The sequence below is a fragment of the Vicugna pacos genome, chromosome 16 (genome assembly GCF_048564905.1).
Source record: "Vicugna pacos chromosome 16, VicPac4, whole genome shotgun sequence".
Taxonomy (NCBI): Eukaryota; Metazoa; Chordata; class Mammalia; order Artiodactyla; family Camelidae; genus Vicugna; species Vicugna pacos.
The window spans coordinates 41,151,611-41,294,071 of record NC_133002.1 but is presented as its reverse complement, the minus strand read 5'-3'; the positions used below and the strand labels follow the sequence as shown (position 1 = coordinate 41,294,071).

The 142,461-nt window shown below is 47.0% G+C and overlaps 3 protein-coding genes across 8 annotated transcripts; 2 read left to right on the top strand and 1 right to left on the bottom strand.

Moving 5' to 3' along the window:
- Positions 1-19,572: 19,572 nt before the first annotated feature.
- On the top strand, positions 19,573-37,769 carry LYRM9 (LYR motif containing 9). Of its 2 annotated transcripts, XM_072939003.1 has the most exons (5): positions 19,614-19,641; positions 29,743-29,813; positions 33,194-33,336; positions 34,994-35,086; positions 36,089-37,743. In XM_072939003.1, the coding sequence occupies exons 3-5, from the start codon at positions 33,211-33,213 to the stop codon at positions 36,104-36,106; spliced, it is 237 nt and encodes a 78-aa protein (XP_072795104.1). In that variant the 5' UTR covers positions 19,614-19,641; positions 29,743-29,813; positions 33,194-33,210; the 3' UTR covers positions 36,107-37,743. The 2 variants fall into 2 exon arrangements, with proteins under 2 accessions (XP_072795103.1, XP_072795104.1); XM_072939002.1 differs by lacking the exon at positions 29,743-29,813 and having other exon boundaries at positions 19,573-19,641; positions 36,089-37,769.
- Positions 37,770-88,270: 50,501 nt separating this feature from the next.
- Positions 88,271-124,284, top strand: NOS2 (nitric oxide synthase 2). Its single transcript, XM_006211974.4, has 26 exons — positions 88,271-88,399; positions 96,454-96,538; positions 97,312-97,434; positions 98,465-98,613; positions 101,802-101,964; positions 102,712-102,803; positions 103,746-103,887; positions 103,979-104,118; positions 105,426-105,600; positions 105,694-105,795; positions 108,451-108,645; positions 109,691-109,773; positions 110,142-110,286; positions 111,094-111,198; positions 112,337-112,386; positions 112,735-112,909; positions 113,720-113,852; positions 114,728-114,806; positions 115,580-115,761; positions 117,924-118,087; positions 119,053-119,260; positions 120,890-120,977; positions 121,399-121,520; positions 121,820-121,968; positions 122,892-123,086; positions 123,687-124,284. The coding sequence occupies exons 1-26, from the start codon at positions 88,290-88,292 to the stop codon at positions 123,777-123,779; spliced, it is 3,447 nt and encodes a 1,148-aa protein (XP_006212036.1). The 5' UTR covers positions 88,271-88,289; the 3' UTR covers positions 123,780-124,284.
- A 2,069-nt stretch (positions 124,285-126,353) lies between these two features.
- LGALS9 (galectin 9) lies at positions 126,354-141,108 on the bottom strand. 5 transcript variants are annotated; one of them, XM_006211973.4, is made up of 11 exons: positions 140,990-141,108; positions 135,508-135,599; positions 134,471-134,672; positions 133,508-133,618; positions 132,324-132,419; positions 130,644-130,679; positions 130,342-130,392; positions 129,535-129,579; positions 129,018-129,106; positions 128,769-128,931; positions 126,354-127,062 (listed from the first exon to the last, which is right to left on the bottom strand). In XM_006211973.4, the coding sequence occupies exons 1-11, from the start codon at positions 141,026-141,028 to the stop codon at positions 126,916-126,918; spliced, it is 1,071 nt and encodes a 356-aa protein (XP_006212035.1). In that variant the 5' UTR covers positions 141,029-141,108; the 3' UTR covers positions 126,354-126,915. The 5 variants fall into 5 exon arrangements, with proteins under 5 accessions (XP_006212035.1, XP_006212033.1, XP_015101327.1 ...); XM_006211971.4 differs by having other exon boundaries at positions 129,535-129,576; XM_015245841.3 differs by lacking the exon at positions 132,324-132,419.
- Between the last annotated feature and the right edge of the window lie 1,353 nt (positions 141,109-142,461).

Below are 142,461 nucleotides of genomic sequence, written 5' to 3'. Positions count from 1 at the left end.
CTTATAAAAGAAGCCTGAGAAAGCTCCCTTGCCTCTTCCAAGATCTGTATTGTCTTGATTCAACTCCTCTTCTTTTGTCTGGATCATTCTTCATTCCACAAATATTTATCAGATGCCTACAATGTGTTGGGGAATGTTCTAAGCACTGAGATCAACACATGAGGCATAAATTTACCAGGTAAACAAATCCATACCCAAGAGAGCTTTAGGTGATCATCAATATGATGAAGAACAACCCAGGTGGTGGGTGTGTGGGAAGGGATACTTGAAATTGGGTAGTCAAAGAAGACTTCTTGGAGGAGGTGACTTTTAAGCTAACACCTGAATAACACTGACAAGGAGTGAGCCATACACACGGAGATCTGGGTGCAGAGTTCTCTAGGCAGGGGGAAAGCAGATGTTCAAGACAGAAGACAGGAGAGATACTCAATGTTTGAGGGACAGCAAGATGCCATTGGGGCTGGGGCAGAATAACTGAAGGGAGAGGAAAAGCAGGGGCCAGGTCACACAGGGTCTTGTAGTCTGCCATAGATTGAGTGTGTGTGTAACCCCCAAATTCTTGTGTTGAAAAGCTAATGCCCAAGGTGATGGTATTTGGAGAGGCCTTTGGGAGGTGATTAGGTTATGAGGGAAGACCCCTCACAAACGGGATTAGTGCGCTTATAATAGAGGCCTGAGAAAGCTCCTTTGCCCCTTTGACCACGTATGGTTATAGCTAGAAGGCATCATCTGTGACAGAAAGCGGGCCCTTAGCAGACACTGAATCCACTGGTGCAATGAACCTGGACTTCCCAGCCTCCAGAGCTGTGAGATATAAATGTTTGTTCTTTATGAGTTATCCAGTTAATGGAATTTGGTTATAGCAGCTTGGATGAACTAAGAGACAGCCCATAATAAGTCTTGCATTTTTATTCTAGACAGAATGGGAGGCCATTGGAAAGTTTTGAGCAGGGCAGTGACCTGCTCTGACTGATGTTATCAAAGGCCACTCAGGTTGCTGTGTGAAGAGTCAACAGGAGGAGGACAGGGAGATGAGACGGGCTGTGAGGTGTCTTAGGTCTGGTTTGCCCAGAAGCACTGGGTCAAACATTGAAGTGCAAGGAATTTATTTGGGAGGGGACCCCAGAAAATGCCAGGAGAGGTGTAGGGAAGTGGGACGGGGAAGGGAAAGTATCAATGAAAGATGCCTTAAATGAGTTACCCCTGTGGAAAACCAGAGTTTAATTTTCCTGAAGGAAATCTGGAGGCCAATGTCGAACCTTGACCTTCAAGTTATCTTGTCCTCTGGATGAAAAAGGTAGGTATTCATACCAACTTCCTTCAGTCATTGGTTGAGGGCAGCTGCTGGAGTGGTTGGCCATGGTGTGAAATCTCCATCCTGGCCCACTGTATTGAGAGCGGGATCCCGCCAGCAGAGAAAGCCCTCAGGGGAAGAGATGCAGAAGGCAGTTGTGGGGGCAGAGGGTGGGCAGAGGGAACTGCGGTGATCTGGGCCTGTGACACATGCTAGGGGACAGCATGTTCAGCCAGCGGCAGCCTGCTCGGCTGGTGGGAGGCAGCTGGTATGAAAGCACATTCCCACGGGGAATCTTGCAGAAAGGAGCCTAGAAGGGGAAAACTAGGGCCTCACGCTTGCCACTTCTTTGAAGGCCACCACTTGAGAATCCCTCTGGACTCCTGGAAATGACTGGAAAGTGCAGCAGGAACATCTTTCAGGGGACTTGTGGCTCTGAAGCTGGTGACAGGGAAGAGAGCCAGGGAACTCTCAAGCCAGAACTACTCGTGCTTCTCGCTTCTTCTCTAAGCCCCGGCCCAGGAAAGGAGGTTGCATTTTTCTCTGTGACCAGCCTGGATCTCAAGCTCAGACCACACTTTCCTGCCCAGTTTGGATTTCTGAACGCTGTCTCTGAGTTTCCTCCCCAACCTCTGACCTCAGCTTGGTCCTCCGGACTCAGAGTGCCACCTCCATCCCTGCACACACCTCTTTGTCTGTCATCTGACCTGGTCGTGACCTCCCGCCAGCACATGGCCTCATCTTGCCAGCCTGGCATAACTCCCAGAAAGGCTGCCCTTGGCTTGTTCTCTTTCATTGCTCTCCCTAATTTGACACTGACATTGACAGATAGAGACAAGAGAGATGCCAAACACCGAGGCGTAACCAGTATCATTCAACCGCCTCCAAATTAAACTTCAGGATCCAGGATCTCACTGGTCTGGAATCTCCACCGCTTGGTATGAACGTGGAGAGTGGCTTCTGGAATTGACTTGTACAGGAGCCATTTTCCCAAGAAGACGACCATAATCTCTAGACCTGGGGCTCCCAGAGTCCCATTTCTGGAGAAGAGAGAAAAAAATCTTGATGTCGGGGAGGAACAAGAAGAGATAGAAAATGCAAATGAAAGTTCTATAGCGATAAGATGTCTGCATTTCACAGTTGTGCTCAAGTGTGACCCATGGTCCGTGTGTGATATTTCTTATTCCCAAAGGGCACCGGGGGATGTCTTCCTATGTATTTACTATCCCACACCTGCCATATGGATTTGTCTTTTGCCCAAATCAAAGCAGTCACCGTTAAGAACTCCTTGCCTTTGATCTTTATTCTATTTTTCTGAATATTACACTTCCAGCACATTCTCGAAAGGAAAAAGAAAACACCCACTATGAGAGAGGATACTAGCTAACTTCAAATTAGTAGAGGAGCTGCTTGAATGCCTTTCATGGTCATAGTGGAAGTGGAATTTGAGGTCCTCTGAGAGACTTTGTGGACACAAAGGGGCATCCCTGGAGTCCTTCCTGGACTTGACTGAAACTTGGCAGTTTTGAGTCTTGCTGGCTGCCTGCCCTTGTCAGTAATGACCAGCCCTGGGAGAAGCACCCATAGTATCAGAGTCTTATTTTATCCTCATCTCTTTTCTAACAAGCCTTTATCTAAATGCTAATGTGATTCCAACTTTTTGATTAGGATATTATATAGTCATCCATTCCAGAAAAACCACAATTAAAGTGCAATTTTATTTCTGGCTCAACATTTCTTTGTTTGGAAAAGTTCACTTGTTGTGTGATGCTCCTAATTCAAGTGTGTAGAAGGAGCCATTCTTTAGGTGTGGGGGGACCTCTGCCAAGTTTTCTTAAAGAACAGGTATTGGCTTTTTATCATTGTGGGTAGAGGGTGATAGTGGAGGGGGTGTGTGGTGGGGGGTTTGATATTCTACCCAAAAACATTTTTCTAAAACATGGTGGCAGCTGAATCTGGCCACGTTTATGGGACTGGAGGAAATTTTACATTAAGTGACAGGGCAGGGCACACCTCATTTCAGGATTTTAACTGAAATTGAGTTATACATGCTGGAGAGACCACTCAAGGGCATCCTGTTTCAGAGGGGCAGTTACATGTATACTGGCTTAGCGCATGCTAGCTCTGTGACCTTGGGCAACCTACCTAACCTCTCTGGACCTCCAGTTCCTCATTTAAACAATACTACCTAACTACTAAGGTTGTCGGGGGATTGAATTAAATGAGTTCATATTTGAAGTATTTAGAATAGAACCTGGGCATAAGACATTTGCCTGCATGATATTATCCTTTCTTGCCTCTAATACTAGAGTCTATTATCTATTAAGTACCTACTAAGTGTCAGGCACTGTGCTAATAACTTTATCTGCATTTACCTTGTTGAATCCTCAAGAATACAAAGTAGTATAATGATCTTTGTGATTGTTTTTACGTGTCAGCTTGGTTAGGGGACAGTACCTAGTTATTTACTCAAATACACATCTGGGCATTGCTATGAAAGTATTTTGTACATACACTAAACATCTATAATCAGTTGACTTTAAGTAAAGGGGATGACCCTCAATAATGTGGGTGGACCTCATCCAATCAGTTGAAGGCCCAAAGAACAAAACCTGAGGTTTCCTGGAGGAGAAATTCTGCTCCAGACTGCAGAATCATCTCCTCCTGAGTTTCCAGCCTGCCCTACAGATTTCAGACTTACCAGCTCCCCGATCTTAGGAGTGTGTGTGTTTACATATGAGAAAACTGATGATCAGAGATATTAAGTAATTGCACAAGATCACACAGCCAGAAAGTAGCAGGATTTGAATCCAGGTCCCTTTCAATATAAAGCTTACTTTCCACTATAGGATGCTGTCTCTCTGGAAATAACATTGCGGGTTAGAGGACTTGTGATTTCTGGCTGTTTAATGGAAAGTGGAATGAATGTTCTCTTACCCGTCAACTCTGAAGAAAGAAACTACAGAAGTGCAATCCCTCTGACCATCTGGTCTGTTCTATATTCCGATGGCATTTGGAACAAAGACTGGAGCCAGGAGCAGAGGAGAAAGAAAGCAGAGGAATACAGATTTTTTTCACTAGTGTTTTTGGTCGCAAGCAACAGAAACTGACTTTCACCAAGTTGTGCAGAAAGGGAAGGGTTAGAAAAGTACTATCAAGGCGGCAGCTCACAGGAAAAAGTGCTGTGTGAGCCTGCACCACAAGAGCCCTCGCAATAGTCTCATTGCAGAGACAGCCTGGTGAGTCCACTGCGACTGCAGAGACTAACCCGGAACCGGCTCCTTCTTCCATGGGGGAGATGCTCAAGAGGACATCTGTCCAGCTGAGCAGCTTAGGTCACATGCTTGTCCCATTGTGTATCCAGACCAGAGGGAGGGGCTGGGCTTCTACAGGGAGGAGTGCTAGGAATTACCACCCACAGAAAATGAGGGAAGTTTTATTTCCCAAAAGAAAATTGGGGTACTGTTAAAAAGGGAGATGTGCACTTGACAGCCCAAATGATAAATGACCACTATAGCAGCAAAAGAATCTTAGGTTAAAAATATTTCAGGACGAGTCCATAACCAGTGTCCAGAAATGGCTTTTAGGTTTGTGGGGTAATAAGAAGCCCATCTCTAGGCTTTGGGTTAAGATTATTGGTTCTAGAAAAAAGGCTCTTTGTATAGAAGTTGTCATATTAAACATAAGTAGCAATAATAATAATAGCAACTAATCTTCACTGAACACTCGAGGTATGCTGGGCACCTTTCTAAGTGTATCGTTTGATGCTCATCTTGTCTTCACAACAATGTGGTGAGGCAGGGACAATTTTTATCATCATGTTACTTACGAGAAAGCCGAGGGATGCAGAGGTTAACTAACTTGCCCACATGGCTAATGAATGGCAAGCAGTACATACTAGTGTCTCTTTACAATACTAATCCTAAAATATTAAATTGGATAGGAGACTGTCAGATAATCATAAGCAACCAAGGTCCTCCGGGCAAGCCTTCCTCCTTGCTGGAGAGCTGACAGGGTCTGATGCTCTTTTGATAAAGACTCTGCCTTGATGTCGGATCTGAGATGTTCAATTCCATTTCCTTAATGGCTGTCAATCAGTTCCCCACTGTTTCCCCTGAGGCTGGACCCAGCAGGGGTGTCGTCAGCACTTAGGAGGAGCATTAAGAACAAAGCCTGATGGGGCTGTTTGTTTTTCCCCAGTGAACTGGCCCATCCCTCAGCACTGTCAGGAATGAGCTCAGATGTCACTCGCTGGGTGCTGAATGAATCGCTTCCCAAATCACTGAGCTTTCCCCAGGCCCCCACTAGGATCAGAGCAAAAGGAAATGAGATATGAGTTCAAATGATGCGGGCCATCACTTCCAGCTCCAGGGACTTCACTCAGACCAACAATAGCCAATAAAAGCATGATGTGGGCCACAGACGTCATTTGTAATTCTCTAGTAGCCATATTTTTTAATTAATTGGAATTAATTTTTAAAATATACTTCATTAACACAACAATCTGAAATATGATCATTTCAATATGTCATCAATAGTAAAATTTATTTTTTGGAGACAGGAGATAAGGCATAGTATTTGCAGCTGCCTGGCCTTGAGGTTTTTTTAGTTTGGTTTGGGTTTTTTTGTTTGTTTTTTTTTTTAATGGGGGTTGGTGCTAATCAGGTTTGTTTGATTTATTTTTCAGTGGAGGTACTGGGGAATGAACCCAGGACCTCATGCATGCTAAGCATGCACTCTACCACTGAGCTATACCCTCCCTGCTGGCCGTGAGTTTTTGAGTCCTCCCACACACAGGCCCCTTTCCTCCCCCTAAAAGCCATTACTGCCCTAGTCATCCCTACATCAATAAGTGGCACCGCCATCACTCAGTTACCAAAGCCAGAAACCCAGGCTTGGGACTCCTTGACTCCCACACCTGTCTTTCAGTATCAATTCTCTCCCAGCCTAACTCTTGAATCCATTCTCTTCTCTACATCTCACAACCGACCTAGTCCAAGCCACCATTGTCTATTGCTTGGAGCCTAGCTCCTCAAAGAATGTTTTGGGGACCAGCTACACTGGCATCTCTTGGGAGCTTGTCAGAAATGCAGGGTCTCAGGCTTCACTCTAGACCTAGGGAACTGGAATCTGAATTTTAATAAGATCCCTAGGTGATCCATATGCACACTGAAAATCAAGAAACATGGGAAATCCTGTCCCCCAAAAATGTTACCAGGAGGCATCCAGAATATGTGTGATCTATTTTTCCATCTTGGGTTGCTGACAACAGTCTGCTTCGTAGGTCCAATTTGGCAAGTCTTAAAAGCTTAATAAATAGCCAGCTTTGTAAATGGGGTCCAGAAATGACCAGCAAACTCCTTCTATCTGCCTTTCACACACTCAGCACACACCTCCTCCTGCTTGGTGCCAGTGATGATCACACTTAAATCAGTTGAATTTAGATGCTATAGACTGGGATCTTCCAAACTCCTCAGCATGTAGTTCATCTGAATGGGCAGAGGGCTGGTGCACTGCAGTTTCTAATCAATGATACAACATGTACAGAGTTAAGGATCTTTTGGGGCAAATATTTATTTAAAACAAAGGAAAAGAAATTGTCTCTGTGTGAGGCACTCCGCTGGTCACTTTTACAAGCATTATCTTCCTCAGTTGCTGCAACAACTTTTCCAGGCAGGTTTTGTTGTTCCACTTTTCACAGGTCAGGAAAGACAAAGAACTTGTTCAAGGTCCCACACAGCCAGTGAATGGAAGGGCTGGGAGCTGAAACTCTGTCAGCCTTGGTCCAAAGTACAAGTTCTTTTTACGCTGCTCTGGGCTCCCAGTTTCAGACTCTGTGCCATGTGCTGAGGGGGATGCACAGAACTTCCAGAAACATCATTCCAACCCTCAAGGAGTTTAATCTAAAGGGAGAGGGAAGACAGTCTTACAGACCTACCTGACACACCACCTTGCGATGCTAGTGAAATGCCAATGTCATTAGAGATATTCCTTCAGAGTCAGGGTGAAAGAGGCTCAGCAGAGAGCTCCAGAGAAGGTGGGACTTTACACCATGCTGGCAAGCATGGCGAGGACCTGGAGAGAGAGAAGACCCTCCCAGACAGCAATTCCGGGTCCTGGGACTGATGCAAGCCAGGCAAGATGGCAACCTCTGCCAACACTTTTCCTCCACGCCCATCTTCCCCACTAAAATTTGTCCTGGTTTTTCTGAGTCCAGGTTAAATGACTGATGCCACTAGGCTGAAAGAGGTGTCCATTTCCTGTTCACTCATGACACCCTGTGATTATTTCTATTCCTGCTACTTCCATATTAAATGATTGATGTCAGGGACTTCGCATATTTTTGAATCCCCAGAGACAAAACAATGCCTGGCACATAATAGGTGCTTGATAAGAAAAAAAAATTGGGGGAAGAATTGAATTTTTTTTATGATTTTCCTCTCCTCTGGACCATTCTGTTAATTGGTTTGTACTACTCTGTATTGGCTGGGATATGCCTAAAATAGCAAGAGTCAATGTATCAGTGATTTAAACAAGATCGTGTATTGTTCCCATGTAAGAGTAAGAGTGGAAACAGTCCAAACTGAATGGTGCCTGCCTGGTGCGGGGTGCCCAGGATCCGGCTGGCTGGCAGCTCTGTCATCCCGAGTATGTCGCTGTTATTTATTTGCATGGTTGAAGGTGGCTCACCGCCACGCTGATGTTCTAGGCAGCAGGAAGGGGCAAAGAGGAAAAGGAAGGCAGGCTGCTTCCTTTTTAAATAGAAGCAGCACATCTCCCATCTCTTCATGTCACAGGAACACACCTTCAGGACCTTGTGATGTGGCTGGAGATGGTTATAAAGGAGACTGGGAAAGGTAGTTTTTTATCTGGGCAACCATCTAAGGCTAATATTTCTGTTACCAGAGAAGGAGAGAACAGTTACGGGGGTGCGGGGAGGGCTGGAATAAGTAGCGGTGTCTGCTGCACTGTCTTTTCTGAAACTGTCTAATTGCAAATGTCCAGACAGTTCCATAGCATATGTTTGACCTATTTTTTTTCTTTCCAAAGTATATTTTTGCTATTGAATTACTCGCAATTGTCGAATCATGGATGGTCATCTTATCTGTCCTCTGAGAGCACGACGTTTTTCGTCTGTATCCTGCACAGCCTTGATTTTATAGTATGCCTAGGGTGCCCAGTCAAGAGTTGCTCAATCAAGAACGAACTTAAAAACTTTTTTTGTTGGGGTTTTCGTTGTTTTGAGACTTTGTTATGTGAATTATTGAAGAAAGTAAATAAGCAGTAATAGATATTTTGTTTCATCATCTCATGTCCTTAAGAATGATGGTTGTCAGTGTGAAGGAAAGGAGACATAGCTATACTATAGAAAAGCCAAAGTCAAAATACCATGGTCTGTATTTGAATTGGAAATTACTTCTAAACACTTGAAAAGGCCTAGCAACAACGTCTAACCTACTAGCAATAAACAGTCCTAACAACTGGGGGGGGGGGGGCGGGGGAGGGAAGAGTTTCTGAATGAATATATGGGTGAAGAAGAGAAGAACTTTTTCACTGTGCCATTGCCTTGTCTCTAGGAAGTGGGATTTATTAACCGCATTGAGTCAATACTGATTTATTTATTTAAAACAGTATTATTTAGGTGGAGTTTTCACAAAATGTTGAAGCGGTGAGGGACATAAACATCCTTGTCCCTGCTCTGTGGTGATGCGTGTGAGACTGGGGAGAGTTCAACCTGGAACCAGTGACTTGACTCCCAGTACACATCACTACGTCAACTGTACCACCAGTGTTTTCTCCCTGCTTCCTCTGGCCCTCCTTCATACGGAGGACCCATTCTCCTCTCCATAATTCTAGAAACACTTCTTTTAAGTTAGAATGCATCGCAGACATAGTAAACAATCTTATGTTTACAGGGTTGGGGGAGAAGGGGATGGGAAGGGATAAATCTGGGAGTTTGAGATTTGCAAATATTAACCACTATATATAAAAATAGATTAAAAAAATTCTTCTGTATAGCACAGGGAACTATATTCAATATCTTGTAATAACCTTTAATGAAAAAGAATATGAAATAAATATATGCATGACTCGGACATTATGCTGTATACCAGAAATTGACACATTATAGCTGACTATACTTCAATTCAGAAAAAAATATTAAATTTTTTTAAAAGTGAGAAAAAAAGTTAGAATGCAAATACCAAGGTGGGGTGGGAGGGGAGGAGGTGGCGAGTAAACAAGTCATGAGGTTCTACATTTTCTAGAGTCCTGATACTGTACGAGTTGGTCAGCCGGTTTGGATGTAGAGGTGGAAATCGCTCGTTCACCTTATGAAACTGGGTTACATTTTGGTGATGCCAGGGCCAGCTGGCCCCTGAGAGGTCTGTTACCATGGCAAACAGTGAGGTCACCTTGTGATTACCCACTTGACCCGAGCTTGTTATGTCTAGACGCTCATGCTGAGGGCAACACCACCCAGGAAATCAGAGGCTCATAGACTTGTCCCAGTTTCTGGGTTCTCACATTTCCCACCAGCTTCCTGGACCCCAAACAGGGTTTCCAGCTCCTTTCATATTCTTGCCTGGCATTTCCTTGCTCTCCGCTCTCCCGAGCGGGGCTGCCCACCCCTGCCCCTCTACCACCCCCACCCCACCCCACCCTCCGCCCATCCAGGAAGGGCCCTGGCCCCTCTGACAGCAAATCCATTGCACCACTTAGGTTTAATTAGAGCACAATGACAGATGATTAGTTTACACATCAAAGCACCGAAACAACTCAACAAATTGGCCCCATCCCAAAGCCCAGCACAGGAGCTGGCCTTGAACTCTGAGGCTCTGCCCACAGGGGCTGGGGAGCTGGCGATGAAAACCCGGGGGCCTCAGGCAGAGGCACACAGAAGGGGTTCTGTTTCTCAAGTGAAGAAACGGATCCCAGCTGTTCCCAGCCCTAATTGTGTCTCTGCGTCTCTCTCACCTTGGCTTTCTACCTCCAAGCTCTCCCTGGGCTGCTGCTTCAAGTTCATGTGTCGTTAACTCATGACTCAGTAATTTGAAGACGGATTATCAATCCATGAGTTACCTGAGTCCTTTGCTAATTCTCTTTTTCACCCTGTTACTTCCTGTGTGGGATTTTGACTGTTTATTTGGATGTCTACCAAGGAATGAGCGAGAAACAGAGTTCATCTTCAAACCAGGCCACTTGGTTACCAAAACGGTGCAGGACTCTGTGGGGTCCTCCCTGGTACAAATCCTTTCTGTCCCCCGTTTCTTGGTTGTAGGAAGTAGGCTTCATTCAGCCTCCTTGATCTTCACTGAGTTCCAAAGGGCAAGTTCAAACAGTTGCTAATCAGGGAAGGCAGGGGATGCAGAGACCAGGGAGGAACAGTCAGGAAACAATAGTGCAGCCTTGAGGCAGGGTCCTGATTCCTCAAAGAATATATATAATATCTTAAGAATTCTCCTGCAGGAACTAGGGCCCCCACACAGGTGGAGGATGGGAACTTGAGGCTGAGCACAAGATTCCTGGAGCACCGCCCTGTTACCTCAGGACCAGCCAATCAGAAGAAAGTCACACACCCTGCTGCCCTGTACCCAGGTTTTGCCTATAAAAACGTTCCTCCCCTAGAACCATCAGCAAATTCGGGTTTTTCAAGTCTGAAATGCCCAACCTCCTTGCCTGGCCCTGCAATAAACCTTTCTCAACTTCGAACTCTGACATTTTCATTTATTCAGCTTCAAGGTAGGTCGGACACGTGAACTTCTGTTCGGTAACACTACCAGCTGATGATTTTTTGTCTGTGCTTTAATGGGGGCAAGAGAAACTATAGATTGCAACGTGGTAAACGAATTATTTCTGGGTCTCCTTCATGCACACTCTCCCCATTCCTGTGGATGACCCAGAGCCAGGTGAACACACGAGAATACGTTACATTAGACTGTTTCTGTCCTTTGTCGCATATTTCGGATCCCATATTGTCATGCTGGGGCCCCAAAGAGGCTGATGATGTGTTGGAAACAGTTGGATTCTTCTGGCTCAAAAGGCCAGTCTGTTCATACTAACAAACACTTAATTCAGTGAACAAGAAAACAAAAACCCCTAAAGGCCCACCCATTGGTTGAACGGAGTTGACCTTCTCACTTGGTCTACACTCATGCTCGTGGAAACACTTGGTGTGTCCCGCTTCAGGGTCCTCTCATGAGAGTCAATGGCAGAGCAGAGACTTGCATCTGGGTCTTCTTTCATAGCCCTGATCCCTCAGGATGATGTGATCTTTCTAATGGCAGGGCTGTGGTCACATGAAAATCTCACGGAGCACAAAGACTCAGATCTCTCTCCTGAACAATTGATGGAGACGCAGTGCATGGTGGGATTCTTGTTTCCTCGCTGTGCGCCTTGGGGGTGAGCGGGCATCAGCCTCACCACTGTGATGTGGGCAGACAGATGAATGCTGGCTGCCTCTAGCAGAGGACAGTGGGCGGAAGCTGTACCACGTTCTGAAGCAAAGCACTTCAGAAGGAGGATGACTCTGCATTATTAGCATAAACCCTGAGCCTATTGATCTGGCTGATTAGAAAACCTTCCAAGGCACTGGGGTAATTAGCACAATTTACAGAGTAGCAGTTATCAGCTTCATTGCTTAATTAACAATGTAAATATCTTTCTAAATGACATTTTCTAATCATGATCAGACCCTCTAGCATTTGCCCTGTTCACTGCTAATTCCTTCCCAGATGTACTGAGTTGCCTTTTTTTCCGTGCCTAACATCACATTTCTGTATCACATACGATAAAGCAATCGTCCATGCCCCATATCTCCTCTTTTGTATCTTATGAAGGGTCTGTTCTGCCTTCCTCTCTCCAGCCTGAAACATACAGTCTGCCAATTGAATTGCCAATTAAAAGTACTTAATTAGACGTGAAAGGGGAGTTCTGTCATGTTCTGGATTCTGAACTATTTTTTATTTATGTGCTTAGCAGGATAAGTCATCTTAAATTAGCATCACATTTTTTCCTCTAAAGAGCATGTGAGAAATGAGGCTATTAGGAGGAGAGGTTTAACACAATATTTGTGTACACTAGTCATGGGTGCAGAGAATCATCGCAAACGCATATGTCGTTTTGGCAAGCAGGGTTACTCTGCATAGTTATTTGATTTCCTTATCATTTCTTGTTGAATTAATGTTTGCAATAGAATATTTGGCCTGCCTCATCAAATGTAGGTGTGGGGAACTTGATTATTGTATTTATCTTTTACCTTTAAATTCACCTATTCTTTTGAGTATCAGGGCCACACCAAAAGATTCTCGTTTCATGTCTAAATTCCGAATGGCGTACAAACAAATTCAAATCTTTCTGGAGCCCCAGAGGCAGAACATTCAGCAGCTCCTAACCCTCCCTGGAAAGATTGCCCCCCAAATCTTTCCATGCCTGGAGACCTGCTGATTTCTGTTGGTGAATTATTCACTTCCAGTCTTTTCACTCCGACTCACTTCACGGTGACCCAGGCAGTTACATATGTACAAAGTGTGGGGAAAGGGGATTTAATACAAACCAGTGCCTATTATATTGGTAAAATGGTAGGGAAGGCAAAAACCAAATTTTGGAGGAATTTGCTGCGGGTTTTAATTAACCGTCTTGCCCTTGTTCCCCATTACCATTGATTTGTGTGATAAGTGCCAATTACATGTGTCATAAGTATCCTCCGTTCTGCTGAAGACAAGAGATCTTATGTGTGATGCAAATAAGGGTTCTCAGAATGCTAATTTTGTAATGAGCCAGTGCATTCTTCAAGGAGTTTATAGTCTAGAGGGGGAATAAAACATGTGCATAAATAATTATAATGCAAAGTAGAGAACTGGTGTGTCATGAGACAGTACAGAAAGAATTACGGCCCAAAAAACAGAGGGTGGAGGAATAAATTATAGCTGAGAGATTCAGGAAGGCCTGCTTGAAGGTTGGGGCAAATTGACCTAAAAGCAAATTGAGAGTCTTGGGTGTGGTTTGCAGATGAGGGGGACTGCAGGAAGAAAAGGTAGAGGTGGAGCAGCATGAAATTTAAATGAGGAACAAGGTGTTTACCCTCGCCATTACAGGAGGGACATGAAGGAATGTGCTAGAAGGAATGCTGACAAGCTGGGTCAGGGCCCCATCATGCAGAATCTAGAACCCAAGGCTGAAAAAGCTGACCAGCTTTTTGTAAACCACAGATATGACTTTTTTTTTTTTCTGTAAAGGGCCAGAAAGTAAATATTTTAGGCTTTGTGGGACATACAGTCTCTGTCACAACTGCTCAACTCTGCCTTCGGACCCCAAAGGCAGTCACAGAGAACAAGGACGTGAGTGGTCATTGCTACGTACCAACAAAACTTTACATATGGACATTGAAATATGAATTACATATAATCTTCACATGTCCCCAAATATTCTTCTTTCAAATTTTACTGCGGTCCTGCTATCGGGGTAGGCAAGGGCAGGAAGCTGTAACCATCTCCTAACCTCTGAGTTTTTCTTTACCTTTGACCATAGCTGCACAACCTCAGAGAACCAAGAGCTGATGAGCTGGAACCCAGGCCGGCGGAGAACCACAAAGTCAGGGCATCAAGTGACCATGAAGGCACACCTGTGCATCTGTGGCTGTGGTTCTGTCACCCTGTGGGGCAGCTGTCTCTGGGGCAGCACTCCCAATGGTTTAACAGTATTTGGTAATTAAAAAGAAATACCAAGGTCAAGAGCTTTGACGATCCATGTGTGGTACACACACTGTCCTCTACTTTTAGGAACCTACGTTTTGGTAGACTATACACTGACATCCCTAAACCAAATTCCCTGTGCTGAATTAGGTCTTTCCGAACATCAATAGGCTAATGATAATTTCCATCCATCTCCTGGGTAAGGTTCTGTAGTTTCCAGCAAGTAATATTTCTCCTCCCCAATCCCCATGCCCCTCACTGTACCAACCTGCCCTCTGGGACTGGGACAGAAGTTTAGGCTGGTGGTCCCTCTGGAAGCCTCCTGGCTCCTTCCAGCTCCCCTTCCCAGATTCCCAGAGATTCCCTGAGAGCTCACGTAGGGTTCAAGGAGGCAGATCTGGAAGGAATGTTGAACCAGCTTTGTCTTCTCTAACCCGGACCAAAGCAATTATCTCTCTTACTTCCAGATAACATGACATAGGATTTTTTTTTAAAAAAATACAATAAAATATGGTTTTTCTTTCCTGATTTGGAATTCCATGTTTATGCTTGAATAAAATGTATATCATTTATCTCCCTCCCCTTCCTCTTCTCTGCCCTCTCTTAATCAGAAAAGTCTTTAATTTTTTTTCTAACAAGAGCTAATGTTGAACAATACGTGGCAAACTTCATGTTACAATGCTTCAGGAAGGAAGGTGTAGTCAGCTGAGAAGGCTGCTGGGAAGTAGAGGAAGCTAAGGACAGAGAAGGAGCCGTTGCCTATGACAACGTGGAAGCCATTGAAAACCTTGTTAAGAGCAGTTTTGGTGGCACGAAGATGGAAGCCAACTGTATCCCTTGACGGGTGAACAGGCAAATGAGTGAAGAAAGGAAACAGCCTGTGTAGACAACCCTAATGATGGCTTCTGCATTTAGATCTCAGTTTAAATGTCACCTCTTTGCAGTGATCTGAAGTAGCCATCTGGTGACTATCATGTGTCTATATTTTATTTCTCTGCAAAGCACTTATGACCTGAGCACATTTTTCTTTCTTTACTATTCTCTGCCACTAGGACACCACACATGCCCAATGATCTTATGTTTTATTTTTCCGCATCCCTAGAACCTAGAAGATCGCTTGGTACCCGACTGGTATTCTATAAACATTCGTGGAATGAACAGAGAAAAGCTTGGCTATGGTGGAGAGTGGAGAAATGGCCCAGTGCTTCTCAAACTTTACTGTGCCTGGGGATCTTGTTAAAAAACAGATTCTGATTCTGTAGGTCCAGGGTGGGAGACTCTACATTTCTAACAAGTTCCCCAGCCAGGCCAGAGCTGCTGGTCCATGAATCCCGTTGTGAGTAGCAAGGCTTCGGGACCACTTTGGTATGTTGCTTAGAATGAACAGGTGGAGATGAATAAAGCAGGAGAGAGGGGATAGCTGTAGGAGCAAAGATTTTAAGAAGGCAGAGGGGACAGACTCCCAGAGGACTGGCAGAGGGTTTGGTTTTTCAAAGGCAGAAGGAAATGTTCCTCCGTGTAACAGGGAAAAAGGAGAAGGGGTGAGAAGAAGGGGAAGTTCTTGACTGAGGGTGTCTAACTTTTCAATGAGGTCATCTGCTGAGAGGGTGGAGGTGGGCTGGTGGATTCTGAGACATGATGTAGATCGTAAATGTAAAGAAAGCCCCATCAGCTCTGTTGTGTCATTTTCCCAACATGAATCCGCTTGGGTGCAGGTTGGAGAAGGAGGGTGGTAGGTTGATCCAGAGTGAGTGTGACCGAGGGAACCAGAGAGCCTAGGGTGTGGGTAAGGACGAGTGACTTTAATGGTAGACGCTGAGAAGCCATTACAGGGGCTAATGCAGGACAGCGACCAGATGCGCTTCTAACAGAAAGTGGAGAAGGACAAGGGAACGGGAGTGAGAGAGTTGGAGTTCAGAGACTTCCCCAAAGACCCAGGGCTTTGCGTGGAGTTTTGCACAGGGAGTCTCAACAAATGTTTGTTGAAGTGGAAGGTGACTATTAACTACCTATTTGATTGACCAGAACACCTTATTTCCTGGCCAAAGTGAATAACAGCTCCCCTTAATTAAGGATGCCCGTTTCAGAACTGCTTCCCTTAATTTTATCAGGACTTTCTTTTACGGCAAGCATCAAAAAGATAACTTTCCTCTACTTTTTTCTCATTCTCCACTCCCCTCCTTTTTTTCTCTCTCCTCTCTCCCACCGTCCCCTCTCCACTCTGTCTCTCATCTTCCTCCAAATAATCCTATTTAATAAAGTTGGTTATTTCATACAGTCTCCATTCCTATTAACTGTGGCATTTATTTCTTACCCATGGCCACCTTAAGGCTCTGCAGATGTAGCTGGCGGAAACATAATGATATTTTGCGAGCAAGGTAATTTTAAAGTGGAGCTTTCACAAACAACATCAAAATGCAAAAAAAAAAAATGTTTCCAAGCACATTCCCTCCTTTGTTGACATCTCCCTACACACACCCAGCACACACTGACATTTTTTATGGGAAAAAATTCCATTCCAAAGCTGATTTATACAGAAACTTGCATGTCTGTGTGCATGTTATTTATAATCTGAAATCGAGACACTGAGCCTATTTTCAAGAGATGAAAAAGGAGAGACTCGTATTCAGTGATGACATACATCTGATCATCAGTGTGGGCTCACATGTGGCCACCATAAATATATGAATACTGAACACAGTGAGAATATAGAATGATACATACCAGTCAGCAAGTTTAGATTTATGGAGCTACAGAAAGTAACACAACACAGAGAGAGGTCCAGGAACCCAGGTGGTAAATTACTCTCCAAGAGTGTGTTGTAAACAGTCACAATTGTACTCTTTTCCCTCTTTTACTTTTTTTTTTTAATAAATATCTTTAAATCCTTTGCTCATCCACTTCTTCCCCAGCAATTGAAAAAAGGCACTAGTTGTCTGAGATTTCACATAACCTTTTATAACCAATATTTTCATTGTCTTAAAAAAAAAAAAAAACTTCAGTTGTCAGGGAGAGTTCTGTCTTGCAACACCCCAGGGTGGAGAAGAGCTTTTCCAGTTTCACCCCGGTGTCCCCTTTTGGCACATTCACCAGTCACCCTATGCCCCTCACCCTGTGTTCTGGCAGGATTTGAGACATGCAAATTGCAAACTGGTAAATAGCAACTTTGCATATTTTGAATAGAAGAGAATAACGTAGTACCCCTCATTCTGTTCACAGGGAAATCTGAGATAATGGGGAATGAGAACAAGGGGAGACTGAGGGTCCTAAGTGTTTTCTTCAAAGTGTTTATTATGCTTATTAAATCTATTGTACAGTGATGAATTAATTTGAATTATTTACATGGTCAACCTTTGAGACAATAACCTGATTGAATCAGAGGATGCAAATGTATCACTTCTTTCTGAAATCTAAAAACAGGTTTAAACAGGAAGAAGCTTCATGACTTGTAACTTTCCCTGCAAATGTGGTCACAAACCTGCAGTTGTCAGGTTAAATGACATATTGTCAGAAATCAAGAGAATGTAATGATGTATTTCTTAGGAGAGTCGATAAACTCCCCTGTGAGAACATGTCCCCTGGACAGCCAACTCTTGGGTGACAAATTTCTCAATGAAAAAGACTTTCAGTTCCGTTCATCTGTAAATATTGTGCACCGTCTGACATAAGGGTGTCCACGTGCTAAAATGTCAGTGTAAAGGAAAATGACATGGTACGAATGGTTGGGTTTTCATTAGATTATGGGCCTGGTGTCATTTTAGAGAATGTTTGAACTGGTAAGAACTCTTTTGTTTTACTACTAAAGCTGTAAGAACCTAAGGTCACTGTCAAGCTGAAAGTATTATAATTCTATTATGTAAAAACCTAGGTTGCATTATGATTTGGGAAAAAAACTGGAAATTGTTTTCCAGGCCTTTCCTACTTTGGGTTATTATTTGTTCTTGGTGTTTAGATGCTTATAAGGACTTTTAGTGAAAGGTAAAATCTTGTATGTTTGAAGAGACAGAAGAGGCACCAACGATTCTGAAGGTGGAGTCTTTCTGAGGTAAAGTGAACAGCTTGCATCTTGAATATTTTATGAGATCTAGGTATTAGAACAATGTTTCTGATGCAGGAACACAGTGATCTAGGAACAAAAGGGAGATAGGGCCAGAGAACAGGCTGCGAAATTTCTTCAAAATACTAAGTGATCCTAAGGCTGGAAACAGGAATGGATGGTGATACTGCAGATTGTTCCTAATAAGGGCTTTAAAAGCTTCATGATATATCGATTGTTTCTATACTAATGATGCGCCTCTGACTATGCGTGTGTAAATAAGAGGGCTGATTTATGAGGGTACAAGTGTCTCTTTCAGATATATTTGGTCCAAGTCTACATATTGAAAATAAACGGAAGGGTTGAGGCCATGATCTGAATATTTCAGGACAGGAAATCCCACCTGGTTTGAAGCAAGGTGAGTATGTTAGGTGAAGAAGAAAGAAGCAAGGAAGGAAGGAAAGAAGGAAGGAGGGAGGGAAGGAAAACAGCAGGGAGGGAAGAAGAGAGGGAGAAGGAAGAATGGAAAGAAGAAAGGAAACTCTAAAGGAGGCTAGGAAAAAAAGAGAAAGACTTAAAAACACTCGGTTAAGAAATATTCCTTCTTCTCTTATCCTAAAAGGAGAAAAATAGATTCGTAAGTGCCACCAAGGAACAATGTTTTCCTTGGAAAAAAAAAAAAGACAATGAAGACAAAAGAAAAAAAGAAAAATAACAAAGTTGTCTTGTTAAATCAGCTACACATGGAGTCTGTCTGTGTAAGGAAATCAGCCTTTTCATTACAAATAGGTTTAAAAAGCCCTAGAGAAGAGCAACGTGAACAGAAGCAATATTATCCACTAACAACCTAACTCCCTTTTAGGCATCAGCTGAGCGAAGATCAACAGCATCATTGAACAGGGGGTTTGTCTGCAGATAAAGACTCATCTTTATTTCTTTCAGGATATAAAACTTGTATTTAAATCAATTCAGAGAAGCACTTTAGCTCTAAACATTAGAAAGCGGGGAGAGCCTATTTAATAAAACAGCATTATTTCATTTTCAAAGAATGATACTGGCAGTAGCTGTGAGTTTAAATTCTGTATTCTTTTCCTCAATTATGATTATAGATGGGCCTGAAAGGAAGCATGCCTATTACTGTCATATTTATTCTTTTTGACAGGTGTTATGGGACTGTAATTTGACGAAATGACTCAAAACGCAGATTCCCATCCAAATATAATTCCTGTCATCACCACAGGAGGTTTAGCAAAAGTCCTTCCGCAAGGCTTTTCACCGATCTTGAACACCCCTCATATTTAAGCAGCAATCCATACTCAGGGAAATGGGGAGAGCCTGCCTTCAGGGCTTCTCTCAGAGGCAGCAGAAGCCAAAAGGAAGAGTGAGTGTTTAAGGCAAAGAACAGTGTTAGTAGGACAACTTTCTTTTTCAATCGGGTGGGCTCAGATCAGGGAAGGGGTTCCCTCCTAAACAGACCCCGAGTTCCGCGCGCGGCCAGCAGAGGGCGCGCGGCTCACAGTCGCCAGGCGGGGGCGGTGCTTGACTGGTCAGGGAGCGCAGGCGCACTCGTGGCCGCCGCGTCCGCCGTGGCCGCGGTTGAAGTACCTCAGTGGAGGCGGGTGAGCAGCGCGGCGCCGGCGGATGGCGGGGGCGGGCTCATGGGGGCCAGAGGCACCCGGGAGGCGGGGACGGGCTGGGGATGGGAGGCCTCCGGCGCCCTCGGCCTGACGTGGCCTGTGGAAGACCCGCGCCGCTCCCCTTCCCTCCCCGCCTCTCTCGTTCTCTTGGAGAACCGTGTGCCCAGGAGCGCGGCTCCCGGACACGTCGCAGGCCTCGCGGGGGCGGCTCGAGGCTGAGGAGGCCCCAGGACGCGGGGAGGGATGGGGGACCACGGGCAGGCCAGGCGTCTGCAGGCGCCTGTGCGAAGCCGGCCGCCGGGCCCGCCGGTGAAATACGTCCTTGTTGGACGCACACCTTCGCGGTCTGCCTCAGTTTGCCCTTTTTAAAAAGCAGACTTGGCCCCGCCACCGCCCGTCTGCCCGCGGCGCCCGCGGAGCGCGCTTACCCGGAGTCACCTTCACGTTTTGATTTCCCTGTCTGCGTTAATAGATCTAGTCACTAGGTGGCCGAAACCCTTGAGCCCTTAGGACTAATCTCTGGTTTGTTTTTACACAGCATACAATTCACCCACTTAAAGTGCAAAAATTCAGTGTCTTTTCATATATGCATAGGGTGCAGGCTGCCTTCTGCTTTGACCACCCCTTCTACCTCCATCTCCACCTCCACCCAGCCAAACTCTACCGGTCCTTCAGACCTCAGATTTTTTTTTTAACATTTTTTATTGATTTATAATCATTTTACAATGTTGTGTCAAATTCCAGTGTTCAGCACAATTTTTCAGTCATTCATGGACATATACACACTCATTGTCACATTTTTTTCTCTGTGATTTATAACATTTTGTGTATATTTCCCTGTGCTATACAGTGTAATCTTGTTTATCTATTCTACAATTTTGAAATCCCAGTCTATCCCTTCCCACCCTCTACCCCCCTGGTAACCACAAGTCTGTATTCTCTGTCCATGAGTCTTTCTGTCCTGTATTTATGCTTTGCTTTTGTTTGTTTGTTTGTTTTTGTTTTTGTTTTTTAGATTCCACATATGAGCGATCTCATATGGTATTTTTCTTTCTCTTTCTGGCTTACTTCACTTAGAATGACATTCTCTAGGAGCATCCATGTTGCTGCAAATGGCATTATGTTGTCGGTTTTTATGGCTGAGTAGTATTCCATTGTATAAATATACCACATCTTCTTTATCCAGTCACCTGTTGATGGACATTTAGGCTGTTTCCATGTTTTGGCTATTGTAAATAGTGCTGCTATGAACATTGGGGTGCAGGTGTCATCCTGAAGTAGATTTCCTTCTGGATACAAGCCCAGGAGTGGGATTCCTGGGTCATATGATAATTCTATTCCTAGTCTTTTGAGGAATCTCCACACTGTTTTCCATAGTGGCTGCACCAAACTGCATTCCCACCAGCAGTGTAGGTGGGTTCCCCTTTCTCCACAGCCTCTCCAGCATTTGTCATTTGTGGATTTTTGAATGACGGCCATTCTGACTGGTGTGAGGTGATACCTCATTGTAGTTTTGATTTGCATTTCTCTGATAATTAGTGATATTGAACATTTTTTCATGTGTTTTTTGATCATTTGTATGTCTTCCTTGGAGAATTGCTTGTTTAGGTCTTCTGCCCATTTTTGGATTGGGTTGTTTATTTTTTTCTTATTGAGTCGTATGAGCTGCTTATATATTTTGGAGATCAAGCCTTTGTCGGTTTCACTTGCAAAAATTTTCTCCCATTCCGTAGGTTTTCTTCTTGTTTTATTTCTAGTTTCCTTTGCTCTGCAGAAGCTTGTAAGTTTCATTAGGTCCCATTTGTTTATTCTTGCTTTTATTTCTTCTAGGAGAAAATTTTTGAAATGTATGTCAGATAATGTTTTGCCTATGTTTTCCTCTAGGAGGTTTATTGTATCTTGTCTTATGTTTAAGTCTTTAATCCATTTTGAGTTGATTTTTGTATATGGTGTAAGGGTGTGTTCTAGCTTCATTGTTTTACATGCTGCTGTCCAGTTTTCCCAACACCATTTGTTGAAGAGACTGTCTTTATTCCATTGTATATTCTTGCCTCCTTTGTCGAAGATGAGTTGACCAAAGGTTTGTGGGTTCATTTCTGGGCTCTCTATTCTGTTCCATTGGTCCCTATGTCTGTTTTGGTACCAATACCATGCTGTCTTGATGACTGTAGCTCTATCGTATTGTCTGAAGTCTGGGAGAGTTATTCCTCCAGCCTCTTTCTTTCTCTTCAGTAATGCTTTAGCAATTCTAGGTCTTTGATGGTTCCATATAAATTTTATTATGATTTGTTCTAGTTCTGTGAAATATGTCCTGGGTAATTGGATAGGGATTGCATTAAATCTGTAGATTGCCTTGGGCAGTGTGACCATTTTAACAATATTGACTCTTCCAATCCAAGAGCATGGAATATCTTTCCATTTTTTAAAGTCTTCTTTAATTTCCTTCATCAATGGTTTATAGTTTTCTGTGTATAATTCTTTCATCTCCTTGGTTAGATTTATTCCCAGATATTTTATTACTTTGGGTGCTATTTTAAAGGGGATTGTTTCTTTACTTTCTTTTTCTGTTGATTTATCGTTAGTGTAAAGAAATGCAACTGATTTTTGAACATTAATTTTGTAACCTGCTACCTTGCTGAATTCTTCAATCAGCTCTAGTAGCTTTTGTGTGGACCTTTTAGGGTTTTCTATGTATAGTAACATGTCGTCAGCATATAATGACACTTTTACCTCTTCTTTTCCAATTTGGATCCCTTTTATTTCTTTCTCTTGCCTGATTGCTGTGGCTAGGACTTCCAGGACTATGTTGAATAGGAGTGGTGATAGTGGGCATCCTTGTCTTGTCCCAGATTTTAGTGGGAAGCTTTTGAGTTTTTCACCGTTGAGAACTATGCTGGCTGTAGGTTTGTCCTATATAGCTTTTATTATGTTGAGATATGTTCCCTCTATACCCACTTTGCAGACCTCAGATTTATTGTCCCCTTTTCCAGAAACCTTCTTTGACCCTTGACTGGGTGAGGGACCCCATGAATCAATCTCTCAGGGACCTGAATTCCACTTTGTAGTATTTATTTATAATTCGACAGTTGGCTTTTATTATTATCTCCTATTAACGTGTAAGTTTCGTGGAGATCAGGGGTTGTCTTGATTGTTTCTGTAACTCCAGCGCCTAGCACCCTGGTGCTCAGTGACCATTTCAGCACACACACATGTGCCGTCTGTGTGTAAGACACTGTGCTGTACTCGGGATACAGGCAGAAACAAAATAAACTCCCTACTCTTCTGGAGCTTACAATCCAGTGGGGGAATGAATACAAACAGAAATATTAAGTATATGCTGAGGTGAAGAATGTTGTGAAGAAAAATAAAAGGGACTATAGTGTGACCAGAGAAGGCCTACTCAGTGAGATTTGGATCCTTGGGTGCTGCGAAGAGAGACCGCCGGGAGAGGGAGCAATGGAGGAAAAGGGTCCAGGAGTTTGCAGTTTCAGGGTCCTCAGAGACAAGCCCTGGATGTGTGTAGAAAGCACTAGAGTTAGGAAGGGAGAAACTCAACTTTGGCTCTTACTGAGTTCTGTGTAACCTTGAGCCTCAGTTTTCTTCCTCTGTAAAGTAGGAGTAACAGGGTTGTTGAATAAGTAGCTCCTATGAAGTACCCAGCCCAGTATTTGATACGTGGTAGAAAACACTAGTTCCTTTCTTTTCCCCTCAAACAGAGTGTGTTGTGGCCTGTAGGGGGAGAGGGGAGGCCATTGGCACAAAACGGTCTAATATCATAGGATTCAGTTCAGGTTGCTGAGTGCTCTGCTCTGAGACCAGCCCGTTCGCCTTTGGAAGATTTTTCTGGTTTGCTGTGGCTGGAATAGCTCACCAGGTTCACTTCAAACTGATAAATGCTCAGGGTGCCTTTGAGACAGCAGGTGTGATTGAAAGAGCTGAAGATTCAGAGCTCAAGGACTTGAGTTTGAGACCTGGCTCTGCCACTTGCTGGCTTTGTGACTTCAGGACAGCCCCCTTCCTCCTGGCTTTAGTTCCTCTCTCGGCGAATGGGAATCAGTTGACACACGTTTACTGAGCAGTCACTGTTAACTGTGGAGGGGTGACTAATATACTAGAGTCTGTCCTCCAGAAGCTGACAGCAAGGAGCACAGGTCGCCAGGTAGACGGAAAGGGTAAGACGTCCAAGCAGCGGGTACGTGTCGGTCCCTGTGCTGGAAACTGTGCTTATGTTAGCTTGTGTGAACTGTACCCCACCACCCTCCATGAACTTCATCTTATGTTGTCCAGTTTACAGAGGAGGGAGCAGTAGTCCAGAGAACATGAGTTTGATGAGGGAAGTTGGAACCAGATTTCTGAGAGCTGAGAGTAAAGAACATTGCACAGAGGTTTTGGAGAATAAGGGTGACAAGGTGTGTTTTTTAGGAAGTGTCCTTGGGTGGCACTGTGGGGGTAGGACTGGCAGCAGAGACTGATTAGGAGGTGTTTGGAGAGTCCAAGCGAGGCGTTTTTACAAAGCTGGGAACCGAGGTAGTGTCCTTAGAGGTGTGAAGCCTGGGGGTAGGGGTGGGTCTTGAGAACCTTGACCTTGCGGGAGAGGAACTGGAGGAGCGAGGATCGCCACCCCACCTCTAGCTTAGGAGGATGTGTGCACCATGAATGGAGCCCCGGAGTTGGAGGGAGCAGAACCACTCTGTTCCTGTGTTTTGACTTTCCCCATCCAGCAGAATAATTGTATATTTAAACAATGGCCTGTGCAGGCTTAATTTAGCTTGTGTCAGTGCTCAATAGGGCATAATTTCTGGTTATTTTCTGTAGTTCCATTCTTTTCTTACTGTTTTTTATTTTAAATGTATGACTTTTCGTCGTTTATTTTTAGGTGCCCTATGTCAGAGTACAGGTTAGGGAAAGAGACAATGGAATTAAAGGGGGCCGAAGGTTTGTTTCTCAGCATCTGTGAGGGTGATACCCCTTGGCTCCCAGGAAGTTCCCTTTGTGGCTTTATTTTAACTCTTTTCCTTTATCCTGCCACATTCTCGTTTGATTTCCTGAGAGCTTTTTTAACACTTCCCTAGTTGCCCCTTTTTGTTGTTTGTGTAATTGACATTAGCCTGGTGACCTGTTTTTTCATCTGTGTGCAGAGGGAATCTATGGATGAGGTCCTTGGGTTTCTGAAAATCATGGAGCAAGGTTTTATGGAGAAAGTTGAAAAACAAATACTGGATAGTAGCAATAGTCAAGTGCTTTCGCTTGAACCTGGTCCTGATGAGCCCTGGGGTGAGTTCTCGGTGGGGTCCTTAACTCCGATCTGGGTAGGATTTGTGAGTGGCCCAGGTATGGACATAGGTGATTTTAGAAGCAGGTAAGGGCATGGGCTTTGGACTAAAACAGACCTAGATTTGATTCCTCACCTGACCACGTACTAGCCGTGTGGCCTCTGGCAAGTTACTTAACCTCTCAGAGCTTCAGTTTCCTCGTCTATAAAATGGGGCTAATGACACCTCCTCCATAAGATTGTTGTCAGGATACATGAGTTAACACATGTAATGCTCTCAACTCCTCTCTGGCACACATTCATCACTCCCTGGATGGCAGGTAGTAAGACATGCCGGCAGCTCTGCAGAGGCTCCAGGTAGGAGAGCCAGGTAATATGTTAGACCATTCATCTCTGTGGTCCTGGCCTTGAGTCCAGAGTCACAGCTGGGCTAGATGCTCTGAATGCCATTGCATGGGTGACTGTCACAGCTTGCTGAGGTTGCTCTTTCTCTGTACCCCACTCGTCCCTGGCATGTGATTATTTCTGTGCTTTTGTTGTGCTAAATTGAGTTGGATTATAGACCCCAGAGATTGTGGCAGATTGTGACTCTGGACTGAATTAATAACATACAAGCTGGGGAAACACACTTAAGAATAGTTCATGGAGAAAAAGTTTCCTTTAAGCCAAATGCCAGAGCCACGGGGAGGGCCAGAGCAGAGAATGCACTCTGTGCTCCATTCCTTGGATTCCCAGGTAAAGGAGGTGACATTGCCACCTGAGCTCCAGCGCCCACGGGGCCGGTCAGAACACAAGCAGACTGGTTTCCCCCTGGACAGTACGTGTAAGAGTGAGATTGATAATGAAGGTGTGTGGGTGTCCAAAGAGAGGAGGGTGAGTGAGATGGAGACACACTGGGAGATGAGGCAGTCATAGGATGGTTATCTCGGAGGAGAAATGACCAGGGCTGGGGGTGGCGGAGGGGGGAGGTGTTGGGATGGTTGTCTTTGAATAATGACAGACCCGACTTTGCGGTAGGTTAGGGAGACTTTAGTCCCAAAGGGCCGAGTTCAGACCAGAGAGTAGCATTTTATAGGGCAGATCTTAGCTCAGAACCGAAAGGACTTTCAGCACCCTGCCAGGAGGGAGCACGTTGAGGGAGAAAAGCTGGGTGACTCCCTCCCAATGAGAAGAGATTCTTTGATGCGGGATGGGAGAAGGCCGCCTTCAGCACTTTGGCATCCTGGTTTTGAAAGACGGCCTACTTTGGACTGTTTCTTCTATTCATTCAGTTAACATCTCCTGAGAGCCTGCTACTTCAGGTGTTTTTATTATAACTAATTCATTAAAGGCTGCAGGATGAGTCACCAGAACTCAGTTCTGATTCAGGAAGAAGTTAAATAAAATTCACCTGATCTTTAGCTTGCTTTGAAAGGGGAAGAAAAAAAGATGTATTTTTTCCTCTCTCTCATGTATAGAGAGCTACTGAACAATGAAATCCACAAACCTCTCCTGATCTCAGTTTGCACCAGAGGCTCCTTTAACAGGCCGTCCCTGTTTTGGATAGAAGCATTACAAGGGCATCATAACATACTGTTTTTCCTTTTGCTACTCTTCCAGGGGGACTGTGAACCAGGCACGTGTGCTCTCTTATGTAATCCTATATTAGCCTTGCCATGACTGGGACCATGTGTTTCATTGTTTGACTCAGTCAGTACTCAGTCAGTACTCAGTGACAGGAAAGTTGTTGGGGAGAGGCAGGATTCAACCTGACACCCCTCTATTGAGTGACGACTGTGTGCCAGGCACCATGGGAGTGACAGAGGAGACAGAGTGTAGAGTGCGTGGTGATTTGGTTGCAGATGGGATAGAGATGCATGGTTGATTGGGGAAAATCTTCACCCACCCCCCACCACCAAGCACACATACTAATGACCCTAGAGTTTGTTCTGTGGGCATTAAAGGACATCAAGCAAGGGGCTCACAGATGAGATTTTGGTTTTTAGAGGCTCATTTGGGCTGAGGGAGGGTTTGAAGAGGCAACATTTCGGAAGGGTGTTGGGTGAATCCAGGAGGGAGGTGCTGAGAGCCTAACAGATCCTTGGAAAAGGAGAGGCCCCCTTTCCTTCAAGAACTCAGGAAGGCTGGAGCACTGGAGTTGGAGCCAAAGTCCACAGTCCAGCTCCACCACTCCCTAGCTGTCTATTTGTGGGTACGTCCACCCACTTTTCAGCCTCAGTTTCCACATCTTCAAAATGGGGATATAATGCCTTTTGTCAGAAGGTTGTAAAAATGCAGCATGCTTAGTGCATCGGTCAGTTCTCAGGCCAGGATGGATTTTGTGGTGGAGGGGAGTTGAGGATATTCTGATCTGATGGCCTCTGGACTGAGTGAGGTGGGAGGCATCTGTGGCCTGTGGGGAGTTCCCACAGGTGATGTGGAGGGAGGCTGAGAGCCTGGAAAAGGCCTGGAGTAGTGGGACGGGAGAGGGACAGTGTCTCTGCCAGAGGGGATGGCGGGGGCACCGAGGCAGGGAGGACTGTGCAGAGGGCAGTGGTCATCACTGTGTAGTGGGCAGGGGACGGGACTGTCTCCAGGGCCTGCCTGAAGGCAGGGAGAAAGCTGGGCTCAAATTTTTTCTCAAATTTGGGGATTGATTGGATTTTGAGGTTATTCAGTCAGCAAGCATTTGTGGAGGAGTCCACGTTGTGCTCCGTGCTGTGCTCGGCATCAAGGAAACAGAGACAGAGGACCTGACAAGCCCTTGCCCTCAGGGGAGTTTGGTCTGGTTGGGGACCTGGACAGGCAAACACCTGAGCATGAGTTGATTTCTGCAGGCACAATGGGCTGTGGGCAGACAGGTAAGGGAGAGAGTCTAGTTCTGTGTGGGGGTGAGAGGGGTAAGGGGAGGAATTAACCAAAAAGCAATGTATTGAAAGAGTGTTAGGAGCTCACAGAATCAAGGGAGAGGGCTGGAGAACTGGGCAGGACATTTCTGGAAGGCCAGGTCCCCTTCAGGGACAGTCCACAGCAGGAAGAGGCTGATCAGTATGCACGACACAGCGGTGCATGAACTCATTTTCTGCTTCCCTGTAACACCGTTCAAGAACCCATTTCCAGAGGTGGGGAAGAGTCTGTTGGCCGAGCTGAGATCTAATGCTCTCCTTGCAGCCAGGAGAGATGGAGCCACTGCTGGCAGTCTCAGCAGGCCAAACTCAGTGGGAAGAAGTCATCCCCTAAAAAGAAAGGTGGGGGCAGGGGAGGCTGTTAAGAAGAAACACAAAAATTCAGTTCAGGATGAGAAGTCCATTTAAGGGCTGGGGCTAGTATTCCAGACAGCACCCACCGCGGGCTCTGGAGCCAGACTTCCTACGTGGAAAGCCTGGCTTCTGCACTCACAGCAGTGTGACCCTGGACAACTCTCCTCCCTTCTTTTGACCTCCATTTCTTTATCTGTAAAAGGTGAGCATAGTGGTACCCTCTTGTAGAGTTGCTGTGAAGATTAAAATTAGTTAATTCATGTGCATTGTTTAGAATAGTGCCCGTCACAGGAGAAGTACTCAGCAAGGCCGTTGTAGTAACTGGAAATGATGATGATGGTGATTGTTTTTATCATTAAAGGAACTATATAGGTGGTTTGTCAGTGTGTCTGGCAGGTGGAGGAGTGAGGAAGAATGCATCTGGGCAGGTAGGAATGCATTAGGAATTGGCATCAGCCTAAAGAGCTTAAGACTATTCACTAGGTAATGGAAAGAGGTGGAAGGGTTTTTCTAAAATAACTTTTTGTTATGAACATTTTCAAAATAGAAGTTGAAATAACATCACAGTGTTCACCCTTATACCTGCCATCTAAATGTAGTCTTAGCATTTTGCCACATTTGCTTTCTCTTTCTTGCTCTATCTTCTCTCTATTTCTGTGTTCTTTTATTTTGGGGGAGTGGTAATTAAGTTTATTTATTTATTTATTTATTTTGATAGAGGTACTGGGGATTGTACCAATGACCTCGTGCGTGGTAAGCACATACTCTATCACTGAGCTATAACCTCCCCCTCTGTGTTTTTGCTGAACCATCTGAAAGCAAGTTGCAGACTGATGACACATCACCTCTAAATATGTCCACTTGGATCTCCCAAGAATCAGGACTTCCTTCCACATACTCACAACATTGTTATTATATCTAAGAAATTAATAATAGTAATTCACAATATCATGTCACATCCAGCTGTGGGAAGTTTTTAGTTGGGAGTTAGATAAAACATTGTGACTGCCACGTGGAGGGTGGTGGGAAGGGGGCTGAGGGCAGGTAAATAACCTTGCAGTAATCCCGGCAAGAGATGATGAAGCCTGGGGAATGCAAGGTGGGCTGTTGGAGGTATCCACAGGCCTCTCACTGTGGCAAGATGGTGGCAGGAGTCCTGGTCAGTGAGGGCTGCCAGGAGGAGGTGCCAGACCTCAGAGCTGAGTGTTGAAGGATCAGGTGATCTGTAGGAAGCAGATAGGAGTGTTATAGGCAGAAACAGGGGGATTCATTGAACACATGGATGTTGAACATCTGTGATGGTTAAGTGTATGGGTCAACCTGACTGGGTTGCAGGGTACCCAGATATTTGGCCAGACATTTGGGTTGTGTCTGTGAAAGTGTTTTTGGATGAGATTAACAATTAAATCAGGAGACTGAGTGGAGCTGATAGCTCTCCCTCAGTTGAGTGGGCCTCATCCAAGCACTTGAAAGCCAGACTAGAAGAATAGACTGACCTTCCCCTAGTAAGATAGAATTCTCCTGCCTGACATGGCCTTCATACTGGGGCATTGACTCTTTCTGGTTCTGCAGCAGCTGCTGGCCTTCAGACTCAAACTGGGATATCAGCTCTGCAGATTTTGAACTTTCCAGCCTCATTCATCGTGTGAGTCAATTCCTTTTAAATCTATCTATCTATCTATCTACCTACCTACCTACCTACCTACCTATTTATTTACCTGCCTACCAACCCACTCATCCATCCTATTGGTTCTGTCTCTCTGGAGACCCTTAATACATCTGTTATATGCCAAGCATGCTGTGTGCTGAGACCATAAAGGCGAATGTGACACAGGCTGTCATGGAGTGGGCCACTCAGAGCTCAGTTTGCCTGGACTCAGCAGCGAGTGATAGGTGATGTGATGAGTGGTGGAGGGGAGGGGCCAGATCAAGAAGGGGCCTTGGAGGCCCCAGAAAACAGAATGGATATTATTCTGTAGACCAGCGCTTTTCCAAACTTCAGTACCACTTTCATGATTCTTGTCATATCCACATTTCAACTGCATTCTTACTTGCTTGATACATTTTTAAAAATCACTTTTATTCTCATTCGTTTTAAACTGTTTTAAGTCATAATACCTATGAGATAACAGAATTTTGTTTTCTCATTACACATGAAAATAAATATAAAATCATGACAATAAAAAGATGTTGGTCCATAACTGCTTAAAATAATTTCATATTTGTGCCACATTTTGGGAAAAGTTGTCATGAATGATGGGGATAGGGTGGATATCAGGGGTTTTAGGCAGGAATGAGACCTGCTGAGATTTATGTTTTGGAAAGATTCACTCTGGCTGTTGAATGGAGAATAGATTGGCAGACAGGGAGACCTGCCAGGAATTGTTGCAGGTGTCCATCTGAGCTGTAATAAAAGTCTGAACCAAGGATGTGCTGTGGAAATGGGGAAGGGGACAGATTTGAGGGGGGCATCCAGGTAGAATATGATAAGACTTAGAGACCAGTGGCATGGGGATTGAGGAGAAGGAAGAGTCTGGGTTGTCTCTGTAAACGCTTTGGTTTGGTTGCCTGGGAAGACAGAGGTGTCTTTACAGAGGCAGGGAGCCCAGGTGGAGAGGGTAAGGTCACGTCCAAAGAGCAGGATATGTGAAATAAGTGTTCCCAGTGTTTGACTACAGTTTTAGCAATGATGCTGTGAGGTTCGTTGCCCCTTAAATAATAGCAAACCCATGCTTTAAATTAAATTAAAACATCTTTAGTTTAACTCTTCTGAGTGGACCTACACAAGCATTCTCAGCTAGATATTACTGAGAATGACTAAGTATTATAATTGAGCTGAAAATAATCTCCCGCCCATACTTGCTGGGTTGGTTTCTAAGTATTGCTTGGATTTTTAAGTAATGTAACAAAGTTGTGTTCTTTCCAAGTGTTAATTTTGAAGACTGCAGATGGTAACCATCTGTTACACGACTAGCATTTTACAATATTTGATTAGCGCTTTATATAGTTTGGGGAAGCCTGCCAGTGGAGTCTGCCCATCAGGTTGGGGACTTCGGTGGTATGTCCTCTGTGGTGGCCCTTGAAAGCCTTTGTCCCCATAGTATGCGGTTCCCCACTGTTTTTTGTGTGGAAGTGTGGCTTGTCAGACTGGCAGGTTGATATTCATGGCAGGAGGACCTTTTGAAGAGCCTTGCCCTGTTTGCACTCTTCCTTCGAGCTGGAACCACTGGAGCTCATGGGGAAGTGGAATCTGAGAGGGCAGATCTGTCTATCTGTCAAGATCCTCTTGGTTGAAAGTGACAAGGCAACAAACCCAAATACAGGATGGGACTGCCTTCAGGTGCATGGTTTTTGGGTTCAACTGACTTCTTCAGACCTGGTTTCACTCAGGGTCTCAGCTCTGCAATCTGTTGTGTGGTGTCAGTCTAAAGCTTGAAGAGGAGGCAGGATGGCTTCCCTGAGAGGGGTAAGTCCTCAGAGCATCAAGTCTAGAGGGAAGAGTAGAGCCTCTCCACTCACTCCTGCAGAGGTGTTGAGGTTTGCTCTGATTGGACCAGCTTGTCATGTGCCCCTCTGTGAACCAATCCCTGCTACCATCTGGGTGAAGAGCTCTGATTGGTCAGGCCTGGAGTGGAGCCCACCCAGACCTTGTGGGTAGAGACATGGGAAGGGCAGAATCCCCAGTCACACATCCCAGGATGTTACCAGGTGGGAGCAGGCTGTCATCTGCCCACCCTAGTGTAAGGTGAGGGGCCAAAGTACCAGGAGCAGTTGGCAAATACAGCTGTGGAGACAGACATTTATTGTTGCCAGGAAGATAATATGCTGGAAATGGAATGAAGGAGCCTCTGAAACTAGCTACTTAAGAAGTTTCCTTTCCTAGTTTAAGGTAAATTAATATTTAGTACTGAGATTTAGTATTCTGGTTCTCTTTTTTGAGAGGGAGGGGGTTGTCTGTGTTGTTTTCGTGTTATTTTAAAACTAAGACCCATCACTTAATCTTGGTCATTTAGCTCCTCCATTTGGAACATAGTGAGCTTCTCTTTCAGAGAGGAGAAGTCTGTGCAGAGGAGATAACAGATTCCATTCAGGCCAGTTCAACAAACAGGGCACAAAGCGCTGGGGCCTGGGCCAGGCTCTGCAGCCCTGGCAGCAGATGAATCCCCAGCAGTGTGGGAAGCACTGTAACAGCTCCAGAAACAGGGCACTTCAGCCCCTCAGGGAGGGACAGTCATGGAGGGCTTCCCAGAGGAAGTGACACAGAGCTGGACCTGGAAGGATGAACACAAGTTCCTTACATGGGGAAGGGAGCTTCATGCTAAGGATCCTGTGTGTACAGAGGTGCAAGAGGTGCCCTTGCCAGTTTGCGGGGTTCTGGGGGAAGTTCCTTGGGTCTGACTGTGGGTGAGCCCAGCAAACTGGTTCCAGAGCTCAATCAGGCATCAGTGTGGAGGCAATTGGGGAGTGACAGGCTTCAGGCAGGGACACCAGGCAAGATGCAGTGGTAGAGGTCCAGGCAGGAGCCTGTGGGACATCTTGTTCAATTGCAGGTTCTGTCTAGTAGGTCTGGGGTGAGACTCTGTGTTTCTAATTAGCTCTTAGGTGATGTCAGCGCTACTGGTCCAGGACCACACTTTCGGTAGCGAGGCTCAGACCTCTGGGCATTCTCCCCTCTGTTGCCTCAAGTTGCCTGGTTTCTCAGTGATTGCGACACAGGGTCTTCCTGTCTATCTCCCCTACTCTGCCTGTCATGAACCTCCTTACCCGCCACCTGAAGTCGGTCTCCAGAAAGAAGACGACAGGATGAGGCTATGCCTCTCACCTTTGGTCCTTGCAGGCCTGCTCAGGCTGAGACTTCTGCAGGACTGAATGCCCAGCCTGAGCTCGGGGTTCTGTGGGCTGTGGCATTAGGGGACCTGGCCTCTGCACTGTATCAAATATGTCTGCTTCCAGAGCACTGGAAGCTGGGGGCCAGGGCTGAAGATTGGCTTGATGCCTAGAAGTGATGCGCTTTGTTTTCCAGGGATAGAAGTCTTGTCGATGGCCCCACTGCCAGGGGCAGAGCTGGTCCAGAGGCCACTGCAGCTCTACCGATACCTGCTACGCTGTTGCCGGCAGCTGCCAACCAAGGGCATTCAGGAGCATTACAAGCATGCTGTCCGGCAGGTGGGAATGGGTAGTGGTCTTGGGGTGGGAGGGATTCCTGTAATAAGGGGCTTGGCACAGAATTGGAGGCCAGGGCAGCGGGCAGGGATGGTCTTTCAGGTCGGGGGTAGCAGGGTGGCAGCTTGGTAAGAGCCACTGAAAAGCAGTGCTGGCCAGCCCAGCTCCTCTCTCTGGTTCTGTTCAGAAAACAGAATTTGTCATCCAGCACACCAGCTCCATACCAAGGCTTAAATACAGCAATTCAGATAGAGTGTGAGACATAACATCATTTTGACAGGCATTCCTGCCAATAATGCACAACTCGAATTTAATCATGAGAAAACATCAGGTAAACCCAAACTGAGTGACTATCTACCCTGTAACTGGCCTGTACTCATCAAACTTGTCAACGACATGAAACACAAAGAAAGGCAAACAGCTGCTTTGGCTTAAAGGGGGCTAAAGAGATGTGACAGCTAAATATAAGGAGTGATCCCAGAGGATCCTTGACCAGAATAAACAATGATCATAAGGGACATTATTAGGGAAATTCATGAAATGGAATACAGGCTGTAGATTAAATGGCAGCCTTACATCAGTGTTAAATTTTCTGGATTTGATTACTGTGGTTATGTAAGAGAATGCCGTTGTTTGTAGTGTAGTGTAGTTTGAAGTGTCAGGGCTTAAAGGCATGAAATCTGCAACTTTTAAATGCTTCCAAAAATTGTATGTGAGCCCATATAAAGAGAGAAAGGTAAAGCAAATGTGGCAAGATGTTAACAATTGGTGATTCTGGAAGGGAATTCTTTTGTATTACTCTTGCAGTTTTTCTGTGGGTTAGAAATTATTTCAAAAAAAAGTTAAAAACTAAAATTAATACAAATGTAATGTGGAAAGTAAAAAAAATAGAGGTAGCGACAGAAGGCCGTGGAAACATGGAGAAGGGAGCGGTTAGCTGTCTGAGGGAGTCAGGGAGGACTGCCTGGAGCTGAGCATTTGAAGTGCTCCTGGAGCTGAGTAGGAGGACGCGTCGGGTTGAGAGTGACAGGTCAGAGGAATTAACCAGTTCTTTGGAAGGGCCTTGAGTGTCACACCTGTGCACCTGAATGTCACATTACTTTTCAAGGTGAACGTCTGGTCAGAGCAAACAGTAGCCCTGAGCTGCTCTGCACTGGGCCTGCCTGGATTTTCCAAAGCCATTCTCTCTGCTGCCCCTCCCTTCCCTGCGTGGCTTTCCAGCCAGGGTCCAAGAAACCCTAGTCTTTCCTGTTGGGAAGCCTTGCAGAGCTCTCACCCTGGTGCAAGCAGCTTCCTGGGAAGAGCAGATGAAACAGAGATGGACGGTTCCCTTAGGCCCCTGATGCCTGATAACCTTTGGGCCCAGGTTGTTCTAGGGGTAACTTGGGGCTAGTCTTCCTTTTTACAGCTGCCCTGCTGGTAGGAGTACAGGCTGTGTAGTCAAATAGCCCCAGGGTTCAGATGTTGGTGCTAAATAGCCCCAAGGTTCAGCGGCAGGTTCGAGTTTCTGAGCCTCTGCTCCCTCATATCCGGGTGGTGTCATCATGACTGTGGAGGGGTGAGAGCGGTGCTGAGTATACGGTGCCCGCAGTGACTAGTACCCTGAAGCTGCTGGTCCTGTGATTCGTTTTGCTTAGTCATTTTATGCTTAAACCTCTAGAGTTTCCGAGTTCATTCAGATGAGGACAACCCTGAGAGGATCCAGCAGATTATTAAACGAGCCATTGAAGATGCCGACTGGATCCTGAACAAAGTAAGTGCTTGGCTCCGGCTTCCACCTCCGAGTTGGGGGTTGATGGCTGTAATCCCCGTGGCCACCAGGGGTCGCCCCTGCCCCATAGCTGAGAACAATCAGTGCTACAGAGGCCTCCGTGCCGCACCGCGCCGCGCCACCCCACCCAGCGGCTCCCCTCTTCCAGAAGCCGAGGTGATGGCAGATGCCCTTCTGGTTGCATTTACTACAAGGGGAGGGTGCATCCTCAATCTCTAAAGGCAAACTTCTGCCTGACCAGTGCTGAATAAGCTGAGATGGGGCCACAGGAAGAAGGAAGAGAATGGTTTTCCTGGCAGCAATAATGCCAAAGCTGGCAGCAGCCTTGCGATATCTCAGAGAGGAAGGCTGTCTCTGGGGATATTCACGGTGAGGCAGGGTTATTGAGGAAACATTCAAGTACCTGTTTTGGTGGAGGCAGGGAGAGAGTCAGGAATATAGACGGGCTTGCTGGTCCTTACGCTTTGGTCTTAGAACAGCCTTGAGAGCTGGAGCACATCCTACCTCCTGGTCCTTCTGAGTCAGATCCTCCAGATGTGGGTTCCACCACCTCACCTCCAAGAAGCCCTTGCAGGAGGCAGCTGAGGTCTAGTGACCACAGCTCCCAGAATTTCCCTGGGATTCCTTGTTTAAACTCAGTGATCAGACTAGATGGCTTCTGAGGGTCGTCTTCTAACCTGAGATTTCTTTTTTTTCCCTCTGAGCAAGACTCAGCTTAAAGGAAGCCTAGACACATCACAATTTTTAGTTCTAATGTTCCCGATGTCTTTGTTATCCTCTCTCCCCAACCCCATCAGCTTCCTTTTCCATTGGCACCAACCAGAGATTTGACCATCTGGTGCCTGCTGACTGGGTCCCACCACCTCCAAGAAGCCCTTGCAGGAGGCAACTGAGGTCTAGTGACCACAGTTCCCAGAACTTCCCGGGTCCTCCCTTCCCCACTGGCTTCCCTCACCCACTCCTAATGATCTGTCTGTCTTGCAGTATAAAAAACAAAACTGAGACTCCAGGGCCTAAAGAGTGACGCTGCCTTGGAGACACTGCCGTGGAGAGCCCTCACTTTGCCTGGCACTAACAGCAGCAGCAGTCTGGGGATACCCACTGGCCTCGTTGGCTGGGAGCAGGAAATCAGGGGTAGGAGAAGCTGACATCTGCTCAGACGGTTCTTCTCTCGTCTTCTTGTGTCCCCAGCATCCTTTATGTTTGCTTTTCTAGCCATTATGATGGGAAGTTTGGGGAGAATGTGTTTTCTCACTTTGCTCTAAAAGTGATTCATTTACTCTGGATGTCATTCTTTGAGACCTGGAGCTGGTGTCCCCTCAGATGGCAGCCTGTACAGAGGACAGAGCATGGGTTTTAGAACCAGACAGAGCTGGGTTTGAATCCCAGCTCAGCAGCTTTTCAAGGGTGTTGGCTTCAAGCCCAGTTTCCTTCTTCGTGAGGATTAAATAAGATAAAATTGAAGAGCCTGACGCAGGACATGGTATGCGGGGGTGCTGGTAAATGTCTGTCGGAGGAAGCCGTCCTCTGCCATTGCCGCCATGCTCTGCACATCTCTCTAGTGCCATCCACGTCTTAGTTCATTGTGGGCTTGCCCTGTCCCTGCTTGTCACCCTGAGCCCTCAGTTTCACCGAGCCCAGCAGTCTACCCAGCAGCTGCTCTTGCTGACACCACGCCTTCCTGCCCAGAGCAGCAGAAGCCCTGGTCCTTGCCTTCACTGAGTGTACAGTGTCCCAGAGCCGGTGGTATGCAGCCTGTGTGAAACAAGGAAGAACACCAGAGCAGCTGCGAGAAACGCCAGCGCTTTCAGGCTGCCACGAACTTGCAATCTGTTTTGACCAGCTCTTCCCTACTTTGCCTGCATCTTGGAAGAAAAGGCAGGAGGAACAGCAGTCATGTGAGCCCGAAATCAGTGGAGAAAGCAGACCTGGGTCGCATCCCAATTCCACGCAAGTTGCTCTGGGTAACTTACCTCACCTCCTTCAGCCTCAGTTTCCCTGTCTCTCTAGGGGAGTGATGATTGTACCTGCCTCTTGGGGCCGTGGCGAAGAGTCATGAGCCCTAAAGTACCCAAGTGCTTCACCCAAACTCAGCCTGGGGAGCCAGATGGGGAGACGGGAGCTCAGAGAGGCTGAGCCCCTTTTCAGGGTCACAAAGCTGCTAAGACAGGTCTGTCTGAATCTGCCAAACACTACAGATTTAGGAGGGCAAGGAGAGCAACAGGGAAAGAGGATGGAGGTGGGAAGAGTGAAGGGAGGGAGGAAAGGAGGAGAAAGGGAGGAGGGAGAGCAGCAGGGAATGTCGGGATGACTGGCTGGAGTGGGCGGAGCAGCCAGAAGACACAGAGAGAAGCCACGTTGGGATGTGAGTGACCACCAAGGACTCCCAGCCAGCGGATGAGCTAGCGTGCGTTTGTATCCTCGCAGTCACGTGACTTAAAGTGACTCAGACACGTCTGTGAGCACTCAACTGATCAGCCAATAATGAAGTAAATACATCAATTTGTGAAAGCCCTTGTGTTTCCCTACCATGTGCTGCCACACTAGCTGTTGAGGCCTGGAGGCTGGCAGATGGAAAGCTGCCTGGGAAGGATCATTCTTCAGAGGCTCAATTCATTAACTGAAACAACCAGTCTTAGGTAAAAATAAAATTTCAGAACTTGAATTAAGGTTGAAGTATCTCCCCTCTTCCAGTTTGGATCTGCTGCAGTGGGAAACCCGCTGTCACAGAAGGGGGACATGGGTGGGCTTTCTTTGCTAGCTCGGGGGTGGGGCGGGAGTGGAGGGACATTTTAAGCAAAGGCTCAAAACAGCACCACTTGCTCATGCTGTTCAGTGTGGTTGAGACAGTGTGGACCAAAGAGATAGTTCTGTAATGATCTCTTTCTGTAATTGTCTCCCTCACCCAAGAGTGAATCCCTTGAGCAGAGGGACCATGCACCAGTCATTGCAGAATCTTCTGGGCCAGCTGTGCCTGCTGCCCAGGTGGTGCATCTAATGGGACAATGGTAATTCCAGGCACACTGATGTGTCTCTTTTGTTAGAGTTATTTTATTGCTTTCTAATAGCGGAGGAGGCTGGGAGACGTGGTGATTATTTCTTACCTAAGCGCTGGTGTGTGTGTGCATGTGTGTGTCTCTTCTTATCACTGATGCTCAAATGAAGTCTTAGTATTATTAAGAAAGTAGTTTTGACTTTGAGAATCCCCTGAAATGGTTTCAGGGATTCCCAGGAGTCCATGGCCCACGCTTGAAAATCGCTGTCTCTTGATGTAATCTGAAGAAAGCAGAATACAAAGAGGATTTTTACCTCCCTTCTTGATAACCTGCTTTTTAAATTTGGCCTAAGATTGCATTCATTTTTTAAAGAGCCAGCGTCGTCCGATTGGTTTGCATTTGGCAGTTAACGTGAAAAAAAAATCGTAGAAGACGTGATGCTAGGGGAAGCAAAGAACACCTTCACAGAAGAAGTAAAGCCTCTGCTCAGTCTTATTGGAGAAAATTTTGTCTTTTCAGGTGAGTAAGTGAGTCAAGAAGAGCATTTCAGGTAGGAGGAGAAGCAGGGCAAATCCACATGGCATAAACAGGTTGGGGTGCTGGGAGAGTTAGGATCCATTTGCAAGGTAATGGTGTCAGAGAACATTGTGGACAGGGCAGGAGGCAGGTCAGCAGTGGAGGCAGGAAAACCCATATCAGTTTGAGAATGGGAGCAGGTGAGATTGGTGATCAGAGGAGCCTGCTTTGGGCCAGTGGCTGAAATTGAGAGGCACAGGGGCTCTCGGGCATAGCCAACCTCAAGGTTACCAGTCAGTTTCAGAGGTCTAATGAGGCTCCTCTTGTGCATTTTTCACTCAAAGCTGAAAGAGAATGAAGTACCTCCCCAGATGTTGGTGGGAAAGGATTCACTGACTCCAGAGATGCTGTGTCCCTATGGTATTGATAACAGCTGATAGCCGTTAGGAGGTGGATGTAGAGATACTCTGTTGGTTTGGAGAAACCTGATACTGAATGAAACTGTCCAAATGCCTGCTCATGGGCATGTGCCTCCTTTGTAATCCACTGCTACCCAGAGAGAGCCCTGTACCTCTCAGACTGGATGACATTTATGGGATTAAAGGTCCATCTGCTCCACCAGATAGTGAGTTCCAGAGGCAAGGACTATGACTTCAAGTCATGCAGCAAATGTCTGTGAAGTTCCTGCTACGTGCAAGGCATTGTGCCAGGTGCTGGTGGGGCACCTACATTTAGGGCCTTAATCTGCATCCCAATTACATTTTTCTATTGATTTTGGCTCATAAGGCTAGGTGCCAGAATTATTGTGGATCTAGCATGTTAATCATTGCTTCATTTGCTCTTTTGTTTTGTCATTCATTAATTTATCCTTTAATTCAGCAAACATTGAGCACCCCTTATGTATCAAAAATTCCATCTAGAGTACTATTGAGGTTGTGTTATGGGTGGTTTGATTTGTTCTCATTGATCTTTGTGGTTTCTGGAAATGTGTATAAACATTTTATTTTGGGTACCCATGATTACCCACAGGAATCAAGAAGTTTTAAAATCAAATTTAAAAAATCATGTTTCCTAAAAGTTTCCTATTTATGAACATTTAGCCGACATTTACACAGACACACACATAACATTTGTAACAAGTCTGGCTGAGAAATATTTTCATTTGAAAACATGTTTTTCTGTCAGTTGTGCTTTCCTATTACCATGAATCTTTAAAATTCTCAAATTGGAGTGATAAGAATTGTCCAGTCCAGCTTCAGCCTCCAGCCCTCAGGCATGTAGATAAATGAACATTCTCATCCTTTTCTGCTTTTTTGCCACAATACTGACTTCATCTAGTTATCTCTAGTCCAGGCCCCTATGTCTTTCCGTTGCATACTTGGCTCTGTCAGAAAATACCTCTTGAATAGCTTGGAACCTTCAGACACTGCGGGCGAGAGGGTAAAATAGTGCCACCACTTTGGAAAACAGTCTGGAAGTTTCTCAAAATATTAAACATTGAGTTACCTTATAATTCAGCAATTCTATGTGTGTACCCAAGGGAAATGGCATATATTCACACAACACATGCACACAAATGTTCATTGCTTTATTCATAATAGCAAAAAAAACAAAAACCTGAATGTCTATCAACTGATGAATGGATAAATAAATGTAATATAAATAGATATATAAAGTAATAAATAATATAAAATGCTATATAAATAAAATATATAGTTATTCAACAGAACATAATTCAGTAATAAAAGGAGTGAAGTACTGATACATCCTGCAAGGTAGATGAACCTTGCAAACACTATGCCAAGTGAAAAAGACACAGATACATTGTATGAGTCTATTTATGTGAAATATCCACAATAGGCAAGTCTATGGTGGCATAAAGTAGGTTAGCCCAGGGGCTGGGAGGGGCGTGTGTGGGGAGGAAATGAGAGTGACTGCAGATTGGTACAGGGGTTCTTTTTGGAGTGATGAAAGTATTTTAAAATTAGAGTGTGGTGATAGTTGTACAACATGATGAATATTTTAAAAACCATTGAATTGTATACTTTACATGGATAAATTGATAGTTTTGTGAATTATATCTCAATAAGACTGCTAAAAAGAAAAAGAAATCAAATGCCAGGAGAAAACCAAATAAATCCCAGTGCATCTGAAAGGTACCACCTACCCTATCATTAATTTCTAGAAAATTCTCCCTTTATTGATTAATTTCTTTTGAAAGGAGGAATTATCTTCTTCCTCCAGTGGTGTCCAAGGTTGAATTTTTCTACTAGGCAGGAGGGCCAATCCTGATGCCTCCTCTACCCACTGTGCTCAGCTTATAATTCTGTGGGCCAGTTCTCACCTTTCTTCAGAGAGAGACAAGCCCAGAGAGGCTAAGACATTTGTCCAAAGTCACATCTCAAGAACACACGTCTCCCAGGTTGGGCCCTTTCTAGAGACTGAGGGCTGGTCTTCCAAAGGCACTGAGATATAACCTATCTCCGTTAAGTTATATTTAAAAATTTTAAATTTTAATCCCCTCTTAGAAGTCTCAGAGGCAGTTGGGGAAATGAAGTGACTTTGGATTACATATAGTTTGACTGAGTTTCCCCACTGGAGTCCCCTAGGCTTGTCACCTCTACCTGAAGTTAACCCCAATCCATTATCCCAGTGTGCCCTTCTTTTGTCACTTTTTTATGTGTGCCAGGGAATGAAAAGAGTTGGAAAGTGCTGAGGTCTTCTCCTTGGCATTTTCTGTGGCTGAAAGCACTGAACTGGGTGTCTCTCTGACACATAGATGGCCACCACAACCCAGAAGAAGAGATGTTCTGTTGTTAGGAGATGGGCTAACAGCCATGTGACTTTGGGAAAGTTACTTAATCTCACTAAGCCTCACTTTTCCCATTTGTATGAAAGAAATAAAAATAACAGCTGTCCCCCAGTTTAGTTCTGAGGGTTCTATACGATGCTGCACATGGCATGCTTAGCTAGAGCCTGGTACACAGCTAGCACTCAATAAATGTATCTGCTGTGCTTATTAATTGTACGTGGTCTCCCTGCACTGGTGGTTGTCTGGAGCCAGTTTGGTCTTTTAGGCTGATTTCTGTCTGCACATTATTTTGCAGACTAGGGAGAACAAACTCATTTTAACTTCTCCCTGAAAGCTTCTTCCATCATCCTTGAGAAAAGGAACCTGACGAGAGAAAAGGAGTCGTATCTTCATGTCACACGTTGGGGTTGGCTTGTCAGGACACGTGGGGAAGCTGTGAAGGTCCTCAAGGCTTTCTGGGAAGCATGGAGACAAGTTGAAACACAAGTTTGGCTCTGGACTGAGATGCTGAAGCAAGGAAAAGGGCAGAAGCCCCCTCTTGAAAACCTGGAGGCTTGTCTCTCAGTGTCCCCATTTATCTATTGCTAGGTAACAAATTACCTCAAAATTTAGTAGCTCAGAACAGTAAAGATTTATTATTCTCATTATTCTTCAGTCTGGAATCCAGACAGGACTTGGCTGGGTGGTTCTTCAGTTCCAAGTAGTGATAGCTGGGTCACTCAGTGTGTGACTTTCAGATGGTGGCCAGGCTGAGCTGGAAGGTGCAGGAAGGCTTCACTGACGAGGGAGAGAAATTATTTTAAAATACATCGTTTGCTACTTGGAACCAATTGCTTTGTTTTTTGTTTTTGTTTTTATTTTGAGGGGGAAGTAATTAGGTTTATTTATTTATTTATTTGCATGTAGGTGCTGGGGATTGAACCCGGAACCTCATGCATGATAAGATGTACCCTCCCCCAGAACCAATTGCTTTGAATTTCACGAAGGCAACCATCACAAAGAAACAGCACTAAGGATGCTTGAGTATTCAAAGGGCCCAACCATGGAATACTACTCAGCCATCAAAAGGAACTATTGATCCATGAACCAACTTGGATAAATCTCAAAGACATTATGTCGAGTGAGAGAAGCATATGTTATGTGTAACCAAGGTTACATAGGTTATGATTCCATTTCTATGACAAAAGTCTCAAAAAGACAAAACTACAGCAATGGAGCACATATCAATGGTTACCAGAGATTAGGGGTGGAGGGAGGATGCAACGAGCAAGGAGTAGCATGGGGGAGATTTTGGAGTGAAAAGGCTCTTCTGTATCCTATTGTGGTAGTAATTACATGAGTCTATACATGTTTTAGAATTCATAGACCTGTACCCTGCCCCTAGAAGTCAATTTCATGGTATAATTTTAAATGGCCCAACCATCATTAATAGGATTTTGGGTCATTGCTGTCTCAGCTTCCTCCATTGTCAAGAGAGGGTGATCTCCTGACTTATTTTCTGTCTTCAGGAACAAAATGAAGAAGGAAGAGACATTGCTGCAGATGGGGATTTTTTAAAATGCCATCTTTTTAGGTTTTGCAAGGAGAATGAAAGAAGGCAGAAGGGAGAATGGCAGATACAAAAAAGAGGGAAAGAGAGGGTGGGAAAGGTGTTCTGGAATGACTTTTACGAGTTGCTGTATTTAAAAAAAATTTTTTTTTGAGGGGGAGGTAATTAGCTTTATTTATTTTGATGGAGGTACTGGGGATTAAACCTGGGACCCCAATGCATGGTAAGCACTCATTCTACCACTGAGCTATACCCTCCCCTCTGTGTTTTTAATGCTTATTACCTGCCAGACAATGAAGCTCTAAGTGCTTTCCTTCAATTTTCTCTGAAAGGTAGCTGCTGTTGTTAGCCCCACTTTGCAGATGAGGGAATTAAGGCCCAGAGAAGTAAAGCAAATGGTGGGGCTGGGATTGAATTCAAAGCCAGTGCCCTTCATCCCGCAGCTGCATCCTGTTGCCTGTCCCAGTAGGCCCAGTGCTTTGGGCTCCAGTCCCAGCTTTGTGCTGTTCCCCTGCCCAGTGTGCCCTCCCCTCAGTCTGTCTGCCAAACTCCTCACCCCTCTTTCAAGGCTCTTTCAAGACTCCTTTACAAGGTCTTTCTTGACCCCTAGCTACGGGCAACACTGATCTCTCCCTAAGAATTCTACCATCTCTAGAACATTTCTGGTACTTAATCAGTACCCACCCTTTCTATGTGTGTTGATACAGAGATAGGTGCTTGGTGTATGTCATCTCAAATTCTGGCAGCAGCCACATGAGGAGGCACTGCTGTTTCCATTGACTGACAAGAACACGGACTCAGAGAAGCAGAGGGCTGGCCCAGGCTCTCACAGATGCTGGTGGTAGAACCACTGAGTCTACCACTAGAATTGACACTGGGTCTGTGTGACTCCAAGACTCAATCAAGTGTTGCCGGATTGAATTGGATTACTCTGCCAGGTGGTGGCTGCTGCAGGTTGTGGTGACCGTGCATTCTCAACAGTCCCCTGAAAAGAGGGGCTTAGACTTGCCATCTGGTTGGAAAGGGAGCAGCTAAGGGATGGTCTGAAGCTGCATTTGGGCAATGGTCGTACTGCTTTTTATGGACTGTATGTAAGGCAGCTTTAGAGTGGCTTGTTGGAGATTGTGGGGAGCTAAAACCTCTTGTGTAGCCACTATGGATGGAGGCAAGGAAAAGTTGGGGGTAGAGGGTGGGGTCAGGGAAGCAGAAGGCAGAAATGCAGTTGTGGGAAGTCATGTGTTCGTGTCAGGATGATCAAGCACTCAACTTCATCCTTCACGCTGAGTCAGACCCAGAAGGCATAGAGAGTAGGCGATGCCATTCACTCCCTGAGGGATTCTTCATTCCAGGAGGGGTGTATAAAAGAAGAAATGTTGTGGGCATTAATAATAGACAGCCATTTAGAAAGCTCTCATTAAACAACATCTTCACGCTCCTGAGAAGGTGTAGCAATTATTACTTTCTTCTAAGAACAGGGAGGGGAATGTTAACTGGGACGAGCAAGACACAATCACTGTTATTAACAACAGTAAAATCATGACATTGGAGTATAAATTTTCAACTTTTTCATAGAGCTATCATCTATCATTATCTCATTTAGTTCTCACTTTCTTTAAGTGAGATGTCAGGAGAACCCCTAATCCACAGGAAAAAACTAAAGCCCTCAGTGGTGGATGAGAACCTGGTGGATCTTGTGGGGCAAGCCCTCTGGTGGTTAGCATCAAAATTAGAGGGTACTCAGTGAGCTGTCATGGGCAGAGAGAGAGATGGGCAGGTCCTTGTTGCCTGGAAATGAATTGAACTTTGGGTCCTGGTAGACAGCACCCATCACTGTGAAAAGGCAGGTGAGCTTTACTTTCCTTGTTGGTCATTTCAGATTTGTTCAGACATCTTCACCAGTCCTCAGATGACATCACTAATAGTACTGGGCAGTATCCTTGCACACAGGGCAAATTTCAGTATCCTCTGGGTTGACCAATCAGGGATGAGTAACTTGCCTGTTGATATTTGATATATGATACCTGTGACCCTCATCTCTTCCTTTCAGCTTTAATTAATGCCTCCTTTCAGGGTAGCCATAGTTATGGTAGATGATGGTGATGATGATGGGGAAAATGATGATAATACTAATAGCAAACACTTAATATTGTGCTTACTATGTGCCAGTCATTGTTCTAAGCACCCTACAAACATTAGTTAATTTACATAAAGACCCATTTTAATCCACCTCTGTTTTCTAGTATCAGGAGGCAAGATCAAGCCAAAGTCTATCTGGGAAAGCCAAGAGTCAACCAGAGAACCAGAGGCAAACCCTACAGAGTGGTCTGGAGCCAAGTTCTCAGTGTCTAGCAGAGATGGGCTCAAAGAGGGGCAGGTTGGGAATAACCCAGGAGAACCAGGTCACTGGCATAGACAGCTTTGGAGTCTCTTAACTCAGCTTAAATGGCAGAAGGTACATCACACACAGAGCCTTGAGGGCCAGGCTGGTCTATCTCCTGACTTTGGTGTGAAATGCAGGAAATAATGGAGATGACCCAGATGCTTCTGTGCAGGGTATGTGAACAACAGAATGCAAATGTTAAGACTAAGACATGAATAAGCAGGAGTATTTCTATGTTAAGATCAAAGTCTGAATTTTAACTGGTACCAATAGTGACAAGCTTGTTATCTATCAGTGACTATGTGGGTAATGTCCACTATGTGTACATCTCAGCAGCTTGGTCTGGGCTTGGGTTTAGGGACAGATATTGCTCAAACCACATATGGTATGATGAAAAGTACCCTGGCCCATTGTCTGAAAATGTTGACGTCTAGTTCTATTTTGCTGTCTTCTAGCCCCGTGAGCTGGTGCCTTGCCCAAACCACTTGCCCTTCCCCACTCTCAGTTTTCTAACCTATAAAATGGGCTTTGTGGAATTGTTATGAGGATAAAATGAACTCTTCTGTGTGAGAGCACAGATGTGTGGTAACACATCACTGTATCAGGGGTGATTGGATGCTGAGGAAACTGTGTTCCAAACCAACAAAAACTGGCGTGTCCCAGAATGCCAACTTCATAATTTGGTGTAAATTGGGAAATGTAGTTGGCAGATATCTATGTGTGCCACCGGGGTATTCTCTTCCCAGAAGAGGAGCCCACAGAATGCAAATGAGGGTCAGATGGTTGCATGTGAGGGACTCTCAGCAGAGTGACAGTTGTCATGTGGCTGGTGTGGCAAGCTCACAGCAGAGTGGAGAGCTGTGACAGTTGCTGCTTCTGTAACATGCCCACCTGACCTTGCAGGAACCAGATGACAATGACTAAGTCCCAGACTAGGGAGAGTTCCAAGGGGGTAGATTCGTATGGGCTGGAGTAGTTAGGAAAGCTTCAAGCAGACCCAAGGACTTGAGCTTGACCTTGATAGACAGAATTAGGACAGTGTGCTTGCATGCAGGAAGTCCTAGGTTCAATCCCTGGTACCTTACTTAAAAAAATTAAACCTAATTCCACCGCCTCACCACCCCCAGAAAGTTCTTTCTTCTGTCTAACCCAAGTCCCACTGCTAGTGTTAGGTGGTTTCCTCTGATTTTTGTCTTCAGAAGAGGCAAACGATGCAGTTTATGGAAAGTCCCAGTAACCAGAGTAGTCAGATCCTGCCTCCAGGAAAGGTCTCTGGCTGCTCTGGGTCTCCTGGCTATTTTCTCTCTGTCTTCTTGACTGATAAAAGGACTTGAGAATCTCCCATTCAGCTCATATGGATGAACCCAAGGTGAGAAGGAAGATAAAAGGAAGAATTCATCTTCTTTGTCTTCAAGATAGAAATAATCCACAGATAACAAATAGCACATTGAGATGCAATATTTAAAAGGTTCTTAAAAGCTAAAGGTTTATTTCTGACTTAAAAAGAGAATGGGCTCTGCCAGCAGAGAGACCCGGGCTCATGTCCTGAGCTGGACACTTGGCTAGCTATGAGACCTTAGACAAGTTACTGCAATTTTCTGAGCCTCAGTTTCCTCACCTGTAGGCAGGGGGCCATAATCTTTTTTCCTTAGGGTTGTTACAGAAAAGATCACGTTATAGCACAAATGGAGACTGAGGGCTGAAGATCCTCACTCGTCACTTCATTCTCCTTTTCTGTTGCTCCTTTCATTTATCGGTCCCCTCTTGGACCCATGCGCTTGGTCCAAGACTTCAGCCTGCTGGAGGGGACACCTGACAGAGCCCAGCTGCTTTCCTCCATTAGCACCTGGAGCACCTGGAGCCTGCCTTCTAGGCCCAGAGAAACAGGGAACTCCTTCTGAAGGTGAGCCTGTGGGTCCCCTTTCATCCTTGTTATCAAGCCCAGGTGATGACACTGAGTGGCCAGAGACGTGTACCCATGCTGTGCACTGCCCTTTCCACTGGAATTTAATCAGAAGTCACAGACCAGCTCTTCAGACTGCTGCAATTCGGGAGCACAGGCCATTCTGGCATTTTCTACGTTATGCTGCTTTTCCTGACATGGCAGATACTTTTGGATGCTTGTTTTTATGCAGGAAGGCACCGAATATCAGACTTTTTAATAAGAGTTCCCTGGGGAGAAGTGATTGCATCTTTAAGGGCCAGTTGCCACCTCGGAGACCAACAGTGCAGCTTTTCAGCAAGGAGCCTAATGAAACGAGCTTGACAAATTCCGCTAACTGATGTATCCTGTCCCTGTGGGGCTGTGGGACAAGCCTGGTTTCACAGTGAAAGAGAGAGGCTGTTCCTAGAAATGATGCCAATTGACCAGAATAAATACTTTCTTCCTACCTGCCTTTCCGAAGGCCCCAAGGGCTCCTCTGTTGATGGATTCTTCATGGGGATGGTGCTAGGAATTAGGGAGAGACTAGGACTCCCTAAAACCTTCTCCTCTAAATAGCAGAGAGGAGAACTGACTGGAAGCCATTTGTTTCATAAATTAATTTTCTAGTTCATTAGTTTATTTAACCAATGAGTATTTGTTATGTGAATTTATTTACTTTTCGAATAGGTAAGATATTTGCATGGTTCAAAATTCAGGAGGTACACTCTGAAAGTCTCCCTCTAACCGACTCCCCAGCCACCCAGTCTCCCTCTCCAGACTTACGTGTTCTTCTGGAGAACATGCCAAACACAGAAATGCCGCACATACCTTTTTTTCCTATTCCTGTTGTTTTTCTTTCTTTTTTTTTTTAACTCACACACGTGGTAATCATTTATAAACTCTGCTCTAAACCTTGAGTTTTTAAAATTTAATGATGTATGTTGGAATTCTTTTTTTAAAATGCATGAAAGGCATCCTTATTCTTTTTTTTTTTAATGGTTCATTTTAGTCCACTGCATGGAGACATCACAACCTTATCAGTAATCTACTGAGAGATGTCTGGTTTGTTTCCATTCTTCTGCTATTATAAACAATGCTGCAGTGGATAACCCTGTGCAAATGTCATTTCATACATGGGCAGGTATATTTGTAGAATAAGTTCCTAGAAAGGACTTGCTGGGTGAAAAGGTATATATATTTGTAATTTTGAACGATGTGGTGAAGTTGCCCTGCATAGAAGTTGAATCAATTTACGCTTCCACCAGCAACAGGTAAAAGTGTTTTCAACATGCAGGCATGTTTTATTGAGCTTTTATGATGTTCCAAGTACACTGGGTGGTTAAAAAGGTGGAACCAACCTTCAGTGGTTTCTCTCTGCTCTTAAAGAGCAGCCCCTACTTGATTGCGTGTAAGCCAGCCTGTGAGCTCCCTGCTTGCTGCCCAGCCACATTTCCTGCCTCTCTCCTTGCCCGACTCACTACCACCAGGCACACCCATCTTCTTTTACTTCCTCAAATGTGTCAAGCTCCCTCTCCTTGCAGGGTCTTTGTACATGAAGTGCCAAGTGCCTAGAAGGCCCTTTTCCCCACACTCCACCTTTTGACTCTTAGTTCCCAGTTTGGTCATGGCTTCCTCTCAGGAGCCCTTCCCCAACCTCCATGACTAATTCCCTGTGACTAGGTTAGAAGCCCACACCATGTATTTCTCTGTCAAGGCCCAGAAGCTATTATCCATTTTACTTCTGTGATAATTTAATGTCAATCTTTCCTGCTGGTCTCTGAGTCCCATCAGGACAGGGACCACATTTGTTTTTCTCCCCACTGTATCTCCAGAGCCTAGCATTGTGTCTGGTGCCTGGTGGGGGCTCAGTAAATATTTCTTGTTTGACTTTATTCAGTAATATCAATGATTCTTTATTAAGTATCAGCTATGTACAGGAATTGTTCTAGGCACCAGGGATACATCAGGGCTAGAACAGACAATATTCCTGCTCTCATGTTGCTTAACATTCTTGTAGTGTTGGGGGAGCTAGGATTCAATCAATAAGCAAATAAACAAATAAATATATAACATGTCAGATTGTGAAACATGCTATGAAAACAAACAAGGTAAAGCAGTAGCACAAGCTAGGGTTAGGAGAGCCATTTTAAATAGAGTCTTCCAGGCAGTTTTCTTAAATAAGGTGATGTTTGAGCAGCGACCTGAATGAAAAGGAGTGAGCTTTGTGGATATTTGGAAGACCATTCCAGACTGAGAGAATGGCAAGTGCAAAGACCCTGAGGCAGGTCCATAATAGGCATGTTAGAGGAATAGCAAGAAGACTAGCATAGCTGGAATTAAGTAAGCAAGAGGAAGTGAGTGATGGTAGATGGATGAATGAATGACGCAGGAAATTGGCATATGGTGGAAAAGATAAAATTTACAGGGGGAAAAGACCCTGCAACGTTAGATCAGAATTGACAAGGGTGTTCAACAAATTGTCCTTGGACAAATGGATATCTGCATACAAATTGGACATTGATCTACACCTCTCACCAGCTACAAAAATTTAATCAAAATGGATCATAAACCAAAATGTAAAACCTAGAACTAGAAAACTTATAGAAAAAAGGGATATCTTTGTAATTTTAAGTTAGGCAAAGATTTCTTAGACACAACACCGAAAGCATGATCTGTAAAAGAAAAATGTAAATTGGACTTCGGGTAGGGAAAAGAAACATGAGGGGAAGGTATAGCCAGCTCAGTGGTAGAGTGTGTGCCTAGTTTGCATGAGGTCCTGGGTTCAATCCCCAGTACTTCCATCAAAAATCAGTACATAAATAAACAAACCTAATTACTTCCCTCTCCAAAAAATTTTAAAAAAATAAAAGAAACATGAACAGAGAAACTGCCCCATGAGAATGTCTTTAAATTCCACCACTGAGGTTCACAGATGCAGAAAGAGTCCCATATTTCCAATGTAGAGGGACAAAAGTCTATTTTCCATTGATAATTATTGTTCCTAGGAAGAGGACTAGTCTTCCTGAGGTCCTTATTTGAATAGTGTCTTCAGCGAATAACTTTGTCATCTTGCCCAGCTACCTGGTTACTCAAGTTTCCTCCACTACTATGTTGCAGACTGGGATGATAATGAAATAGAGCTGTGGTTCTCATACCTGAGAGCACAAGCAATCACCTGGAGGGCAACACTTGCTGGGCCCCATCCCCAGAGGTTCTGAAGCAGCAGGTGTGGGTAGGTCCCCAAAATTGGCATTCCTAACAAGTTCCCAGGGGATGCTGTGGGCCAGGACCATACTTTGAGGACCACTGAGACAAAGCATAGAAATAACAACAATTGCATAATTCTTTGTCTCCCCTGTTGCCTTGACTAACAGGTTAAGGAAAGAGGAAATGGCATTTATTGAGTACCTACAATGATACAAGTCATCTCATCTTATTTAATACACATAACACCCTTAAAGTGATTATTATTACCTCATTTTACGGATAAGGAAATTGAAGCTCAAAAAAGTTAAAGGACTTGCCCAGTGCTTTACAATGAGGAAATGGTGAATCTGGAATTCAAATCTAACTCCAAAATCTATATTCTGTTTGTTGCCTATGCACAGTGTTTGGCCATGGCAAGTGCAGTAGCTTAGGGGTTTAATTTTATTCTACTTCCTCTCACGTGGCTTGTTTGTCTTCTGCTTTAATTGTCTTATTGTATTTTTTTTCTAGGTATTGTGATGTGCAGTCAGGGTTCAGTCCACCAGCCTAGAACAGGTTATTTTGCTCTTTCAGCCTCTTTCAGCCTCAGCTGTGGGCCTTCCTGACCCCCGTGCAGGCTGGGCCTGATGACCGGCCCACGCCGTTGGTGCTCACACAGCACTCAGTCAGAGCACTTTCCTGCTCTCACAAGATTTGGTTTGTGTGTCTGCCTCTCCCTGCAGACTGTGATTTTAGCTGGGACGGTGCCTTATTCATGTTTATTTTCCCAGCCTAGCACATAGTAGGTACTCAGTGAACATGGTTGTAGGAGGTGGGAGCTGCTGTGTCTTCCAGGCTCCGTGGCTTCATGGTGGCTGCCAGTGCCGTGGAAGAGCCCCATGACCATCAGTCACATCTGTCCGGCACAGGGGTGAGGAGGCAGGTCACGTGCATCCTTGTCTGCCTCCATCCAAGCACAGAGTACCTTTTTGTTGACTTGAGGATAGAATTCTTTAAGTAATTGACTTGAACCCTTCAGGCCACATGGGAGGGGATTTTTTTTTTTTTTAATTCCTCAAGGAGAAGTATTTGGAAGGGAAGCATTTTGTCAACACTTGTTTTGCCATAGTGCTCATGGAAGACTGCACTGATAAATTGCCCTTTCTGGTTTACCCGAACATAAACCCACTCTATCTTGATTGACACACTTTTGTGTCCTTATTACAGACCGTATGGAAAGAAGATGCTTTTGCCTTTAGTGGCTGAGGACTCTGTAGCACCTGTGACTACAGTACAGCAGTGCTGCTTGCACTTTGAGCACAGACAGCTATAAAAGAACTTGGGCTAAGTCAAGGACATTCCTTGGATATTAGAACTTTTGTTACCTCTCAGACATATTTGTAACTTCTTGTAATTTGGTCTTTTACGTTAAAAGCAGAGCACCTACATTTAGAAATGGGATGGATAGATAAGATTCCAGTTAACCGAGGGCTCTCAATGAATCACTTGCAGTTGATTAGTTTTGTAAATAAGGGGACCCTAAGACAACTTTGTGAGCATGTCGCATGTTTACACATCCTATAAACCAGAAACAGTCATGCCTCACTGTAACCAGCTCTGAGCTCCAAATATTGTAACCGTTCTGCTACTTTGCTAGCTGACAATTGTTCTAAGAAGTGGACCTCTTTTAATTCCCAGGGCTTAGGAACTTTTGTTCTATTGAGAGTGTTGCAGGGCTGTGACTTGTTGTAGCAAGGTTTGGCTGAAAGATAAGAATTTGGATGTGTGTAGCTGTGCAAAGCGCTTTGCTGAAAGGAGAAAAAAGTTGTTTTGAGCCACTGCACCTGCCTGTCTTCTTGGGCTGTGATGCAAAACACAATCCTTTCAAACAAAAGAACGTAGGAAGTGACTGTCCTTCAGCCTCACCAATGAATTCAAATTGGCTCCAAGAAAACAGATTCAAATCAGCAACCCAAACCCCACCCAGAGCCAATTCTTTCTGAACAATAGCTGTAACCAACGCCTCACTGAGCATTAGATGCTCAACTCTTAAGTAACATAAGCGCTTAACCCCAAAGTTAGGTTTAATTAGTTAATTTTATTCTGCCTCTTTATAAAAAAAGACATGAGAGGTTTTATAATTTTAAATGCGGTGAAAATGGAAAATTTAAAAAGGGAGATTGGAAGCTGGTTATGGCAAAGTAGGGCATAGTTTATCAGTACTGTGGATAAAATAGTTTGAGCATGAAATTTAACTCTGAGCTTCCTAGCACCCAGGGCAAAAATAAGAATGGTGGGCTGTGTGAGTTTCATCATTATCTGAAGGAGATGGAAAATCGAAGCAGCCATAGCAGCTGCATTTAGTTTTGTTTGAAGGAGCAAGCATTCACCTGGCATTAAATTATTGGAAAATTAAGTTTTGTAGATCCTCGTGTAAGGGACTTGGGATAACTTGCTCAGAGATGTCTTTAACTGTAGTTTTGCAGGAGCAAAAATGGCCTCTGTCTTACCATGAAATCATGAAAGCATAAATCAATGAGCGTTCTTCTGAGGAGAGCCATCAACTCATAATTAAGCTCCACATCAATGCCTAATTGCACATCACTTTTATTTTTAACTTTGGTTCAGGGATGTGAAGTGGTTGCTCATAATGAATTGACTTCCAGAAAGATGGATTTTAGAGACACAGTTGATGCAGGTAATACAAATAAGTCAGCTGGAGCAAACCACCAGAAAACCCCCCATGCCTTCCTTTTCCACTGGTTGCTCAACACTGTATTTACCCCTGTGTGATGCTGTCAAGAGAGAAAATGAAATAACTAGGAGAGTCTTTGGCCAAAGGAGACAGAAAGAACAGCACTGACTTCATGTGCTGAACAGGAGCTTCAGCTGTTGGAAATTCCCAGTGTGTACATTTTGGCATTTCCACCTTGAGTGTGGACTTCCTGGGACGGTGGGAGAAAGCCCAGCCTGCCATCTGCAGTAAGAGTGGTCCCTGCCCAAGGGCAAATATCCTGGTCCTCGGCTTTCCCAAACTGGCCCAGTTCCAATGTTTGACTTTGTATACAAAGGCAGCTTTTCCAATACAATTTTGTAGGAGATTCAGTTAACTTGCTTTTTTTGCCTCCTCTCATCTGGTTCTTTTGGAACCATCTGCAAACACCTGCATTGCAAGTGCAAGTGTTTATTTAGCACCCGAGTGACCCCTATCACTCCTGCAGGCCGTTCCCAGGGAGGCTTCCAGCTTCTCTGGATTGGTAACCAGTGAGTCTCACAAAGGAGTAGGTACCTAATTGAATGCAGCCATGCCATCTCCTGGTTCCAGCCCTCTAAATGAGAATGTTTCCACTTGGGATCAGCTCAGGGGTAGATTCTTTTTGGCTGTGTTTCTTCCACACAGCCGAAAAGAGACACCGTTTTCTTCCAGGGTGCCAAGTGAATGGCAGGGGTGATGAGTAACTGTTTTCCTTCTAGAATGGCGAGCTGTTGTAAGGCCAACAGAGGGCATGAGTTGGTACTGGAAAGCAGGGGGCTGTGGCTGTCCCCTTACAAGAGGGACATTAAGCCAATGTCAAGTCAAATGATAGGAAGAGAGCTCCCCAACTTCCCCAGTTCATTAAACTGGTATACTCTGAGGTACCCAGTTTAGTTCTGAGCATGGAAGCTGCGGGGTTTTCCCTGTCCGGGTGAGACAAGTGATTCAGCGATTTGGCTAATTTCCTTTCTCAGGTCTTGGCTCTAAGTCTTGACTTTGCTCTAGAAAAAACACGTCTCAGAAATGGGCAGCACTTAGCTAAGCCACTTGCCAGGGAGTCAGACATCCATGCAGAAACTCTCTAGGCTCCCCAAGAGGTCCAGAAAGTAACGTCAGTAAAAGTCATAATAACAGCCATCCGTTACATAGCCCTTACTAGGTACCAGCTTCTGTTCTTAGCACTTCCCACACCTTTACTCATTTGAGGCTCCTAAGAGCCCTATGAGGTTGGCAGTGTCGTTATCCTCATTTCCAGATGAGGAACTTTGGAAACAGAGAGGTTTAGTAATTTGCCCAAGGTCACAGTGTGGTCAAAAGATGTCTACCGAACATAGGACGCAAAGAAATTGTCATTGGAGAGAGTGGTTTGAGGTAAAGGTCTGGGTGGTCTGTAACCAGCCTAGTGCAGCCCTGATGCTCTTGAGTCTTCTTTGGGTCCAGGCACCCTTTAAGAATAAGTTGAAAGTGTCCCCCACCTCCCCAGAAATATATACGTATGCGTTAACACAGAAAAAAATCCAATATAGCTGCTTTACTTGAGGAATTGCAGCTCACTGACTGTTCGACCAGGAAGAGTATCATTTTTCTGATATTTGCTGCCATCAACCCCCTTTTCTGTAGGTAAGCTTCTGTTGATGAGCAACCAGAAGGACTTCTCAGTCTGTCCTCATGACACTAGTCATTTGCATTTATTAAAACAGCCTTCTGTACACTTTTAAGTATATACAATTTTATTTGTTGATTATATCTCAATAAAGCCAAGGCAGGGGGAGGGAACAGTCTCGTTTAAGTTATTAAGCCTCCTTAATGTTAACAACATTGTGTAAAGTTCTGTCCATTTAAAAACTTTTATCTTGTTTTCAATTCCCAGCTCCCCTCCTCCTCCCAGGCCACCCTGAGGCTCCTTTCCTTCTGGGGGAGTGTGTGTGGGCTGAGGTGTGTCTGCTCTCACTCAACCCCTCCATCCTCCTTGGTTATTCCCTCACTGATCTTCGATTTGGTTCAGGTTGGAGGAGGCATCTGCCAAGGGCTCAGCTGCAAGAGATTCAATGTCAACATCAGTATCCAGTGGCATTTTGAGCGGTGTGTGTGTTGGGGCCACTGTCTGTACAGAATTTAAAAACGATCATAAAACTGGCAAAAGCCAGTCTATGTTTATCTTCATTGTGCACAGAAAATACTAAACAATATCAGTGATAAAATACTTCCTCCCGCCCAAGCAGACCGCACCCCCTTGGTATGCCATGGTGTCGAGCCTCTTTGCTGGGCCTTGGCAGTCCCTTGAGACTGGATATCTTCAGGCTGACTCTCAGGCAGAAGCACCTGCTGCTCATGCGCCTGTGCCCAGCACAGCCTGCCTCCTCATCTCCAGCAAACCTGCAGCTTCCCAGCTCTTCTTACTCTCCATGGCCCTACTCTGGCACCTGTAGGCCCTGGTTGCTGGCGGGAAGCTGGAGGGAGTGATGTTTGCCTTTTCTTGACCATAGCGCTCCAGGAGCATCAGGGCAGCCTGGTGCCTCTGTGGACAACCAGATAGACAATGAGGAGTCAGTCTCCCCATCCTGCAGATACCCACAGATTTTTATTGACTCTCATTTCTGTTTGGACTAGTCAAAGTCCCACTCTTCCCCGTCTACCCCAGGTAGAGGAAGGATGGAATGACCTCTTTTTACAGACATTGTCTTCCCCCAAGAGACATCTCGCCATTCCCCCCAAACTACCAACTTTATATAGACCAGAGTGGTGGGAAAGGGGGTGTAGCTCTGGTTCTTCTAAGTGTTACACCTTAGCAGACCTGGTGGGAAGGTGGCTTGCTTCCAAGCTGATGGATATGGTCTGTCCAGTTCCTTGGGTTCTCAGTTCCAGTCATAGTTTTGGGGAAATCAGGAAAAATTTCTCTCAGCATCTCAGGCCACCATACTCTAGTTGTATAAAATTTCAAGGGATTCTCAGACCCAGTTAAGCCCCAGTCCAGGCCCCAGGTCAGTAACCTCTGTGACACTATTATCACCTATAAGGCTGGTCCCCTCAGGATTGGTTCACCCTGGGGTCAGCAGCACAGCCAGTGTATTAGTCATCGAGGCCCTTTCCTCGTGGCCAGCACTACATGTCTGTTGTCCATCTCTCTCTGATTCTGTTTTGATTGCATTGGTTGTGCTCTGGGCGAGGTCACCCAACCACATTTCATTTGCCAAGCCCTGGTGCAGGCTTCTCATACACTTACCACATGACCCAGAAATACCACTCCCAGTATTTATTCCAGATGAATAAAGACTTACATTCACACAAAAACATGTACATGAATGTTTATAGCAGCTTTATTTGTAATAGCCCAAAGCAGGAAACAACCTAGGTGTCCTTCAATGGCTGAATGGCTAAGCAGACTATGGTATAGTCATACCATGGAATACTACTCAGCAATAAAAAGGTATGAACTATTGATACACCTAAGAACTTGTATGAATCTCCAGAGAATAATGCTGAGTGAAAAAAGTCAATCTTAAAGAGTTAAATACAGTGTGATTGATTTGTATAGCATCTTGAAGTGACAGAATGATGGAGAACAGACTAGTAGTTGCTAGCAGTTGCACAGAAGAGTAAGGGGTAAGTGGGAGGTGAATGTGGCTGTAAAAGGGCAACATGAGGGATCATTGCAGTGAAGTAAATGACATTTATTGTACCAGTGTAAATATCCTGGCTGTGACATTGTGCTGTAATTTTGCAAGATGTTAGAACAGGGTGAAACTGGTAAAGGGTACATGGGATCCTTCTGTATTATTTCATGCAGCTGCATGAGAATCTACAGTGATATCAAAATTAAAGTTTCAGTTTAAAAAGTTTAAAGATGTTACATCGTTTGCCACACCTTCTAATCTTTCCTGACCAATGGAATGTCCTTAAACGTAGATGTCTTCAAAGCAGAATATTTTATTAAATACAATATTCTTGGTAACAGTAAAGCTCTTTCTTGTTTACTTTGGTAGTAACATCATCTGTGGAGCAAAATCCTTTCTCTGGTTGCTTTAGAATTATATAGCTTTATGAAATTTTAAAATGATGCTGGACTTCAGCTTTCAGACAAGATGGAGTAGACACACCTTCCCTTATTCCTCCCATTTTAAGCACCTAAATATCCTGGACATGACATATAATAAGACTTGGAGAGGTGGTGAGAAGAAGACAGACCAGCTAGGGACCTTAGGACCCTAGGATTTTCATTTTGTCTCATATTTCTCATATGTCTCAGACTAAGTCCTGGAGAATTCAGCAGCTTGGAAACACCAATGAACACAGAAAAAATAGGTCCCAGGAAAATCCTGTTCTCTAGCCAGAGGACAAGGAAAGGGACAATGTAGTAAGACAGAAAACTTTTAGAGAATAACTGCTACGACAGCCAACACCGTGAAGACAGCAGTAGCCCCACCCCAACCCCCTTCATCAAAGGCTGTGTGGACAGTCTAGAGTTCCACACTTGGTGGCTCTAATGAGGACTCCTTCTAACTCCCCACTGAGGTAGAGTCAGAGGAAGCCCAGTGGAGAGTCAGGACTTTCAATACCACCCAGTGATAATGACACTCCCCCACCATGATGTCAGTGGAAACCGTGTGCAGTAACAAGGCACTCTTATCTCTTCCTCTCAGAGTGTCAATGGAAGCCAAGTGGGGAAGCTGGATTTTTACCTCACCTGGAAGTAATGAGGCAGTGCCTTCCTTTTCCTGCTTGGTGCAGTGTCAGAGGAAACCTTCTAAAGCAAAATTTAAGTAAAATTCAGAATTTCTTAACATAATATCCAAAATGTCCAGAATTCAACTGGGAACCCACTCATTCTGAGAACCAGGAACATCTCACTTGAATGAGAAAAGATAGTTAACAGACATCAATGTGGAGATGACACAGATGTTAAAATTATCTGGCAAGGATTTTAAAGCAGTCATCAGGAAAATGCTTTAACAAGCAATGACAAACATGCTTGAAACAAATAAAAAGAAAATCTCAGCAAAGAAATAGAAGATATAAAGAAGAATCAAGCAGAAATTTTAGAACTGAAAAATGAAGTAAGCAAAATTTTTAAACAGAGTTGATGAGCTTAAGAGGATTGAAGACAGAAGAATATTAGTGAACTTGAACATAAAAAAAATAAAGAAATTCCCAAATCTGAAAAATAAAGAGAAATAGACTGAAAAAAAAATAGAGCCATAGGGACCTATGAGACTATAAGAAAACAACATTTGTATCACTGGAGCCCCAGGAGAGGAGAAAGAGAGGGAAGCTTAAAATGTATTCGAGGAAATGATGGGTGAAAACTTCCCAAACTTGGCAAAAGATGTAGATTCAAGAAGCTGAGAAAAATCCCAGATAGGATAATCCTAAAGAAATCCATCCAAGACATCTTATAATCAAGCTTCTAAAAATAAAATGCAAAGAAAAAACTCCTGAAAGCAAAAGAGAAATGACACCTAACCTAGAAGAGAAAAACAATTCAAATGACAGTGTATTTCTCAACAGAAACCATGGAGGCCAGAAGTAAGTAATATAATATTTTTCAAGTACTGAAAGAAAAGAACTGTCAACCCAGAATTTTGTAGCCAGTGATACAGAAAATATCCTTCAGGACTGATAAAGGTAAGTGAAGATATTTGCAGATGAAGGAAAACTAAGAGAATTTGTCTCCAGAATTTGTCTACCCTAGGAAATGGCTAATGGAAGGTCTAGAAACAGAAAGGAAATGGTAAAAGAAGGAATCCCTGAACATCAGAAAGCAAGAAAGAGCAAAGGAAGGAGTAAAACTATGGGTAAATAGGGTAGAGCTTCCTTCTTCTAAGTTTTCTAGATTATGCTTGATAGTTGAATCAAAAATTGTAACACTGGTGTGGTTCTCAATATACACAGAAGAAATGTTTAAGTTATATTATAAGTGGGACAGGGTAAAATCCACTGAGAAGAACACAGTATCATGTCTGTTATTCTTGTACAAAATGCATGACCTCAACTAATCATGAAAAAATATCAGAGCGACAGATGACTGGATAAAGAAGTTGTATATCATATTTATACAATGGAATACTACACAGCCATAAAAATGTCATTTGCAGCAACATGAATGGACCTGGAGATTGTCATTCTACATGAAGCAAGCCAGAAAGAGAAAGAAAAAATACCATATTATATCACTTATATGTGGGGTCTGAAAAAAAAGAACTTATTTACAAAAGAGAAACATACTCACAGACATAGAAAACAAACTTATGGTTACCGGGGATGACCAGTACTTGTACTGGGGATAAATTGGGAGTTCAAGATTTGAAGATACTAACTAATATATATAAAATAGATATATAACAAGTTCATACTGTATAGCACTGTATTCAATATCTTGTAGTAACCTATGGTCTAAAAGAATATGAAAACGAATATATGTATGTTCATTTATGACTCAAGCATTATACTGTACACCAGAAATTGACACAACATTGTAAACTGACTATAATTCAATAAAATATATTTTAAAAAATCAGAGAAATCAAAATTGTAGAACATTCTACAAAATAACTGACCAGTACTCTTCAAAATTGTCCAGGTCATGAAAGACAGAGGAACTGAATCACACTGGAAGAGTCTAAAGAAACCACAACCAAATGCAATGCAGGATCCAAAACTGGATTTCTAAAATATCTCTTCCTTTTAAAAAATGCTATTTAAAATAATAATAACAGTAGAGTGCATAAAATACACCAATTTTAAATGTACAACCTGAGTCTTTATATATGGACACAACTATGTAACCACCACTCCAATCAAGGAAAGAGAAAACATACCCATAAGATTCCTTTGTGCCCTTTATCTGTTACCCTCCCCCGGAGACAACCACTATTCTGACTTCTGTCATCACCAGTTAGTTTTGCCTATTCTTGAACTTCATATAAATGGGTCACATAGTAGGTAGTCTTTTGAGTCTGGTTTCTTCCATTCAGTATAATACCTGTGAGATTCATTTATGTCAGTTTGTAAACTTGAGTTTGTTCTTTTTATGCTGAGTAATATTCCATTATATGACTACCCCACCCCACAATTAATTTATTTATTTTCTTGTTGATGGGCATTTGGCTTGTTTCTAGTGTTTGACTACCATGAATAAAGCTCCTATAACCATTTTTGTATGTGTATTTTTGTTCACACATGAACTCATTTCTTTGGGTTAATATATAGGAATGGAATTGCTTGGTCATATTTTTAGCTTTGTGGATATTGCCAAGCAGTTTCCCAAAGTTGCGCTAATTTACATTCCCACCAGCAATGAGAGTTTGTTGTTCCATATCCTTGCTAGCACTTGGTATTCTTAGTCTTTTGTTTCAGCTATTCTGGTGGGTATGACCCTCCTTTTGTGTATTTTCAACCATCACCATCATCCATCTCCTGAACTTTTCATTTTCCCAAACTGAAATTTTGTGCCCATTAAACAATTAACGCCTCATTCTTCCCTCCCCTTAGCCTTAGCAACCACCATCCTATTGTTTATCTTTATGACTTTGATTACTTTTAGGTGTCTCATATAAGTGAAATCATCCAATATCTGTCCTTTTGCGACTGACATTTCACTTAGCATGTCTTCAAGGTTCATCTGTGCTGCAGCATGTATCAGAATTTCCTTCCTTTTAGAGGTTGAATTAATATTTCATTGTGAGTATATACCACATTTTGTTTATCTATTCATCTGTCAATAGATACTTGTGAATATATGAATATGGATGTACAGTATCTGTTTGAGATCCTACTTTTAATTCTTTGGGGTATATACCCAGAATTAGAATTGCTGGATCATATGATAATTCTATATTTAACTTTTTGAGGAACTACCATGCTTTTTCCACAGTGGCTGCACCATTTTCCATTCCCACCAGCAATATACAAGAGTTCTTATTTCTCCACATCTTCACCAACCCTTGTTATTATCTGTTTATTTTTTAATAGTAGCCATCATCCCAGTGGGTGTGAAGTGGTATCTGATTGTGGTTTTGATTTGCATTCCTCTGATTATTAGTGATACTGAGCATCTTTTCACGTGCTTCTTGGCCACTGTAAATCTTTGGAGAAATATGTATTCAAGTCCTTTGCCCATTTTCTACTTGGGCTGAGTGTGTTTTGGGGTTTTTAACTTATAGGAGATATAGTAATCCCTTATCATTAGTTAGAAAAGGTAAGGAAATGCAGGTGACCATATAACATAAACACACACACTCAGATGGTCTCCAGCTTATGATGATTTTTTCTTAATGATTTTGCAACTTTCTGTGGTATCACTATGAAAGTGATACACATTCAGTAGAAACGATACCTCAAATTTTCATTTCGATCTTTTCCCAGGCTAGAGCTAGGGATATGCAAGGACAATACTCTCCCATGGTGCTGGGTAGCTGCAGTGAGCCACAGCTCCTGGTCAGCCACACGATCACGAAGGTAAACAAGATACACTTACAACCATTCTGTACCCAGGCAACCATGCTGTTCACTTTCAGTACAACATTCAGTCAATTACATGAGATACTCAGCATTTTATAAAATAGGCTTTGTGTTAGATGATTTTGCCCAACTATAGGCTACTGTAAGTGTTCTGAGCACATTTAAGGTGGGCTAGGCTATGATATTCCTTAGGTTAGGTGTCTTAAATACACTTTCAACTTGTGATAGTTTCACCTTACAGTGGGTTAATCGGAACATAACCCCATTGTAAGTCGGGGAAGATCTGTATATATTTTTATATATTCCATAAGGATCAGGTATAGGATTTGCAAATATTTTCTCCCATTTCATGGGTTTCCTTTCACTCTGTTGATGGTGTCCTTTGGCACACAAAAGTTTTAAATTTTGATGAATTCCAGTCTATCCATTTTTCCCTTTTGTTGCTTGTGCTTTTGCTGTCATATCCAAGAAATCGCTGCCAAACGCAATGTCCTGAAGCTTTCCCTCCGTATTTTCTAAGAATTTTGTAGATTTAGCTCCTACACTTAGGTCTTTGGTCTGTTTTGAGTTAATTTTAAAATAAGGTGTAAAGTAAGAACCCAGCTTTATTATTTTGCATGGAGCTATCCAGTTTTACCAACACCATTTGATGAATAGACTATCCTTTCACCATTGAATGGTCTTGGAATCCTTGTAGAAAATCATTTGACCATATAGGCCTCCATGGGCTGTCTTGAACCTTCATATCCCCAGGTCCGTTTTCCATACAATAGACCTTAAAATATTGTAGACAGCTATTATGGCCCCCAGAAGTCTCCTTAGATACATCAACCATCCTTTGATACAATTCTTCCATTTCACTCAGAGTGCCTAGGAGGTGCTCAGTAGGTTGAATTGATGAATTTATTAATGAAAAAATATGAGGTGTAAATCTTCCTAGTGATCTTGGTCATCCTTCTTTGGACATGCCCCAATGTCCCAATGTCCTTAAAAATGTGGTTTCCTGAACTGGCCATAAGACTTCATATGAGGATGAGCCATCTCTAGGCCAAAAGTTGTCACCTCGTATTGCAGGACACTCTGCTTCTCTTCAGGAAGCTGAGAGTTGTGTTAGTATTTTTGGCAGGTATGTCTGTCCACTGGTGACTCATACTGGGCTTATGATCTGCAGAAACACCCAATGATATTTATGCTATTTCCCCTACTTGGTTATAAAAAGAGAGAGGCTTCAGGAAAATGAAAAAGGTAAAAAGAAAAGAATCAATCATTACCATGTTTAGTGTTCAACCTTCTTGTCTATTTGTGTGTGTTTAACTTTTGTAAAACAAAATTCAGATCTCGTATTTTATGTCATTATGTATTCTTCAAAGCCTCACTTCATATAACGAGACTATGTAAGATCATAATAACTATATGAAATTCCTTTATTTAGTGTATATTTTACCTTAATATTTACATATAATTTATGAACCACTTTGCTACTGTTGAACATTTCAGTTGTTTTCATGGTCTATTATAAATAATGCCATGATGAACATCTTCTATATATTCATTTTTTGGGACAGGGAGGTAATTAGGTTTGTTTATTTTATTTTAGTGGAGGTACTGGGGAATGAACCCAGGACCTCGTGCATGCTGGGCATTTACTCTGCTGCTGAGCTATACCTTCCCACATAATGAACATCTTGGTACATAACTCTTTTCTGATCTCTCTGAATCTAAGTTGGACTTCACAATTTATCTAACAAATTTTACTGTCTCCCAACATTCAACTTGTTTTTGATATCTGGTAATATTAGTCTCCAACTTTTCTTCTACATGATTGTCTTGGCCAGAGGTCAGCAAACCATGGCCCAACAGGGCAAATTTGGCCCACTGTCTGTTCTGTATATAAAAGTTTATTGGAACACAGCCATGCCCTGTTGTCTATGTATTTATTACCTTTGGTTACTTTTGTGTTACAAATGCAGAATAAAGTAGTTGTGACAAAGATGTAATGGCTTATAAGTCTAAAATGTTTACTATCTGGCCCTTTACAGAAAAAGTTTTCCAACCCCTAGTCCTGGCTATTCTAGGTCTTTTGTATATCTATTTATTAAAAATCCTGCTGGGATTTTAACTGAGATTGCATTGAATCTTTAGGTCAATATCATCTTGCAGTATTGAGTTTGCCAATGCATGAATCTGGTGACTGTCTCCAGTTTTTTGTGTCTTTAATTTCTCTCAAAATGATTTTGTGATTTTAGTGCAGCTCTTGAGCATCTTTTAATAGATTCACTCCTAGTTGTCTGATGTTTTTTGACACCATTAACAATGGCAATTTTAAGCTTTTTATTTTAAAATAATGTAAGATTTAAAGAAATGTTGCAAAATTATGACAAAAGATTCTATATACCCTTTACCCATATTCCCTAAATGCTAACATTTTACAACATTTGCTTTACTATTCCCTCTCCTCTCTCATACATGCACACACTGACACACACACACAGACATGTTATTGGTATGTGGTAATTTTTAAATCTGATTTTTCAGTGTTGCTAATATATATAGAAATAAAACTTAGCTAGTGACTTTGCTAAATTCACTTGTTAATTCTAATTATGAATTCTTTGACTTTTCTACATATGAAATTATGCCATCTGTGAAAAATGACAGCTTTATGACTTCCTTACCAATCTTACTTCTTTTTCTTGACTTACTGCACTGGCTAGAACCTCTGGTAAAGGGTTGAATATAGTGGACATTTCTGGTGGTGATAATGGACATTTCTGTCTTGTTCTCAAATTCAGAAGGAAAATGTTCAATATTTTACCGCCACTGATGTTAGCAATAATTATTTTGTTGATGCTATGATAAGGGGTATCAACAAAATACCTACAAAACCTAAATGTCTATCAAGTAAATTTACACAGCAATGAAAAAGAATGAATTACTGCTACATTGAGCAATACAGTGATTCTCATAGATATAACAATGAGCCAAGAAGGCCAGAAATAAGAGTATATTCTGTATCATTCCACTTCCATAAAGTTCAAGGACAGGTGAAACTAATCAGAATATTGCTTCCTGAAGCAGGGGGTTGACACGGTAAGGGCATGAAGGATCCTTCTGGGGAGGTGGAAATGTGTTATATCTTGAGCTGAGTGGTGGGCTCATAGGTATATGTATGTAAAAATTCACTGAGCAGTATACAGACAACTAATCACTTTTAATAAGAAAATTTGAAGTTCTGTCTGCTTAAATAGAAAATCCAAGATTTTATGTATTTTACACAGATATAGTGTTTCCAACAGTAGCAGCTGTTGTTACCAGCTGGCCCACACTCCCCCAGCTTATCTGTAAAGCCCTTATGAGAGTTTTTATCAAATGTCCCTTCTGAGATCGAATCATACCACATCTGTGATAGTGCTTCTCAAACTACTTTTTTCCCAAATGTCCTGTACAATGATTATTTATTCCAGTTTTTAAAAATGTCTCTACCAGTCAAAGGGATTTGGTGGAAACTCCCTCTGGAAATTCTGATAACTGCCTGGGGTGCCTGCCCACACAGCTTGAGAATCATTGGTCCCCTGATGGGATAATCTTGTTGAAAAAATAAAAAGGACTGTCTTACCATGACTTGTTCTTGGTGAATTTGCATTGGTCACTAGAGATCAAGGGACTGATCTGTTCAAGAATCAGTCTAGAATTTTTCCGGGGTTGGGCATTTCAACTTCCTGTGGTAAGAATTACCACTTGCTCTGATTCTAACATAAACTGGTAAAACCCCATTTAGATTTTTACTTACTTTGGTAAATTCTCTTTTTTGCTTAAGCCAGTTTATGTTTGTCTATCTGCTATTTGCCACTGAAAGCATTATAACTGATTATGAAAGGAAACCAACTGGGAGAAATTACCCACTGAAATTTAAATCTTAAAACAGCCAAATGAAGTAGACACTATTCTGCCAACTTACAGATGAGGAAACAGAGGTTCTGAGAGAGCAAATGACATGTCATCCCAGGGGAATCAAGATTTGAATTCAGATCTCAGTCATACCTCAGTGCTCATGTTCCTTCCACAACTCATTATCTCCCTTTTAACCCCCAGGTCCAAATATGTTCTACACTTTCTGATTTGAAGATACTCTTTTTGAGGGAGACTGGCATGAAAACAGATGTTAAATAGTTCTGCTTTCTTCTAATTATGCCTGTCCTATAATGTAGTATCTCCAGAGCTGTTTTCCATGGAAACCTAATGTTTCTCTAGGTGTTAGTAAGTATACAATGAAAAACAAATTGTTTAATGGTGAAACGACTTGGGAAATGCTATTCCATCATAGCGTCTCAAGTGTATTAGCACTTTAAAGGCTCTGATGAATCCTGTAGTAAATAACCTGCATAATTTCATTTAAATTAGCATTTCCCACAAAACCCTTTGTCAGAGGAACATTTAATAAAACTTTTGTGAGACATGAAGTGTTCATTGGAAGAGTTTGGGAAATACTGATGTCATAGACCAAACTTGGTATCAGAGACTCCATTATCTAACCCTTACGAAGACTATTTATCTAAACTTTAATGTATCAAAGTGAAATAGGCCAGTAACCACATCCTGCATTACAGAGTACTGTCAGAATTCGAATAAGATACCGGAGCCATAATAGCTAATGTCTGCTGTGTGTTCTGCGCTTAAACACTAATACATGAATTCATTTAATTCTCACTATACTCTATATGGTAGATTCTGTCATTGTACATGGGGGAAAGGGTGCTCCTGAGGGTCTCACAGACTCTGAGTGGAAAAGCCAGGATTTAATCTCAGATAGCCTAGGCCTAGACCTATAACCACCGCCCTGTCCTACCTCCCCGCTCTTATGCCCTGACGGTGACCAGGAGTCCCTTTGACAGCTCTTAGTGTGTTTTCCAAGCTTCTGCCCCTTCTGCACTTCAGCCTTCTTGCTTCTGCCTTGGAGTTTGTTCTCTGAACTCCTACACCATGCTGGAAGAGCTGTTGGAAATTCCATGTTGGTACACCGTGGTGTTTCCATCCAGGGTGTGGGCACGACTTCAAGACAACACGTTCTTACCACATCCTGTGGACGAAGCAATGGAGGAGGGAGCCCCAGGCATGGTGAACAGACTTGGCATGCTGCCTGTGGGCACCACAGTGTGGCCACCAGGAACCCTCTAGAGCCTGTGCTTGCTTCTTGCTCTGAAACAGCTCTGAACTCTGGACTGGCTTTCCAAGAACCAGTGCCCACCTACTACTCTGTCCCCTTTCTTCCTCCTTTCCTTTCTTAATTATTTAATTTTTAGTAGGTAACATTTATGCAGAATTAAAAAAATCAAACAGTACCAGAGTATAGAATAAAAATTCTTACTCCCAACACTGATTCTCCCCCACACCGGGTTTTCCTTCCCAGAGGCCAACACTGTGCCCATTTCTTCCCAAGATATGTAATGTATAAAAGCAAATATGGATGTATTGCTCCCCCATTGTTTTCTCACAATTCATATGATACTATTACATCTTGCTTGGGTTTTTGTTGTTGTTGTCTTTGTTTTTGTAGCAGCTGCAGTTTATTTACTGTAATCTATTTAATGTTGACTCTTCCGGCCATATTGTCTGGCTTATTTGGTCTTGTCCGTGAGTCAAGTAGGGGTCCACACAGGTGTCTACATGCATACCTACACATACCTGCCTGAATGTAGGGGGAGGCAGCTTCAAACCTGTACCTTATGAAGGAAATGAGAGGTCTGAGTGGAATGACACCCCAAGTGCGGGATGGAGAATGATGCACATTTTCCTGTGTGCTTATCAAATCTGGATGTGACCGAGTCTCTGTGGACAGCCCCTCTTCTCATCCTGGGAAGCTGGTCTCAGTGCTTTAACATACCTCAGAGGTGGGCATGTCACAGCCTATTAATAAGAAATGGGGACTTTACAACAGTTTGGGGGAGAGACGGGGAACAGGCTTTCCCCTACACACCAAACAGCCAACTTCGTAAAGATCCCCAACCCCCTTTCCGATGCTCCTTGCCCCATCCCCTGGCTCCCCTGCGGTCTCACTCCATCTCCGCAAGGGGCCATGATGTGGCTGAACTAGCACTGAGTTCAGACTCTGGGATGAAGGAGGAAATCCCCTTCAGTGTGCTTTGCACAAGGTAGACCCTGCTTGGAGGCCAGCATTTCTTCCCTTTTGAAGATTGAGGTAGATGTTATATGCATGGAAAAAAGCGCACAGTATCTAATTGTGCAGCTTGATGGGGTTTTGCATAATAACACACCTGGAGAACCTCCACCCCCATCAAGAGATAGAGTATAGGCTCCCTCCTGCTTCCTTCCTCATACCCTCCTGCCCAGAGATAACTAATATCTTGACCTCCATCACCAGAGGTTAATTTCTCCTGCTTTTGAACTTTATCTATATGGAATCATACAGGTGCATTCGTGTTTGGCTTCTTTCACCCAATGTTTTGTCTGTGAGATTCTTTCATGTTTTTGCATGTAGTAAGGTATCCATCTTTTTCAGTGCCGTGTACCAGGGGTCAGCAAACTGTTTCTATAAAGGACCAGATAGTAGTTTCAGTTCTGCGGACCATACGCATTCTTTGCTTCAATTGCTCAGCTCCACCACTGTGACTCAAATGCAGCCATAGACAACACACACACACACACACACACACACACACACACACACACACACACACACACACACACACACACACACACACACACACACACACACCAGGCTGCAGGTTGGCTTGTAGATTATAGTCTGCTCACCCTTGCTGTATGAAATTTCATTATATGAATATATCACAATTTGTTTCATTATCCGTTCTCCTGTTATGGGCATTAAGATTACTTTGGGATATAATGATTAGCACTGCCATGTGTTTGCTGAACATCTGCCCTCATTTTGTGGAGGGGAAGGAGTGGAATTGTTATGTTGTAAGATCGGCATACGTGTAGCTTTGATGGATACCACCAAACAATATTCCAACGTGGTTGTACCAATTCACACTTGGCCAGTAAAGTTTCTTTCCATCCTCAATAGCACTTGATGTTGTCGGGGTTTTTTTTTTAGTTATAGCCATTTGGGTAGGTATGTCGTGTTATCTCCTTGTGGATTTTAATTTGCATTTCCTTGATGACTAATGATGTTGAGCACCTTTTCAAATACTGGTTGGCCATGTGAATGTTCTCTTTTGTGCAGTAAAAATTTTCGGCTGTTTCTAAAAATTGAACTATTTGTCTTTTCCTTGTTGATTTATAGAAGTTTGTTATGTATTTTGGATACAAATCCTTTGTTAGATGTAAATATGGCAAATAACTTCTTTCAGTTTATGGTTTGCCTTTTTACTTTCTTAATAATATCTTTTGATGAAAAGGAGATTTTAATCTTAATGAGTTCCAATTTATCAACTTTTCCCAGTTAGTGCTTTCTGTGTTCTGTTTAAGAGATCTTTTCATGAAGGTCATAAAGATATTCTCCTGTGTTTTCTTCCAGAAGCTTTATTGTTTTACCTTTTCACGTCTAGATCTGCAATCCATTTTGAATTAATTTTTGTGTTTGATGTGAGGTAGGGGGTCAAAGTTCATTATATTCCATATGGAAATCCAACTGTTCCAGTACCAATTAGTGAAAAGACCATCCTTTCCACCCATAATGGGAGGCCTGCACTGACCGTTGAGATCCAGTCTTTAAAAGGGACCTGGACACCATAGAGTGTTCAGATCTGAGGAGGGTCTCTGGACGATGTCCCAGAAGAAAGGGATGAAGGAGGGGGTGTCTAGATGCTCTAGGCTGGAATAGTATGGAGTTGTCAACTCTAAGATGGATGGGACACAGAGGGAAAAGAGGTTGGATCTTTCCATTTGTGAAATTCTATGTCTATAACACTTAGAAGGATGTCGCACCAGGCCATGATCTTTTCGACTGTTGCTAGAAAAGCAAGATTTCCAAGAAACTACCCTTGGGGAAAAAAACCCAGCTTTGCATTTTAAAATGTTTTTATTCTTCTTCATATTGCCCAGGCCATGTGTTTACTTCCAGAGAATGGGCTTTAAACCATGAAAGACTAAGTAAGGCAGTACTGGCAGCAGCAGCAACCAGGGAAAGTCCTGAGTATTTTGAAACCCAAACCTGTTTATTTCTGTAAGTGAAAGAGAAAGTGTCCCAGGCTCAGGTTCTGCAGACATCAGACTGTGGACTAACATTTTCCAGACAGATGACTACTGTCCAGAGCTTTCCTGGACTGCTCCCCAGGACCTTCTCCCTGGCTACGTGAGCCCTGGCAGCCACTCTGCCATCTGCAAGGGACAAGAAAGCTGCTTTTAGATACATCACTCCGGCACTCTGAGGGAGGGACAGAGGGTGCTTGTTATTTCTTACCGTTCCTGGGTATGGGATTTGGACACGGCTGGTGGGCACAGAGCCAAAGAGTAGACACAGGGGTAAATGTCTTAGCCCTTGAGTTGGTGTGGAAGGTACTTCATTCCCTGACTCATGGTTTATACCTGGGAACCTGGCATCTGCAGAGCAGCTGCACTTGGTGATATGGCACTTTTGGATTAGTGGGCTCCACCAACCCAGAGTCATTCTATACCCACATGCCTCGGAAGGTGATAGTGATTGCAATTAACAAATAATTTTTTCTCTGCCATATTAATCAATGCATTCACCCAAAAAATATTTATCAAGGCAGGCACTATGCTAATTACTGGGTATACATCAACGAACAGAATAGAAAGGAATTCCTGCTTTCATAGAGCCTTCATTCTAGTAGGGAAAAACCAGACAATGAACAAACAAATATGTAAATTATATAGGATGTAAAGTTAAGTTCTGGGGAAGATGGATAAAGCAGGATAAGGGGGATCAGGCAGGTCAGGGTTGGAAAGGCTGTAATTTTGAATAGGGGTGGCAGGGTTGGCCTCAATGAGAAGATGACATACGAGCAAAGACTTGGAGGAGAGGAAGGGAGTCATGGGCTTAACTGGATGAAAAATTGTCCATGCAAGACTTTGACTCACCCACAGACTAGGAAAATGCTATTTTTAATTTTTATTTTTTTAGTGGAGGTCCTGGGAATTGAACCCAAGACCTCGTGCATGCTAAGCACATTCTCTACCACTGAGCTATACCCACCTCCCACCAGATTAGGCAAATGCTATATCCAAAGCCTCCTTCCTCCTTCTTTTCCTTCCTTCCTTCCTCCCTCCCTTCCTTCCTCCCTTACATACACATTAATTGAGTGCTTGCTGTATACCAGATGCTTTCTCACCCCTTACAGTTCTCCTCTTACTGAGAAACAAAAACCAGATGTTCCCAGTTGCTGAGAGCTCCCCAGGCCTCTTCAAACAGAACTTGGACATCTTCAGAAAAGCACCCCAATATGGCAGATAGGAATTTAGTGATGGATTGTCTCTCTAATATTAGAACCTTATAGATGACCCTAGAAGGAAATTAAATTGTAATATGTTCACTCCAACAATTTTCATTTCATTCCAGCTAGCCTGTATCTTCTGAGGTCTTTGATGGGCATTTTAATTAAATCATGAAGAGCCCTTTGTCCCCTGAGAAGGGGTATTGAAACCTTCCCCATCCCTCCACCTCCCTCCTGCCCTGACTGCTGAGGAATGTGCCTTGTTGGCAGCAGGGTGTTGGGACAGCAGTACCCAATTGTGGATGTGGTCTCCACCTGAACCCCACTCCCAGATTCAGAGTAGAGATAACGACTAACTTCTGGATAGAGCAGTTGCTGGTTCCTGGGGAACCTGATAAACATTGTTGCAAATGATCTGCTCCCAAGTCCTATGTCTCTGTGTCTCCCTGCTCTGGCCTGTGTAAGTAGCCTTTACCTTTTGCAATTTTACATTTCAGCTTTATGGCTTCCCTGACAGGACTGGCTGGAGCTGTCAGTTGCTCTACTGTGAATGTCTCTGCCTGAGGTGGATCATTCATCCATTCATTTATGCATTTTTCTATTTTGCAGTCATTCATTCATTTCCACCATCATGTTCCATAGGCATTTCAACCTTAACCATCCAACTCTGAGCTCCTGACCTTATCCCACCCCTAGATCAGCTCAGTAAGTGGCACCTTTGCCCTTCAGTCACAGCAGCTAGAAACCTGGGAGTCACCTCTGACACCTGTGTTCCCTCATCCTCCATGTCCATCAATCAGCAAGACCCGTTGTTTCCATCACCAAAAGTTTCATTCCTACCTCTGCCACTCACTACTTGTGTGACCTTGGATAAGCTGGTTAACTTCTCTGGGCCTTTCCCCATAGAAACATGGAGATAATAATATCATTACTCAAAGGGATTGTTTTGAGAGGATAGGAGTTAATACATGTAAAGGACAGTGTCTGGCGCATAGTGAGAACTAGATACGTGTTAGCCAACAGAGATGATGGTGTTGGTTGTGTTCTTATCCTTTAGCCGGATGGTAGTTCATAAAATTATTATGCTTTTAATGTACATGTTTTAATTTGAATACATGAAATATTACATTAAAATATAACAAAGAAAAAGTTAATCTTTTTTTAATTGAAGTATAGTTGATTTACAATGTTGTGATAGTTTCTAGTGTATGGCAGAGTGACTCAGGAGGAGATATATATATATATACATATATATATATATATACACACACATATATACACACACACACATATATTCTTTTTCAGATTTTTTTATTATGGTTTATTATAAGATATTGACTATAATTCCCTGTGCTATATAGTAGGATCTTGTTGTTTATTTGTTTTATATAGGGTAGTTTGTATCTGCTAATCCCAAACTCCTAATTTATCTCTCCCACCTCCCTTCCCATTTGGTGACCATAAGTTTGTTTTTGATGTCTGTGAGTCTGTTTCTGTTTTGTAAATAAGTTCATTTGTATCACTTTTTAGATTTCACCTGTAAGTGATATCATATGGTATTTATCGTTCTCTGTCTGACTTACTTCACTTATATGATGATCTCCAGGTCCATCCATGTTGCTGCAAATGGCATTATTTCATTCTTTTTTATGGCTGAGTAATATTCCACCATCTCTCTCTCTATATATATAGATAAATAGATATGTATCTCACAACTTCTTCATCCATTCATCTGTTGATGGATGTTGATTTCTTTCATGTCTTGGCTATTGTAAATAATGCTGCTATGAACATTGGGGTGCATATATCTTTCTTAATTAGAGATTTCTCTGAATATATGCCCAGGAGTGGGATTGCTGGATCCTATGGTGAGTCTATTTTCAGTTTTTTAAGGAACCTCCATACTGTCCTCTACAGTAGCTACACCAATTTACATTCTCACCAACAGTGTAGGAGGGTTCTTTTTTCTCCGCATCATCTCCAACATTTATTATTTGTAGACTTTTTAATGATGGCCATTCTGATTGGTTTTAGATGATACCTCATTGTAGTTTTGATTCGCATTTCTCTAATAATTACAGATGTTGAACATCTTTTCAGGTGGCTACTGGCCACCTGTATGTGTTCTTTAGAGAAATGTCTATTTAGGGCTTCTGCCTATTTTTTAATTGGGTTGTTTGTCTGGAAAAAAGTTAATCTTAACAGAGGAAATGATATAGTAAAAGAATAATAATATGGAAAAGTGTTCTCAAATATTATTAAGCAAAACCAAAAAGCATGTTATAAAGCAGTATGTACAGCATGGTCCCATTTTGGTAAAAAAAATTATGTGTATATGTGTGTATGAATAGAAGAACCAGCCCAAATGTTAATTAGTGTAACTACTCTCTGGGTGGCATGATTACATAGGGTTTTAACTGTCATTTTGTTGCTCTATGTTTTTCTATGATAAGTTATATATAACTTTTATTTTAAAGAGTTAGCCAAGTAATCCCACTCCTGGGCATATATCCAGAAGGAACCCTACTTCAAAAAGACACCTGCACCCCAATGTTCATAGCAGCACTATTTACAATAGCCAAGACATGGAAACAAACTAAATGACTGGATAAAGAAGTTGTGGTATACTTATACAATGGAATACTCCAGCTATAAAAAATGACAACATAATGCCATTTGCAGGAACATGGATGTTCCTGGAGAATGTCATTCTAAGTGAAGTAAGCCAGAAAGAGAAAGAAAAATACCACATGATATCACTCATATGTGAATCTAAAAAAAAAAAAGAATGAACTTAAATATAAAACAGAAACAGATTTGTAGACATAGAATAGAAACTTGTGGTTGCCAGGGAGGAGGAGGGTGGGAAGGGACAGACTGGGAGTTTGAAATTTGTAGATACTGACAGGTATATATAGAATAGATAAACAAGTTTATACTGTATAGCACAGGAAAATATATACAAGATCTTGTGGTAGCTCATGGTGAAAAAGAATGTGACAATGAATATATGTATGTTCATGTATGACTAAAAAATTGTGCTGTACACTGGAAATTGACACAACATTGTAAACTGACTATAACTCAATAAAATAAAATTTTATTTTATTTTTTTAACATTTTTTATTGATTTATAATCATTTTACAATGTTGTGTCAAATTCCAGTGTTCAGCACAATTTTTCAGTCATTCGTGGACATATACACACTCATTGTCACATTTTTTTTCTCTGTGATTTATCATAACATTTTGTGTATATTTCTCTGTGCTATACAGTGTAATTTTGTTTATCTATTCTACAATTTTGAAATCCCAGTCTATCCCTTCCCACCCTCTACCCCCCTGGTAACCACAAGTCTGTATTCTCTGTCCATGAGTCTATTTCTGTCCTGTATTTATGCTTTGTTTTTGTTTGTTTGTTTGTTTTTGTTTTTTAGATTCCACATATGAGCGATCTCATATGGTATTTTTCTTTCTCTTTCTGGCTTACTTCACTTAGAATGACATTCTCCAGGAGCATCCATGTTGCTGCAAATGGCATTATGTTGTCGGTTTTTATGGCTGAGTAGTATTCCATTGTATAAATATACCACATCTTCTTTATCCAGTCACCTGTTGATGGACATTTAGTTTGTTTCCATGTCTTGGCTACTGTAAATAGTGCTGCTATTAAATAAATAAAAAGTTAGCCAAAATAAAAGTAATCAATTGCCATGTCCTTTGGCAGCTCCTTCACCTACAGGATGAAGAGTCCATACTCCTTGGCATGGCATCCAAGAGCCTTGGGATCTGGTTCTTTCTATGATCTAGTCACCACCCACCCCCCAAGTCCCCACAATGCTCCTCTTCAGCAATATTGAACTCCTGAAAATTTCCCAAACCCAGCCTACTTTTTCAGACCTCCATGACTTCACACATAGTATTCCCTTTGCCGAGAATTCTCTCTCCCCTTATCAGTCCATTGAATGTGTTCTTCAGAACCCTGCTCAATGATTCATTAAAAACAAAATCGGTAACACTTTTGCTTTGCAAGGGCACTTTTAAGAAATTGAAAAGACTGAGAGAATGTATTTGCAAATCACATATCTGACAAATAATTTGTACCCAGAGTATACAAAGAATTCACAAAACTCAATATTAAGAAAACAAACAACGAATTTTAAAAATGAGCCAAAGACTTGAACAGATACTTTACCACAGAAGATATACAAATGGCAAATAAGCACATAAAAAGATGTTCAGCACCATTGATCATTAGGGTAATGCAAACTGCAGGAAGAGCCTACTGTATACCTGTTAGAACAAACAAAAACCTGACAATATCAAGTTGGCTAGTATGTGGAGCAACTGGAACTCTTATAATTGTTGGTGGAAATATAATATAGTACAGCCATTCTGGAAAACCACTTGGTGGTTTTTCACAGATTGACCACATGACCCAGCAATCCCACTTTTAGGTATTTAACCTGGAAAAATGAAACATAGGTTCACACAAAAAGCTGCACACAAATGTTTACAACAGCTCTCCACACAATCGTCAAAAACTGGAAATCAGCCAGCATCTTTCAGGGGGTGAACAGTTAAACTGTAGTTGGTCCACATGATGGATTTCTCTTCAGTAACCAAACAAAACAAACTGTCAATTCGCAACCAGGTGGATGATTCTCAAAGGCATCATCTGGGTGAAAGAAATGTCTCAAAATGCTGCAAGCTTTATGATTCCATTTATATGATTGTCTATAAAAGGCAAAACTGTAAAAACAGAGAATGTAACAGTTGCCAGGTGTTAAGGCTGGGGGTAGGGTGTGGTTACAAAGGAGCAGCATGAGAGAGACTTTTGGGAGGGAGTTGATGAGACTGTTCTATATCCTGAGTATGGTTACAGGAATCTATACAAGCGTTAAGATTCATATACTTGAGCAAATGAATAAAAAAAAGTCAATGCTAATAAAAAAAAACAAAACAAAACTGTTCAGGAATTACTTGTCCTGGGAATCCACTCCCATTCTCCCGATACTTGGGTTCATCATTCTGAGTTACAATAGGGAGCTGAGAAGCTCACTGAAGGTTTTGTTGAACCCGAAATGAATAGGTTGCCAGATATCTCTCCAGCAAAGATGAGTTTATTTGGGATCAGCAGAGAACTGCAATTCGAGGTCTGAGAGCCACGTGTAAGTCTCCACAAGACAAGAGATTGAGATCGCTTTTAATAGAGGGGAAAGGAAGTTGGGTGGGCTATGTAAATCAAGAGGGCATGGCTTTTCGTTGACTGAGCCTTTGCCAGGAAAGGAGTCTTTCTTCTTCCTGTTGGGCTCTGCTAGCCTCACAAGACGTGAGGGCTCCCAGGCCTGGTCTCCTGACTCTAATTGAGGTTTCTGTGTATTAATTTTTTTCTGCTTCAACAAGTCAGGTGGTAAATACCGTACTTACAACTTTGGGCAAGTGTTTGACTTCTCCAACTTTATGGTGAGAAAATCCAAGACTCTATATTCCGGTGGGGACAGATGGGTGCACCCAGTGATCATAAAACTGGCCTTCACTGACGTCACTATAAGGCTGTGAAAGGTTGATTGCTTTCCAACAGGAATTTCGGCAAACCCTCTACTCCTCAGAGCCCTCAGATAATTCGGTATCGGTGTACTTTCCAGCTTCGTACCATATCACAATCTAGGTTCTCTCCTTCCTCAATCCCTGGTAAACAATTTGCTTTCATTTTCACTGTGAAGCAGGAGACTTCCTCAATAAAGCAACAGTATCCATGTTAGGCTCTGTTAGGGAGCCGTGAAAATCCAACGGATCCTCACACAGGCTCCTTTGGGGAATGAGTGTATGGTAGGATGTTCTGGGCAGTAAGGAAGCTGGGAAGCTGGGCCACATGGCCAGAGTCACGTAGCCTGGGGAGAGAGAGTTCGGGACCCTGAATGCAGTTCCATCCAGTGCCTAAGGGGTCTCATACTGCCCAGCGGGGGCGTCCTGGTCGTCCTGCAGCAGTCTGCCCTTCGCTCCCCACCTCAGGCCGCTGCTTACTCATTGCTTCCTTTGCCCTCTGCTCTTCAAGGGCCTAAACAGAAGGCTCAGGGATCCGGAAAGCAAGTGTGCTTGAAGATACAAATGGCTGGGAGGAGATGCCCCTTTGAGGCCTGTGCTAATCCTCCAGAGATTGCCTGTGCCACCCACCTCTCCGTGACTGGCGGCCCCCCGCCGCAGCTTCCTGCTGTCTATAAACCTCTTGACTTTCTCCCTTTCCCCCACCCTTTCCATTGCCCTCCTCTTCTCAAACTCTTTTCCAGTAGTTAATTAGTGAAGTGACATTTATGCGTGTATTGGAAAGACCTCTGAGGGATCAGACTGGAAAAAGGCAACACCCACTAGGTACTGTGCCCTCTGCCGACAATTTATGTGCATCCCCTTGTCCTGCAGTCATCCTACAGGGCTGGGCTTTATTATTTCCACTTTATAGAAGAGGAAACCACAACCCAGAGGGGTTACAGAGCTAGCCCCATCCAGAAACAGGTCCTGTCCAGAGCCTCCCCATGGCCCTAGGGGACTCCAGGCTTCCTGCATGCTTTGAGTCACCCAAGACTGAGGCAGATCTGGTGTCTGGAACCACAGCCGGGGGAGGGCTGCAGATTGCTGTGTCTCCGCTTGGTACAGACCCTTAGCAAGTGGGGAACAGGCTCTCCCACCAACATCAGATCTCAGAGCACAGGGACTGGCATCTGCTTCTACATGTCCATCCATCCATCCATTGGCTAGTCACTCATTCCTTCTTCGAAAGCCCATTGACTACTGGACACCCACCCACTAGGAAGCTATAAATGAAAAAGATGGGCACTGACAAGGATTAGCAAGAATGCCAAGAAATCAGAATCCTCATATACTGCTGGTGGGAATGTAAAATGGAGCAGCCACTTTGACAGTTCCTCAAAAAGTTAAATTTAGTGAAAAATAAAAGTTAAGTAAAAAGTTATCCCATGACCCAGCAATCCCACCCCTGTATCTATACCCAGGAACATTGAAAATATCTTTTCATACAAAACCTGTACTCCTGTTCATAGCAGCATGATTCATAATATCCAAAAGATGGAGGCAAGTGAAATAGCCACCGACTGGTCAATGGATAAACAAAATGTGCTATATCCATACAATGGAATATGATTTGGTCATAAAAAGGAATGGAGTGCCGATACATACTACAACATGAATAAATCTTGAAAACATTATGCAAAGTGAAAGAAGCCAGACTTAAAGGCCACAGAATGCATGATACGATTTATATAAAATATCCAGAACAGACAAATCCCCAGAGGCAAAAGGCAGATTAGCATTTGCCTAGGGCTGGTGGGAGGAGGAAATAGGGAGTGATTGCTAATGGGTATGGAGCTTCTTTTGAGGGTAATGGAAATGTTCTGGAATTAGGTTATAGTGATGGTTGCACAGCCTTGTGAATATAAAACCCACCGAATCATACACTTTTAAAGGGTGAATTTTATGGTATGTGAATTGTATCTTAATTTAAAAATTGTATTGAGTACCTCCAATGTGCCAGGCACAGTGCTGGTGCATCAGAGATGTGTGAGACGTGGCCTTGCCCTGGGGGAAGCTGTGTTTAGTAAAGGGCACAGATGAGTGAGCCCACAATTAAAAGAGTGGGATCAGTGTTGAGATGGAGAGGAACCCAGGGAAGCTTGGAGTTGAAAGATCAGGGAAACTTTCTAGAGATGATAAGATCATGGAGAAGATCAGAGTCTGATGGGAATTGGAGCTATCTAGGGGAAAAGGGTGTGGACAAGGAGCTGCCGGGAAGGCTATTCCAGGCAGAGAGAGCAATGTGTGCAAAGGTGTGGCTTGCCGGGGAGCTCCTAGAGAAGGCGAGAACCTTGAGGTGGGGACCAGGATGGGGCAGGAGAGGCTCCGGTGTCAAATGCCAAAGGCCAAGGTTCCTTCCTACAGTAACATGGGAGGAATGCTCCACGAGCAGGCGTAAACAAAGCATCCATCCACCCGGGGACCATCCACCTCCCCTGAGAGCACTCCTTCAGGTTCTGAGTCACATACACAGCAAACAAACTGCCTGTGCTCCCTGCCCCTGCCTCATTCCTACATGGAAAATACAGAGAGTGGTAAAGAAAGTGACTAGTGCCCTTTTTTCCACCACTCGTCATCTTTTAATATCTTTTCCTCACAGGTTTTTTTAATGCCTTTATTTTACATGGGATTATTTTGTACTGTCATCTGATGTTTTTATTGATATCATAAATATTACTCCTTGTCATAAAAAAATCTTAATATACTTCATTTATTTGTGAATGGTCCACCGTAACACTGGACCCTAAAGCTGAACCAGCATGCCTTTCTTGAATGATGATCATTTAGGTTGTTTCTCAGTCTTATAAGCAGTGATGCTTCCAAACACCTTTGTGGCCAGAGCCTGGAGTCACAGTTGTGAGTTCTTGCTGCATTCTGCTTTTTGATGGGCACTCTGGTTGGGAAGAAGACTCTCCCAAGAGCACCAGAGACAAGACATTCATAAGTTGGAGAGACTCAGAAAGCGCAGATATCAGAGCTGGAAGGGATCCAGAGAACCTTAATTGAGGAAAGAGGGGTCCAGAGGGCTTACGTGGCCCAGCCAAAGATGCACCACTACTTAGGGAAGAATCCAAGAGGGGTGCTTAGCTGGTGGGAAGGCATTTAGAGCTTCTCCTTTGATTCAGAGGCTGAAGCTGGGGGAGAAAGTGACCAGACACTTCTGTTCCTCTTCCAGTTTGGCCTAACCCTAACCCACCTGGAGCAGTGCACCTAGTGCTCTGCCCACATTTCTCATTCCAGTGCACCCTGTGAATTCCAGCTACCCGCATCTGCATCTCTGGACCTGAGGGCTTTTCCGGAACCAAGGGAGGCCACCCTGTCCACATCAGGCCTTGGGGAGTTAAACTCTGCCCCTGCCTTGGACAGCAGCTTCAGGCAGTGATGCTCTCCAGTTGCTAGGCAAAGTCATCAGCCTCGTCCATCAGGACACTCTGACCTGTTTCCTAAATTTCTCTGTGGGGTTGAACCCCAATTGCCCGTTGTGGTTACTGGCTTAACGACACACTTGATGGTTGCCTGCCCTTCCTCATTCCCCTTCTGATGTTCCCTGCACATTACAAAGACACTGCTTGCCCCTAAATGCTTGACCCTTGAAGTACCACACCTTAGGACTTGCCCGGATGCCATGCAAAGTAATAATCCTCAACACAGACAGAAAAGGGAGGATGTTCTGGGAAGCGTCGACAAGAAATTGGGCCCTTAAAGAAAGTTCCAGGCTGGTCCACCCCTGAGAGCTGATCAGGTCCTCACCTGCCCGCTGTGCCTGCCCCAACAGTGAAGTGTCAGGCCTCTTGGCCAGCCAGCATGAGTCATGCTCCAGGGACTCAGCAAGCAAAGCTGTCCATATCCTGATCCACCCTGGGTCTGTCCACCTCAGGTGACCACCTGGGCATTTCCAGCAAAAGTCCCTCTGTTTCTGTCACCTCCAAGTCTTTCAAGGTGGTACAAACCTCGGAGACCTCAGCTACCGAATTTGTGTGACTCATGCCCCTAGTGGTTAGTCAACAAATGACATGGGGCTCGGAGACGGGGCGGGGGGGGGGGGGGCTGTGCGAGATCGAAAGCCTTAGCGTAAAGGAACCAGGACTATCCTTAGACAGCCGCTTCCCAACGCCTTCCCTCGAGGGTGAGGGATGTGAAGCCTAGAGAGGACATGTGACATCACAGAGCACAGAGGCACAAGTGTAGAGAAAGAGCCAATCTCGCATGTCTTCTAGCGAACGTGCATTGTAGTTGCTTGCGTCCCTCCTTCATGATTTTTGTCACACCTCCATAGCACCCATAGTATTATTTGCTTAGATACGTTCCCCTTAAATTGACTCTTTTTTTTAAACTTAAATGTACTTCTAAAATCAATTTTTATCATTTTACACAAGTGGAAAGTCAGGAAATGGTCACAGACAATAAGCACACTAATAGATATTTCAACTATTAAAATTTAAAAATGTTATTCCAGGGACCACCCCCAAATTCCCTCTGGACTGACCACACTTTGGGAAACCTGTCAGTTAAACGAAAAGAGACCCATGTTCACACAGATATGGACCTTTAGCATCAACGGTAAGGACATCTATAGGGCACCTCTTTTGTGCAGAGTGCTGAGGTTCTAAGTATAAGTAGCCACATCACCATCTAAAATGGGTGGGGGTGGTACCAGGGAGCCAGGGGAAGGAGGAGGTGAAGGTCCTGATGGGTGCAAGGGAGCTCAGGGGCCTGCTGGCCTAGAAGAGGAGATGGTCCAGCACTAAATCCTGTGAGACCCGGGAATGAGCTACTTTTGGTCTCAGCTTCCCTACCTGCCAGGATGGGAACTACTCTTAGCCACTGAGTGCCTGGCGCTTGGAAGACAGGATCCCATTTTCTTCTCTGGAAAATCCTACAGAGAAGATCTTACTGATGAAGCTGTTTTTGCAGCTAAAGAAACTGAGGTTGAGGGTGGGTTTAAAGGATCTGGCCAAGGTCATCCAGCTGAGCTGGGACTGGAACACAGTCCAGGCTGGCCTCATAGCCCCACGTGTACAGGGGATGAAGATTAGCCCAAATGTCATAGGTCTTGCAGAAATGCCACCACTCAGCAAATCAGCCATTGTGGCGCTTACTGTGGCCTGACTGCCCGGCCCAGCTGAAGCAGGGGGATGCTTGGATATTCTCCTGGCCACCCCAAGGGCAGGCGGCCCGACCTCCCTGCAAGCCCTGTGGCTCACCATGACAACTGCAAGCTAATGCCTTCCCATTTTCTTTATTCCTACTGGGACACTGGGTGCCAAGTGTGCTGAGCTGGAGCTTCCTGGACAACAATGGAAGTTCCCCAGATCCAGAGACATGTGGCATCTCCACTGTGGAGATCGGACATTTAGCAGCAATGGAAGTTGAGGCTTTTCCCCTGGCCTGAGACACCCTCCTCTGTCCCTCACCCCATTTAAGTCCTTCTGTCCTTCAAGTGCCCCCCTTGCCGGCAGGATGTCAGCCAAGTGCCCTCGGCTTCTGAGCAGCCCAGTTGAGCACTTCGTAGAGAACTGGAGTCAGCACAGAGCCCCTCAGGGGAATGCTCCCTGGTTTCAGAGCCGGGGCTGGGGGGTAGGGGTGGAGTGCCGGTCTGCGTTTCTGGCTGTTCAGTTTTGATCCATACGGCCTTGAGCTAGTGGGCCACCCCTCTGAGCCTCAGTGCCCTGCCTGCAAAACGGGAACAATGACACTTTCCTTGCAGGTTGTCACAAGGTTGGGTTAAGTGCCATGCACATAGTAAGTGCACACATCCTCCATGCAATCAATGTTTGAGCCCCTGCTGTGTACCAAAGGAATATAGTGATAAATGTGGCAGAACCCTCCTGTTCTCATGAAACGCAGGGTACAATGAAGGGCGGCCCTCCCTCCCTTATTCTGGGAGTAGGGAGGACAAGGGCTGTGTCTTGGGGATCTCCTTTTTGCCCACCAGCGTGCTGAGTCCTGCCTAACAGGCACCCCACAAACACACGGCTTAGTGAGAACCTACCTTTGGGGTCTGCCCGTTCTGGGTTCAAATTCTGGCTTTGCTCCCTGGGTGACTAAGGGTTATTTTCCCTCTCTGAACTGCAGATTCCTCCTCTGTAAGTTAGAGATAACAGAAGCTCCCTCGAAGAGCTGGTTGGTGAGAGGATTCTATGTGGGCTTCTGTGAAGCAGAGGCACATGGTAGGGTCCTCTTGTCTGTGGGGCCCTGTGCCTGCCTTGTATTGCACAGAGCTGGCAGCAGAGATGCTGATATGGGTGTGGGGGGAGTACATTCAACCCCAGGGAATCCTCAGCTCTTACCTTGGCCTGTTTCCCGCCCCCTCCCTGCTTCTTCTTTGCCTTGCCCCCTGGGGTGCGCTCACCTGCAGCAAAATGGGCCTGCACACAGGGGCACGTGCAGTGGGGAGTCATCTGGAACCCAGTGCTAACCTTGGTCTCAGACCTGGGCCAAACCTCAGTTCTGCCCCTTATGAGCTGAGTGACCTGGGCTGGTTGCTCAACCTTTCTGTCTCCTTATTCATGAAATCAGTGTTAATAATAGTCCCCTTACAGAGAGCTGCTGGTGGTGAGCTGAGATGAGGAATCTCAGGGCCTGGCTATAGTTACTGGGCAAGTTCTCGATCCATGGTGGCTGCAATTATTCTTATCGTGGAGAATTATTATTACAGGAGGGTGGGGAAGAAAAGACTCCAAGAACAGCAATGGGATGTGGTGCAAGAGCTCCCCTCCCTGCCCTCCCACCCAGGGAAGCGAGTCCTGGTTCTGCCCCTTGCAGAGGGTGGCAGGTTGGAGGGGGTAGAAAGGGGAACTCCAGGCTGTGAATTGGAACTCCAGGGTTTCAGCTGCCCCACTATCTGTGTGACCTTGGACAAATCATTTAACTTCATTGAGCCTCAATGTCCCACCTATAATATGGGACTAATAATAATTAACCTCACAGGCTGGAGTGTAGATTAAACGGTTGATACCTAGAAGTGCCTTGCTCAGTAAGTTTTCTCTTTGATCCTTGCCTCTGTAGAAAGAACTTCAAAGTTGCTGACTCCCAAGGGCCAACTAGACTGAACCATTTCGACAACCTAGCTTCCGGACAGATCAGCTTTAATGGATGGAAAATCATTCCTTGGACAATGAGGCTGAGAAATTCCAACGTTGATTGCTATCGGTGTGATGCCGAGATGTGCTGGTAGGGGATGAGGGAGGATGTGTCTCCACGGCAGCCTCAGAACCTCCATTCCCACCCTCCTGGTGACCCACCTGTCCCTTGCCTGCCCTTCAAGATGCTCTTTTATTTCTCCTCGGCAGCATTCGCATGCTACATCCATCGACAAAAGAGGGCCAAGAATATGGCCTGTTGGGTAGCAGGGCCAAGGGCGAGGCAGGCCCAGAAAGCACAGGACATGCAGGGAGGGAAATCCACAGCAACCTCCAGGATGGGGGCCAGCCCTGGACCCTGCAGACTAGAGCTCTGGGGGAAGCATCAGGGCCCAGCTGTTTGTCTCAGCTCGGAGACGGCCTGCTGTGTTGATGGTAGGCAATCTCTTAACCTCTCTGTGCATCAAGATTTTTACTGTTGTTCTCACTCCCCACTTTGCTATTTGCCAATTAAGAGAGTATTGGAAGGGGGTGGTTTTATCCTAATAAGAAAATAAATAAATGAATGTAGCATTACAGAGAGAAAGGGATTTTGGGAATTTAGAAGCCAGTGTTTGTGGTGGAGTGTTGCCCCATCTGAGGAAGGGAGCCTTGAAGGCAGATCATGTCTCCTGCTGGCTCTTTGTCAAAAATTAAATTGTTACTCTCTGACGCACAGCAGGGACCAAAAATTCTTGCCTGGCTGCTCCGGAACTCAAAGCATTTTCTTGGACCTCATTTACTCAACGTTATCTTGGCCACTGTTTGTTGTGTGAAAAATCAGGCCCAGAGACAAGAGGTGACTTTTCTGAGGCCACCAAGCAGCTTGGTAGTGGAGCTGTCACTAGAACCCAGGACCTCTCAAGCTAATTGCAGCCATGTCCTCAAAGCCTGGTGCTCCAGTTGAACACAGTCACTGCAGACTCAAGCCCTACCATGGGCCAGGAAGATCACAGTTGGCAGATGCTGGGATAGAGCAGGACCCGAGGTGATGGTAGCCTTGGAGCTCAGGCTGGTAACATGAGCAGGATGCAAAGGGACAGGAAAGGGAAGCAAATGGTTATGGAGCCCTTACCCTGTGCCAGGCACCCCAGGGGCCCTTGACTGGCACAACTCATCATCCATTCTTCATCCATTCACTGTTCATTCAGCTAATGCTCCCCCAGTGCCCACTCTGTGTCAGTCAGTAGGCGTTGGGGATAATGGGTGGTGGGGACAGCATAGTCCATTATTTCCAAGGGCTCGTGATTTAGTGGGGAGACAGGAGGTCTGGGTTCCTGCCTGGCTCTGCCACAGATTCACCTGAGACTTCCGGTATCTCCATTTCCACACTTGTCTAGAGGGTGAGGAATCAAACAAGGCAGTGGACACACAGGCAGCTAGCCAGTTATAAGCACCAATCACTTCAAAGTGTCATGTCAAGAGAGGCCCCTTGTGGAGGTAAGCTGACCACAACATAAGAAGAACATGGAGACACTCCCCAGGGACTGTATTTGGGAGAAGTCCTCTTCATCAGGGTGGGAGCATCTAAGAGAGTGAGCCAGGGCGCCAGCCTCAAGTGAAGGGCAACATACACATGCCTTAGGGTTTCACTGCCCGCACAGCCACAGCCCAGCTGTCACATGTTTGATTGATTAAATAACTACATAACTGCATTTTCTGAAGCAACACCAACCAGGTGTTCTGGTGCCAAGTAGACAGGATTCTAAAGGATTCAGTGAATGGCAAGTAATAGTACCTATCTCACAGGATTTGGGGAGAGTTAATACATGTATTTGCTGCATGTATAGCCAGAGAATGTGGAAGCGGTTACGGGAAATAGAGATTAGAGGAAGGCAAGCTCATAGTCATCCCTTAAAACCCTGCCCTGGCATCCTCTCCCCTGTGAATCCTCCCTGAGCAATGCAGTTTCAGTTACTTCACTGCATGTCTCACTCCGTACTGTGATTGTCCTTTCTTTTCTCTAAGCTTTCCACTCCCTGAACCCAGGGACTCTGATTTTTCCCTCAAGCAGCACTGGTTTCCCTGAACTGAACTGGCTAAAGCTAGAAAGAAGAATGGCTTTGATATGTTGAAACTTTTGCCGTCTACTCCTATTTTCCACTCATTCATTCACTCAAAAGTCTTGGAGCTCCAATTCAAGTCTTTATTTAGTTTTTGTCTTTTTTAGACAAATTTGATTGATTATAATTCTGTCTTTAATTTGGGAAATACAGGAAGGGAATGAATGGACTGTGACAGTGATGATGTATTAGGATGGTGAAATCAAGGGTGGTCCCCCCCATTTTTGACTCTTCCCTGCCACATTTGTGATTTTACTTTTAGAATGGAACAGTTCATACCATATAGGAACACTGTATTTGAGGCACTAAAATAAATGGAATTATAATAAAGTATAAAGAAATGAAAATGTAATTTCTGCTGTAAGAAAGGATTTTTATCCCTATAGAAAATAGTTCTACCTGCCCCGTACTACCATCGCTTACTTAGAGCTGAAGTGTGAGACGTTAGTGGCACCAACATCTGAGAGGTCTCTCTGTTCCAACAACTTTCTTCCTCTCCAGCAACCTCAAGCTGAGTATTTCAGGAGTCTGTTTGGAACACTGGCATCACCCAGCATCACTGGCCTTCTGTAACCTGGGCACTTTCCAGTGTGTTCCATATTGTCAATATTCCTCAGCTTCCTGGACTCCTGCCACAAACTGGAAAACTGAGAGGCTGGACAGGAATTAACGGGAGTGCTCCCTGCAGAGAGAAAAAAAAAGTCCCCAAGATGCTGAGGCAGTGTGGCTTAGCTCATAAAACCTGGCTCCGCGATGACTCCTTTATTGGACCCACCACCTAGCTGTTGAGCCACTATCTTGGACCCTGGACCAGGAAGAGGTGAGGATGCACCACACAGAGTGATGTAACAGCAGGGTTAAGTCACCCATAGGCCCAGAGACCCAGTCATAAAATAGCTAACTGTATACCCAGCAGGGGACACTCCCTTTGGAAACAAAAAAAAAAAAAAGAGAGAGAGAGAGAGAGATTTTTATGCAAAAACAGCTCCCTGGATGACAAGGGGTGGGTATAAATATTTAGCTGCTGGTGTAATCGTAACTTTACAGCGAGTTAAAGACTGAGGCTCTCTGGCTCCAGGGAACTCTGTGTCACTGGTTTGAAACCTCTCAGTCACCCCTGGTGAGGGGACCGGGCAGTTATTGGCGATTCTGAAGTTCTCAAGGTGCAGATCCCCAAAAGTGTGCTTGTCCGTAACCTGCAGAGGCAGCACGGCCAGCTGTGAGGTGAGTTGTCTTCATTTCTGGGGAAGCTGCTATTTTGAGAGGGCTTTGCTTCTTACTGTTTGGGGACGTTCAGAAAACTGTAGGACTTTTCTGCCTACAGAGATAAACTGGTGGAAAATCTAAGAAATGCCAACATGAGATTTGGTCATTTGAACTGGGCATCTTTTTTCAGATTTCTTTTTCCTGCAAAATTTGCTGTGGTTGCTACATTTCAAAGAAAAATTTTTGGAAAGTGGAGAGTAATCTGCCGAGAATTTTTTTTTTTTACATTGACCATGATCTCCAGTCCTTATAACATATACCTTTCCCCTCCCAAATAAATTATGTTAAGGTGGATATTATTAAGCCCATTGTATGGGTGAAGAAATGAGTCTCATTTAAATAACTTGACCCAGGTCATGGAACTAGGAGAGCCCAGATTTGAAGCCAGGTGTGTAGTGGGCCCCTAAGATTCTTACATGGGCAACATCACCACACTGGCTCCCAATGCAAAGGCTTTTCCCACTGGGGAGGTACACTGTGGGCAAGACTGGATCAGACCTGGGCCTCCACTTTCATCTCCTTTTTTGGTCTGTTTTAAAGGCAGGTTCCTCAAATATTGAGAGTTGAGTGCATTTTTCTGACAAAAAATTATCCCTCCCCCATAATAAAAGAAAAAAGGAACAGGTGGCAGTGTTGATAACAATTGCAAAATCTTAACAGAAAGGCAGCTACAATGTACCTGCATTCCCCAGTGACAGGCGGAAAATGATTGCTAATCAGAGCTGTTGGAAACAGTCCTGTGGGGCCAGGCAGAGGTGCCGCCTCTGTTTCAGGGACTGGCAGGCTCCTCCCCATCTTGCCTCAGGCCATCAGTGAAGATCTTCCGGTAGGTGGGCCAACAGGTCCCATTCAGGAGGCTCACAGGGGATGTGCTTGGTCCTTGTTGAGCCACGAGTCCAGTAGTTTTCCTTTAGGTGGTTGTGTGGCTTTGTAGATTGAAAGTCTATGTCTATGGGAGCTCCAAATGCAACCCTAAAATAGGAACGGAGGTTGCAAGGCATTGACCAAGTGGCTGTTTAAGATTTCTGTTAGCTTTTGTACCAACTCTTCAGTCAACTAACCACACTGAGAAGGCCCGGCTCTGTAAACTCTTCCTCAGCCTTCCGTCACAGCCTCCTTCTCCTTCCTCAGCCCACAGAGAAGGACCTCTGAGTTTAAACCCAGAGAAGTGACGTGCTTTGCAAAACCGCAGAGATGGCCTGTCCCTGGAAGTTTCTGTTCAGGACCAAATCCAACCAATTTGACTTGACTGAGGAATTGGACATTAACAACAACGTGCGGAAAGCCTGCCAGGTTCCCTCCAGGTAAGCTTTTCCCTGCTACCACCTCCTACTGTTCTCCTCTCAGCTCCCCTTCCAGGCTCTGCCCTGCATACTCAGAATTCTTCTCTGCTCCTGGCTTCTCACCGGAGGTCTGCAGTTGCCAGGTGCTCCTTGGATGTCCCTGTTGGAATTCGATGCAGTCATTGTTTATCCGCACCTCAGTGCACCTGAATGTGTGAAAAAGGAAGGCCCTGGGAAGAGAATACAGGAAGGGGATATAGAAGACCTGACTTGAGCATGGGAGGCAGTGGAGTCCAGTGGTTAGAACTGGGGTGGCATCCTGGCCGATGTCTGTTCTGATTTACCAGTGTGTATGCCTACCTGCTGGTTAGATATTTTGAATATCAACCTGGTGAGGAGTAGTACCAGGATGTTAGACAAACTGTACCCAAGCCCTTTGCTGGGCGTCCTGGCTGACCCTGTGCAGTCTCTCATCTGTGTAACCTAGGGCAAGAGAACCTCTCTGAATCTCAGATGCTCTCACCTGCACTATGGGGACACCGCGGTGACCCATCTTGTAGCATTTTGAGGATGAGCGTTTTGAGAGTGTGCATGCAGAACAGTTAGCAGCGTGCCCATAGATAGCAGGCACTCAATAAAAGGGAGGGTTTATTATCACTTACTGAGCACTGGCTCTGGGCCAGGGGATACAGGGCACTTCACAGGTACTGCCACTCAACTGACCTCTACTGGGGCTCAGTGAGGTACAAACCATTGTCTCATTTTACAGATGAGGAAATAGAAACTCCAAGAGTCACATAACTGGTGATTAGAGTTGGACTTTGAACCCTGCCCATTACCCACCACCTTCCCCCACCCCAACCCTACAGGAGAAGAAAGCCTGAGGCAGAGCTGAGAGAATTGGTCAGCCAATCTATCAATGAGGGGACAGGCTTCTGTTGCTCAGAGATGGCCTCCGACTTGAGGTTGAGGCTTGCTTCTTCAAGTAGAAAGACAAGTCAACCTGCTAAAGCACGAAAGCTGGAATCAAACCAAAGCCACACAGGGCGGCCACACAGCCTCCCAGCCCCACAGCCACAGAGGAACCCTTGCCACTGACGACAGTGGGCAGGGTGCCCCCTGCAGGCAGGCAGCATGGCAATCCACAAAAGCAGTGTGAATAGAGTAAGGCTTGGGGAGACCCAGGTGGCTTTACCACTTAGTGGCCCTGTGACCCTGGCCTAGAGTTGCAACTTCCTCATCTGTAAGAAGGGGATCGGAAGGCCTATTTTCTGGGGTTGTGGTAGGAGATTATATGTGTTTTCACACGTGAACAACTGCGGCATGTGCCCGACAAGGAGACGGAGCTCAGTAAACGGCTCTGTTGCCGCTGTCAGCGTTGTTACTGCTGTTGGCGGCAGGACGAGGTTGAGCAGCATCAGATTCCCCTCTAAGAGCATCACAGAGGGGAGACAGCCCGGTGTGGACTTGGGAGAGTGAGTAGAATCTGAGGAGGTGAAGAGAAGTGGAGACATTCCAGGAAGAGGGCAGAGTGGGCAAAGACTCAGAAACAGAAGCCAGCCTGACTGTGCTTGGGTAGGGGTGAGGGGCTGGGATAGGAGATGCCAGTCCGGATTATGGGGGCCTGAAAGCCGAGGTGAAGGTCTGGGCTTGCTCTGTTTGGCAGCAGGGAGCCATAGCAGATTCTTGAGCAAGATCGTCCACGTAGAGTGTGTGGGCTGAACCAGAGGAGAGAACATTGGAAACCAGGCAGTCTGGGCTGTGATGGCCAAGGTGGCCAAGAGATCAAAGGATGAAAACGCAGGGTAGAATAACCTCTAGACGTCCTCCTGGCACCCCAGACTCAAATGCTGCATCGCTCCTCCCAGGATCACAAGAGGGCCTGAACCCTGAGACTCTGCTTCGACTCTTCTTGGTCATACTTTCCTTCTCTTCACCTCATGGCTGCAGCCCCTGCCAGCTGGCCACCCCCAACTGCAGCCTTCACACTGGCTCTGAACTCTTTCACTCCAACTTGACTTCTGGCAAGTCATGCGTCTGCTCCAGAGTCTGCAGTGGCTCTCTATTGCCTGTTACCACACTGAGGCTTGACTACAGGGTTCTGTAGGATCAGCTTCCCCAGACAGAGGGTCTATCTCACCTACCCAGCCTGCCTTCCTCAATTTTCCAGTGTCTGTACACAGCACATTCCTCCCCTGATTCATCCAGACCCAGTCTATCCCCTATCTTTTGAGATCATCCTGAATCCCCTCCCCCCCTCTAGCCTTTACAGTGTGGCCTACAGCCTGTAGCCCTGAATTCCAGACCATCTACTAGCACTGACTTGTGATTTGGGGCCATTCAGACCTGAGTTGTAGATTGACCTGAGACAAACTAGCTGACTTACCCCATCTTTTTAAGCTAGGCTGGTAGAAATCTCAAATCAGATATCAGAGATAATAGAGAGAAAAATAGCACACATTAATTCATTTAACCCTTTCAGCAATCATTGAGGAAGGAGCTTTGGTTATCCTCCTGCTGTAGCAATGAAGACACTGAAGGCTACAAAGTTAAAGTAATTTTTAAGATCTCACAGTTTGCAAATGACAGAGCTAGGAGTCAAGTCCCAGCAGTCTGGCTCAGGACCACTACCCTGCCTGCCCTGCTTTTGGTCCTGGGCATGTTCCAGTCCATTAACAATGGTTTGCTGAGGGCTACCCCTCTCTGGCACTGAGGTGGGGGGGGGTCGTGGAGATATCAGTGAAGCCCTTCTGTCTACCAATTAAGTAAACAATAAATTGAGCCGCTTATTAATTGAAAACCCAGCAGCTAAAAAGAACAGATACTGTTTAAGTCCTTATTACTGTATCAGTAATGAGGCAGGAACTATGATTAGCCTTATTTTACAAGGTTGAGTGACTTAACTAAGTCAACATCCGGAAAGTGGTAGAGCTGAGGTTTGAACCAAGTCTAAACTTATAACCTCTACATTCTACGGTCTCTCCCTGAAGGCCTGCTATGTGGTGGGCTGAGAAAGGGACAGAGAAAAGAGACACAATTCCTGCTGTCAGGGAGGGAGTGGGGGAAAATGATGTCTTCCTCACTGGATTAGGGAGGAGTACACAAAGATTGGGATGTTAAAGAACTTTATAAATTGGAGTGGGGTGGGGTGGAACAGAGAGGTAGACATGAAGTTATAGCAGAATTAGGGGTTACTGGGATCTATTCTGAGGTTACTGCGGTGGTGAGGGGGGGGCTGGCTTGGCTGTAGAATGGGAATAAGTGGGTGGGAGAAGGCTTTAGGGAGGAGGTAGGCCCCGCTGGACTGCACCTACAGTAGGGGTGGGGGGGTGGGCGGGGAGGATGCTACTGGAAGAGGAAGCAACAGTACAAAGGGGATTTTATCCTGAAAGCAGCAGAAGCCAGTTAATATGTTTTGATTTTGAAAAAGTAATTTTAAAATCCATCAGGTGTAATAAGACCAAGAATATTATATGTGAGTAATAGTTCTATATTTTATGTAAACAAATGATTAGGAAGTGAACATAGGGTGTTTGTATGTTTTTGAGACAAAGGCAAAAGTTGGAAACATCTAGGTGCAGATAAATGAAATCCAGGGCAAAGTTAAGCTGGGTTGCAACTGACTCAGAATAAATATGTACCCTCTTTCATTCCACTTTAATTTGGGTTTAGGATTAAATACGCTGAAATAGGTCCAGGACGGTTCCCTGTACTAGGAGGTTGAGAGCTGCTGCCCTGTCCCTGTCTGGACCCTGAGAGTTACCCTGCTCCCAGTGTAAGAAGCAACATACCGATGGAGCAAGGTCGGGGTCCTGTACCTTCCAGGTAGTAAGGACCAGGAGCCTGGAAGGGACCTGAAGGGGCTCCTGGTCCAACTGCTTCCTTCCCTATGTCTCCCACTAAAATTCACCCCCCAGCTCTATGGGGATTTTTAAGCTTCTTTCCTAGAATCACACTGAACATGAAGGAAAGAAATAGCACTTCTTGTGGCAGCCCTGTAAGGTAAGAGAACTTGGGCAGTGGCCTTGGGCGGCTGTGTGGCCTTGGGTAAGATCCTTAACTTCTCTGAGCCTCTGGCTACTTTCTCAGTCAAGTAAGGATGACAATATAGAATTGCCTTTTCTCACTGGATTCAGTAAGAGGTAGATGAAATAACAGAGAGGAAAATTTGCTTTGTAAACTAGAAAGCACTGTACAATGGGAGCTATTATTACGATCACTATTTCATGAGGAATAGCAAAACCAAGCCTGGCCAGACTTGCCCCGGGGCAGCCCAGAGACATTCCAGTGGCAGACTTCCCTGCGGAAGCCCGCTGCATCGGAGGCGCAGGGCGAGGGGTCGAGGCGACTGCCTGCGGAGCGGATTCTCTGGCCCAGGGCCAGGCGCTGGGTGAAGCCGAGTCGGGGCGCTTCTCGGAGTTGGCGGCTTCTCCGGCTCGCTCCGCCCCGGGACGGGCGGGCGCTTGCGGGGTCCGGCGACGATAAAGGGGCTGGCGCGGCGCGGTGAGGGGCGCCCTTGGAGCTGCGCCCACGCCGGGGCCATGCGCGAGGGGCTGGGCGCGGCGTGCGAGGCCGCCCGGCCCCGGCTCTGCCGGCTCCTCCGCAGGATCCTCCGGCCGCAGCCCGCCTGCGGCCCCCGCCGAGCCAGGTACTCCGCCGGGCCGGGTCGCCCTGGGAGGGAGGCGCGTGGCGCCGCGTGCGGCCCCGGCTCAAACCTCGGCGGCAGGGCACTGACCCTCTGTGAGCTTCGGTTTTCCAGGAAAATATGAGGATTGGGATATTCGCTCTGTAGGAGTCCGATGAGGACTTACTAAAAGGGTTTTCCTCTTTAGTGCATATATGAGGTTGCAACTCAGTAGCCACAAAGACCCAGAGTAGCCCCACATGCACCCTTGAGAGGCGTCTATGCCGGCTGGAGTAGGAACTGTGGATGTTTCAGCACTTGGGAATTTCTAGATTTTTCAGCACTGGGGCTACAGCACCCTTTAGGACAGATATGGTTAAGAGAGCAAAGAGGTTCTTGTTTTACAAATAAGATCCATTTCCCAGAGCGCCTCCTCGCCCCCTACCTTTGGTGTTTGTAGAGGTGGGCTGGCGGGGAGGAGTAGGAACCAAAGGGCAGTCAGTCCCCAAACAAGCCACAGGCTCAAGCGCTTGTGGATAGTCCTGGGTCTAAACAAGGGCCACACCCCAGCTCTCATTTTGGCGGCAGGTCCTTAAGGGTCCTCCGTTGCCAGGAAGGGCCAAGCAGGACCAAGCACAGCTGTGGGTTTAGCCAAATTGCACATATCTGGATGGACAATGCAATAATTTGGCAATGAGTACCCAGATCCTTACACTCACCGGTTTCTGGGAACCCTATCTCCCGGCATCTAGCCCAAAGAAATCCACTAACTGGGAGAGAGAAAGGTGAAGGTGCATGGTTTTGTTTATTCGTTTTTCAAATTAAAAGAAATTTCCAATCATGAAAGGAATTTATGGTCACAGTAAAAAGGTGGAAAATGCAGACAGGTATAAAGAAAAATTCAAATTATTCATGATCTTATCACTTAATACTAGTCACTATTAACATGTAGTGGCATTTCCCCCAGGTGTTTTTCAGTGCTTGTGTGTATAAACACACACACACAAATGCACATACACACACATACAAATGCACATACACAGAGAGCCAGCAGCAGTTTCAGGCATTATCTGTAATAGTGGAGAAACTGGGCACAATCTAAATAATCAGCCACAGGTGGTGGGGTCAGGCTCACTGTGGTCCATCTGTATAGTGGATTTTCACGTAGCTTTTTAATATCTGGGGGCAATAGGTTAAGTGTACAAAGATATTGTTTCTCAATCTAAAAGTTACTGTGGACCAATAAACTTCTCAAATTCTCTAGTTCTAGACCAGAAGTAAATGAGAGGAAATAATAAGCAGGATGGGGCTTGGGGGTGAGGGGTGTTGGTAAAAGGCTGAGAAGAGCAGTAAGGCATCGTCTCCCTGAGGATCCCAGCCTCAAAGCATCTTCCCATTTAAGCAGCCCCATGCTGCCTACTCAGCCATGGCTTCCCTGTTCCGAATGTCCAGATTACCTTATGGTTGGCTTCTGGTGGGGCACACCTCCACACCAGTGGGGTGATGACAGCCTGTCACATGGAGGGTGCTTTAAAAGGCTGCTGAATCATGGATTCACATAGAAGCTGCCTCCTTTTTCTTTTCTTCTTTTTTTTAAATAGAAGTATAGTTGATGTACAATGTGATAGTTTCTGCTGTACAGCCTAATGATTCAGCTATATATACATATGTGTGTGTATATATATGTATATACATATGTGTATATATATATATATTCTTTTTCAGATTCTTTTCCATTATAGATATAAGATATTGAATATACTTCCCTGTGCTATACAGGAGGACCTTGTCGTTTATCTATTTGATATATAGTAGTATGTATCTGCTAATCCCAAGCTCCTAATTTATCCCTACCCTCTTTCCCCTTTGGTAACCATAGGTTTGTTTTCTATGCCCATGAATCTGTTTCTGTTTTGTAAATAAGTTCATTTATATCATTTTTTTAGATTCCACATATAAGTGATATCATATGCTATTTATCTTTCTCTGTCTGACTTACTTCACTTAGTATGATAATCTCTAGGTCCATCCATGTTGCTGCAAATGGCATTATTTCATTCTTTTTATGGCTGAATAATATTCCATTGGAAATTGCTTCCTGATACGTAATTTCTCTTAAAGGGACACTACCTTTTTATAGTTATAAATCATATCATGTGACTATACTATATATAATTAATTACATAATGCTAATATGAATAGTCATTACGTTTTCCAATAATAAAATGCTCATTTGTCATTTTCTGACATCACAGACATATATAAGGTGAAAAATGAGGGACCTTTGTAGTACTTTTTAACCACTTTTCCCTTTGGATGTGTGCACACCTCAGAAAATACTGCAAAGAACGCAGAACACAAGGAGCTTTTGTACTAAGGTGCCCCACAGTGTGATTTGCCCCAGGAGGAGGCATGCGTGGGGAGTGACCATTGGAGGGGTGCTCACACATCCTGTTCTCTGCAGCATTTGTCAGGAGAGCCAGCCTGAAATCCCAAACCAGAACCAACATTTTCTGTGTTACTTCAGACTATTACAGCTTTATCCTCATCAAAGGATGGGCGAAATTCTTTTAAATCTGTTGTTTTCAAACAAATATAACCAATATATTTTTTCCTTTTAGTTTTTTTTTTGGTGGGGGTGCTAATTAAGTTTATTTATTTATTTATGTTTAGATGAGGTACTGGGAATTGAACCCAAGACCTTGTGCATGCTAAGCATGCGCTCTACCACTTGAGCTATACCCTCCCCCTAACCAATATATTTTTTAAAGAGTCCTTATCTTCCAGAAATACTGAGATATTTATGGATGACATGACATCTCAGACCTGCTTTAAAGTGATAATATGTCCTGGGAGAGTAATGTTGAAACAAATTGGTCGTGGGTTGATAATTGTTTAATTGGGTTGAATCTGGTTGAAGGGTCCATGGGGGTTTATTACACTCTTCTCGCTCCTTGTGTATGCTTAACATGTTCCATAGTAAAAATTTAGAATAAGTAAATAAACCAAGGTAGATCAAATGTTTTAAATGAAAAAGCGTAAGTCTCAAAGAGGGAGTGGGTGGTGGGCAGTCTTGCTGCCCTGGGAGGGCGGGGTTGAAGGAACCTTTCTCTGCCAACCCAGCCCTGCACCGTGTTTATACTCGGCGTTTGAGGGGGGTATCTTCACAGAGCTTCTGTGGGTTGCCCTTTGGGCTGTTAGCTTTGACTCAGCTACCCCCATGACTTTTTGACTTTGTAGGGGGAAGGCAAGGGAAGAAGAGGAGGAGGGAGGAGACTGATGGTGGATCTGCTGACTCCCTCCCCCACCACATAGACTGGGAACCATAATATTCACTCCCACCCCTCAGACCTCAGTTTCCCCCTCCATCAAATGAGGGGCTGGCAGAGGAGCCTCTGAGGTTGCTCTCTGCCCTGATACTCCACCTCATGATAGCCATTTCCTTTTGCAGTCCAGTGACACAGGATGACCCCAAAAGTCACAGCCTCAGCAAGCACCGGGATGAGTCCCCCTGGCCCCTCACGGGGGCGGAAAAGGTCAGTGAGTCACTCAAGTGTGGGAAGCCCCTTCCTCCCTTGCCCAGGCAGATGCCAGCTGAGCATCCTGGTGGGAGCTGGGATCTGGGCAGTGAGTAGAGAACGGGGGGACACCGGTGGGGGTGAGGAAGAGTTTTGAGAGAGCAGAATGATCCCTGGTAATCAGGAGTGGTCGCCCCCCTGCACTGGCACTGGGGAGACCTGCCTCTGTAGGCTGGCAGGCCTGGGTGAGAGCAGACCACTCAGGAAGCCAGGAGTAGGGCATTTGGAAATAATCCCAGACTCAGCAAGCTGAGCTTCTGGCCGCAGCCCCCAGGCTGTAGCCCACCGGTTCTGTCTTCCCTAAGTGCTTTGGACCTCAGCCTTCCAGAGGGGTGGGCAGAGAACTGTTTTCACATTCTTAAATGCCTGCGTGGAAGGCAGTGATACATTCTTCCTTGTCCTGATCTCTGTTCTCAACAGTAGTGGCTGTGACAGTTATCTCTGTCACATCTCTTAGTCCCTCCTGTTGCAGTTCTTCTGAGGGAGCACTTGGCAGGGTCTTGGATGAGGAGAGAAGTCTGGCCAGTGGCCCAGGCACCTGGAGCTCTTAGCAGGCACCGGCCCAGATGGCCAGGCTGCTGGGAAGGGAGGAGGAACATGGTCCGACACCCTGACCTGTGTGCCTATCCACAGCTCCCCACCCATCCAGAGCCCAAGGAGGGCCTGGGAGAGACCTGTGGAGTCCTGGGGTTGGAGGCATTTGGAAATCCCTGGGTTTTCTTCCTTCTTAGAAGTCTCCAGAATCCCTGGTCAAGCTGGATGCATCCCTATGGGCCAGCCCACAGCATGTGAGGATCAAAAACTGGGGCAGCGGGATGACTTTCCACGACACACTTCACCAAAAAGCCAAACGGGTGAGAAGTCTGGGGTGGGTCTTGGGAGAACCACTTTTGTCCCAAGCCGGTGAAGCCATCAGGGCCTTTAATGAATTAAACAGATGTTGCCCTGGGCAAACCAGACAGTCATCTGCTTGGGCAAAGGGTGGTGGGAGCAGACTTGTTGCTCACAAATTACAGTAGGAAGTAAATGATGCTAACACCCTGTTAACCCACCCGTGGATGATGGATAACCCAGAGGAGAGATAAACGATTATAGGAGCAAGTAAATTCTTTCTTAGAGAAACAGATTGTATCAGGGAGAATTTTCTAACAGAACTGCCCAAAACTGGACTGAACAACATTGTAAGGTAGTGAGCTCCCTGTCACTAGAAGGATTCAAGTGCTATTTGTTAGGGGGAGATTGAAGAGGGGTTCAAACATCCAGTAAGTAGTTGGACCAAGTGACCTTTAAGTCTCCTTGTTTTCCCAGTTTCTTATTCTAACATAAGAATGCATTCTGCCTTTTTAAAGTGGGAAAGAATGGAAAATTTCAAGCCCATGAAAGCATAATCATTTCCCATACCTTCCAGAAATGATCATTGTTAACCTTTGGGTGTACTTCCAATATTTTTTCTGTGCCATCCCCTGAATTGGGGATTTGCACCTTCTCAATTCATTTTGGCTGAACAACAATAGTGTGTTCCCAGGAGTCATATCAGCCTCTTTAAATTAGAAAGTAGTTGAGATGTTCCCAGGAATCCAGCTGTTGCCTTTGCTCTGGGGCTGGAGCTGGCTGGGGAGCAGGGCCAGAGACTGAGCCCAGGCTGGTGGGAGCAACCCCAGCTCACATCCACTGCGGTTCAGCCAGGAGAGGAGAGGAGATATGGGTCAGGGAAAAGCTTGGTAGACTCCAAGGAGGAGGTGCCACAGGGATGGAGAGGGGCAGGGAGCTGGAGCAGACAGAGTGGACAGAAGTGGCCAGGAGAGCTGACCCTAGAGGAGGATGGCCATCAACGCCTGGGTCCAGGGACCATGCAGCCAGCCTCACCACTGCCTGTCTTTCCAGGATCTCGCTTGCAAGTCCAAGTCTTGCCTGGGAGCCATCATGAACCCCAAAAGTTTGACCATAGGACCCAGGGACAAGCCTACCTCCCCAGATGAACTTCTACCTCAAGCTATCGAATTTGTCAACCAGTATTACAGCTCCTTCAAAGAGTAAGGCTCGATTCCTGCAGCATCACTGCCTCCCCTTCCCCTGAGCTCTCCTTTCTCCTGCCACTTCTCTCTGACCTCAGACTCCTTTCCTTCCCAAATTTGCAGTGGACCCAGGGTGAAAGCATAGTTTTCCAGGGAAAAGACCCTGGATAGGTTCACAAAACCATAAGACAAATACGCATGGCAATAGTGGTTGAAAGCATAGGTTGGGGGTATAAACATTTGAGTTTGAATCCTAGCTCCGCCTATAACCAGTCCTATATCTTTGGGAAATCTGTTTACCCTCTCTGTGCTTCAGCGCCCTCTTCAGTAAAGGTTGGGGGTGGTGGGTGATGATGGTTCATAAGATTGTTGTGAGAATTAAGCATGTTTGGAACAGGGTCTTGGCACAACCTTACCTTGATTATGAATCGATGTGCAAAACCTCTTATTATGAAATGTTTGAGATAGAAAGGACCTTCGAGACCACCGAGCCAAGCCCTCCACCTCCGAGTGTGAGCAGGGAAGCCCAGTGACAGCTAGAGTTTCATCCCAGCTAAAATTCAGGCCATTTGACTTGGAGGGAGCTCTCTGCACTGGACTCTGTGTTCCCAAGTTTCATGAAATACAGGACTATTAATTTAGGCCCTTTTATATCTTTAAAATAAAAATGCACAAAGGGATTGTAAGACAGAATGGCCAAGGGAATGGATTTGCTGTTCTAGGGGCTGGGAGGAGCATGTGGCTTTTATGGTGCGGCCCCACACGGCACTTCGCTGCATGAAGGACACCCGGGACTCCCCCACGGCGGAAAAGGGGCTCCTGATGATGCCATGTCCCCTCTGCTCTGACCTGCAATGTCTGACCTTGAGTCCATGAAAGAGGCCTTATCTTCTGGGGCCAATAGTCCTCAAGCGTGGCTGCACAGCAGCCTCCATTAGGACCTTGCAAAATGCTGATGCCAGAGTCCCTGGGCCAAGGGTGTCAGGATCTTGGGAAGTGGAAGGGAGCAACATCTATGTTCTTTCCTCAGGCAGTCTAATGTGCGCATGGGCTGAAAACCCATCAGGGGGTTGCTGCTGTGTGTGCTGTGTAAATAGAACGTCTACAGAAGTGCTCTGTCACTGAGAGGCCCAAGATCCTTGGGCTTTCGGTACGGTTGTTGACTAATGAGCCTTTCAGAGTCCAGGAATTTCCTTGATCGGCTTCACTGGGCCACTATATAGATGCTAACACTTACTGAGCACTAAGTACGTTCTGGGCCCTGCCTCTTATGTAACTCTATGACACTGGTGTCATTATCATCCTCCCTGCTTTACAGACAAGGAAACCAAAGCCCATGGAGGAGATGTAACTTGCTCAAAGTTGCACATTGTGAAGTCCCAGAGCTGGGATTTGAGCCCAGGCAGTTTGGGCCAGAGCCCTTGCTTTTAATCTCAGTGTTCTAACATCCTGCTTTTTGACCCTGAAGGTTCCAACTCCCTGGGGTTCCTGTTGGTGTTTGGAAAGCAATTGGGTGGGTGTTAGCCTGGGGAAGCTACCAGGCTGCTCTTGGTGGCTAGTCAAACCCATCTGCCTCTCACAGAGGGAAGTTCTATTTCTCACAGTCACAAATCCGTGCCTTGGACAACCCCCTACCCCAAGAGATCCTGGGAATGTGTGAATGACATCCCCACAATTACACTAGCAGCCATAGACGCAGACAGCTGGGCCAGTTCAGTCTTCCGTGAGTGAAGGATTGTATAGTTAGAAATTGTAACTTGCTGAATGGTCTTTTCAAAGCCAGTTCACTGATGCCAAAGGCCACTCCCTTTTTTTCAGAACTAATAGGCATCTTAGCATTTTTAATGCCTTAGAAATGTGACTATTTAAAAACAATGGTAAAAGAGGAAACTCTAAAGGAATTGGGTGCAAATGTACATAGTCACATGGTAACAGTACCAAGTATGTTTGAAGCATCAATTTTCTGGTGATTACTCTTGTTTTCATGCTTTGATGCAGAGCAGGGAATCTTGCTGGAAGCTTTGTTTGGGGAGGAAGGGCTTCCGGGATACGGGGCAGCATCGACCTCACCCAGCAAGTCCTTATGCCAGGAGTGTCCTTGAAGATAAACAGCGCCAAGTGTTTTGTCTTTGAGCTTTTTTCTTTAATCAAAGAAGAGTTGTTGAGACACTCTTCATCCACAGAAAGGCCATTTTGTTGTGAGTTGTCCACTCTCCTTAATCAGGAGTTCATTCCTGAAATATTTTTGTTTGTGGCTATTTCAAACATCTTTGGTGCTGATTGGAATCTCAAGGTTGCTCTGTGTGTTTGTGTGTGTGTGTGTGTGTGTGTGTGTGTGTGTCAGGGAGAGGAAGGCAAGAGCCAGTTCAGAAATCTCACGTGGGATTGCTGGCCAAGTCGTGAGGAGGTTGAGAAACAGCTCATGGGAAAAAAACCTGTGATGTGAGACTGCACTGTGGAGGGCTCCTCCCTGAGCAGGCCCCAGGGCCCTGCAGGTTGAGTCCTGAGAGCCAGTCCCTATCGGAGCTTGATCTGGGAAGCATGGGCTGGCCCTTGACATCTCTGGGCTTGAAGTTTCCCTCTAGGGTGGAAGGTAGAAGGTTAAGAGCCTGGACTTGGCATTAGGGCTCTCTGAGTCCAAGTCCTGAGTTTGCTCTTTCTCACACTTACGTTCCCTGGCCGATACTTAACCTCTTGGGTATAGCAGACTAGAAAAGGACACGAAAGTGCCTCCCTCATAAACTCAGTGGGACCCTGACTGTGGGTGGCTTTGCCCAGTGCCTGGCTCGCAGTGAGTACTAGCTGCCGCGGGGGAGACTGACTCCTCTTAACCAAGAGAAGGTGGGCGCGCCCTCCCCTGGCTGGGAGGCAGGACAGGGCTGAGGCTTGGTGGATGCTGCTCTGGGTCTTGCAAGTGTCAGAGAAGCATTGCAGGGCGTAGTGTAAAAACGAACATATGGGCTTCCTGTTCAAAAATGATTAAGAATTTGAGACGGTGACAGCAAAGCCTTAAATCCAGCATGGGACTCTTCTGAGCTCAGGGCCTTGGTCACACCCCCAGGAAGATGGCCCTGGAGGGAACAGTCTCCCTGAAAGACTTCTTGCCTTCCTGGTGTCCTCGTTCAGTTCCTGCTTCTGTGGATTGAATCAGTCTCCGTTTAAGCCCATCTCACTGTTGACCTTCCTGATGCCTTCCTGTCCCCTAGGGCAAAAATAGATGAACATCTGGCCAGGGTGGAAGCGGTAACAAAGGAGATAGAAACAACAGGAACCTACCAGCTGACAGGAGATGAGCTCATCTTCGCCACCAAGCAGGCCTGGCGCAACGCCCCCCGCTGTATTGGCAGGATCCAGTGGTCCAACCTGCAGGTGGGCTTCCTAAGACTGAGCGGGAGCAGAAGCCGGGAAGCGGGCGGGCCCTGAGCAGGTGGATCCCAACAGCCGAGCTGAGCTGAGCTCAGGGCCACCTGGGTTCTCCCTGACCATGAGATGGGGGCTCACAGCCGTGCCAACCCCATCATCTCCCCCGCCCCCACTAGAGTCTAGAATCCGACCTCCGTGCCGGGGTTTCTAGCTGATCTTTCTCTCTTGTGTTAAATTTGGGAGACTAAACGCCAACGTAAAACCGAGTGACCTTGCTGTGATTATTGCTCATGCCCTGGTTGTTTACCTTGACTGAATTCTTGACTTTAGGAAAACATTGTCTTTCTCCTAGTCTCCTAAGCCATCTTTACATTTATTACTGAATAATATTAAAAGTAGTTGCACAGATAAATCAATGAGAAATGCCAATGAAACCAGCTCTGGCTGTAATAAAATGTGCTGGAGACCATATTTAAAAGGTGTAAAGTGACTACTGTGGGAATCCTGTTACATGGTGATTGAAAATCAGGTTTTCTTAGGGTTTGGGTTCTGATAGGGTCTTCCAAGTGAGGTTGCCTGGACTCCCCTAGGAGCACAGGAGGAAGGATAAAGGGGCAGAGAGGAGGTGCACTCCTCTGCAGGGTGTTCAGGTGGTGGGGGTTTGGACCACTCCCTCAGTTCCTCGTGACTTAGCTCCCGGGCAACCCTGAGGCCTCTGTCCTGATGGGCATGGTCTTGGTGGGCTGTGTGCAGGTCTTCGACGCCCGGAGCTGTTCCACTGCCCAGGAAATGTTTGAGCACATCTGCAGACACCTGCGTTACTCCACCAACAATGGCAACATCAGGTGGGTGTGCCTTTTCCCAGTCTGTGGCTGGGGGCCGTCCTGCCCCCCAAGTCTGAGCCAAAGCATGCAGATGGGCCTCAGCTCCAGGAGAAACCAGGGAGAAAGAAAGGAGAAAGACTCGGGCTTCTTCAGGGGGCCCTCTCGGTGAGCCTTGCCTCCATGAGTGAGCTTAGTGCCTCATCAGTGGCCCATTTCCTTGGTTTCCTTCTGACCTGAGGCCATTGGAGCCGGTGGGGGGATCTTTAAGAAGCAACTTCTACACTGTTCAAGGTTGGGGCTCCCCACCTTGTAGAGGGGATGAGAAGTTGGTTTTGCAGCGGATGGCTCCAGTGTGGTGGTTTTCTTAGAGGTGGTTGAGTCCCTGCTCATCAGTACCCACCCCCGCCTTACCTTCCCCTTCCCCCAGCCAAGGAGATCAGGGTCAGCTCATCTGATTATTCATTTATTTTTCTGTTCCACAAACACCCAGTGCCTACCCTATGGGGACCCAGCACAGGGCTAGGTGTGGGGGTGGGATGGGGGGTGCAGAAGTGACTAAGACCCTGAGACACTGCTCAGCCAACTATGAACCTATGCCTTGCACTCAACAAGCACAGATTAACTTGATGTTACAGAGAAATATGGTGCAGATAAAGAAAGGGCTGGGGCAGTGAACCCCTGAGGGAGGGCTCCCTGGAGGAGACAGTCCCTGTGCTGGTCTGGAAGAAGGGGAAGGAGGTGCAGAGAGAAGAAGGAAGGAGAGGGTATGTCAGGAAGTGGGCAGGTACACAGAGGCTGGCTAGCACTTGGTGTGTCGGGGAGCTGCAGGGGTTTGGTTCAGTTAACTCAGGTGCAGCAGACTGGGGAGTGGGAAGACAAGAGGGGGAGGGGGACCCATGTAGGATGGCTGGAAGCCCCCACTGAAACCAGGTGGTCAACAACACTGTCCTTGTCTTGGGGAAGGTCGGCCATCACCGTGTTTCCCCAGCGGAGCGATGGGAAGCATGACTTCCGAGTCTGGAATGCTCAGCTCATCCGGTATGCCGGCTACCAGATGCCTGATGGCACCATTAGGGGGGACCCTGCCTCCGTGGAGTTCACCCAGGTACCAGATCCAGCCTTGGTGGGTGAGAGTGGAGCCCAGAGGGGTCAAAGAACCTGGGTCTGCAGACTCACAGGGCTTGTCTTGCCTCCAGCTGTGCATCGACCTAGGCTGGAAGCCTAAGTATGGCCGCTTCGATGTGGTGCCTCTGGTCCTGCAGGCTAATGGCCGTGACCCTGAGCTCTTCGAAATCCCACCTGACCTTGTGCTCGAGGTGCCCATGGAACATCCCAAGTAAGCAGGTTGAGGGTGCTAGGGGTGTGAGTTCACGTGCATGCTCCCTTCTTTCCTAAGTAAGACCTCAGCCTTCGGTCACCTCCCTTCACCTCCCCTGAAGGCCAGCCAGCAGCAGGCGAGACCCAGAAGGGCTGGTGTTCAAGGCCCACCTTGTCACCCTTGTCTAGCAAGTCTGTACTTGTATCTTGGGCCTCAGACTTGTAAAGAGATGCTGACGGTGAGAGGGAAGCAGAGGTTTAGACAGATGGGGCTCTATGAGCTTGAAAGACAGTGACCTCAGGAGAGGAACCCTTGGAAGGCTCTGAGATTCTCACAATGAGCAGCCCAGGCCTCCTTGTCCTTCCTGCCAACTCTCTCAGCTGTCCCTCTGCTGACTGTGGTGACAGCATAGGCCTACATTTACTTCAAAACTCATCTGGTTCAGTCCTTGCTCCAGGCAGCTCTCATAACAAAAATACCTCCATACATTGAGACTCACTATGTAGCAGGCATTTGGCTGGGCACTTCTTTTCACCCCTTGAATATACTGAACTCAGTCCTACCTCAGGGCCTTTGCACTTGCTGTTCCCTCTGCCTGACATGCTCTTTCCTCAGAATTTTGTAGGGTTCATTTCTTCTTGCCAGTGAGGTATTTCCTGACTGTTACCTGCTCTGAGAAGCCTCTTCTGAACACGCAGTCTAGAGTAGGTACCCACACCTTCCATCTAATACATCACCTTTTTTTCCCCCTCTGTTTGTTTACCTATTTATAGTCTGTAAGGTCCTTGAGAATTAGGAATCTTGCCTTTCTTGTTCAGCAATATATCCCTAATAACTAGCAGGGTCCCTGACTCATAGGAGGTACTCAATTATAAATATTTCTGGAATAATTGAATATACAAATGAACAATGCTATTATCTTCACAACAATCCCACAAATTTGGTGCTATTATCTCTGATGGGGAAACTGATGCTCAGAGAGGCTAAATAACACCCCAAGTTCACAGAGTTGGTAAGTGGTAAGGCAGACCTTGAACCTCAGCTTTCTGATGCTGGAACCCTTAACTGCTATGTTCTGTTGGGTTCTCAGCATTTAGCACAGGGTCTGTCATGTAACTGATGCTTGGTATGTTTGCATGAATAAAGGCATAATTAGCGAAATGACACATGGTGTGCCAATTCACCTCTCCAACTGGGATGAACTTAAGAGATCAGCACTTGTGAAGGAGTTTTCCTGGTTGACTCTTTTTATGAAGCTCTTTTGAGGGGTTTGAAGGTGGGCCAAAGTGAAGGCCCCGTTGCCATCGGCTCTGCCTCCCTACCAGGTACGAGTGGTTCCGGGAGCTGGAGCTGAAGTGGTATGCCCTGCCGGCCGTGGCCAACATGCTGCTGGAGGTGGGTGGCCTTGAGTTCCCAGGATGCCCCTTCAACGGCTGGTACATGGGCACGGAGATCGGGGTCCGGGACTTCTGTGACGTCCAGCGCTACAACATCCTGGAGGTAATAAGGAACATCCAGCTGGGCCAGCTAGAGGTGTGGGCCGGCCGATGGGGTCGCAGGGGCCAACTCGCCCCTATTTCTCTACCTCTGCAGGAAGTGGGCAGAAGGATGGGCCTGGAAACACACAAGGTAGCCTCACTCTGGAAGGACCGGGCTGTCGTTGAGATCAACGTTGCTGTTCTCCACAGTTTCCAGGCATGTCAGGTGTTTGTGGGTCTGAAGACTTTCTGGTTGGAAGTCACCTGGTCCAGCCGCTCATGTCATGCTTGATTTTCCTCTTATGGCATTGTTCATTTATTCATGCGTCAGACAATGTTGAACATCCAATTCGTGCCAGGTGCTGGGAATACAGAGACGAGCCCTCTCAGGTCTCCCAGCATAAAATCTGAATGCTTCTGGTAAACTTGAACGCTCTGAAACACTCTTCCAACAAATTGTCCCATGCCCGGTTCCTTCCCTTCATCCAGGTCTCAGCTGTCACCTCCTCAGAGCAGCCCTCCCTGACCGTGCCATATGAAATTCACCTTCACCCCACCTCCATCCCATCTCTCTCTCTCTCATTTCTTTAACTCTGTCTTTATTTTCTTTCATAATCCTTATTAGCTCCTGACATTATCGCGTCCATCTACTTCTTTCTTTCTTTCCCCCATTAGAATGTAAGCTCCCGGGGGCAGGGACCTTGTCTGTCTTGTTCACTGCTCTACCCCTGGAGTCTAGCAGAGTGTCTGGCACATGGCAGGTGCTAACAAATCTATGTGTTGTACGAATGAACGAGAGCCCATGTCCACATGAGCAATGGTTGTTCTTGCTTCCCCGTCTGAGCGGAAGTGTCCACCCCTTAGACAGCGTCCACTGCACACAGCAGGTTGGTTCCTATGAAGGCCCCCTGGCCCATCATATAAACACTCGCCTTCCTTCTGGGAAGGAGCCATGAGGTGTGTGAAGATATTACTTTAGAATCTGGGACCTTCTCCACAAAGCTGGCAGGTGCCCTGGAGGCCAGACCACTGGGCAGAGAGTCATTCGTTCATTCAGCAAAGTTTTATAGAGCATCTTCTGTGGTTCAGGCACCAGGCTGGGTCGAGGTTATGAGTGGTAAACAAAATAGACAGAAGCCCTGGCCTTATGGGGTGTCGTGGGGAGCTGACAATAAACACCCAGTAAACGCATGTGCTCACACACTGTTACCCAGGGCCGGTCACCCTATGGCAGGTCAAGCTTGTGCCTGACTGCTGAAGGAGGGGAGGCAGGTCTGAGACAGGACAGGAAAAGCCCCCAGGGCTGGCCCAGCTCGGGAAGCCATGGACACACATCCTGACTCATGGGCTCTCCCAGCATCAACCCTGACATTGGCAGGATGTGGATGTGTCCCAGAAAACCTGCTGATCCTCAGTTGTCTCCTGACCATTGCTGACCACATCCCTTCCCTGCTTGAGAGTCTCCAGGACTCCCTCCTTCAGGATCAGCTTCAAAAGACTTGGCCTTATTTCCTCATCTATTAAACAGAGATGATACTAGTACCTCCCCCACTAGGTTACTGTGAGAATTAAATGAATGTGAATGCAAAACGTTTAGCTGCACTGCCTGGCCCATAGTGAACACTCAGTAAGCATTAGTTTTGTTGTTAACATTGTTTATTACTGTCCCACCATTATCACAGCTGTCATCAGCTTCTGAGCCTAAAACTGGCCTGTGTGTGTATACCATTGTGGAAGGTGTGGCTGGGCCTCCTGGGCCCTCCGTCAGCAGGCTCGTTCCTGCCTCCCTGTCTTGACTCATGCAGTGTCCCCTCCAGGATTGCCTGTCTGCCGCCTAACTTGTACCCATCTCTCAAAACTCACCTCCTCTTCCAAGCTGTCTCTGAAATCCCCCTACTCTCCCCCAGGCCCCTGTCTGAGCTAAGCCCTTTCCTCTGCCCTCTGTCAGCACCTGCACTCACCTCCATCATCATTTCTATCAGGCCCCGTGAAACAGCTGAAGTCCTTCTGCCTCCCCTGGTTAGAATATGATCTAATGCAGCGAAGGAACCACGTCCTCCATTTCTGTTAAGCCCATGCCTTACACAATGCCTAGAAAATAGAAATAATAATAGAGCCGTTTCCTGAGCACGTTCTATACTTTACTTGTATTGATTTATTGCATCCTTTCAACAACCTCATAGTGTAGGAACTGTTATTATCCCCATTTTACAGATGAGGAAACTGAGGCTTCGTGAGTTAAGCAACTAATAGCTCAAGGTCACATGGCTAATAAGAGGCCAAGGTTTGCACCACTACATGAAACAAATGGCTCTTGACTTAATGAGTTGCCCCAGACCTTGTTGGGTCATTCCAGGAAGTCTCAGCCCCCTTGGCTTCTAATTTTAGGATGTGGGACCTTGTGATGGTGTGTCTTCCATAAGCTGTGGTTCCCCCAATGCTTCTGTCCTCTTCAGAGGTGTCTAGTTCCTTCTTGGCTGAGAGAGCCACATCCCTGAGGAGATGACTCCTGGAACTCTCCACCAACAAGTGACTAAAAGGCACTGGGGTTTGACTCATCAGCATCCAGAGAAAGCCATTTGTTGGGAGTTCGGGGAGACTTACAGGCATGACTTGAGAAGGAGGACACTGCCCCTGAGGTGGGGCCAACGTGTAACCTGTGGGCTGACCATGGCTATGGTGACTTCTTGTGCTCGTCAGAGGCTCTGAAAGTGTTTTGCATTTGGGCGTTTGTGTTCAGCAGCGAGGAGGGGCCAGGAGGGATTACACACCCATTTTACAGATTGCCAGCCCTTCCCCTAGTCCATCTGGGAGCCCTGCAGCCAACCGACCACTCTCCTCACCCCTTGCCTCAACTCCCCTTCTGATTTAGAAGCAGAATGTGACCATCATGGACCACCACTCAGCTGCAGAATCCTTCATGAAGTACATGCAGAATGAGTACCGGTCCCGAGGGGGCTGCCCGGCCGACTGGGTTTGGCTGGTCCCCCCGATTTCTGGAAGCATCACCCCCGTATTCCACCAGGAGATGTTAAATTATGTCTTGTCCCCTTTCTACTACTACCAGGTAAGAGGAGGGCCTTCCTTTCTGTCTCAAGAGCTCAGGAGTGGAGAGTGTGTATGTCTGCACGTGTGTACACATGGATGCTTGTGTGTGTTTGTACATGCCTGTGCACATACGTGCTCATTAACACAGGACTTACAGGGGAGGATCAGGGACACAGAGGCATATTTCAAATGCTTTTCAAGGATTCTGAGGACTGAAGGAAGTACCTTTTATTGTACCTCTAGTAACCCATCACTCTGGTGGGGTTTCAGCTCCTGAGGGTGACCACCACGGTGCCTGCCTGCATGGTAGGGCTACTACAGTCACGTAGCACAGTGGGGAAGAGTGTGGCTCCCAGGTCAGACACATCTGTGGGTAATTCTTCCACTTCCTAGCTATGTGATCTTGGCTGGGTCATTTCATCCACCTAAGCCCTGATTTTCCTTCTCTAACAGGGATGGGCATCAACTCCACAGTGAAGGTTGTTTGGCTCATGTGAGCTGGTGCGTGTAACAGCTCAGCCCACTGCCCAACCTAGAATGCACTCAGTAAATGTTCCCCCTTGAAACGAGTTCATTTTCTGTCAAAAAGGACTTTGGTTAGATTTGGGGAAGAGCTTCCTTACTCTGAATGTGATAAGTAGGGTGACTGATTGCCCAGGACAGTTTGTGCCTGTTGTCATGGCACCGCCGTTTACTCTCAGACATAGCCCAGTGCACCATGTGGGGTGCATATGTATACATCATACACGCTGTATGGAGTTTTCCCCTAGTGATAAGACACCAAAAGGAAAGAGACGCGGGGCCTCTTCCCTCCAGGGGGACAAGAATGAGAACAAAAGCAGCTGACCACGTGCAGGCTCCATGCTGGACACTGAAGCTGCAACTCTGAGGGAGACAGACAGACACAGCCCTTCCCTGGGAGGCTTTCAGTGAGGGGGTGGGGACAGGGCCTGTTCACACCCCCAGCGCACAAAGGACACAAAGGGTCCTCCATCTCTCCACATCCACAAGCCCGAGCCGAACCCGGGCCCACCTTGCCGTCACATCTGCCCTCTTTTCTGAAGGTGGAGGCCTGGAAAACCCATGTCTGGCAAGATGAGAGGAGGAGACCCCGGAGAAGAGAGATTCGATTCAAAGTCTTGGTTAAGTAAGTGGGGGTGGCCAGTGTTGGTGTCCGAGCTCAGCCCTTCCTTCTAGTCAGCCTTTCCTTCTAGGTCTTGAAGGGCAGGTAGCAAAGAGAAAGGGTTTGGCTCTGGGAAGTCTAGACACCAGTCCCAAGGGTCCCGACTGCCATTGTCCCAACCTTCTGTCCTCTGTTTTCCCAAAGGAGCTGAGTAGTGGGTTGAGCCAGGGAGGGGAGGAGAAGGCGGTGAGTCAGGGTTGATAGCTGGTGATAAACCTGGATTTTTCCACAACCTGCCCCACTTTATCCACTGACCCACCCATTTTCCTGGGCCCCCAGCTTCCCCTGGAAGGCTGGCTCCACACACAGAGTCCATCTGTCTGTCCCTACAGAGCCGTGCTCTTCACCTCAGTGCTGATGTGTAAGACCATGGCGTCCCGGGTCAGAGCCACAATCCTCTTTGCAACGGAGACGGGAAGATCGGAAACGCTGGCCCGGGACCTAGGGGCCTTGTTCAGCTGTGCCTTCAACCCCAAGGTAGCCAACCCAGCCTGTGTGCAGAGAAGTCTGGGAAAAGTTAAAGGGGTTGCTCTGCTCCGGGCTATCCCTGAGCCTTGGACATGCTAATGCGCATTGTAAATCTGTGGTAGAAGGAGTGATGTGTATCCAGGGAGTCCCAAACTTAGCCAGTCAATCAGTTTTTCATAGTGTTCCAGGGAACAGAGTTTGAGAAACACTTTCCTAATAACTCCAAATCTCAATATCCACGAGCTATTCTAGGTGCATTATGCTCACATTTACGGAACACCTCCTAGACAGGGTGCAGGGCTAAATGTGAAGGGAGCAGAGGATGAATAAGATACAGGGAAATAAAGCAAAACCCCCAGAGTGACTAATTGATTCCATCAGTGTTGGATTTCCTCCGTCACCAGAGGCCTCCCAGGTCAGGTAGGCCTGGGTAGAACAGAGACCGGGACCCATTTCCCCTGAGGTTAGCTTCAGGCGTAGCATTTGGGTTCCTGGGATGCCAAAGGAGTTGTCATTTCTGTAACCTGCTCATCCTGTGTTTGTGGAAAATATGTCCACGCACTCAGAAGTCAAAATAGCAGTGGGAGTGGTGGCCAGAAGGGCTCTGACTTAGGACATGCAGTGTTTTGGAGGTGGGCCATAAGGTGTAACATGTTAGCAGTGGAGCTTAAGGCAAGGAGAAGCAAGGACGCCTGTGCTGGGCTCCCAGGGGACAGAGATGATGAAGGGGACTCCCGGCCTGGGTCAGGGCAGGGAAACACTGGAGGGTCCCAGCCGGGGAACCAAGGGCTGATGCTCACCCTGGGTGCCCTGCAGGTTCTCTGCATGGATGAGTACAGCCTGAGCCACCTGGAGGAGGAGCAGCTGCTGCTGGTGGTGACCAGCACGTTTGGGAACGGAGACTCCCCTGGCAACGGAGAGGTGGGTGGCCCAGGGCCCAGTGGTCTGGGGGCGGCAGGGCCACGAGGACCAGGGGAGGGAGCTGGCGACTCAGCATGTCCTGAGGAGGCATCAGGGAGTGAGTGCTCAGATCACAGTGGGCTGCCCCAGCCTCAGCCGTTGGCCTGGCCTCCCTCAGAATCACCCCTAGATGCATGTGCCCCCTTGCCTATGACGTGCTTAGTATGTGTCAGTACATTGAGCTGTTTTTTAAAATTCAAAAAATTCAGGTGTAAAGGAAACTTTATATCACTCTCATAGATGGAAAACCAGCAAAAATTGGTCCCAGGTAAATCCAATGGAAGCCAAATTTATTAAATTATAGCTCAATACTGTTACCTAACCATGGCTTGCTTTGTTTTTTCTTTTTAAAAGAGTAATGAGAAGCAAGTATTAGAGAGGTATTAAGGCTCATTTAGCAGCAATCTGAGACTTTCTCCCTAGAGTGCAGAAGGACAAAAAAAAAATTGAAACAGGAATAACTAAAAAAATTACAGAAAAAAGAATGCTTTCTTCACATGTGGTTTGACACTATTTCTGCTGGGTCACGTACCACACCCAAAATGATCTTGAGTTCCTGGGAAATCAGGGTTACTTCAGAGAACATGGGACTGAGTTGCTGCTCAGACAACTGAGGCTCATGCGCCATCAGAAGACCCTCTGGAGATGCCCTACAAGGCAGGCCCCTCTCTGCCGGGCTGGGTGGGTTGGGGGCTGGGCTGTCTCGGGTCCCCCACTGAGGGTCAGGCCCACATGGGTTGCAGAGGCTGAACCTGTCCCTGAGCCCCAGCCAGGTGGCCCCACACCTAAACCAACTTCCGTGTGAGGATCTTGAGCCTTCTCCTGCTGGAAGAAGGGAAAGAGCAGAGCTTTTATTTTATTTTTTATTGAAGGAGAGTTGATTTACAGTGTTGTGTTAGTTTATGGTGCACAGCATAGTGATTCAGTCATAGTGGAAAAAGTCATATTCTTTTTCATTATAGGTTATTACAAAGTGTTGAATATAGTTCCCTGTGCTATACCGTAGAACTTGTTGTTTATCTATTTTTTATACAGTTGTTTGTAAGCAGTGCATTTATTAATCCTGTCCTGAGTCCTCTGTGGTTCTCTCTCTTTCTAGAAACTGAAGAAGTCCCTCTTCATGCTGAAAGAAGTCACCAACAAGTTCAGGTAAAGCTCTTCCCCACTCTCAGAGTCTGGGTTCCGGGGATGGAGCTGGGTGTGTAGAAGGGAGACTTCTCTGGGATGTCCAGGCTCAAGGAGAGCCTGTCTTCAGAGTGTTGTGAGCCATGGCAGGAAAACCGAGCCCCTTGTGCAGGTCTGCAGGCCAAGCATGGGGTAGGTCTTGGGAGCTGGTGATGAGGCCTGGGAGCCAGGGAAGATAAGAAGTGGGTGTGCACTGGTGGGTCCTTGCCCATCTGGCATGGGAGTGTGGGAGGGCTGGCCTTACAGGTTGTTGGTGCTGGGTGTGGTATGGAGTTGGCTCATCCAGTCCCCATGTGTGTCCTCTTTGGGCAGGTATGCTGTGTTTGGCCTTGGCTCCAGCATGTACCCTCAGTTCTGTGCCTTTGCTCATGACATCGACCAGAAGTTGTCCCACCTGGGGGCTTCTCAGCTCGCCCCAATAGGAGAAGGGGACGAGCTCAGCGGGCAGGAGGAGGCCTTCCGCAGCTGGGCCATGCAAACCTTCAAGGTCAGTTCACCACTGAAGCTGCCCCACAGCAGAGGCCCAGGACACCTGTGCTTGGCGTCCCGGGAGGCATGACCTCTGCCGGGTCCAGTAGGCATGGTCCCAGGTGTGGGCCGGGCTGCCCGCCCCCAGCCCCCAGAAGAGCTCTGTTTGAAGCCTGTGTCCCTGGGTGGGAGAAGGTGGCTAAGACACCTCCCTGCTTTTGGGGAGCTTTGGTTTAAGATCTTTCTTAATTATCCAGGTCACCTCTTTCTTAATTATCCATGTCACCTCTGACAACCTTGTCTTGTTTCAGTGTCCCAGGCACAGTGAGCTTGGGGACAGGGACCAGGCAGTTGCTTTCTTTGGGCCTGTGTCAGTGTCTCAATAGGTCTTTACTGCCTGTGGTTGGACCCCACTGATTGAGGGAACTCACCGAAGCAAAGTGTTCCACCCAGCAGTGGTGCTTACCGGCACCAGCTTGAGCGGGGCAGCCATGGTTCCCAAGCCCGGGTCTCCTCCACACGATTCCACATCAGGAAAATGGGAGTAATCAAACCTGCGTCATGATGTGGGCACGTGGATAAAATGAGATACTGTCAATATTAGTATTCATAATAATCACAATAGCTACTATGTGCCAAGCCTGGCCACTTTTTTGAGTCCTCAGAACAGTGCAATCACATAAGTGTACTTACAAAGTGTGCTTAGTACTTTAACTAAGCACTTAGCTTAGTTGGAAGGACATAAAAAATGGTAGCCCCAATGGTGGTGTTGGTGCTGCTGCTGCTAACGGGGTGGTGACTAACACCTGTCTGCTCCATCTTCATCCAGGCGGCCTGTGAGACATTCGATGTCCGAGGCAAACACCACATTCAGATCCCCAAGCTCTACACGTCCAGTGTGACCTGGGACCCACACCACTACAGGCTCGTGCAGGACTCACAGCCTTTGGACCTCAGCAAAGGTACCTGCTTCCCTGCACCACACGGGGCTTGTTTGCCCTTCCTGCCAGGATGGGTGTCTCTGAGTCCCGGGCCCATGGTCACAGAGACCACTAGGACCCTCTGACCAGACACAGCTAGCGTAGGGCTACCAAGGCATCTCTCTCTTGTTGCATCCAAGAGCCTGTTGGGATGCAAGACCAAGGACTTACTTTGTCTCTGAGGAAGGTGTTTAGGAAGATGCCCTGGGAGGGCAGTGGAGAGAGAAGGGAACTCCTGTGTACCGGGCACTGTGCTGGGCTCTGTGCTGGGCTCTTTGACTACCTGCTGTAAGTGATCCCTGACACTCATCCTAGGAGAAAGGCACAGACAAAGAAGCCGAAGTTCAGGGAGGTGAAGCAAGTTACTAACACATGGCAAGTTGGATTTGAGCCCCAGCCTTGCAGCTCCAGTGGCAGCCACATATTATAAAAGGCATTTTGCAGGGCGATTCCAGGCTGCAGTCTGGGAACTCTGGATGGTCCCTCTGGCTGCTGTGCCTCCATGGCTTCTCTCTTCTTGTACCACAAGTCCAGTGGTCCTGTAGGTTTCTGCATGTTTAGGATATCCTCAACCTCAGCTCTGCTCTCCTGTGGATCCCAAACCTAGAAATCTCCATACTGGGGCATCTAAATTGCATTTACCAACACCTAGCAGCAGCCCAACCACCCTCTGTTGGACTAAGTGTCTTCCTTTGTGATTCAGAAACAGTAGGAAAAAGGGAAGGAAAGGAAAACCCCAAGCCCCACTGCAGGACACTCCAGGGTAGCGTCTGGGTGTAACCAACTCAGCACATGGAGGCTGCCTCACCAACGCTTAAGAGCCACATTGCCATTTCATGATCTCTCTGTCCCCACAGCCCTCAGCAGCATGCACGCCAAGCATGTGTTCACCATGAGGCTCAAATCGCGACAGAATCTACAGAGTCCGAAATCCAGGTAAGGCCAAGGACAGGGCTGATGTTGGACAATGTTCTGCAGATTTTGTTTTAATTAAGGAAAGACCAGAGCAAGTCAGACTTTGAAAGCAGAGAAGGGAAGCGTCCGCGGGCATTAGCTATGATGCCATCGGTGGGACCAGCTTGACTTATAACCCCTGTGTCCACCAGCACCTCCGTTAACCACGGGCCAGGTTTCCAGCTTGGGAACTAGGCACCTACTTCACTTCTGGTCCTTTGTGACTTAATTCTTTCACCAAAATGGGGGGAGGATCTCAAACCATTAGGCTGTTTCTTAAGCGCTTGGAGAAAAAGTTTTGGCAGGGAAGGACCTCTCCCCGCCCGGTAAGAGAGTGTTATGGCTTCTCTGTAGATTTTGTTTATCTGTGCCATCCTCCCACATTCATTAGAAAAACTAGACTGTATTCTGATAAGAACCAGATTTGTGCTGGAGACAAGGAGAGGTTTGTCCCAAGGCTCACATACCTCCCAGTGGGATGCTTTATTTAGGCAGTCTGTGGTCAAGCTCTCGTGGGCTTGGGAGGGCTGTGTGGGAGGGGTGCTGCCCACCTCCTCCCCACGGAGAAGCCACACACCTGGCAGCCCCGGGCCCTTCTGAGCACCCCAGCCTCAGGGGACACCAGCAACCTGTGCTCATGGAACCAGGCAGGAAGATGAAAGAAGGGCACATTTCCTGGGGAAACCAGCCCACCCATCAGGGAAGCTAGAGGAAATCCTGGTGGCGTCACCAGAGGCTTCTATTCCCTTCTCCAGCCGCACCACCCTCCTGGTGGAACTCTCCTGTGAGGGCAGCCAAGGTCTGAGCTACCTGCCGGGAGAGCACCTCGGAGTTTTCCCAGGCAACCAGCCGGCCCTTGTCCAAGGCATCTTGGAGCGAGTGGTGGACGGCCCTGCACCCCACCAACCCGTGCACCTGGAGACCCTCAGCGAGAACGGTGAGCCCTCTGCACGAGAGCCTTGATTGAGAGGTGGCCTCAGCATGCTCCCGCCAACCCCCAACCCCTCCCACAGGCTGGGCCGGGCCTGTGCTGCCAGTGGGCAGCTAACCCTGTCCTTCCTGAGTGGTGGGCCCCCAAAGCCCGTGCCAAAGCAGCCTTGCAGATAGTCCTCGACCGACTGGCAGGCCGGCGAGAAGGGGTGCATCTTTGGGACTATCTGCCCAGCACCAGAGGCTGGGCTGTCTGTTCTTCATTCTTTTGCTTACGCGCCACTTTTGTTGATTGACTGATACGTTGTTTCCGTCAAAATTTTAACTGGTCCTATCTGTATACCAGGCGGGCCCTGGGCTACAAAAATGAACGAGACTCCGTGTCTGCCCTCAGAAATCTCTCTACCTAGTACAGGAGGCAGATACACAAGATGATTTTTACAATAATAACAGTAGCAGCCAGCATTTTGGGGGGAATTACTAGATGCGAGTGTTCTACACGCATCGTCTCGTTAGTCCCCACAGCAGACGCGTATATACAGCTTGCTTGGTGACATAACAGAGAAACGTGGAAACGGGGTGAAAATGGCGAGCTTTGAAGTTTTGGGTCCCTGATCCATCACGTACTAGCTATGTGACCCTGGGGATGTGAGTTCACCTCTCGAGGCTTTACACCTTTATCTCTAAATTAGAGAAAATAGAGCCTTCCTTGCAGGGTTGAGGTGGAGAGCAAATGAGTAGATACATGTGCAGCCAACACCTCCATTCCTGGCACCAAACAGATGCAGGAACAGAGTAACGGAGTAATGTCCATTTCCCATGGGCTAGTCGACTTTTGTCCAGAAGGTCAGAGATGGCGTTTAGTGCACCCTGAGAGTCTCCTTGGGTGTGGGGGTTTATGTTGCATTTTCAAGTCATTCTAGTTTCACACTGCTTCCCCACTGATGGCCCCATTTATCCTCACCTTCTGTGGGCGACAGACAGGGCCATAGGTGACCAGGAGAGTGTGGCTCCTCCTGACTGTCTTCACTGGAGAGAAGACGCTGCTGTGGGGAGGGTCGGGGACCCCTTCCCGTCTGAGCGGAGGCTTTTGGCCTATGTGGTGAGCAGAGCAAGGAGGTGACAGGCATGAGGAGAGGAAACTAATAAAATCAACAGTCTCGGGCCTCCCAGCCCATTGGGCTAGCTCCCTGGCCTTTGCTTCCTCAGTGGTCATGATATCTCCAAAGAATGTGTCTCCTAAAAAGATACCTCCTAAAAAGAGTCACCAGAATAGGAAAGAGGGGGTCAGAGAAGCCAAGTCTGGCATCGTCCCCCACTGTCCAGGAGAATGTGGGAGAGCCTGAAACTCGGGTCCAAGGGAAAGAGGTGTTTTCATGACTGAAGGGAGACAGATATGGTTCGTCAGGTCTTGGATCTACATGAAATACTGTAAAACTCATATTTTTACCTGGTATTTATCAAGCATTTGTGTACTAGACGCTGTACCAACTATTATACGTGCACTATTTCATTCAGTCCTCACACAAACCCAGTGGGACAGGTTTTGTTACCACATCCATTTCACAGAGAGAGAATCCAAGTTTCAGAGGGTCCAGTCATCCTGCTAGTGAGTGGGGAGGTAGAGTATGAACCCGTGTCTGCTGACTCTAGGGTCCACACTGTGACGACCCTGCATACTGTCTCTTGGCACTCCTTGAGACTTGCCTCCTCTCTTTGGGCTGATTGCTACTCACCCAGCATCTGTTGTATAGCATCCCTGGAGAGTGCAGTCACAGGCTTTACTCTAAATGAGCAACTGGTGTCTAGTGTGTACATCAGTCTTTGGTAGGTTTAGTCCCTGTGAGTCTGTAGTTTATGTGCATGTGTCCTGCTAAAAGATCAGGTCTGGGCCAGAGAGGGACTGGACTCTGGTGTACAGTTAGTTTTACAGGGTTGTGTCAACTTGGGTGAACATTGGAGGTCTGTTAATCATCCTTCCTTGGCAGCTCTGTCTCTGGGCACCACCTTCCTGCACTTGAGTTAAGCACATGAATCCTTTTGCTTTTCTAGCACCAGAATTCCAGTGTCTTCCCTCCCCTGCAGCTGGAGGGTGGAAAGTGTCTGTCCCAAAAGCCTCAGCACCCTTTGGGCCTTTTTTCCATCCTGATGTCTTCCTTCCCTATCCAGGCAGCTACTGGGTCCAGGACAAGCGGCTGCCCCCCTGCTCACTCAGCCAGGCCCTCACCTACTTCCTGGACATCACCACCCCCCCAACCCAGCTGCTGCTCCGAAAGCTGGCCCTGCTGGCTACAGAAGAGGCAGAGAGGCAGAAACTGGAGGCCCTGTGCCAGGTGAAGGATGGGGCTGGTGGGTGAGGCAGGGGAAGGGTCCCAGAGTCAGGGGAGCCCAAGCCTAGAGCTGGTCTTTAACCTTCAAGGGGGATCCACCCCATCTTTCTAAAGTACAGTTTGTCAAAAGCTGGTGGGAAGTCAGGCATCCTCTCCTGTCCCACCTCCAGGACATAATTGCGTTGAATGAACTGAATTTTTTTGAATGTCTGCAGGATGCAACCAAAGTGCACTTCCTCAGAAATCAGCTAGAAAAGGACAGTCACTCTATCTTGTATTCCCCACACCCAGAATAAGCCTGGAACTTAGGAAATATTGGAGGATGGATGGTGTGGATGAATGGATAAATGGACATAGTAACAGATGGGTAGTTGAATTAATAAATGAATGAATGAAAGAATGCATAAACTCACCTGCAACTTTCTAGGCCCAAGTTTTTGAAAAAGGCACTAGATATCATTATTACTGTCACCATTATCACTAATTATTGTGATTTCAGCCACCTTCACTGCCCTTATCCTGCACTACACTAACTTGACACACATTTTCTCACTTAATTCTCACAACATCCCCATGAGGTAGGTGATGCCAACCTCAACCACAAAGGTTAAGTAATTAAGACAGGATCCCACAGCCAGGAAAGGCATCAAGTCAAACTTTGAACCCAGGTCTATATGATTCCAAAGCCCTTCTCCATCTTAGATTATAATAAAGATTTGACTCTTGCCCACAAGTTGCTGACCATGAAGTTCTAAGCACACAAGTTAGAGACGTGTTACACACTGGCCTGAGTTCCTACAGGAGAGGACTATTTCCTCTCCAGTTTTGTAGTCTCAGTACCCTGGACAGCGCCTGGTTCTTCGAAGTGTTTGCTGTGAGAGTGAATGAATGAATACTAGGCTGTGACAGGCTCTTCTCTCAGTGTGAGGCACGTGCCCTGAGTCACTCACACTGCCCTTGGCTTTCAGCCCTCAGAGTACAACAAGTGGAAGTTCACCAATAGCCCCACATTCCTGGAGGTGCTGGAGGAGTTCCCGTCTCTGCGGGTGTCTGCTGGCTTCCTGCTCTCCCAGCTCCCTATTCTGAAGCCCCGGTACTACTCCATCAGCTCCTCCAGGGACTCCACACCCACGGAGATCCACCTCACCGTGGCTGTGCTCACATACCGCACCCGAGGTAAGGCCGGGGCAGAGGCTCTGGAGCAGCCTGCTCCTGCTACTTATGGGGCAGCTGCTCAGCTCTGAGCTTCAGTCTCCTCTTCAGTTAAACACCCACCTTCTGGAGGTGTTAACAGCAGTAGGAGGTGTGTGGGAGAGATTACTGTGAACCAGGCACAGAGCTGACGTCTTTGTACATGTGTGATCGGTAACCATGAGAGATGGCTGCTGTGTACATTTTACAGGTGCGGAAACTGAGGCACAGAGAGGTTAAGCCACTGGGTCAGAGTCACACTGGTAGCAAGCAGAGATTCAACCCAGGTAGTCTGACTGCTGAGTCCAAGTTCTTAACCACCCTTCTCCTTTCCACTGTCCAACTCCTGTTGGGACAATTTTTTTTTTCTGTTAGGACAAGTTGATAAGTTCAGATGTGGAAAGCACCCAGTGCTTAATGGGAGCCCAGTGATTCTTAGTCTTCCTGATAGTCCAGCCTAAATGCAGGGATGATTCTGCCTTGATTGTTCATTCATTCACTCACTCATTCAGTGATGATTTATTTCACACCTCTCTATGCCTGGCACCGTGGTGAGGGTGGAAATACAGCACATGCAGCCCCTGCCCTCATGGAGCCTTGCATCTAGAGGGAACAATGAAGAGAGAATCATAGAAATAGATGACTGTTGTTACGTAGGAAGAAGGAAAGCAAAGGGCACTTTGATGGCAGCAGGTGGGGGATGGGCTAACATAGACTGGCAGGTCCAAAACCTCGTCCATCTGGGTTTGGCTCCTCCACTGGATGAACTGTGCCCCCGCCCTCCCTCTGTAAGTGAGCATTGCTGGGGTTGGCAAAGCTGGGGAGCTGTATGTACTTCACTCTGTGCTGTGGGAAGTACAATTGCACAGTTTCTAAAAACTGGGCAGAGACCTGTTGGCTCTCCTGGAGGACATCTGCGGAGGCCAATCTCAGTCCTCAGACCAGGAGAGGAGGGGCAGACACATCCTGTGAGAGCATGATTCTATCCAGAGGAAAACCAAAGGGTGGATGGCTGGATGTCCCCTTGAATACTGGGCCATTGGGAAGGGAATATAACCCAGAGAAACTTGGAGTTTCCACAGGCCCTGGAGGGCCACTGGGGAGATAGAGAGACACAGAGCAGACCAGAAGGCTTAGCAGGTTATCTGTCACCCCTGGTTCCTACCAGCAAGGACTGTACTCATGAAGACACAGTGGGGCAGTGACTGGCCACCCTCAGGGGCCACTTTGTGCTACTGTCATCAGAGCTGAGTAGTGGGCTGAGTGGAGGGTCCCTGGAGAAATTCTTGGAAGGAGCATTGGAGCAGGGGTCAGGGAAGCTGAGCTGTGACCTGATTCTGCTGCTACCTGAGTGACCTTCTCCAAGCCACCTTCCCTCTCTGAGACTTGGCTTCTGCAGTGGCACAGGGAGAGGCTTGCACACTCTCTGAGTCCCTTTCAGCTTCTGCCAGCTCTGGTGGGTCTCAGAACCAGGAGAAAAACAGCCTGGTGATTAAAGCCTGCAGGGGGCCTGAGCGGGAATCTGGTGCAGGTGTGTCAGTGGGGAGGAGCCTCTGGAAAGCTTCGTGCATGGTGGTGGGGATAATGTTGGTCAGGTGTGTGCTGTCCTTGCAGATGGCCAGGGTCCCCTGCACCATGGTGTCTGCAGCACATGGCTTAGCAGCCTGAAACCCCAAGACCTGGTGCCCTGCTTTGTGCGAAGGTAAGCACCTCCTCCACTTTGGCCATTGTGGGACTACTGGCCCTGGGGAGTACTGGGTTGAAAGGGAGGGATCTGAGGTTTAAATGCCACCCTGGGCCCCTTGATCCATAAAGAAGGCAGTGGGGTCACACTGGGCCTCTCTATTCTAATCCCCAGCTACAGCGTGTGGCCAAGTCTCTAGCAGGGACAGAGATGACAGTGGTGGTGGGGTTCAGAGTGCAATGGGGCAAGGTGATGGTGTGCCTGGACAGGGGACATGAAATAGCCTGTGGGACTTGGGAAATCAAATTTGAGCTCATTGTCTTCTCCAGTCCCAAGACTACCACCTCGACCACACCTCCAGCTCCCCAGCCCCTGTCCTGCACGTGCATCTGGGCCAGGGGGTCTGAGGACGGGGCCTCTCTCCTTCTTTCCCCTTCAGTGCCAGTGGCTTCCAGCTGCCTGAGGACCCCTCCCGTCCTTGCATCCTCATCGGGCCTGGCACGGGCATCGCTCCCTTCCGCAGTTTCTGGCAGCAGCGGCTCCATGATGCTGAGCACAAAGGTACAGCTGCAGGGCTCCTTGGGGTGGGGGAGGAGCGCCAGGTGGCCAGCACCTGCCTGGGAGTAGAACTGGAGCTGCAAGCTGCAGCCACCCCACAGATGTTTCCTAGTCCCTCTCCAAGTTTGCCTCAGCCCATGTGGACAGGTGATCTGAACGCCTTGGGCCTCAGTTTCCTCATCAATACTAGATGAGATACTAGTGGGGATTTGAGCTGGGTACCCAGCTGGTCAGGCCTTGCACCATGTCCCGCCCGCCCTCTGGTGACCACCCTGGTAACTGCAGCCTGCTGGGTCTCGCAGGGCTCCAGGGTGGCCGCATGACCCTGGTGTTCGGGTGCCGCCGCCCGGATGAGGACCACCTCTACTGGGAGGAGATGTTGGAGATGGCCCGGAAGGGGGTGCTGCATGAGGTGCACACGGCCTATTCTCGCCTGCCTGGCCAGCCCAAGGTAAATGCAGCAGCTGCCCGTGCAGTGGGTGGAGCATGAAAAGCACATCAGTGGTGGGTGTCTGGCTCTCCACAAGCCCCTCACTTCTCTGAGCTTTCGTCTTCTCAACTCTAAAATGGAGCGATGCTGTGAAACTATTACGTTCACTCTTCCAGGAGAAGAGACAGCCCCTAAGATGTTCAGGACTAAGTCAGGGTCACACTGGGTTAATCCCCGGTGCCCAGCCTGCTGAAGGTCCTCTCCTGGGGCAACGTCCTGGGGAGAGGCAGTCCAACCGGCTTTACGCTGAAGCACAGCGAGGCTGGAGGGCGGTGCTGCTCCCAGCATAGCCTGCTGACCGGCTCGTCTGCCCTAGGGGGCGTTTGCCCCCTGAGCCTGGGGAGTCCAAACAGATTCTTGGTTCAGCAGTTGTGAAAGTGTCCCGCTGGGCGCGTCTCAGACCCAGTACTCCACGCCCGGTGCCAGGGTCACTGGGCATCTTCTGTGAAACGAGAGCAAGACTTCCGTGTAACTGGGGGAACCTGCTCTAAATTTCAGGGGGATCCCATGGACAGTCTGTGCTGAGAGGTTCCCTTTTCTGGGGTGTAGGCAGGTGGGCCTACACCCCAGAAAAGGGAACGGGGGAAATTGGCCTGATGATGCCTCTTTGAAGCATAATAAATTCAGAGTGAATCCGGGAGCCCCACCGGAGGACGTGGCTGTGGCCAACATTCACCTCTCCAGCCCAGCCCAGACCTGGGCTGGGCAGGGCACCAGTGCACCTCCTCTTCCCGAGCCTGATCCCTGGGCAAGGTCCTGGCCGGGAGGGTGTTCACCCCGCAGCCCCTCATGCCCTTTCACTACCTCCCTGTGGCCAGCAGGCCTGACTGAAGGCTTTGCCCCCAGAAGCAGAGGCTTGGACCCACCATATCCTCTGGTTTCAGGTTTACGTTCAAGACATCTTGCGGCAGCAGCTGGCCGGTGAGGTGCTCCGTGTGCTCCATGAGGAGCAAGGCCACCTCTATGTCTGTGGGGATGTGCGTATGGCCCGTGATGTGGCCTGCACCCTGAAGCAGCTGGTGGCTGCCGCGCTGACCCTGAATGAGGAGCAAGTGGAGGACTATTTCTTTCAGCTTAAGGTATGGCCGCTGGTGTGTGGGCTCAGGATGGAGGTCAAGGGCACAGGCCACGGAGCCAGGACTAAAGAAGTCAGGCTCAGAACAGTCCTGGACCCAAAGGAATCCTAGAGGTGGCCGGAGGTCATAGGTGGTTGGGCTGTTATAAGGCCTGGCTATACATCCTGGTCTGGTTGCTCAATTAAACAAAGGCAAACTTGTTGATGTACTAACAGACTCTCAGGGCCCCTAACATGCTACTGTGCATCGAGGCACGTCAAGACTGGGAGAAAATACACAGCATTCCCAACCGTATTTATCTCAGAGCCCACATTTCCTGGAGCACCCTGTGGGACAAGCATTGGGCAGGCTTCAGCATCCATCGCAAAGGCTGGGGAGATGTTTTGGTGGTCCACACCACAGTGGGTGCTGATGGGAGTTAAAGAGTCGAAGTGAGATTCAGGTATAACCTAAGCATGACAGTTGGGAAGGCAAATGGCTTATAAGTGTACTTGTGATGAAGAAGATGGAGGGACCCCAGGGGCTTGTCCCAGCCTGGACCTGATGAGGGAGAGGCGGCTGCACCAACAGAGCTAACACCTTGGTCTCTGTTTTCCCTTAAAGAGCCAGAAGCGCTACCATGAAGATATCTTTGGTGCTGTATTTCCCTACGAGCTAAAAAAGGATGGGTCAGCAGGGCCGCCCAGCGATCCCTGAGCTCCCATAGCCTGGAGGAGAAGTTAAAGCTGCCGCCACTGAATTTAATGATGGCGCCAACTCTCAACTATCTGAGGTCACAGGGCTGGGGAGATGGAGGGAAATTATATCCCCAAGCTTCACATTCATTTCTCCATCTCCTTCCCTCTCAAACCCTTTACTTGACCTGCTACCAAGTAGCAGCCTGGACAGAGTGGAACCTCTTGTCTTCTTTGAGCCCACCCTTCCTGGGTTGTGGAAAGATGGGGGCCTGGTCCCTTGGAGACTAAATCTGCTATCCCAGGCCTGGCCAGTGGGTGAGAAGGATGGAGCTTCCTTGATTGCACTACTTGGAGTGATCAACAGGAGACGGTGATACACCATTCTGTGTTTAGCTGCCTGGGTACAGTTATTTATGACTCTGTATTTAAAAAAAAACAAACCAACCCCAGACAGCCTCTTGGGCCTTGCCTGTATGATTCCTTGATGGAGATATTTATATGAAATGCATCTTATTTTAACCACATTGTATGTGTGTGTGGGTGTTTTGTAAGGAAAGCAGCCTGAAGCTATATAGAGTTGGGGACTGGTGGGTTCCACCGCCTGGACAAAAATTCCCCCCAAAGGGACATACCGTCTGAAATGCCCACCGGGTATGGGGACAGCACATGGAGTTCTGTGCACATCTGAAAACCCGTGGTGGGGGCGAGAAAGTGTGGGCTGGCCTGCAGGCACTAGCTGTACCTCACACAGGAAACATCTGATGCGGGGCGTGTTGGTGGGGGGCAGTGCAGCACATGATGGTGGTTCTTTAGCAAAGGTTTAGACCTAAGACAGCGCTGTCTTAGGAAGTCACCACCTTTTGCCCTGGGGCCGCCTGTTTTGTGAGAGTTTGGCCAATAATGATTTAGCCCCGGGGGACAAAGCAGGTGAGGTTCGGGCTGCTTGTCAGGGACTTGGCTGTGAGTGAAGGACACACATTTTCCTAAAGAAGAGCCCTTTAAAGGACTGAGCCCTGTTTCCTTCTCCCAGTGAGAACGAGGAAGAAACTCAGTCAGGGGCTAAGTGGGGGTCTGGCAAAATCTGGCTCCCAGCTTGGCACTGGCCTCTGTTTTGTTGGCTCCCTGGCCCACTTCTCCCCTCCCTCACTCCTACTCGGGTTGGGTGGTTGCGGAGAGAAAGGGGAATGCCAACCGCCAGCGTCCCAGCGATGCATCTACACAACGTGGTCAAGAACGCGGTCACCTGGACCAGGGCCTCTCCCACAAACCACCTGGGGTTTACTGTGCAGACTCTGATTCAGGAGGTCTGCAGCAGGGCCCGAGATTCTGCGTTTCTAACAAGCGCCCAGGTGCCGCCGGTGCTGCCGATGCTGCCGGTGCTGCCGGTGCTGCTGGTGTTGCTGGTGGATGCAACCAACGTTCCAGGTTCTGTCCCGTCCAAGAAAGAATTTGGAGACAAGATGTAGTGGTTAAGAAAAGTAAAGTGAGGATTTATGAAAGGATGGATAGTACACTTTCAAGGGGAACAGCAGGCAGGCCCAGGTGAGCAGCTGCTCTGAGTTTCTTCGGCCGAGTTAGTTATATAGGGTGTAAAAATAATTGGGCGGAATATTCATTGAGGAGGAAAGGCCTTGGGGTCATATTTCCCAAAGGGAGGAGGGATTTTTGTCCTTATTTAGTCTAGATCAGAAGTGTCATGGTGTCGCTGCATGATAGGTACTTCTGATCTGCAAGGCTAATTTTATTGAAATGAGGGCATAATGAGCAAAAGTTTACATTCGGACATTGGAAATTCCTGCCTTTTCTGACCTTTCTTTGTTGGTCTCCAGGCCAAAAGGTGTGGCCCCTTATCAACCCAAAGATTCCTGCTTTTCTTTCTCTGCCAGGGACCCCTGGTGCTTATGTATGTTTCCTGCATTTGGCTTGTGCCCCTCCTTTCTGCTCAATTCCTGTCATTTGGTCTGTGTCCCCCTTTCTCTGCTTATATCTAGCTATCTGCCTGCTCTAACGGTTGCCAAGGTACTGGGTTCTTGGGGTTAGCAGGATGGGTTGGTGTTGGAGACACAGAGCTGGGCCCCCCTGCCCTGGCCCAGTGGCTGGTACCCCCCTACACTGAGCCCCTTTCCCACCACATCCTAACCCCTGACACCGGGGGCTCCGTACTGGAACCACACAAACAGGTCTCTCTTCCAAGTCAGCTTCTCGGGAGCCCACCTGCCTCCTCCCCCGGCTGGAACGCCGGGTTCTGATGAGCCCGCCCTGCCATCCTGCCATCCAGCCTCTGGCTCTGTGCCGCCCCTCTTGGGCTCTGGTCGAGCCCTTGGCCCATCTCAGAAGCAAGGGACCATTTCCTGGGTTCTCCTCTGTGACCAAGCTTCCTGCATCAGAGCTTCCTGTTCAAGAGGCTGCGTCTCACACCCTTCTGGGGTTTGTGGGGGACCCACTGGGAGCAGGATGTCAGGAACCCCTCTGATCAAAGTGAGCCCACGCTCTCTCCTCACACTCCCCTCAGCCAGGACCTCCCCAATTCCAGAGACTCCAAAATGTCTCCAAACTCATTTAATAAACAACCGCCACCCCTGCATATGTGCCGACAAGCATTTTTCTTTATTTGAAGGACACGGGGAAAGGGGAGAACCCTCTGCTGAGAAGACTCCTGTCAGTGGGGTGTCATCAGGGTAGCTTTTCCAGAGAGTATAAGAAGAGGTCAAAGGTTGGAGAAAGGGGAGGGGCCAAGGATACTCCCTGCCACGTGGAGTGACAGCTGGTGACTTGGAGCTGGGTGGACTTGAATGGGGGTTGGTGATGTGGTTGAGAGGCAGGTGAGGCACAGGCCTAGGCTGGGGGCTGGGGAAGGCCAGGCCCCTCCCTTTCTGCTGAGGGGACTGAACTTGGGGCCCACCTGCATGGACCACTCCTCCCCTTTAGGATCTGGGTGCTGCCCCCACTGAGGAAGGCAGTCCTAGCCAGCTGCCCTCTCTGCTCCAGGCTGACTGCCACCAGAGCAGAGCCAGATGGGGCCGTGGTCTCGCCAGCAAAGCCCCACGTCCTCAGCAGGCTGGGAGGGGCCGGGGCCGGGGCTGGGCAGGTTAGGGGTGATGAGGAGGTCTAGGCAGTAACACGACCCAGCCCTCATCCCCAGGCCCAGGGATCACCTATGTCTGCACGTGGGTCAGCTGGATGTCGCCGCCCACCTCCAGGCTGTTGATGGCGGGCAGGTTCTTCAGGCGGTGGTAGTATTCAAAAAGGTGCTGACCATCCACGGCCACCCTGAGGCCATGGCTTTCACACATGATCCACACCTAGACAGAGAGACCCCGCATTTACACCCCACCTGGACTGTCCTTAGAACTGAACGCAGGCTTGCACCTCCCTCCCTCCTTCCTGCCTTCCTCCAACGTTAGTTAAGCAAGACCCACACCTTATTGGAGCCACACCAAAGGATTCACTCTTCACCGAACATGCCGCGTGTCCTTCCCTCCCTGTACTTTTACAGATTCTGTTCCCCGGCCCAGAACACCCTTCCCCCTGTGCTCCCTGCTCTGCCCATCTTGTCCGTGTGTGTATCACTGCCCACCCCCCTTCCAGATTCACCCTCCTCCAGGCAGCCTTCCCTGCCTTTCCCCACCTCCTGACCCCCTCAGGCCGTGTCCCCCACCCCCATCTTCACTCTCCAACTGGACCCTGAGCCTCTAGGGGCAGAAAGACTGGCTTGTGTCATCCGTGTCCCTAGGATCCAGCTGATAGGAGTGCTCGGTGCCTGCACTCTGGCAGCGGCAGCCTCCTAACTCGTCCTTCCCACCCCAACATTTTCCAGGAGGCAGATCTGTTAAAATGTCATCATCCCCATCACATGGCTAACCCTAACAGCACACCCACTGGGCACTGTCCTAAGCGTGTCACAAACACAATTTCATTTCCTTCTTCCATCTCTGTGAGATCAATATTATTATTTGTCCCATTTTTAAGATAAGAAAATTGAGGCACAGAGCAGCTAAGTCACTTGCTCGGGGTCACACAGCTAGTTCCAACACTTTGTATTAAAATCCAAACTCCTTTTCATGGCCCACAAGGCCCTACATCAGTCATTTTCAACCCTTGGGTAAGGAGTATTAGGGCATATTTTAAAATATGGGTGCACAGACTCACTCCCTCATCAGCCTGAGGTGGGGCCAGGCATTGATTTTTCTTTTCTAGCTCTCGGGTGATTTGAATGTGTAGTCAGGGTTGAGAACCCCTGCTCTGTGCGACCCGGGGCCTCCAGCTGCGCCCCCCTCTCCACTCTCCTGGAAGCCCCTGGCCTCCCGCTTCCTAGACAGGCCACGCCCACAACCCCCCTCATTTGTGAGAATAGCTACACCCTCTGCTGCCTGCGAGATCTGTGCACGGCGGGCTCCTACCACTGAGGTCCCAACTGCTCTGTGGCCTCCTCTGAGACCCACGCCAGCCCTGGGTCTCACTCATCCCTTATTCTGTTTTGCTCTCTGCGTAGTACTGCTTGTTATTCCGCAGTGATCTGTCCATGCATTCATTTCCTTGTTCCTCCCCCACCTCGATTGTAAACACCATGGGGGCAGGACCGGGACTGTCTGCATCATGGCTGTCACTCCAGCACCCGGGGCTACCTTCTGCTCAGAGTAGGCCTGGACACAATAGCTGATAAATGTTTGTTGAATGAATGAGTGAGCAAGTGAATGAATAAATGACACTTCATTCTTGGGTTCGATCTGGCACTGATTGGCTGTGTGACCTCAGTGAGTAACCTGCACTTGTGAGTCTGTTTCCCAATCTGTAAACAGCCGATAGTACCTGCCACCTACCTTGTGTGGGACAGTAGTAGTAAAATGATAATGACAGTCACTTGGTGAACACTGTCTCTTCTTCTGGGCCCAGCCCTCACCCCAGAGGCATCTGCTCCCATCTCGATCAAGGTGCCCCCAATGCCCTCCACCTGCTGCCCCACTTGCCCCTTGAGAGTCCCTCTGAGCACTGGGCTGTGGCATCTCACCGAGAAGTTCTGGCCCCGGAAGAAGGGCATCTGTCGGGTCAGGCTTCGCTCCTCAGACCCCCAAGAGCTGTTGATCTGTGTGTTGCGGACCACGGCATTCTCATCAAAGCGGGGATTCAGGTGGAAAGCGATGTTGCTCCCGGAGCGCAGGTTGATGTAGAACCTGGGGGCGGGCCACTCCCATGGGCTCTCTGCCCGGAGCCAGGGGGCTGGCCAGAATGACCTCTCCTCCCCCGGAGCCCTGCTCACCTCTGAGCACAGGGCAGGATGATGCCCGACACGATGATGCTCTTGGAGGGGTACAGCCCCCCCGGGATGGAGGTGAAGAACGGCATCGGCTGTGGGGAGGAGAGGGGCAGCAGGGGGAGCTTTGTGCCAATTTCTGTGAATTTGGATTGTCGCCTGGGTTTGTTAACTGTGCCTAATATATTTTCAAGAAAGAACTCCATAATAATTTTACTTGGTTCAGTAAATGGCAAAGGGAGACTTCACAGAGTTCCTCCAATTAATGGCTTAAACTGTCATGAAAACAGCCTGGGCTGGACACAAAGGATGCTTGTGCTGAGAAGGGAAGTCTTACAATATATCCACGGTGACAGGAAGATTTTAAAGGTGAAAGCCCCTTTCGAAAGTCTTCTCAGTTACTTGGAAGTTTTCAGAACTGTGGTTTACTAAGGGACTGCTTTTAATTTTGTAAGCTGCCCTTCAGCCCCCCACCCTGCACAACACAAACCAGACTTCTGCCTCTCCCTAAGAAACCACTTACATAGGCTGGGTTGGGATACGCCATAGGTGGGATCATGGGATTCTGCTGGAAAGAGATCAGGAAGTTCAGTGTGGGAGTGTGCGCGCACACACACGTACACACACACACACACACACAGACACATACACACATAGCCATACACACATGTGCGCATGCGCGCGCACACACACACACACATAGACACGCACACATATTCATACACACATGTGCGCACGCACACACACACACACACACACTCGGACCCTAACACGTCCTAGAGGGGATGCTCCAATGGCACACTGAGGTCGTGAGGCCTCAGCCCTCAGATTCTCCCATTCACTTTCCCTCTCCTGTCAGCCTTGGTGGGACTTCCTGCCGTGTTCCTGGATCCCAACACAGCCACCTGCCCCTCAACCCCTCCAAGGGCAGCCCCACTGACTCCATGCCTCCCACGTGATTTGCACCCACAGGAGGAGAACAGCCTAAGCCTGTGGTCAGCAGTGACATCCTGGGGGCTCATCCTCAGGATGCAGGGTCTCATATCCAGATGCTGGGACCACTGCACTCCCCACCAGGGACAGACCAATTTTCCTGCTGGTTCCTAGGGGACCTGTGCCTTGGGCCGCTGGGTAAATCCAGCCTAATCCAGAATCTCCCCTGTCCTAGGAGAGTTTTATGTGCGTGTCTCCTGAGCAGAGGGCCCAGCCCCAAACATCCCCATCCTTCTTGCTGAACTACTTTCTTCCAGCCTCTGAGCCTAGAAAATTCTGCCCTTGGTTAAGGGGGAATGTGGTGGGGTTGTGAGCAGACTAGAGTGTTCAGACTTACAGGGAACATCTGTCCAGGGGTGCTCTGCACAGTGTGGACGAACCTTTGAGTCTGGAGGAAAGAAACCGCGTTTTGACCGCATTTTGACCAGCCTAAAGACCACCACCCGCCACCAGAGGGCACCACTCAACACTTCCCCCACCCCGGAACTCCCTCCTGCCATCACCACCATAGCCAAGCGGAAGGTTGCGGGGGATGGCCTCGGCTGCCCCACGCTCCAGTGGGAGAGGCCCTGCCTCTTCCTTTTAACCCACATGAAGAACCAAAGTGAAGAGATTCCGAAGAGGGCACAGGAGACTTACCATGGGAGCCGCAGTGGCTGGCCAGATCCCTGGAGACTGAATGGGATGAGAAATCAAAATGGTGGTTAACATTGGAGCCAGGGGAGAGATGACAGCAGAAACTGCGGTAAGAAAGTTCCCCTCACACACACGCTGCCTCCTTCCTGCTGCCAAGCAAGTCTCCTTGAGCCTGTGGCACACAGCTTCTCACCTACCATCCCAGGTACACTTTGGTTATGCAACAGGGTTGGGGGTGAGGGTCGGGGTTAGAGGAGGGGGAACATCCCCACCGGCTCCTGCAGGGGATGGAGACCATTTAGCTTCCCTCAGCTCCCAGGGGCAAAACCATTACTCCCAGTGCCATATCTCACCCATAAGGTGAAAGATAATATTTGCTGAAGGCCTATTGTGTGCCATGCTCTGGCTTCAGCGCTTGATGGTGAGAGAGACATCCTGTCCTCCTGTTTCTCTGGTGAGGCAACCAGACTCAGAAAGATTAGGCAACTTGCCCAAGATTACTCAGGTAGCAAGTGATGAAATCCGAAATGATACCCAGTTCCGGCTGATAGTGTCCACCACATCCCATCCTCTCCAGGCCACGGCCAGAGTTGGGCTGCCCTACAAAGGCTCCCTGGAGCTCTACCAGTCCTGAGGCAGCATGGCAGGAGGCCGGTGCCCTAGCTGCACTGTGCTGGGCACAGGAGAGCTGGGCAGAGAGACACTCCTCCCCTCAGAGTCCCCACTGCTTCCGTGACCAAAGAAAGGGCCAGGCCCTGCTCCCCTTTCTGTCCTGGACCCTGTCTTCACCCAGCCAACTGTTCCTTTGGCAAACCACATTCCACATTCGTTAACTGAGTCTCCTGTGTGCCAGGTACTGTGTAAAATGCAGGAGGTACTTGAATAAACCAGCCACAAATCCCAGCCCACAAGGGGCCTGCGGAGTGGGGTTGGGGAGGAGTGAGGGGAGTGACGAGGAGACACACAGAAGCACATTTACAGTGGGACATGGTGACTGACATAACACAGAGGTGTCCAAAGTCTATGGGACACAGGGGGAGCATCCAAGGATCTGCCAGTCAGCGACAATGCCTGGAGGAGGGACATTTAAGCAGAGCATTGAAGCGCCGTTAGGGGTTGGCTGGGGGTGAGTGGCAAAGGGTGCTTTCAGCACAGGGACAGCATGTGCAGAAGGCACGGGGAGCCCGAGAGAGCCCCCAGTGAGCAGTAGGGGCTGCATGAGCTTCCTGGGTGAGGAGTGAGGCCGGGAGGGAGGCTGGGGCAAGACTGGGGAGGATTGTGCATCCTCTGCAGGCCCGGCTGGGGAATCTGGGCTTCATCTAAAAGGGTGTCGGGCCTTTAGGTCTTTAAAGCAGGGGGAAGATGTGATCAGATGTGGGTACAGGAAGGTCACTGTGGAGGTAGGTGTGTGGTGGGGTGAGGGGACTAGACCATGGTCTGAGTGGTGAAGGGGCAGACGCCTGGACCAGGGTAGTGGCTTTGGGAGGAGAGGTGTTGGTGCCCTGGAGAGATAATGAGGGGAAGAAAGAACCAAGGACAACTGTCAGGTCCTGGGCTGGGGAGTGTGAATGGAGACAGGGAACCTCTGGGTGGGCATGACGGGGTCTGGAGCTGGACCAGTCTCTCAGACCCTCTGTCTTTCCTGCTGACGGCTCAGCCTCCCCAGGCCTCCATCCGACTCACTTTCGGTTTGCGCCCCTTGTGCTTGGGTGGGAAACAGGCAGGCTGGGAGAACTGCGCCCTGGAGAGGGCGGGCTGCATGGGAGCCACGTGGGTGTTCTGTTAAAAGAAAGGGGGCCACAGGGTGAGGAGAAGCATGAATGGAGCCGAGGAAGAGCGGGAAAGCAGGCACCAGGCCGGAGGGAGAGAGCCAGGCAGCGGGGCAGCAGGGTGTCCAGGAGGGGCAGAGGGAGGTCAGGCCCCGGTGAGTGACAGCAGGCTGGCAGCTCCCTCTCCCACAGGGGAGAGTTGGTGGAGGGACTATCCAATGTGAGGGCCAAAGAGAAAGGAGCTATTTGCTGAGGGCCTGCAGTGGGCCTTTCCCATCTGAGGTGGGCACACACTCAGGTACCCAGTGGTGACAGTAGCTCCACCTGGGGCCCTGCAGACTGTGCGCCCAGCACACCCTAATCTTCCCAGTTTTCACAAAAAGCCAGAAATCCAGATTCCTATGTGTTATCACCTGATTGTTTTTTTTTCCAAATTGTAAATAGATACAACATAAAATTGGCCACCTTAACTATTTTTACGTGTGCAATTCAGTGGCATTAAGTCCATTCACCACCATCCAGCTCCAGCACTTTTTCATCTTGTGAAACTTCTCCTGACCTTTCATATGGTGGTAACACACTGAAAAAATTTAAAACATAGAGAGGTTCACATAGACCCGGGTGTGGCCCAGGCAGGCTGTTCGGTGCCCTCTGACATGGATTGCCTCACTGAATTCACATTAACGACCCGTGGGGAGGCCATGACCGTGTTCCTGCCCAGGTGAGGAAACTGAGGCTGGGAGAGGCTAAGTCGTTTGTCTAAGGTCCCCCAGCCGATGTGAATGGCAGAGCTGGAGATTTGACCTGGATTCAGTTTGGTTCCCACGCCTGGGTTCTTTCTAGAACCACAAGGCCTCCTAACCAGGGTGGAAATAGAGAGTGACAGAGACAAATGGCCTAGGGGTCCTGGACACTGAGACAGGGGTTCCAGACAGAGACAGCGACACGAGAAGGATGAGACAGGAGAGCCAGAGGTGTGCCCCCAGAGTCACCTGGAAAGGAGACTGACTGGCACCTCTGGCCCCACCCAGCAGGGCCTGGGCACAGCAGGCTGGGCTCACACCCAGCCTGGGACAGGTGCCAAGTGGACAGTCTGACCTGGAAGCTGACATAGAACAGCTGCACGGCTCCCGTGACGGAGATGGTGTTGACGTGGTGGAAGGGCACGCGGTGTGCATACTGCACAAAGAAGTTCCCGTTCACCGTCACCTGCCAGGATGAGTGCAGCTTTCAGGAGGGGAGCCCAGCCGGTGGGGGGAGCACACCTGAGCCGCTGGGACCCCTGCGTCTAGAAATTTAGACCTGCATCTAGTTTTCACATCCACCCTCTGAAGTTGGAAGGCATCAGCCTTCAGAGCTGCCCGAATTTCAGGAACATGCGTGGGATCCAAAGTGCATCCAAAAGTAATTCCTACATGGCTCTACTTTTTTTTTTTTTTTTTTTTTTTTAGTTCTTGTGGTTGTTTGTTTTTTGCATTAGGTTTGTCTTTCTAATCCTAGCTCACCTGAGGTGTTATTTAAATATGCATAAAATGATCCGGAGTTAGAGGAGCGGTGACCACAGGTTGCATATTGAGGGAGTGGGCACATCCTTGTTCACACAGAGAAGCACAAATACCAGTGTCCTCATCCACACCCTCTCCCCAAGTCCAGAGACACTGCTCTGCTTGCAAAAGCAATCTGCAGTGCCATGCAAAACGAAGCCGTTTATAAAACCTGGAGGATAAAGGCTACAACAATGTAACAGAAAAACATCTGTGATCAGAGACCTGGAGTAGAAGAAGGGCTACAACAGAGGAATGGAAATAACTTGGACTTTAAAGACCCAGGAGGTCAAGTGGCTACTTATCTAGTTCTGATTTCTGAAGTAAAAGACGCAGCAGGTTCACCTGGAGATGCAGGTCAAAGTGTATAAGGAGACTGCAGCCACCGTAATGTCCTTAAAAGGAAATGGTCCTCTTATCCGTACAAACGTGTTGTTCACGTGACTATTTAAAGGCTCTTCGCCGAGTCTGATAAGACTAGGGCAGTGGAAGGAAAGGGAGGAGAGTCCCTGCTCACCTTGAACTCCGAGCTCTGCACCAGGAAGAGGAGCTCAAACGGGCTCCCCCTCTGGAAGGGCATTTGCATCTTCCTCTCCTCAGGCCCCCAGCTTCCCTTCTGCTTGGTGTTGCAGACCACATACCCACCCTCTTCAAACCGTGGGTTGAAGTGGAAGGCGATGTCATTGTCACTGTGGCCAGTCTGAAAGTTCACAGCAAACCTGGGCGAGGGAAATCAGATCGTGCTGGGAGACCTGGTTTGCTGCCAATGGCAGGAATGCAAGGGCCTAGCACCTTTGACAGACATCTGCCTGGGGAACCTGCCCACCACCTGCAGGGCTGGCTCGTATCCATCCTTGGTTTGTTGCCCTCTTTTTGTTCACCTAATTTGCATTTAGTGGGTTTTTGTGCAGTTACTGCATTTTGCCCATCCAGTGTGCTTTTCTAAAACTAAGTAGAAAATGGGTAGAGAAATTTGTATTCAAGATGCAAGTTGAGAAACATAACTAGAAGCGGGAGGTGTTCACGCCGAGTGGATGCTTCTAGGAAGCCAGCCCATGTCTGCTCAGTTGAGAAGGAGGACAGATGGAAAGATTACATGACATTGGATGAGCCACACCTAGAGAGGCACTATCTAATGCGGAGGCACAACTAGTGCCCAGGCCTGTGGACCTCAGTGCCTGCACCTGTCCCTCAGCAGAGGTTGGCATGTGTCCACCTGACCTGAGGATACGTGTGAGTTCTTCCCTTGGAAACAAAGGAAGTTGATATTTTTGCAAATCTGAGTCTTCATTTACGAAGTTCAGTCCTAGAACTTTTACCTCTAGGCTGGCCTGCTTCTCTCCTTAGTCTGTGAGCCCCCATCATCCCCAGGTCTTTGGAGAATCTGTGTTAACGATGCCCTAGATGCTCCTGGTAGGTTGGCAGAGGTGGGTCCTTCTCATCCCCTGAGCCAGGTGCGGGCAGCTCGGAAGATGCTGGGTGGACCACCCTGAGCTGACAGGCATCATGGTTCGCCCAGGGGCAAGGCTGGAGAGAAACAAAAATGCCAGGTACCTGGTTCCACCGGAGTAAAAAGTAGTCCCACTGACAGTAATCTGAAGTCCATCCTGAAGACCCCCTTGGATTGTCCCAGTGAAGGGGACGATCTGCAGGGAGAAGATAGTGGTCAGTTAGGGAACCTGCCTCCTTCCGTGCCTTCCATGTGTTGGCCGGCTTGGGTGTTGGGCCCGGCACTTGGGCCGGGGCGGCAGTGAACAGGACAGCTCAGCCCCACGCACCTTCCAGGCCCATGAGGAAGCCGACTGGAAGCAAGGAAGTTACACAGACATCCTGAGGTTGTGAGAAGGAGACCTCTGGGCTCTGAGAGAATGTGACAGGGACAAAGTGACAGCTTCCAAGAGGAAGAAGCAGCTCAGCCCTGAGCTGGGAAGGAACCAGGGGAGCGATGGGGCGGCTGGGCCCTGGGCCATGCTCCTAGCAAAGGCCCCCAGGGCCCTGGGTGGGGATTTAGGAGGCTGGAGGAACCAAAGAGACACCAACCTATACTAGACGATAAGCCTTCTGCTCACCAGAGTGGGCCAGGAAGAAGACCTCCTCCACCCTCCTGCCCACCCCGCCTGGTGACGATGGTGACCAATGACCTTTGCCCTCCTGCTGCCTCAGGTAGTGCCTCTTCCTGGGTGGTCTCTGCAGCCACAGGGCTGCCCCCTCTTCTACTCCTGCCCCTGGGCTCCCATTGCTTCCCCCAGGCCCTCGGCTGCCTCCAGAGTCCTAATGCAGCATCTCCACCCCGCCAGTCTCCATCACTTTGTCACGTTCTCTTTCCCAGGCCTCTTGAAAGGCCCCACGGTTATGGTGAGGGATGCTTCACTTTCGAGCCACGCATATTCCAGATTTGAATCCTAATTCTGCCACTCGTTACCTGATTGGCCTTTGGAAGCTTATTTGACTGCTCTTTGTCTGTTTCCTCGTTTGTAAAATAGGGATAAATCCCACCTTCTGGGTACGATTGATGATTAGGTGAGAAAAAGTCTGTGGAAGAGGCTGGCGCATAGTAGGTGTCTTTCGACCCCCCCCCCCGCTTCCACCCTGGTCTCTCTGAGCAAAATTCCCAAATTGCTTACTTGTCAACTTTCAAAGCTTACTTCCAGAATGCCTTTTATCTAACGTGGTTCTGCAGCCTGCACTGAACATAGTTCAATCTCCTAGTCAATTTTTGCGTTTTTCAAATTGCTGAAGTCTTTTCTACCTTCTCCTTTAAGTCACTTCCCTACAAAAATTAAGTGCTTACAGGAACCAAGCAGGTGATGTGTCTGAGTGAGATGGCCAGGTAGGGTACAGTAGGGAGTGGTGGGGATTGCGGCAAAGTGGACACCATCTTCCATCTCTAAAGGGGCAGTGTCCACTCAGCTGTAACTAGTGATTACCATCGGGCCCAGTGTTGGCAGAGCTTCCAAATTTTTAGGAGAAGACAGGAATCATGATTTTTTTTTGGAAAACTTTACAATTCCTAGGGGGAAAAAATCCTTTAAAAAGGATTGTAGAAGACTTCCTTTATTATTCAGCTACATAATGAAATAGTTGAATCGTAAGATATGCCTGGATTTGCTTCAAAATAATCCAGGGGTAGAAAGGGAAGTAGGGTTGGGTAGAGATGAAGCAAGATAGGTCATGAGCTGAGAATTGTTGAAACTGGGTGAAGGGTATGTGTGGTTTATGATACTATTCTCTCTGCATTTAAAATTTTTCTTTAGCAATAAGTTAAAACAAACATCATACAGGCCAAACAACAAACACCCAGTAGCCCAATTCAGTCCTAGCTTGTGTCCTTGAGTTACAAACCACTCAGAATCCAGGGAAACCCCTCCTAGCTCAGGGTGCACAGCTGGCCCAGTGAGAGAATGAGCAATGCCAGGATCCCATTTGAACAGACTCTGCTCTCCATGGACCTTTGGGAGAGGGATCTTTTGTGGCATCTGAACTCCGCCATTAAATACTTTGGTGACCTTAAGCAGATCACAGCTTCTCTGCATCACAAGTTCTCTCTGTCATTTCTGTCCATGCCAGTGATTTTGGAGAAGCAGTGGCAACCTGACACAGTCATGGACCAGCATGGCAGACTTCCCTGAACAGTCCTCCCCTACTTTGTTGGTTGAAACCTGCAATTCTCTTAAGAACCTCCCATACCATCATGAGAGACAAGGCTTAAAATGCACATCCTCAATGAGCACCAGACCTTCCCTTCAGCACACTAAGGTGTAAGGAGCTGAAGGCAGAGGGTGATGGACGGGGTCATATATGCACAGGAGGAAGGCAGGACGGAAGCAGGTGTGCAAGGACCATCGGGTGGGCAGTACAGGTCAGTCTTAAAAAATGATTCCCACTAGAAAAAGTTTTGTGAGATTTCAGTGTCTTGAACCATCAAATTCTGGCAAACAAAATAATTTCAATTGACTATACCCCAACAGACAAGGATACTCTTTGCAGCATTATAATAGCAAAGAATCAGAAAGAGTCTAAAAGTCCACCCTGAAGAAAGTGGTGAAATAAATTATGGTGTTTCCATAACAATGGATTCTATGTAGCCTTAACTAGAAAGGAAGAGGAGGGAGGAAACTGTCTGAGAAACTGATATGGAATGATGCCATATGTATTTTAAAAATGGGTGGAGGAGGCTAAGTGTATGTATTTACTTATTATGGATAAAATCTTTCCGGCAGGATTCAAAGAAACTGCTGACGTTGGCTGACTCCAAGGAGGGCATGGTGGACTGAAGAATTACCACGTCTCATCCACCCCACCAAAAACGTCCACATTCTAATCCCTGGAATTTGTGAATATGTTACCATACGAGGCAAAAGGGACTTTGCAGGTGTGATTAAATTAAGGATCCTGAGATGGGGAGGTTATCCAGGATGATCCAGGTGGGCCCAGTGTCATCATGGGGTCCTCAAGGAGGGAGGCAGGAGAGCAGAGTCAGTAGGAGATGTAACAACAGAAGCAAGAAGCTGCTGGCTTTAAAGAAGGAGGAAGTGACCATGAGCCAAGGCATGCAGGCCACTATGGGAGCCGGAAACGGCAAAGGAACCCATTCTCCCTTGAAGCCTCTGGAAGGAAACAGCCTTGCCACTGCTTTGATTTTAGATTTCTGACCTCCAGAAGTGTAAGAGGTTAAATTTGTCTTTTTTTAAGGCTGGCCAGCCAAGGACCCCCCTGTGTACGTGTGTGTGGTCTTAGCAGAAAACAGCAGCACCCGCTTTTGCTCAGGAGGATGGATTTTTATGCTCAATTTATGGTCCCACAGCTTGGGCTCGCCTCCCGGCTCTCTGTGCTGGCAGCTGTGATGTTGAACAAGTCACCTGACCTTTCTGCACCCTAGTTCCTTCCTCTGAACAGTGAGACAAGGGCGCTGCCAGCATAGCATTGTTCTTGACAGGAATAGGTGAGAGGCCATGTGGAAAGTACTTGGCAGCAAAGCCTTGACATCAGGAAGAATTAATCCCTCTGCTGGGTCAGAACTTGCTCTCAACTCCTGGCCGTGCCTGCAGGCTGAGGAATTTTCCCTCTTCTTCCTCTCCAGCCTGGAAAGCAGAGCCAGGCCCTCCAGGCCAGAGGGTGAGGAGCCCCTTCTGGTGGCCCAGTGTCACAGAGGCCACCCAGCTGCAGCTGGCAGAGGGGCTCACCCACAGGAGGCAGCTTGTAGCCAAAGGGCACTGTTGCCCTCTGGGGGCCAACCTTTCCCATCTGTGTTATCCTCACAACAACCCTGGCCGTTATTAGTGCCACTTTTACAGAATGTGGATGTGGAAACAGGCACAGAAAGGTTGGGTATCTTGCCCAAAGCCACACAGCTGGGAAGGGACAGAGCCGGGTTTGAACCCTGGCACCCATACTTATAACCACCGCACGAGCTGCTTCTCTTGATGAAGCCCAGAACATCCTCACTGAGGGCTCCCCAGACCGACCAGCAAGTCCTGCCCTGCTTGTGGTGCCAGCTGCCCTCCTGGCCCTCCGAGGCAGATGAGGCTGGCGCGGTGTGAGTGAGAAACAGGCAAGGCTCCCGGGGCAGGTTCTCGTGGTGTCAGCTCCTCAGTGGAACGGCCGACCTGTGACTTTCCTGCTGCACTTAGGAGGAAGTGAGGTGCCTGGGGTCAGTGACCTGGGAGAGGGCAGCCATGTCGGGTGGACGATGCTCTGAACACTTGTGGGGGCTGCCTGCCCCCAGCCTCTTTCTCATCTGGACTCCATGGCCCTGTTTTGAGTCTCTCCTGCCCATGGGAGGAGTTCCCTTCTGATTTGAAATCTTTGGCTTTTGAATCCAAGGATTGGAAAATAAAAATGCATCACCAGAATAAAATGTCAGGGCTTGGGAGGGACTCTGGGTCCCCCATCTGATGGAGAATGAGCCCCACGTGACACTGATCTTGAGGCCACCACCGAGGTACCCACTGGGTAGTCCAACTTCCTCCAGCTCCACCCTGGAAGCCCCCACAAGGTGGGCTGAGGGCCACCTGTGACTGCCCGGAGGAAACAGGCCAAGCCAGGCCCCTGCTGAGGTGGGCTTGAGTGTGGAGCCCCCGCAGCACTCCCCCAGCACCTGCTGACCCGCAGGACAGGCTCCATCAGCCCCCAGCTGGCCCCTTGAGAAGCCCTTCGCTGATGCCGAGAGAGAGTCCTCCTGCAGGGCCGGGCTCGGAACACAGTGACCACAGAAAGCCCCTGGCCCGGGGCTGCTGCCTGCCTGGCTCGCCTCACAGCACTCTCTCTGTGGGTACCTCCCTCTTCCAGGGGGAAATCAAGGCACCTCCCTTCTCCACACTGCGGGGACAGCCCCGTTTACTCTTACTCCCAACACGGGCCCTCTGCAGACACCCTGACCTGCCCTGCCTTGTTCACTCGGCCCTCAGGGAGCAGACACCGCCTCAGGAGGCCTTCCCTGCTGCCCCTGGACTCTTAGCGATACTAAACACTTCTGAAGCATCCACGGTGGGCCAGACACTGTTCAAACCCTCTCGATGTGCTCCCTCGCTTAATCCTCACCCCAACCCTGGGCGGTGACTCAAGGATTACCCCTGTGTTACAGATGCGGAAACTGAGGCCGAGAGAGGTAAAGGTAACTTGCTTCGGGTCAAGCGGCTAGTAGATGTCTGATCCCAGGGAGGCCGTCTCCAAAGTGAGTGCCTTTAACTGTCGTGCTGGGTTGTTATCCTCCCCAGAAGCCGTGGTTACCTCTCCTTTCACACAAAGAAACCATCCTTCTTCTAGTTTCTACTTCTGCCCATCTTCCCCCACTGAGCACCTAGAACAGGACAGGCACCCGGAGAGAGCCCAGGAAACGTTTGTGGGATGAATGAATCCCAGTGATGTTCACCCCCTCCAGGCCTGAGAGGCACAGTGAGGCAGCATGGAGCAGAAGCTGTGTCAGGACTGCCCCAGCTGGTGTTGCTGCCCTTATTGTGTTCTCTTTGGGACACCACCTCCCCTCCACCCCCAGCCACCTGCAAGAGCTGAGGCCGCCCGCATCCCCGGAACTCACTGGGTTCAGGTAAGGAGGCTGGGCACCGATGAAGGCCATCTCTTCACTGCCTCTGTGGTCACCGCTGCTTTGAACACTGGCCAGACCGTCCTCTGCACTGGGGAGGACCTAACAGAGGAATAGAAACTAAAGCAACTTGGCAGTTGTTCAGTGGGGAGGAGCCAGGAGCAGAAGGAAGTAGGTTTCAAGAAAGGGAGAAATGTAGGGTGCTGAGGGAGGAGGGCGGAGGATGGGACTCAGGGAGAGGGAAGTGAGTGTCTCTCATCCAGTGACCTTTCCCTCCTCGCTCTTCCTGCGCTCTGCCCCTGAGACCTAGCAGTTAATATAATTCATGTGGATTCAGAGATCCTGACCACACTGACACCATAGCGAGCTTCTAGATGACACTGCCCATGACTCTGTGGCTGCGTCTCCCTTGATCACAGTGTCCAGAAAACAACAGAGCTGCTTAGCAGGGCCCGTGTGGTTGGGCGCTGCCTGTCCACAGGGTGGCAGTCGTGGTGGTGGGAAGGCCTGGTTATACCCATTTTCCACACTGAGAAACTGAGGCTCATAGAATTGAAGGGTTGTATCCAAGGTCACACAGCTAATTAGTGGCAGTCTGAGCCCTATGAGGCTCCTTAGGTTCTCAAAAAAGCATTCCTCCCCTTTACAATTCTATTCCTCATCTAAAACTATCATCATGTAGAAAGAAAGGTTTTGCAAATAGAAAACCTCATAATGGAGGTTATGTTATCCTTGAGATTAGCAGTGCCCCAGAGCTTCTGATCCCTCTTCTCTGTGACCTTCTCTTCTTTTCTCCCTCTCTTCTCATCTCTTCCTTGATTCTAGGCTTCAGAGTAGGGAGCGGAGAAGTCTCAGACATGATGGAACATTCCAAGTGTCGTGGCCGTGGCAGGAACATGTTAAATAAACTGTCTTTAGCTAGCTTCAGCACCTTGTTTAGAGAAATGATTGATTTAAACAGGGACTCAGGATAGGCTGGGTTGGGGAGCACGGCAGGGAGGAGAGATGTGGTGACAACAGACCCACCTGAGGTCAGGAGGCCCCTGCCATGTGCTCTTGCGGTCAAGCCCAGGTGAGCAGTTGAGGGTCATACAGACACCACTTGGGTAGCAGGGGTCCCGGGGCCATGCAGAGGTCTGCACCTTTGTTCCTTCCTGCCTTGCTGCACCAGAATTTGCAAAGGCTGACTTTGTAGAGATGTTCCAATAGATGGAGGCCCTAGGCCTCCTCTGTCCACCCTCCACTCCCAATTTATTCCTGGATCAACCAGAATTTGACTAGATTTAAGGGGCAGATGGCACAGTTGGAGAAGAAAGGAGAGAAAGAAAGGAAAATTTTTTGCAATCCTCTTTGACACCAGGGACACAGGGATAATTTCCTCCTTGATTAGGATAGGGAACAATTGGGACCCTCATTCATGGCAGCTTGGAGTGTAAAATAATACAGCATTGGAAACTGCTTGGTGG

What these genes read in the sequence shown, in the direction of transcription:
- LGALS9 (XM_006211973.4), bottom strand. Translation starts at nt 141,028, where the DNA reads ATGGCCTTCATCGGTGCCCAGCCTCCTTACCTGAACCCA. An exon ending in AGCCTCCTTACCTGAACCCA is followed by an intron (nt 135,600 to 140,989) that starts GTGAGTTCCGGG and finishes TTCTCCCTGCAG; the next exon opens with ATCGTCCCCTTCACTGGGAC. An exon ending in TGTTCTATGTCAGCTTCCAG is followed by an intron (nt 132,420 to 133,507) that starts GTCAGACTGTCC and finishes TTCTTTTAACAG; the next exon opens with AACACCCACGTGGCTCCCAT.
- LYRM9 (XM_072939002.1), top strand. Translation starts at nt 33,211, where the DNA reads ATGGCCCCACTGCCAGGGGCAGAGCTGGTCCAGAGGCCACTGCAGCTC. An exon ending in ACAAGCATGCTGTCCGGCAG is followed by an intron (nt 33,337 to 34,993) that starts GTGGGAATGGGT and finishes TTAAACCTCTAG; the next exon opens with AGTTTCCGAGTTCATTCAGA.
- NOS2 (XM_006211974.4), top strand. Translation starts at nt 88,290, where the DNA reads ATGGCCTGTCCCTGGAAGTTTCTGTTCAGGACCAAATCCAACCAATTT. An exon ending in ACCAACAATGGCAACATCAG is followed by an intron (nt 102,804 to 103,745) that starts GTGGGTGTGCCT and finishes GTCTTGGGGAAG; the next exon opens with GTCGGCCATCACCGTGTTTC. An exon ending in GCTCACATACCGCACCCGAG is followed by an intron (nt 119,261 to 120,889) that starts GTAAGGCCGGGG and finishes CTGTCCTTGCAG; the next exon opens with ATGGCCAGGGTCCCCTGCAC.